This window comes from Toxotes jaculatrix, chromosome 11 (genome assembly GCF_017976425.1).
Source record: "Toxotes jaculatrix isolate fToxJac2 chromosome 11, fToxJac2.pri, whole genome shotgun sequence".
Taxonomy (NCBI): domain Eukaryota; kingdom Metazoa; phylum Chordata; class Actinopteri; family Toxotidae; genus Toxotes; species Toxotes jaculatrix.
The window spans coordinates 2,086,448-2,230,626 of record NC_054404.1 but is presented as its reverse complement, the minus strand read 5'-3'; the positions used below and the strand labels follow the sequence as shown (position 1 = coordinate 2,230,626).

Genomic DNA, 144,179 nt, shown 5'->3' with positions numbered 1-144,179 from the left:
TGGAGAACACTTTAATGACAAAATGGCGGCATCTCAATTATGAGCCTGTCCAGCATCATAAAATGACAAATAAAACCCAGCCTCCTTGCTAATTTGCAAAATGCACTTGCAGTGCAGGAACAACAATGATCTCTTTCAGTAACTTCCTCTGTCTACTACAGAAGGACTGGACAATGAAACCTTCTATCTATATTAGTGAACAGCTGAAATTATCTAATGGATTTTTTGATTCCAGACCAAATGAAGAGGAAGCCAAACTTTTTACTTTATATATTTTGTATTTAAAAATGTAAATGTAGTAAATGTGGCTGTGCATGAAGCACCAAGTGTTAGCAAAGTCCTTCACTGCTTGTTCATAAAGCCAAGAGATTCTGCCCACACTTTTACCAGTGACATGACGGGAGGGATTGGGTTGAATTGTGAGGGGGATTTGCATCGCTGTCAGAGGGTGGACATAGTGGACAAAAAGGTACAAATGTGTATGTAAAAAAAAAAGAAATTGCATGTGTAGTGTCCTTAACAGTTATCAGACTTCAACCTAGTTGAACACATGTTGACATGTCAGACATTGCTCAGTACCACCATCATCAAAACACCAAACATGGAAATATATTTCCAGAGAATGTTGTTCATCCTTTCATTAGAGTTAGGAGACTTGGGGAACCTATGACAAAGAGTACTGAAGCTAGTCTGGAAGCCTTTCCTCCACTTAAGCTACATGTCAACTCTTTATTATCAGTAATCAATTTGTGTGTGTCTGTGTCTTTTTCTTCAATGGATGGGACATTTACCAGGGGAGAGAATCATCAATACCACCATTTCTCAAGCTGTGATTCAAAATTAGGGCTCAGAAAGGAAAATGTGTGTGAGCATGCAAATGTGTGTGTGTGTGTGTGTGTGTGTGTCTGCATGTCAGGGCACCGGTGTAAATGTTCTGTGCCATTAATGTGCTAACGGTAACATTGATGGAATGCTCACATGGCATTGATATTGATCCCCTAAGCTCTGTAACCTGCTTATGATGAATGAGTCAGTGGCTGTCAGATGGCCCATCTTTATACCGTTTGCCACGGGAAGACCTATCTGCATGCAATTAGCATGTTGATGGCATCGCACTGCGCTTGATGCTGGTGCTGCGCGCACACAGACTGAATGACAGAGCGAGAGAGAAGGAGCCAACTCGGCTCTGCATTATTCAACAGGATGATCGTGGATGCTGGCAGGGGAGACGGAGTTAGCCTGGCACTGTTTGGCTGATGGGATGCAGCAGCGCTCGACACATCATTTCAGCTCTAGTGTGGCATAAGAAGTATAAGCATGTAGCAGTAAGTGAAGCCTCACCCACACCTTTGCACGGTGCCCACGGCAGTTTTCAGGAGTCGATCCTCATATTCTGTGGTGATGCATTTACATGAGATAACATCTGTCAACTTGACTCATTGGTGTAGATCCTGGAGATAACACAGCTAATGAGAATATAAGTAAGCAAACATCACCGCTCTGAAAACAGGCAGCTGAGATTTACTATAAGCACTCTGAGGCTAACAACCACTGGAAGGTTAAAGCTCCATTAAACAGTATACATCATATTAATACTGAGTCAAATTACTCACTTAAAGGATCAGGTCACCAAAATTACATTTTTTCACTCACTCTGTGTGGTATTTTCTTTTCATGTGCTGAAGTTTTGAGAAAATTGTGTTTTCTGTCAACACCTCGATACAGGTGGTGAACTGAACTTTGTTTGTTGACATGTCTCTGCATTACCCAGAATAACAGGGACATCAACTCTGCAAAGACAAGTTGCTGTTGAGTTTACTGAATGTCATTTTTTAGCCACAGCCCAGAACCTGGGCAAAGAAAATCAAATCTGCATGGTCCCACATTCCTGAGTGAATACAACATGTATGTCTTAATGACATGTTTCAGATTAACTTAGTGTTTAGAAATAAGATCCAAATCAAGAACTTGACTTTTATTTGGGTTTTGCTGAGATACAAATGATCGAAACAAACTAGTCTTAGTCTACTGTCCAGTCTATAGTCCTACAAAGTGTTTGTAGATGTGTGTGTCAGGTGGTCCTCGTGGGTCACATAAACCTTCTGAATTATTCAACATAGACTTTGAAACAAACTGTGTGGGATGCATCAGTTCACTTAGCAGTCGCCAACTTGGCAGCAACAAGAGGAAGAAAGGGAGGCATCTGGTAAGAGAGAGTGGAAATAAACTGAGAGAGCACCAAAGAGTCAAAAAGTCAAGGCTATTATTGAATTTGATTATCTCCCAGTCAGGCCGGTTGTAGAGATGCTTTGTCACTGACTTTCCATCGAACATCTCAATTGATACACACAGAGCAGGAAGCAAGTACACAGAAACTGTAAACGCTGCAAGTGTGTGTGTGTGTGTGAGTGTGTGTGTGTAGGGTAGAGGTTGTGTGTGTGGCCGCTGTGGATCTGATGTAAAGTAGATGGAGAGTAGGTTTCCCATTGAGAAACCGCCGCCCCTTTTTTCTTTCCATTTTTCTACACGCACAGACGAGCATCAATATAACGATGAATCAAGACTTTCTTCGTGCAGCGTCTTTAATCAAAGGCGAGAAAAGGGGGGCTGTTTCACTACATGACTGTAATCAATGGACGCCCAGCCCTTAATGAGCTGCAGGCAGACAGAGGCACTCGAAAGTGCACACAACACACACACACACACACCATTTCAAGCTGCAACAAGCTTCATTTGCATGTAAATCAGGAGCTTAGATGAGATGCAGCACAGGAATAAGCTTTTCTCACACCATCACCTTGGTCTGAATAGTCACACATAATTCTTTTCATGTGTCAAACATTGCAAAAATTATGTTAAACTGGTAACACACAATGCAAAGTATGGCAGAGACAGAGGAAACACCATGCAATTAAGTTCGACAGCTAATCTCACTATGTGTAGTCTCGTGTGGTCTGTTGCTCATAGATCCATGCAGCTGTGGCCAATCTCTCATTCTGTGTGCATTGTTGAGAACATAACGAGATGAAGAGGCACAAATTACGATGGCATTTACAAAGTCATGCATATTAACATCATTATGTTGTTACTTTAATCAAATTATGGGTTATATAAAAGCCTTGTGTATCATGGCATCCCAACTTATGATACTATCCAAATCCCAGCTTTGTTTACATGAAGTGGTTCAAAGGACTTTTTACACACCCTGAAATTGGTTAACTGAGCCTTTTGTATCTGTACTGAAAAGAAAGCATGAATGGCGGCACTAAAATATCATCAGAGACAAACTGCATGAAACTAAATATCTGTCTCAGCACACTGACAGATTCACAGACTCTCTTGTACTTTATAGATAACATTCCCAAACCTCTGTGGAAACAGTCATGAGTTTTTGTTGAACATCTTCAGACGCTGGCAGTTAATAAATAGTTTGTCTGTCATTTGTTTCTTTTATAACGAGCAAGTTTCTACATGAGTATTTCAGTTTCATTCTCCATTACATGTTTGACGGCAGTAGTTACTACAGACATCGCTGTTTACACGGTGGCTCCAGGAAAACATGGCTTCCAGCCAGGAAATAATGTCTAAGGACATATAACACTCAAACACAAACACAACTGGGTTGTTTAGATTATGGTTTCAGTTTAAAAATAAAAAATACCTTGCTAAAGTTAGAGAAACATTGTGGTATGGGTTAAAATGACTGCTTCATTCAGGCTTACCATAAAAATCATGTGGTTAAAGTCAGGGAACAATTATGGCCATGCTTTAAAAAAATACAAACAAACAAAAAACAAAAAAAAAAACAAAAACAATGTTGATTGTTGCTTGGAAACAGGAAATGAACAGTGGTCTCCCACATTAAAGTCCAATGTTTTTTTTGACCCATCCATCCACCCCAAAGTCCTCACTATACATGGCCTCATTATGATGCTGTCTTACGTTCTGCTTTGCTCCCATCATAATTACTGTGGCATCTACAGGGCTTTGTCACTTCAAGGTAAATAGGTTTTGGGGCACTGGCTGAAACGACTGATACTGTTGTTCTTCTTGGGACAAAAGTCTCAAATTAGCATTTTTTTTCCCAAAAATGTGGAGAAGAAACTGTCAAGCTCACGCTACCACCCTCAGATCCGCCTCTCATTATGCAGGTCCTCTTGCTTGTGCAGTGACAAGGCGAAGAACCCATTTCTCACCTGTAAACACAGTCAGCTGAGCAATGACCAAACTGGAAGTAGAGATGTTGTTTAAGTTCTGTCAAGCTTGAAGCTGATACTCCTAATTAGTACCTGGAGGTTTGAGTGTGTTTACCCTTGATATACATCTGGGGCGGACCCCTAAATGTACCAGGTATTTTGAGTATTGAGTGTTGCGCACCTTGTAAGTCACAAGAATGGAGGACACACTAATATAACGAGTGGAAGTAAAACAACATGCATCCTTATCCTCCCAAAATATGAAGCCATAGGCAACATAAAGCTGATGACAAGAGTCTTAACATACTGTGATAATAGTACTGATACTATGTGTGTACGTTGCAGATAATCAGAGGTGGGCAGTAACGAGTTACATTTACTCCGTTACTTTTACTTGAGTAAGTTGAAAATAAAATACTTCTAGGAGTAGTTTTAAATCAATATACTTTTTACTTTTACTTGAGTAGATTTATAAAGAAGAAACGGTACTCTTACTCCGCTTCATTAGGCTATGCTGAGCTCGTTACTTTCATCAGAGAGACTAAAGTTTTAAGCTATCCAGTATCTCTACTTTTATTTTGTCAGAGAGAGACTTCCGCTAAAGGCTCTCTACCGCGTGACTGTGTTTAACCAATGAAACGTAGCCCTAGCCCATTGCGCAGCCTTGTCACGTGACCATACTAAATCTCAGCGGCGGGACGGTAGTTAGCTTTGCGGCTACTGCGGTGGATATCCGCTGTGTTTTGATAGCTAAAAAAAAAATGGCAGAATCAGCGGTCGGAAGTGCAGACGAGGGCGAGGAGGAACACCCCTGGCTTCATTATGCGGTGTCTTCTGTGTCTCCCAAAACAAACGGATATTTCAGCATTCAAAAACTCAACGTCTAACTTGAGGAGACGTGTTGCGGTAAGTTTGACCTAAATTCGGTATTGTTAGGTTACGAGTCTACTCTGTGCTGAGCTTGATCTGCCTGTAGCCTCACAGATATATTTTTATCCACAGAGGGTTCACCCCAACAAACTCTCCAAGTACACAGACTTACTAGAGGCCCACAGAAATTGCAAATCCTCCTCTTCCAGTGATAAATGCAAAAATAACAGCCTTCACTGCCCCACGGCGGGTAACACAAGCAACGCTTGACAAGCTAATGCTAAATTTTGTGTGCGATGCTAACCAACCTTTTTCTGTGGTTGAGACACCATCGTTCAAGACAGTCATGCAGGACTCCTGCACCTTGAGAGCCAACTGATGTTGAAGCTTAACAGTCACATCACTGAGTGAGTCTTTGGTGAAAATGTTTGTTTCTGCATGTTTTGTCACAAACGCACAGTTTTAGAGTTTATGGCCTTGTTCTGCCTTATGCTGAGCCACATGCACAGAGTTTATGGGCTGTCTTCTAGTTCTGCCGCTGAGCCCGGTCAAAAAGTAGAGAGGTTTGTTTACTTTGTTTATTTGTGTTACTTGTGCTGTAATTTAAGTTATTTTGTAAATATTAAATTTTTTATGTACTCTTATTGTTTCATTGATTTTATTTTTATTGAGGTACTTGAATTTACCTAAAGATTATTTTAATTTTATTTTAAGGTATTATTCTATTATTTATTAATATAATTAATAAATTTATTTTTTAATTTAATTTTATTTTATTATTTTATTGATGAAATAAAGTATACTCTGTAATTTTGTCTGATTGAAAGCTCAATAAATAAATCAGATGTTACTCAATAGTTACTCAGTACTTGAGTAGTTTTTTCACCAAGTACTTTTTTACTCAAGTAATTATTTGGATGACTACTTTTTACTTTTACTTGAGTAATAATATTCTGAAGTAACAGTACTTTTACTTGAGTGCAATTTTGGGCTACTCCACCCACCTCTGCAGTTAATACAAACAAAACTCTACCAACTTGTGTATGTTATATCATGACATAAAAAACCTAGAGTTGATAAAAGTGTATAAATTAAACTGCAAAACAATGAAGATTATGACTTAGTCACCACCTGCACCATTTAACCAAACTCAACTCTGTTGCACAGTTTTCAAGTGAGTTTGTCAAGTTGTAATGTTTTCATTTAGGTGGGAGAAGGTGAAAACTTTCGTCAGAGCGTGGGCATGTGGCTATTTCCTGGAGGCAGCATGTACCAGTTTAAAGGCAGTTAGCATTAACTTTACAAAAATACCAGTAAAATGTATTCGGCCGTTCATTCTTGGCTAGCACTACTTCTAACGTCTTAACCATTTTATCACATCATTTGAACAAGTGATTACGAGTCGCTCCACTCTGTAGATGTGTCTGGTTCATGTATGACAAGATATTGATCTTAGTTAGGTTAGTTAAGGTCTGTCAGGGGACTTTGCAGAGGGATTTCCATTTGCCTGCTGGGTAAAATAATGCTGTTTGTTATGTGTTGTCATTGATTGTGAAGGTTCTCCATCTATACAAGAGATTACATCCGCACCCCACTTTAAGTCTGTCCTTTATTGATTGACCAATGTTATTTCTTCATTAATGAGCCAGTGTGGGATTATGCAAGCTCATTGACAACAAGTCTAATGATTTATCTGCCTGAAATCACACACATGGAGGCAGCAAATGGCATTTTCCTTAATCAGAGTCATGGTATCAAATGTTTTCTCACCTTTTTTCTCATGCTTTCCATCTGAGATACTGAATGAGATTAAGCTAAACTTTACTGACTGGCAAATTAATGTTTTAACCCACAGCACTTTGATTCAGTTCATATAGAAGAGGAAGAGACAGCCTCGTGTTGCAGGTGTTAGTACCCGGATAGGGATGATGCGTCTCTTCTCTTTGTGGCAGCACTGCGATGACAGCTTACCAACCGATCATGCCAGAGGGAAATCTGGCTGTCTCGGTATGCAAATAGTCTCAGTGCAACACATCAAAACTCTGCTCGGCATAGCAATTACACTGATGGCTTTTCAGAGTGAAGAGGTTTTATGGACAAAAAAAAAATATACCAAATTATATGAGTCCAGATAATTAAGCAGGGCCTTGAGCTCTTGTGGCACATGTGGAATTTTTCAATTACCACCACAATGCTATCACTGAGCAAAATAAGTAAAACTTATTTATATAGTTTTTCAAAATGTGGGTAACAAATTGCTGCACAAAAAAGCAATAAGTGGGGCACTATACATACAGAGAGAGAAGAAAAAAGGCAATCCTTGAACGAATGAATGAAATAAAGATAAGCAACTGTTAATAAAAGGCCTCGAGAGTTTAACACACTGAAGCAGCTGCAATAGATGTTTTTTTGAGAAAGAGAGGAATCGAGACTGATGAAGCACAGGAAGTTTGTTTGCAGCCTGGAAAACATTTGTCCAAGATGAAACAAAGACAGAAACAGAAACATCTTTGACATTAAAAGCAGCTACTGGTTTTAATTTTGTGGCTGATCGGTGTATGTCTTCAGTGACTAGAATGTATGAGTGAAAACTCCAGTAAGATGTCATAGCTGTATTAAAGGACGTACAAGCTCATCAATAACATGACTAAAAACATAGTACAATGCATATTTTTTGCTTGGTCTGCACATAGTCGTGTGAACATAATCAGAGTATGTCATGTACACGGGTTCAGCTTATTTGCATAACATTATTATTTGATTTTTAGTGAGCATGCATGGAAACGTATCCAGTGAAAACGTCTGAAATGCTCAGCCATGCAGGGTATACGGTACCATTTAGTCCTGAAACGTTCCTCTCTGCAGAAAAGTCTTTTAAGCAAAAAGCCGAGGAGAAGCTGGATAGGGAGTATTTTAATGATAACCTCCATTATACACACTTACTTCAAAACCAGCAGATGGATGGGGAGTGTAAAGGAATGTAAGAAATAGCGTCTGGCCAGCAGCCTGATCACCTGAGGGACGTCAGACAACCAGAGAGCTGTGGAGGGATCAAAGGTAGAGAGCGAGGGATCAAGCCTGGGATAGATTGTCAGGTAAACCCTCTTATTTACACAGATTGCCTTGAGAGCCAGTCTTGTGAAGCATTGTACCAGACTTCAGGCATCAATCCTTTGCTGAATGGGTTCAGGATCGTACAGCAACATGGATGTTTCTGACCGGAGCTAACATTGCCTCTGATGATTGTTCTGAGGATACGACAATGCAAGTGCTGCGGTTAACAGAACTCGCTGTTGCTGATGTTCAAACACAAAGACATGAAAGTACAGGTTTGAATGCGCTCAAGACGCATTGAGGATGAGATCCAATCAATCAGACCACATTCGGAGGTGGTCTGGATCGCACATGGCCACATTCTTCTAGGAGTGTGAAGGCAAATGTGTCCCGGGCCACACTGAGGGACCCCCTGCCAAACTGACATCCTCTGTGTAAGCAGATGTGCGCACTCATTCGTAAACAAACACAAGTACAAATCGTGTAAGCTGCTACGATGCCAGGTTAGAAAAGAGTCACAGAGCCAGAAGATGAGGATAAATGTTTAAAGGAATCTGAAAATCTGTCTTCTGAGCTCCGACCCCCCGCAGGCTTGACCGGTGACTCCTTGTATTTACAGCAGTTACAGTGGATCTCAGTGGTGTAATGTGTAAACGTCTCAAACCAATGGCACAGAGAATTGTTTCCTGATCTAATGCCTCTCTCAGCAGGACAGCATCAAAAAACTGAGGTTTGGGGTAAAAAGACTGTTTCACTAAGGTGAAAGAGCCACTGTCACCATGGTCACAATAATCACGCTGTATGATTGTAGTCTAAAGTTTAGGGAAACAGCTGTGAGCTGCTTTTTTTTTTTTTTTGAAGGTATGAAACTTTTCCTGATTTTGCCAAACCACTGAGTTAGTCTTCAACTTCCATCTTGAAAAGCCTTTTTTTTTTTCTTTTTAAAGTTAAATCTGCTGTTTGAAAACTGTTCCAATAAAGAATAAATCTCCAGCCACTTGCAGCTGATGGAAAAATGTACCCATATCAGAACCAATGACTGTTGCTGTGGATGTTTCGCCCCCACTGACCACAGGGAACAGTAGGATACCCACTCTGAGACCAGAATGAGGGGAAGAAGTTGCATCATGGATCTGTTTCTCACATCAGCCCCAAACAAAACCAATAAATCTGCAGCTTTCATTGGATCTTAGGCATCATGAGATACTCTGACACAGAAGTAGTGCATTTAGTTCGGTTGTGAACAGCACATGCTGTTATACAACATATACCCACCTCTGGGCAGGATTTTCCTTATACTTATCTAAAAATAGCCACAGTTATGCATTAATGCAAATTGTAGGGGGTAAGGCTGCAGGCAATCATGTTACAGTCCTCCATGTAATCTGTGGTGACTGCACAGAAGAGGCTTCTGGCCTCTGACTTTAGCCTTTAACTCCTTTAGAAACGGCACCAAGCCCAGTTAGAAGTCTGAATATGTAATATACTGAACATATGGATGAACAAGAAGACAATTATACTGCACGACTGATAAAAAAATAATGTACGTTTTGATACTGTGACTCTGTTTTCATTATTGCAGTTCACTATAAGTGTAATGAAGCTGAGCTGACAGCCCACTCTCCTGGTTCTTGTCACCCACAACAGCACCTATCCTTTTTTTAAATTATTGCGAGTAACAAGTTTCTCAGGTGGTTTTCTACATTCTGTCCAGTGCCCTGTATTCATTTGTCCATAGGCCTGTTGATCTGTTTTATCAAAGGGTCTGAATGGGATTCAGACAGTTCAAATCCAGCTTTCAAACAAGCTGCACTTAAAATGTGTGGCTTTGTCCTGAGTGAGGACTCTGTGCTGTCAGTGTGTTTATCTTGATTTCTTCCTGACTATACAGTTTTTATACTGTCATCCACAGTATTTCCAAAAGGTGCGGGCCTGCCCGGGGAAGTCAGATGCCTGTCCAAGAAGTTGTCTCTGGCCATGGAGCAGCTGCCAACCCCCATGAAGGAGCAGGTGCCAGATTTTTAGAGCTACTTTTCATCCCTGCAGGAGGACAGGTGGAGTGTGGTGCGTTCTTATTTTCAGTTCAAGATAAGTAATGGACATTCAGTCAGAAACCAAAGGAATTAACATAAAAAAAAAAGAAGAAAAGGGGGAAATTATTTCTGCTGTCTTGTTAAATGTCTAAATGAATGAACCAACGGCTTGTTCTGGAAGACACATTGTATTTGCATCTTCCTCCATCCCTGCCATCATTAAGCATGCAGTTTAAAGAGAACATAACACGATCCTGGAGTTCTGTTTGTCATTTATTCTACATTTAAAAGCCCTTCAACCAATTTCCTCACACAGATGGCACAGCAAATGCGATCAGGGATATCAGCACAATTGTCTCTATCACTCTGCAGCCATTTGTAACCCATATCAGCAATTTTCTTGGCAAACAGAAAACACTCATCCAAACCAGAGGCTTATTGAATCCTCTTACAGTTCAATAGCTGGTATGAAATTGAATATTCTTTGGAGTCAGATGAACACTTCAGTGTAGAGCTGACGAGCACATTCACTTGCTTTTATGCCTGGTGACTTGAATTACCACTTGTAGAGTAAGAAAATCTATCATTAGCAGATTAGTGTGAGTGGAAATCAAATATTTATGTCACTTGGAAAGGGCTGTAGAGGTGAATGTGGTGCACATTTGGATTACAGCAATTAAAAATGAAGGGGTAATTATTCATCTCATATCTTTTGTTTTGTGTCACCTGCATGCTCTCACGGCCGTTTTCAGTGAGCTTCCTGGAAACTCACGGCTTTTACATCACTTATTTCCCAATAACCACACTGAGGCTTTACAAAAAGTGCAGAGCAGGCTGCTAATTTGAATTTGAATTGCGTCAAATAAGCACAAAAAGAGGGAGGTGAAGATGTGAGGGCTGTAAACACGCTGTGCTGAACGATGCACAGTCATCAGCATCACTTAAGAAACGGATACAAACACACAGACAAACACGTTTTCTTGACTTACTGGCTCTTGTGTTGTTGTGTTATTGTTCCAAGCTGGACAGATGAGGCTGTGCGCTCAAAATACACTCTCCTTTCACTTCTACTCCACTTTCATTTCCCCTGTTTCCTCTCATGTCTCCTTTCCATTTCCTTCATCGGCTCTGCTTCTCTTCCCTTCCCTCTTAATGCTACACTTCTTGGCAACACACCATGAGGAAAGAAAACATAGCCTGAGAACTGGTGAAAGGTCGTTCTGACTATGATTGGCTGTGGGCGAAGGACAGCAGTTTTGAAGGGTTTGTAAAGCAACTTTTACTAACTTTTACAGGTTTAGTTAGATGTTGGTTTTCTGTGATAGAACAAGAGAGATCTAGAGAACAGCTACTTGCAAGCTTTGCAGTTTGAAGCATAAGGATGAATAATGCAGCTACCTCTGATCTGCCATGATGATGGTGTGATTATTATTATAGTTTAGTGCTGTAAATAAGGACTTTATTCATTACACCTGTGCACAGATCACGTTACAAAGCTGGATCACATCTGATGATTGATTGTTTTGACAGATCTCACTCTCCTCCCCTTTTGCTTGGAGTGTGTTCAGGTGTGTAAGCGTGATGTGGCCCGTGATTGGTCTGTTTGAAGGTACCGCTGCCTCTGGATTGGATGAGCTGATGACATCATCCCATTTTAAAGCCCAGTACCTTCAACAGTTGAAGCCTCCAGTTTGTTCTGTGTGTTGCTGTGAGTGAGTCTGAGTCGGACTGCAGCTTTTTGCCCCTGAGCAGGAACATTTGTGCAGGCTTGTGTTAGTTCTGATAAACTTGTATTAGTTCTAGTTTTTCCACTCAGCAAAAGTGGCAGTGGCAGTTTGGTACGAGTAAGAAGCTCTTTCTGACTGCTGAACATTCTTCCCTAACATTTCTTAGGGGGGTTTAGGGCTGTTAGTTGTTTTGGATGTTGCTCATCTCTGAGGTTTTATGATTAAGTGCTGCTTTGATCTCAGATTCACACTGTGCAACTGGCCTTTCTGGGGAATGGGAAGAAGGGAGTCACACAGCATGTTCCCCCTAGACCAGAGACATAACACCAGTCTTTATCAGGGAAGAGACAAGCAAGGAATAAAACTCACATTCATATGTTTTAGCCATTTTGAATCTATAAACCACCTGATTCGCACATCTGTGAACTGTGGGAGAAAATCTGTAGGTGGGACTACCTGATGTGCGATGACAGAGGAGTTAAACCCTCAGTGAGTCACTGCACAAAATTCAATAATAAACCAAAGGATTATGTCAACAAAATGAAACAAGCTCATATCCTGCAACCATTCGAACAGAAAATATGCAGCTTTATTAGAAGAACTGAAACAGCAGGAAAACAAAACTGACTCTAAAAACAATCCCACTACCACGTCAGTGACACATAAAATGCTGGGGGGGGGTGATGTTCCAATGTACTGCACCAAAACATCTATAAAAAAAGTCCATTGATACTCAGTTCACCGTGGAGCTTTTAAAGAAGTTCATATGGACACAGTGTGCACTGAATGAGCGCTTTGTAATAGTTGCAAGAATGTAAAACATAATGCCAGTGTAGCTGTTCAGAACAAATATCTTTTAGGACGATGAACTTTGAAACTAAAGTTTTTGTACATTCAAAGTTTTTCCTCCCATTTGCAGCATCAGTAAAGTTTCATCCAATTCGCTTTTCCATCAGGGAACAAAACAGAAGATGAGTTTGGTTCCTCTCCATCATAGATCACTGTCCTACTGTGAAATTGCCTAAAATATTAGGAGCATTTCTCTGTGAGAAAATGCCATGTTGAATTTGGACTGTGTCGCTGAAAATGTTCCTGTAACCGCATTTCGGAACCTGAAAGTAAAGTATTAACATGTCAATACTTATTTTTCCCCTGAAAATGACAGTTTGTGCAACATTTGCTTCATAAAGAAAGAAAATGTCTGATTTAAGTTTTGCTTTTGTCTAAGGCAGGGAGCGGACTTTGTGAGGCTTCTTCACTAGATCCAACATTAAAGTCAAATCATGTAGTTTAGAGAAGACAGAGATAAGCACAAATGTAATTCTGCCACAAAGCTTCCTGCGCTGCTGACGATTTGTGATGCAATTTTCTCTGTTTCTTTACCTCACCTCTTCTGTCTCTGATATAATAGAAATCCGCACCGCATACCTATACTCTCACAGTGTTCACGGTGGCCTTGCATGAGATAGCTCCAGGACCCATACAGCTGCACAAGTATGTAGTCATCTTTAAGCAGTTCACAAGATAACAGCCGAAATCACTTACACCCCATCCTCTTCTGTGCCGTTCTCCTCTGTGAAATGTAATTCCGTGAAAGAGCAGTGGTTCATCTCCATCACCTGGAGATAATATTACCTTTGTCTGCATCACACACAGACATGTTGAACTCACCCTCCAGCACAGGGGCAGTGACTGTGGACTGTTTCACTGACTGAGCCTCACAGACTGATACACAGCAGCATTCTCTTTAGTCCATATTGACTTTGTCTTTACAGCTGTCATGAAGTAATTTCATGCTTCGCATGACTCTTTTTCTCAAGCATCCTCCTGCTTGTGGGTACAGCGCTGAGGAAGTACAGCGGGGAAACGGAATGTGTGGTGCCACTGAACCATAGATGTTCCAATATAGTGTCATCATGCTGTATTATAGGATTGTGCCGTGGTGTCTTTATCTGGTTATGCATTGCGAGATAAATGTACACTGTGAAAACCAGAGTAAACAAGACAAAAGTCTGACAATAAACTTTATTTGTGCAGCACCTTTCATACAAGAAATGCAACTCAAAATGACATGCGCTGAGTGTTTCACATGAAAACAGGTATAGAATCAATATAAAAACAGCAATATAACAACAAAAACAATAGAACATAAACCCACTTTATAATAATGATAAAAAGAAAGATGAAAATGGAATTCATAAAATGCATTACAGCCTTTTTGTCACTGAGCTCCTCACTTCACAGGAGAGGCAGCCACATGAACACATGCATTTAAAAAGGCATCAGTTGATTTGTGCAGTTTACTACACAAAGGTTAAACACACCATTAGCTATGACCAGATCATCCGTATTGGCACAAAAACAAAAACTGGAGGGAAAACATGGTCACAAGGCTCATTTAACGGAAGGAACTAAACTGAAACTGACTGCGAAGCCACTGGGACCCACTAAATGTAGTTTTGTTTTCAAAGGCATTTACAAGTTAGTGAGGTGGTTGTTAACGTGACATTTGATTCCGAAAGAGTTGATTAAGAAGGAAAATCTCCAGCTGATCAGGTCTTTATCAATAAAAGGTTCTCCAAGCAAAGAGCAGAACCTCCAACAGATGCACAACTCTTATCTCTGACTCCAGCCTCTTTCCTAAAGTTGTTGTTCTGCCGAAGGTGTCATAGTCCAGTTAGCACCATCCGCTAACTCCCTTCTGACTGGTTGCTGCTTTGCCAAGGCCAGCTATTTGCAGCAGCCTCTGCTTGGTCTGACTGTGGTGGTGGTGATGGTGGTGGTGGTGTGCATGGACAGCTGCAGGGCTGAGAAGGGGGGGGGGGGGGGGGTCATGGCTGCAGCGGTGGAACTCTGGTAAGGGAGATGTGTTGCCCTGAGGACACGCATCACATGAAATGTTTATACCTCTGGCAGCCTGGAGTGATGGTTAGATAGAGGTGCAGTGAGGGGGCAGTGTAGGATAGGGACAGGTGGAGCGAGTGAAGAGGGGGTAGATGGACAGAGACGGAAAGAGAGAAGGACCAAGGTCAACAACCTTCAAGGCAACAGAGACAGACAGACACGGCTGTTTTAGTATCACATGTGTAAACAGTCTGAGGGTAGTTTGAAAATCATCCAAAAAAAAAGAAGTCTGAGGCTGAGTCACTTTTACCATCAAGACATTATAAGATATTATAAGACTGAGATTTAACTGTAGAAGTCAGGTTCTGAATGATTCAGCTCTTTTACTCAAAACCACTGACTGTATACTTTACATCACAGCTAACCATTCTGAAAGCTAAACATGCATTCATTGAACAAAGTGGACATGAAGTCTGCAGGCAAAGATATATTATTGTTTCAAGATATAATAATTATATTATTATATTTAGATATAATAAAAGATCATTTCAGTGCAGACGTAAACTGCAATAAACAACCTTGTGTCAACCCTTTAAACCTCACACATTTCCCAAAAACAGCAAATACGAAAGTATAAAAAACTCTGTATGTTAAAGGGCTTGCTGCAAAGATAACTGGTTCTTTAAAAACGTTTCAGGAAACATAAAATTCACCATGTTGGGCGATGTATGAGTTTCACAAGACACTAAACTGCTGGAAAAGATCATGAAGCGCTGGTAAAAAATAGTGTCAGACCAGATGTTCACTGTGACGGAGATGATTTTTATCCTATGTGGAAACCAGTGGCTGCAGAAGACAGTAGGAGAAATATATTAACCTGCATTTGAAAGTTGTCAGCAGAAAATGTTAAGCAAACATGGCGCTTCTGAGCCGACACACCCAAAGAAAACACAAATGCCTTTGTCAACACAGACTCAGTATCAAACATGTTGATTCACACTTACTGTGGGATAGTGAGAGGAGGCAGTCGTACTGACGCTTCTACAGAAAACGCTCTCAGACAGTAACATTCAGCACATTTTACATTTTTCGCTGAGCAGAGCTGGAAAGAATACTGAAATATTTAACTCAAGGAGAAGTAAGGTTACTTTTGTCAGCAGCATGCTTTGTACTACTGCCAACATCAAACTTTTATCTTTCATAGCCAGAGGGCAGACTTTGAAAACAATATTAAGCTCTGAGGGCCATTAAGATGTTTCCCATCGGTTGCAGTCGATACTTGACTGAAAGGTCTGGCCTGTGTAGATGTTCAGACTGTTTGGGTGAGAAGTCTGTGCAACTCATCTGAAAATGTTAAACCCAAAAACAAAGTGCATGCACAGCAATTAACCCACAGAAATTGTAGTGTCAACAGTCTTTGGTGTAAAAGAATCAGTTCCATCAAAACACAAGCAGCTGGAGAATTTCCATCATTTCTTCTAATTGTTAACGATGTTGGTTAGAAATCTTATTTAAAAAAGTAATGAGCCCCGAATCTCGGTGCCTTCTTTAAAAAGGCATTAGTTTATTTTTATGTTGTTTGAGTTGTTTTTTTTTTTTTTTTTTAACAGTGGGTCAGATGGGGTAAGAGAATGCTTTCAGTATGCTGCATAGTTTACAATGTATTTTGAAATGAATCAAGTGAACCATAGATTTCAAAGACTTGCAAAACACACACATTAGGAATCCCAACAACATGTCACATGGACCTCAAATGAGCATCAAGCAAGCTGATAGATCCGACTCCTGTCGAGAGCTGGACCTCAAATGGGAAAAGAAAAACATTGTGCTCAGTAAATGTATGAGAAACAGTCACACAAATGTCTCCATTCACCTTTGTTTACGTGCACACTGAAAAGCATGTTCCAGCAGACATTTTGGCTTGTCGTAGTATGAACAGCACAGGTGACTCTGCTCCAGGCATGTAGCCAAGGGTGGGCCTGGTCCAGGCCAATGAGCCCACTGTGCATTTGCTGTTGTTCAGTGCCTCGAGGAGCAGAGTGTGGCAGCTGCTGAGTTTGATGGTTAACATGTCAAACCAAACATCCATAGCAAGATATTTAAATTCAATTCCATTCAATTTTATTTATATAGAGCCTTCCACAGTCAAAACTGTCTCAAAGCACTTTACAGAGACACAGAGTCTGACCCCAGAGCAAGCACTTAAGGCGACAGTGGCAAGAAAAAACTCCCTTTTTACAAGAAGAAACCTTGAGCAGAACCTGGTTAAAGAAACCAGCGGTGGTATGATCAGTAAAGATAAAATCTTTTGCAAGGACTTTAAGCATTTTTCATAGTCTCACACTGAGTTGACATTTGCAAGAACTGGGTTTAGACACTGCAATAAGGATTTTGTAAAGAGAGAAACCTTCAGCATGTTCAAGTGGTATTGGATTTTGTTATGCTGCACCCCAAATGAGACTTTCCACTTGGGGAACACGAGGAGACAGGAGGCTCTGAGAGGAGAGAACCTTTTGGTGTTTTTCAAGTTCATTGCAAAACACAACCCTGAAATTGAGAGCAGGTTTAAACAGCTCCCTCGAAATGCCACTCTCACGAGCCCAGGCAGACAGAACAAACTGTTGGGAGTGTGCAGCCGCTTTGTTGTTACGGAAGAAAAAGGCAGAAGTGCACGAAAATATCCATGTACTCTGCAACACTGGCTGATGAATACAAAGAGAAGTCTTAAAGTAAGCTGGTTGCTGTGTGTGTGTTTGCTACATACGAGATGGAGTGATGAAGGAGAGGTCTGCTGGGTTTGTGGAATCAGCTGATTCACAAAGATCATTCTTCAAGTGCTGAAACCACTGGATTTGTTCCCAGAGGGTTTCCATTTTGACAGAGTAGGAAATAAAGGTGCGTCATTTTAAGACAGACTTTTTAAAATGCTGTGTCTTTACACTGCATTTGATCCTCTGCACTGCAGCTGAAGTCTCAGGTCTAACCTCCAGGCCACAGCTGCACCACTTCAGGTCGATGCCGCTCTTCCAGTGACATCTTTCAGCGTGGAGAGACTGTTTTCTGCAGCAGACAGGATTAAAATGCACGTCTGGTCATCGGTGATCAGCATTCATCTGAACAGCTGTCACGAGAGCTGGCAGATTCACTGGATTATGAAAAAAATTATCTTCGTATTCAGCTCCAAACCACGCTGCTGCCTGCACCATGTGATGTAAGCTGGCAGCAACTTTGAAGGCGCACTGGAGTATTAATATGGTTGCATTGTTTGTCACTATGTGTTGATGAAAATAATTTGTTTTCACAATGTTGGCTTTGCATTTGGAGCAGTTAAATTAATTGGTCTCTGCTTGTATGAGGACATGAAATTGTAAGCTACACGATGGTTTGGGGTTTTTTTTCAGTCTGGTTGTTTTTTCTTTGGTTTTGTTTTTTCCGTCCCTGTATCTCAGCTGTCGCTTTTCACTCTGAAGGCTTATTTCAGTTTCCTTTCAAGTTTTTGGTATCATTTTTTGGTAACTATTTTTGTCTACACCAGTTCTTTGGTCTGTTCAGGTGTCGCACCATGAGATAGTGAGCCAGAGTGCACAATATCAGGACCCTGAGACTGAAGCTGCTAAATGAAATTAACCATCATAACTTCATTATTTACACTTCATATTTACCTTCTTTGACATTTCAGAATAATCCATTTGAAAAAGGATTATACTCTTGAGTGTTAGGTCGTGTTATAGATGTTTTGCATTCGGTTCAATTACTGAAATGCCTAAGTGTAATTAGTGAGTGGTTATCTTCAAAGCTTTTCAGTGGATTAAAAAAGAAACGTGAAGAAAATGTGGTCATGGGATAGGGATGCGATAAACTCTCCATAATGGATCTCTGGAAGAGGGCTATTGGTGGTAACATAGAGTAGATAACATCCGAATTGATTCAGGTACTACCATCAAACTTGGTTTTGGAATGGCCTTTGGGGGCCTTCCAGTGGACTTTTATTTTGGAAAATAATCTCTCAGTGTTTCCTATACCTGTATCTCTAAACCCACAAAATAGCTCAGAAAGAGACACATTAATGCTGACTTTCTCACCCTTTCCTCTCCACTTCATATTTCAAGGTGAATTTAGCTCTCCCTTTCACTTATCTGTTTCCAAAAGGAAAGAAAAAAATTCAAGTAAATAGAATCTGTCATCTCTTCTGTGAAGGGAAGCCAGAGGACAACATCGCTCTAAAGGCTAAAAGCTCTTTTCTTTAAGGAAAAGCTCAGAGGTGAGAAAAGCAAAAGCTTTGACTGAACTAAAGAAAAAATTATCAAAGCGAGCATGGATCCACTCTGCTCAGTTCTTATCCATCCACCCATCCATTTCAGGCGTCTCACCCAGGTCTGAGTCACGGCAGCAGAAGACTAAGAACCCTAAATTTCCTTATCCCAGCCAGCATCCGCCCACTCCTCTGAGAACCTCCTGTAAAAACACATTCCCAGATCAGTTCAAATATGTATGTTTGTAAGTGTTCAGCTGATGTGCCCAGATTCCCTCAGGGATGCTCCTGGGTAGTATCCATGGATGTGTTAATAGTCCCAGTGACCAGCTGTGGTACTGCTGAACATGAAAATTCCTTGTGGTCCTGAAAGCTTTTCCCTTTAAAATGAAAAACTTTTAATGGGTTGACATAATCACAGTGTGAAGGTGGACCAGGAAATTTCAGAGAAAGGCAAGACAACTGTTGTGGCTTACTGTACGTGCAGGCTAAGCCTTTTCTGATTAATGGATTCCATCTTGGAACACAGAGGAGCAGTAGCTCTAACTTGAGCACCTATATTTTGCCCCTTTCCCTAGAAGGGCGAATCAATGCGGTATTTTCCTGTGATCCTACCCTCTGACTAACGACCTCAAGCTTCTCCCTTTGGGCGCAGGTTGGATAATGTCAGCTGGTAACAGAAAAGCTTTGTGGTTAGTCTCAGTCTCAGTCTTCACCAGCTCATTTACACGTGGTAATAGGTACTTTTGGCTGTACTTGAATATGACAACGTTTTGTTCCGTCTGGCCTTATCTGCGATCACTCATTGTAATATCAAAACGGCCGATTTCAAAGCACAGCTGCTGTCATGATAACTGAATAATGATTTTATCTGCAGCTCAGCAGCTTGGTAATGACTGCTGATCAACACAGTGTTTAAGAGACACAATCGGATTTCACTCTTTTTGTTATCTGGCTAAGAAAAGGGAGAACGTGTTGATGAATATGTCGTCAGTTCAGCTGCATTTAAACAGTGTGTGAGTGATCACAGAGAGCAGGAGGGGTTCAGGCCATCTCTCGCTCTCTCTCTCTCTCTCGCTTTTGTCTGCTGTATTTTGTGCACTGGAATCACAACTGGCCACGTTGTGTCCCGATGTAGTTTCATAGCAGGGTGACCACCAGTCATAGAAATACCAAAAGTTCATCTTCATGCCCGTCAGAGCACAGCCTGCACTCTGCTTTCTCTAAGTTTATTCATGAAACAGAGTCTTTACATTCGCTTTGTGTGTTCTAACATCTCTGCTTCTGAATTTCACCTGTATGCATTAAGGCTATCAAGACTCGGCTATAAGGTCTCGCACTTCAAACGGTCCTGAGCAGCGTGGAGCGAAGTAATTACAACAACATAATTGTGTTTATACAGGAGTCAGAACAAAGACCTCTTTAAAAGGATGTAGCCAAGTGTGTGCATTTTGCTAGTGAGTGAAACACTCATTACGCCTGATCAAAGTATATCCAGCGGGGGAGACAGTGGTAGGAGAGACGAAAGGCTGATGCAAACGCTGCCTTTCAATTGCTTAAGGGACAACAGCAAAGGAAAACACACCCCGCGGCCCCCGCTGCCCTGTCCTCATGTCGTCATCATCATCCCACTGTGATGGAGACAGAGGAGAAAACAGAGTGAAACAGTTGACCACAGGGAACGTTTGAATTCAGTTTGTGCCGAGGAATGTGTGAAGGACTCAGACACAAAAAAAAAGAAAAAAAAAAGATGAGTTTGTCATCATGAGATAAATCACAATCTGCAGCATCATTCTCACTGCATCTGAGTCGTGTTTCAGAGGAGTTTTAACACTGATGGTGTTCTTACTTTATCATTAGACACGTTTCCACATAATTGTTGTTAAATGAATTTGTAGTGAACTTTTGAAATGTCCGTTTCCATCCAGTGGTTTGGAGCGAAATAAAAGACGCAGCATGGTGTTGTCAGTAGGTGGCAGCACAAGCTACATTAGGCTTGGCTGTAATAAACAGAGTAGAAGGAGTAGAGGTCACGATCCGGAAACAAAGCAAGTTGTTTCTCTTTGTGTGTGCACACTTGTTATTCACTTTGACGTAACACACATTCCTTAACCCTTTAGCTATGACAACATGCTGGACCTAGGTCTAATTTTAAACTTAATCAAATTTTACCCTCAACCCTAAAACCCTGAGTCTCAACCTTCAAACTCTCCCCAGGGCAAAACCTCTCACTGGTTCTCCCAAAGACAGAGACACAAGAGCAAACGAGTGTGTGTGTGTGTTTATGTGAGTGTGTGCATGTGAGTGTGTGCAAGTGCGTGTGAGTGCCTTGTGCTGGAAGGTATGTAACTGTTCCCTCCAGCAACCATACAACTTTTACTGATGATAAAAGAAGGGACACACACACACACCCTGACACAATGTCTGCAGGGCCTCTGCTGCCTCTCACTGCTGCTGGAAGCCCTGATGAAGCACTGTGGAAGCTAAGAAATGTCAGGAAGTGTAGAACACAGAAATATTATTTTCACATTATGTACATTCCACCTACTGTAACTAAACACCTAATATGAGGGACGATTAAGTCTTTCATTAAAACTGAAAATGTCTGACTGTCTGCAGCTCAGGCCTCAAAACTACAGCAAAGGCAGAGGAGCATTTTTCATATTGAGGTTATATAGTATTGGTGTTGTTAGTCTGCATAAAGCTGTTTCTGATGATTTTGTCCACTCAATTTTACGTAAAGAAACAATTTGCAACCTACTAAAGTCTAATACAGCATCACAAAATGGTTTCTAGTATTTGGCTGTAGCTCCACATGCAAACCTGTGTCGAAATGACCTAATGACAACACCAACATGTTCAACCACCATTATTTATCTTCTCTTTATTTCTCTCCTCCATCGATGAATGCTGCACCCCGTTTTCATCTGTCCTGTTGGAGTCCTGGCAGGCAGGGATGAAAAGAGAGAAAAGGGAGAAAAGGGCACGCAGTGAGCCGATAACATGCAGAAAGCGAGGGATGCTGGAGATGTTCAATTAAGCTTCCTTTTATTCCAGGCGCCCAGTGGTTTGTTAATCTAGTGGAGATAAATATTATACAGCATTAGCGCCATTCATCCTCCAAAATCAATTCTCTCTTTCACTTCCTTTCTCCCCCTTTTTTCTCTCACTTCTCTCTCGCTTATTTAGCCTAAGAGAAAAAAAAAAAAGAGCCAGAGAAAATAAATTGCTGCCTTTATAATAAGTGGTCCTAATGCAGATGAATGGTGCTGGATCTCAGAGCAGTGAAGCCTCTCACCCGTCTGCCACCTAGTTTCATTTAGCTCCATAATAAACAGCAAGCCAGACTGAAAGCGAGGCTCCCAGTACTTCAATCTTTTAATCTTTTTTTTTTTTTTTTTCAACTGTTTGTTTGGAGTCCAGTCCAGTCCTCACTGTAGAATTAGCATTAGCATAGCCCTGGGAAATATAAGGTTAAGACACAAAACTAACTTTGATTAAATGCTAATCAAAGAGCAAAACTAAAAGAATCAGACAAGGTCATAGATATTTCACATGTCAAAATAAATGCACTCCTCATGTGGAGCAGCCTACCACTCCGCTTGTTACAAATGCCTTCTGTGGCTGCGGAGGAGCTTTCAGGTGATTGTTCTGGGTTTCTGTCCCACCACTTCACTGTTCTGGTTTCACTAACAGTGCTCTTATCTGTGTTCCCAGCTGCAGCAAACAAAAACAGCTCTAAAAACCCACTGCACAAAACTTTCACAGCATCAAGCAGCAGAGAGAAAAAGTTTGCAACAAGCTGTTGAACATAGTGAAGCATGTAGCAGCTAATGAGCAAGATATTTCCCTCAGGAGCCAGCGAGAGACCAAAAATAGAGCTAAAGGGGAGAGAATATTGGATTTACTTTTGCCACATCACCAGAAACTCCAAATGAATACAAATAAAACTTTAAGGGTGATATGTCGGTGTTGTGTTCATAGCTTTTTTTCTGTGCCGCCTTAAGTGGCTAAAAAAATCAGTCAGTGCAGATTTAAAAAAACGTAACACTAAATGAGAAGAGAAAAATAATAACACGTGAATAAAACTGCATTTATGCCTCTTTCTTAACTACATCGTAAAATGTTACCCTATCATCTTTTGAGACATCAGGTCGCAGTAGTGGATTTAACAGGAGAAACAACAGAAACGTGTAAATATGTTGTGTGTCTGTGCGTGTGTGTGTGTGTAAGCTCGATTAAAGTTTGATCCCCTCCTCACAGCGAATCCACACACACGTAGGGTGTACACAATTACAGATGAAGAAATCTTTTGAAAGCCTGTTCAATATCCATTGTGTGGATGTGAGGTGAGATCCAGGTGAGAGGAAGACGGATTCACACAAACACGCACACGGACAGATACACTCACGTCTTTAGCTTTGAGGTGAAAACACACCCCATACATTTTTCAAGGTTTCTTTCAAAGGTGTTTCAAATACCAGAGCCTGGAGTGTTAAGGACGTCTGTTAGCGACTGAAAACAAAACACATTAAAAAGTTCTGAAGAAGTTTTGTCCCACTCAGATTTTGTGAGCACTGAGTCCCACATCTTCCAAAACTCCTTCAGCTCTTTTGTCAGGATCTGAGTGCTTGAAAATGTGAGAGGGAGTTTGCCCACTACGAAAAGACACCGTACCTGGATCCTGGGGTCATGTCTATTTCTCACTGACAGATTTTTACAAGATGAGATCTGACAAGATGACGCTTCACTTCAAGCTCACGCCCAGTGAATTTCACTCAGATGTTTGAGTTTTGTTGACAAAACTTACAACAAACTCTTCTGAAGATACGTTGAAAATAAAGTCTGTCTAACATGACAGCAGTTTCTGCAACTTGGCAAAAATTTGAAATATCCCAAAGCCCTATAGAATCACCTAATGCTCTCCACACCAAAAAGAATAAAAAATACCTCATCCTTAATGAGAAACAGCTGCATACCACTGCTAATAAAGAATAACCATGACGGTCAGAGAGTTTTAAGAAAGGAAAATCCGTTTTAGTTTAGTTATCTCAGGGTTCTTTTCGTTTAGAGCAGGTCCAGACCATAAAGTACTTGGTGACAGTGGCAAGAAAAAAATGATCTGCTCTGACCAGTTGGGTTGAGAAAAAGAGCAGGAGGAAAGAGAACACAGCACAATGCAGAGAGGAAGTGTTAAGAATAGTAAGGCATGCAGTTGTTTAGAAAGGGTAAAAAAAAAAACTGCCTTTTTTTCTCATCTTTCCTGAAAAGACTGATGATTGTCCATTATCCAGTAATAGTTGGTTTGATTATAGCTGCTGTGCAGTGGTGATTGCTTCCTGGTTTGCTGCTGTAGCTGCTGTAGGTAAACGGATCTTACGTTTTTATCAAACAAGCACATGAACATATGGACATGTGTGTGTGTGTGTATGCAGCGGATATACACCCACACAAACACACAACAAGAAATAGATGTCATGCAGATACACAGATTCACGTGTCCTCGAAATTAACACACCTGGAGAAGGACACATGTTCTGTCAGTTAAAGTAAAATGTGTGAAAACAGCAGGAGAATAAAGTGAGATATATTTTTATTTTCAGCTTTTTCTTTTACTGTTCAGAAATAACTGCACACACACCTGTGCCTCTACATCAGGCTTCATGATTATCACAGGTTTAGAAAACATATAAGAGTCAAACCCATTTAAAATTATTTTAACCTGCTTTATCATCACGGAGACGCTTAATCCAGTAGTTACACAACTATGATCATTCCCTGTTTGTAGCAGAAGAGCTTTGTATGTATCAGCTGTGTCTGATATTGTTCCCTTCTCCCGAGGCTTTAGATCTCAGGTTATCTGGACCTTTAACTGCTTTTAAATGACTCTACATTCATGTGTATTTTTGTTGTGTGCATGTCATATTGTTTGTCCATGTTTGTTTGTCTTGTGCTACATAAATAATGATCATGAAGAAACACTCAGCAAGGCTCTGTGTGACTGATTAACCGGGATTTCTCAGTCACCATGCTGCAGCTCCACTGACGGCTGCACTGTTGCAAGCGATTTAGTTCTCTGCAAATCTACTCAGCACATCATTTTAAGAATAGACTACAAAAGGGCAGAGCATTATATGTTGCACACACACACACGGGCCACTATGCCTTATGAAAAGAAATCTCTTTCAGTGTGGGTCAAAAGAATCTCATATAGAGATCGAACAACAGAGACCACGGCTGCAAATCTTCAATAACCCTCAAGGATTCAGAAACAGTTTTCATATTTACAATATGCAATAACATTTCCCTTCTCCTCTGCACCTTTTTTCTACTTCTCCTTTAGTTCTTTTACCCTCTTCAGTCTCATTTCCCTTCATCCTCTCTCCTTCTTTGTCTTTTTTTCTTATTCCCATATTTCTGTTCCTTCTCTAATCTACCTCTCCACCATTCTTTAACCACCTCTCAGCCCTTTTTCCTTTCACCTTTTCACCCACTTCTCATCATCTTCTCTCTCCTCTTGTCTCCCCTCTTTATTCCTTTCCCTCCTCTTTCATTCTCTTCACATGGACTCTCCTGACATCTCATCTCCTCATATTTTCCTTTTGCTTTACTTCTTACCCCCTTTTCTCTCAGCAGAGGCTGCACAGTGACTAATTGCCCTTGTCAACACCTCTTTCCATTATTGACACGTCAGGCCGTGGTGGATGTTGGGTTGCTGCTGGCTACAATTCTCTCCTCCATTTGCTGGGAAGGGTCATCGGTTTACATTAAGGTTAAATCCATTCGGTCATTTTCTGTTTTGGGATCATTTTCTCCAGAAATATGTCTGTGGTTGTGGGCAGATGAACAAGAGGTGTGGGATTCTGAGCATGAGAGGAGTGAATATAACCACAAGAGAGATCACGTGTAAAAACAAAAGAAAAGATTTGCAGTTGCCATGTATGATTAGCTTTAGCCTCATGTAACTGCAATAGTTCTTTGTCACTGAACGAAATGATTTGCTGCAGGTTTCTTTGGATCAGCTGTTGCACCAACCTTGTGCCTAGTTTGCATCACCGTTACATTCAAGTCACAGAGCTCAGCATCTGTTTTTCTGAACGATAAATCCCCGGTGATCCTTTAAGAACCCAGGAGGTCGTTTAGCAGCACTCATCACAGTTTTAAACATGTTTTCAGACACTTCTGTCCATCTGGATCAAAAAGCACTGCGTCGGTTTCACAGTAAAAGCGTTTTTGTGCTGCCTCGTTTTGTTCTATATGAAAATCAAATAATAACAAAATATATCTGTGATTGATATTTATAATTAATGAAGCCTTTTTAAACTTTGGTTCATGTTGTACAGTCAGAGGATGGAGATATATAATTCCCAGAGTATTTTAAGGAGTTACATCAGGAAGCAGATTAAAAATAAGAGGAAGATCTTTTTTTATCCAGACTGTCGCAGCGTAGCACTAATAAAATGATTGGTTGTTAGGCCTGTCACTCCGTGCTCTCAGCAGCACACCACTCTCCTCTCCTGCCTCCTTCCTCTGCTCCTCTCTCTGGTGTCTTCCCTCTGACAGGCCCATGTCAGGTATTATTAACCTGCTTTCTTGACATCTGGCAACCAATCAGTGACAAATGACAACCTGTGACCGTGGCAGGATGGACACTGGAGTCTTTTTAAAGATTCTCAACATACCTTCAAACTTATGATAAAACAGTGTTAGAACTCTTGGATTTAAGAGCTTGACAGATGTTGAGCGATGTGACTTGAAGTTAACGATAATACATGAGAGATGAAAACAGAGTGAGAGAGTGAGAGTTTGTTCATTCAGACTGGAGTGTTTTTTTTTTTGGTCCAGTGTTTTGATTGACTGTCCAATTATTAGCCAAGATGTTGATGCCAAGTTAGTTTGTGAAGCTGTTAATACCTGATTACGATTTGGCAGCTGAACACTGTGAACAGTCGTGTCTAGTCGACCATTTAGACGAGAGCTGATTTTCATTAGAATAAAATTCCATTAATGGATATTGGAAATTATTGAGTTATCTCATCAGCTGTTCATACAAAACACCAGCGCTGCTTAATCAAAAGTAAACATTTTCTCAGAAAAAAAAAAAAACAAACAACAGAATGACCCAGAGAGCTGACAATAAAGAGAATGGGAGAACAGAGGAGACATTAGAAATTTGGAGAGGTGCAAATGATGATGAAAGGAGTGAAGGCTTTGATGTCGCTGAAGCGCTGGAGAGATCCACAAGAGGCTTTTCTAATTTTCAGTATTTTTCCCTCCTGTGAATTTTGACGGGAATTCTTTTGGCAGACCAGAGAATGTGAATGACCGGAGGGAAGACACTGCAGACATCACTCTCTGCTGATGGAAACTGGACTTCTTTCCTGATGTTGTTGTCCTCTGAGCAGTGATGGGTTTCCTGCTCCATGGCACGCTGCTGATACTTTTGGGCAGAGTGCACGAATATCCGTCCACCAATTTTGTTTTCAATCACAGTGCACTCAAACTAAACCTGAGGCTTCCTCCCTCAGGTAGGACTGCAGGCTGCATCGACTTAAATATCGAATAGCGTAAGTGTCTGCAGAGCGGGTGGGATGGGAAAGAGGCCCAGCAGACCCTGTATCTCCACTCTCCATTAACATAGTCAGCAGCTGTGAAAGGGCAGAGCGGAGGCCGCCTGGAGATTTATCAGAATGTCACCGTACGCCACATTAGCCCTGACACCACACTCACACACACACACACCTACACACACACACACACACACACACACACATTAGTAACCACGACACGAGCGGCCCTGGTGAAGCCAGGGTCAAACTGATATGTCAGAAGCAGTCATCTCATTCCAACAAGTCACACAGGCTGCACATGAGTGTGTGTGCTTGTACGGGAGTTTCTGCGCACGTATCTGTGGTATGTGAATTGTTCGGTGAGTGTGTGTTTCCGTGTGCATGTCCATTTGCATAACTGTCCAGAATTTTTCATCCGATGTTTGTTGTCTGATGCAAAGACAAATAGAGGTCTACCAGCACCTGTGCTCCCACTGTGACTGCAAGCTTCAGCACATCAAAGACGGCTTGTGTTCTGCAGCCTTCTTAAATCATTAGCTGTAAACATTATCTTTAATCACACGCACACACACACACAGCTTTCAGCTGTGTCACTGCAGCGATCAGAAATGATGCATGTCACGATGGATGCTGCAACATAATGAGATGCTTTCATTTCCATTTCATATTCAAAGTTCACAAGCAGCAAAGTTTAAATGTTACTGCTTTTTTCTTTTTTTTTTTTTAAGAAAAAAAACCCAAACAAATCGTTTTTATGTTCCACTGTCGCAAAGTGAAATTTAAGACAGAAACTACCGTGGAACACGTATCTTTGGCTTTACCTCGTGCCTTGTGCTTTGATTTGTTTTGACATGCTAAACCTAATGAGGATGATACACACAGGCAGAGATCATGACAGAAAGTGTGCCTACAGATGCATTACAAATCAGTCCTAATTGCAGACAAAGTGGTTTTCCCACAGTCTGATGAAGCATTTAGAGGCTTTTTGTTTGTTTTTTTCTGCTAAAATGATAAATTAAGCCGCCGTGGATCAGGAGGAACTTCTCAAATTCTGATTGTCTCTGGGTCCATCTTACATTTTTACTTTTATGTAGCTATGCAAATCTGGTCTGGACTGTGAGACACTCATCTAGACCTTGACTTGAGCTCTTGAACATACAGAGTAAATGTGCCTTAACCAGCCGCTCCACTGAGCACCGCTCCTCTGGCTACAGTGGAGCACTACAACATTTTAAATGTGCAGAACTCCTGGGTCATTAAGTCTATGAATTAAAAATGGAAACTGGATTTAAACACATGTTTAACAAAGGATGGTGCAAAGTGAGCTTGACTAACATGATAAAGCCCCAGAGACAGCGAAGAAGTGTGCTGTGTAAGTGCTCTGTACTCAGACTAAAGCTAGCATTGACTCAGCACATTCAGGCCACTGCCACACGATGACCAGCACAAGCTGCACTTACAAACCAGCAGCTGCCACACAGAGAGAGCAGCTAAAGGACGCGCATACAGTCGGGTTTATCATATATGAAGCTTTGGTCAAAAGTTTATTCATTCATCCATTCAATTCAGTCATTAATTTGTGAAAATAAAATGTATTTCTAAAGAAAAAACATCATCTTATATTTTGTAAATTTAACACATTTCATTCATAAAGGTAATTCAAAGTGATTTTCGCAATGAAAAACACTATAAAAAAAAAAACAAAAATTGATAATAATAAAAAGTATTAAAAATACTAATCACAACAAAAGACTCTAATTCCAACATCCTGACAAAAGTGACTCTGTGGGATTGATGAAATAACTGATACCAAAGCCATAACTTCTGCTGTCTCAGAGCTTCATGTGCAGCTCTTCCTTTACTCGCTGCTTTCTTTCCATTTATTTAGAAATTTGCTTCATCATCTTCAGCACATCATTCTTTTTTCCCTGCCTTCCGTGGACCATGGATCGATTGTTGGATGCTGCTTTCATTTTAAATGATTTCGCTTTAACTGATTTTCTGTTTTGCGGGAGATTTAACCGAGTGGCTCCATCGTTCACCTGCTGGCTGTGTGCTGCATTTATGGGAAATAATTCAAAACATCACAGGGTGACTGGTCCCGGCTGAAAGCCTTGTAATCACGTCACACAGCCATCTGTGTGTCATCTAATTTAGCAATTTTTAGCATGTATACCCTAATTAACTGTTTTTACTGCGTTACATATGTAGGACTTAGTTAACAGGTGACACCAGATATACTATTAACAAAGTGCAGGCTATGTGGCTTCTTTATAATTAGCGTCACTCCTTACCCTGCCTCTACGGGTGAGTCCAGCCACCCAAAGGGGAAACTCATTTCAGCCACTTGTATTCATGATCATCATTCATTTTTTTTTTTTTTTTTGCTCACTACTCAAAGCTCATGACCACAGATGAGGGTTGGAAGCTGTTGGCTCTGCTCCCTCTTCACCACGTCGGTCCGGTACGGTTCCCTCAGTACTGCTGACACTGCACCAAACCACCTGTCAATCTCACAAACACATGAACCAGACCCAGAGATACTTAAACTTGGGGCAGCAACTCCCTTCCCAGTTAAACCTGAACCTTTCTCTGTCGGGCTCTAAATAAACACTCAAATATTTTCAGTCAATCTTTCCCTCTTGAACCTGAGCCAGCTCAGATCTGACCTCAAAGAGTCACAGAGTATCGGGAAGTCTTCGTCCTTTCTTTCTGGATGTGTGTTGCTTTCTTTTTTTTTTCTTGCTGAAATATGATTTGGGTGGTGGCAGAATAGGCAGAGTAACCAAGACATCCAGACTCACAGAACTATACAGAATTTAAATGTAGGGCTCCTCACAGTGCCCCCAGAGGCAGCCATGGTTCAATGATTTATTATGTCTCAAATAAAATGCTAATAAACTTTTTTAGAGAGTTCAGGCCTCTCACTGTGCAATAAGCTTTCTATCCTGAAGTGGATTTGTCGCTTGAAATTTAAACATTGATTGTTATAATGGCATCAGATTGCTTTATTTGTGAAGGAAGATGAAAGGAATACATTTTATATGAATGACTGCATGAGCTTCCAATCAATCAATTGCTCTTTGAAGAAAGAACTCAACCACAATGAATCATTTAGCTTGTATTCAAATGGAAATGATGTTCGGTGCTAAAATGGAGCAATTTATGAGCACAGTGTTGCTTAATACCTTGTGCTTCATTCTTATAAATGTGTCAGTTGAAGTGTCTGTGCTTCATCTGTCTCCGTGAACTGTGTTTGCAGAAATATCAGACTTTACTTTCAGAAGAACGACTGTGAAACTGGAATTTTTTTTTGTAGTAAAACTTGATTATTTGGAATCAAATAGACATTTATTTGTTGGCAGTTGAAATTTCAGAATAATGGTGAGATTAATCTTTGCTCTACAACATGACATGAGGGAAGCGCTAATTGCTGTCAGGCAAATGTCATGCTTATTATCTACGGAGCTGGTATCTGTGAAGCAAAGATTTTCTCAGCATGATTTGTCCCAGTACAGATAAGACAGCTTGGTGTTATTTCATGCTAAGTGAGTTGGAGGGTGTAAAGAAAAGGAAAAAAAAAAAAAAAAATCATTGCTGGTGCGTTATGTCAGTTCCATAGATCAGTTTAGCTTGAACTCATCAATCTCAGACCATGGATAGTGTCAATACTGCAACAGCAGCGTGGGCTGTTGGTGAGTTTGTCATCATATTATCCATAGATATCTGAGCTGTTCTCTCCTACACAGTCATGTGGGAGGCACAGGGCAGTTATGAATGGCACCTTTAGGCTCAGTTTGTTTGTTTTTTGGTTTGTTTTTTGTTTGTTTTTTCTCAGAGGGCAGCTGTGTCCATCACTTCTCACTCAGTTCTTAGTTCTAAAAGGATTGAGACGATGTTTTTTGTCACTGTGCTCAGAGTGGATTCTAACTGCCTGTCGTCAGTAAATTTGATTCCATTAAAGCCGCTATAATGACTGTGTTAACTCTGGGTTTTCATATCCGGCTACAAGTGTGTTCATTTGAAGGAACCTGGATGGAAGGACGAGTGACTGGGGGCCCCACAACTCCCTTTGGCCCCAGGGCCCCGTTCGTGTGTTGATCTTGCTATGTGACTAGAGGAACTGAAAAGTAGGTCATTTTCTCCTTTACCGTTTCTCTGTAGCAGTGGGTGAATATAACAAGGTAACCTCTGCCAACTGACTCTGAAGTGAAGAGCAAATGTAGAGGGAGACCTCGGGAACACATATGAACTTTTGAACGCGATAGCTTATAGAGAGCAATTTGAGTATCGGCACCCACTGCGGATGAGGAGAATTATTTTGCGGCTCTGTGGGTCGTTGCTGTTGGGCATCGGTTAAAAGAAATTGCTCGTGCCTCTACAAAGGTTCGAGATCCAAGCACTTTGAAATGTGCTGAATGGCCCCGGGCTACTGGACATCAGGGGGCATTTGATTTGTCTCGGTTAGGATATTGACCACCGGGTTGGGTCAACGCAGCAACACAGTTGTGCCTTTCATCTGTCTACCAACCTTCCTCTGGCCCCCTGACTCCTCCACCACACAACTACAAAGAGAGAAAAAAGCTGAATCTGTTTTTTTATGAAGTAGATTCAACTAGAATTATTTTCAAGGACCGTTAGAGAGTAGGTTTTCTGGAGAGTAGGTTCTCTAAGGCTTCCTTTTTTTTCAATTAATATACAACACATAACCCGCACATAAATATTTCAAATAATAACACATGCATAATATAATATGAAAACCTAACACAAGTCAGTAACCATTGATAACACTGGATTTCCAAGCTGATCACTAAGGTACAGATAGCCAACTGGTGAAAGAGCCCCACGTAAACAAATACTGACCAAGCTGATCGGCCGAGTCACGTTCTCATGAGCAGCCATCAGCGTCATCGTTGTAGACCATTCTTCATGATGGGGGAGTCGTTTCTTCCTCCAGTGTCTCAGTAGTATCCGTTTGGCTGTTTCAACAGTCAGAGTAATCCATCTCTGTTTGAAGGAGGAGAAGTCAGAGTCCTGCAGCTCACTGGTTGAGCTCCAGACAGTTTTGCAGAGATTTTTGTTTAGGATTTCACACATAAGCTCTCGGGTATTATTCCACTCATCCTTGAGTGTTGAAAATGTCCAAAGTATATGTACTATAAAGGCAGTTTCAGGAACAACTCAGAAAAAAAAAATAAAAATGAAATATTAAAAGTACCACACGTTAAATAATGGCAGGGAAACCCACTTAAATGGATGGCAGGCGGCAGATATGACGTTGAATCTTGATCAGATGCTGCGGTAAACTTTAATTTTATCTTTTCACAGCTCTTAAGCATTGGCAGGGGCAGCACAGTCACTAATCCAATTGGATTCAGCCAAAAAAAGTTACATGAAATATGTGTTTATTGGTCCATATTGTTGACAATGCTGTTGGTACAAGTGGTATTTTGTCAGTTTGCCACACGAGCCGTTGATTCAAGTTGGCATTTTCCGCGTTTGCCAACTCATGTGCCAAGCTGACATGGAGCGGAAAGCACGCATGCCACGCTCAAACCGGCACTGTTCCAGTCAGGTCTTGAAGCACACTCATATATTTCTTGTACAACTGACTGAAAAAAAGAAACTGTTTACCATAAAAAAAAAAAAAATAGATAAATATATTCTTTCTCCACTGAAACAAGAAAAGATAGCCTTGCAGTGTTAACAGCACCACAGCCCATGAATCCAATATAACTGACTCACCAAGTCATTCCTCACTTTTTGTTGCAGTGAGAGCTGTTCATGAAATTCTCCCTTTCTAAACACCTTAGTTTTCCCGTCTCATTTTTCCCAATACCTGTGGCAAGGGAGGTAAAACCTGCATCACAGGAGGACAGGATAACAAATGATGGAATGTATGGTTGGAGAGATGGAGGACACGGTAATCCTGTTAGCCAGCTAATCGCCGTGGATACAAGGTCCAGGGACGCAGTATGTTAGACAGAAGAACCTGCACCTTCAGCACCATCACTGAGTGTGTGTGTGTTTCTGGAAGGGAGGGGTTTGGAAATCCATTACCCATTATCATCCAGGGCCCTTGCGGATTACTGTGGATAAAGTGAGGGAGAGGGAGAGAAAAGGAGAGAATAGGGACTTAGCCTCATATCCCGCAGCTTTTTGCTCGGCTGTCCAGCTCACCACACAATCATTTGGCTGACGGTGGGGCTTGGTTAGAAGCAATCCTTTAGGAGGTGTTGTAGCCAAAGGAACAGTAATTGAAAACTTGATTAAAATGCTTAATAAGTTTGCAGTATGCTTGCAGTCAGAAAAGCCTCCAGTCCCCTGCCGTGTCAAAGTCCTGCATCTAATCCGATCTGTCATTGTACAGACCAACAGCAATGAATTCATGACACCGACAGTGATATTTGTCAGCAGTGGTGGAGATATTGTATCATGGGTTTTGATGTTGTTCATGGAGGACAACAATACTTGGCAGCAGGGAGACTAATCTGATCTGATCTACCTTTAACCTGATCAGTAAGACAAAGACAAGCCCCCTCTGCAGCCCCCTCTGAGTACTGTAATTGGCTCAAAGTCACATGACCATACGTCCAACCCACATGTGCGGGTGCTCCATTGGCTGATATGTATGCTTATATGTATATGATTGGTTGTCTTATATGTTCTTTGACAGGTAATCCAATCTCTTGGTTTATGACTGAATATTTGAAAATTATCGGCTATGTTTTATCTTCAGAACTAATGTCAAAGTTAACATGTTAACACACTAAATTAAGATGGCAGCCATGGTAAATATTTTACCTACCACACGTCTGCATGTTAGCCATCCTGAGCATGTTAGCATGCTGCTGTCAGCATTTAGCTCGAAGCACCGCTGAGTCTAAGTACAGTCTCACTGAACCACTGACATGTCTGTAGACTCTCTTTAAACCACTGCTGCCATTTTTCTGGACAGGACAGTCGTCGGTTGAATGGCTGCAACAGGTTGCTGGTCAGAAAAAAAGTAAAAGAAAACTAAACACATCAAACAAACAATTCAACAGACTTTCCTTTTTTTTCTTCTGCTTATCCCTCCAAGACATGCATATGGCCAGAGCACGTTCACACAGGAAAGAGTGAGTTCAGCACGGCATTCAAGGACACGTTAACACAAATTAATACCTACTGACCCGACAGTTCATGTCACCAGTCTAATGCTGCCAGCACAGTATGTTTCCTCTCAAATAACACTATTTCATCTATTGTACAACGTGTCCACACTGCCATCCCATAGGCACCACCCTCGGTGAGCGGCGTCCTGCGTCTGTTCCAGCTGGTCACATCAAGGACACACACACACACATACACACACACACCAGACAGTGACTTTTAAACAGTGTTTACATCAAACCTCAAGTTATTCCAAAAGCAGGAATTTCATTTAAATAAATGAATAAAGTTACCCTCTGTGGTTCAGCATGGCGGTACATGCACACAAAACCAAAAATTACATTCATATTTCATATGTTTGAGCGCACCATACTGCAGATTTCAGGGTTTTTAGCAAGTCAAAGCTGTAAGAGTGCAAACTGGAAAACATCTTGACCTTCTGAAGTAAACAGTCCACAGATGATATGACACTCCGGCAGCTAAAACAGAAGACACCAGAAAAAATAGTGTGTTTACAGCATGTGTGTGAAGCAGGAGCTGCAGGCCAGATGCTTTTATGTTTCCATGTTTAGTGTTTGCACACAGAAAAGTGGCTGAAAAAGAGTCATGGGTCATTTGAGAAGCCATTATTTGGCCTGAAGTGTTTTTTTTTTTTTTTTCAGGTTAATTGAGCCATCGTTTAGTTTTCCTTGTGATGTAGTTTTGAGCTGTCAGCGCTCAGTTTATGTATTTTTGTGTTTCCTCCCTGTATTCCCTGTTAGATATGTGAGTGCATGGAGCAATATTTACAGTGTGAATCACAATCACACCAGTATGATGTGTAGTTGAATGCTGAGAAAATGCTAGTCAGGTTTTTATTTATTTATTTATTTTTCATTTGGTCAGGACAGTGCCACAGAGTCAGCGAGAAAAACCTGACCCAACACAAACCGTGAGTGTTAATCCTGCAGCAGCTGAAGCTTACAGTATGTACTTGAATAAGACGCCAAATTAAATTTGGATAACCCTCTAAAATGCCTGCAGACAAGGCTCTGAATGACAGAGAGAAGTGTGAAAGTTACAGCATTGGATTCCTGCAAAAGTAAAATGTGGATTTTGCCTGTTACTGCTGCAAGTGCAAAGCCAAGCAGAGGAGACAAAGGCACTTGTAAGGGCAGGAAGGATGGAAAGCTGGACTATAAAAATAGTCTTTAAGCACTTTCACTTTACAGATACTGTCTTCTAGCTCCTTTCTCTCCTTCATCCACCTTCCACTCACCTCCACTTGTGCCTTTCTTTCCATGTGCCCTCATATCTGTTAGCAGAAATTACTCATCCAGAGCAGCCACCTACATTGAGCAAGGAGAGCGTTATGAAACGATCTATCTATTATCTATCTTTTGATAGCACGGTTCACCCAGGGTTTCTCTTCACAATAAAGAGTCCTTGGTGTTTTCATTGATTGAGCTAGGTTCAGGTGGTTCATCTGACAGCACTTTTAATTGCCTTTTTCAATCCCTGTTCTACCATCGCCAATTTCCCTTTAATTATGATATACTAACTGCTACCTATGACTGCCCTGAGAAGAGAGAAAGGTGTAAAAATTACACAAGATTGCTGCAGAAAATCGAACAGACTCACTTTCCTGTCTTGTGTAAGATGGCACCATCAATAAAATTAGCTGTGAGACAGGCGTGGGACAGCAAAGCCAGTTGGTGGGAAGATGTGATGAGATGAAGTTACTGGTAGACTGACAGTCAGCGGGGAACTGGGTTGTCCTCTCCATTACAGAGACTTGAGTTATGTTTAACATTATAATTTAGCAGCACAAATAAAGATGAATGTTTGGCACCATACTGAAGAGAAAAAAAACAGAGGAAGAGAGGAAAAGAAGGAGAGACAGAAATTAATTCATGCTGTTTACCCTTCAAATAACTTGAGGACAAAGCAGGCTTATGTATGTCCCCCAAGTTCTGCCATTGATCACCTGTCCACCAATTGTCCTAAGTGTGTTTCCCTATCACCTGATTAGTCTCCTCCTTACACAGCTGCTCCTCATTAGTCAGCCCCAGTATATAACCTGCTCACCAACCAACATTCCCCCCTTTTGTCAGACTGATGTTGCATCAGCTTTCCAGTCCTGTTGCGTCCTGCCTGTTAGCCTGTGTGGACTTTCTTTTGTCTGCCTGACTGTCTTCTTGGGTCACAGCTGTATTTGAGACTATGTTTGTCCCTCTGGTGTGTTTGTCTGCATTGGAGTCCTCCTTCCTGTGCCAGTTTGCAAACATTCTCGTAAAATGCGAATAAGTCGTTTTCATTTTGATGGTGGACATGTTCAGAGTTACGTTCACGTGCAAACTGCTGTCGATGGCAGATTTTATCAAAGAGTCTGGGTGGTCTCTGCACCAAACATAAGGAACTGATATCAGAACTTTCATCAGAGCCGAACATACATTATTTCAGATCAGCTGAGTTTGAGTTCAGCATTGACACCAGCAACTCCTCAAATCACATGTACCAGAGCACACAGCCTAATCTGAGAGGAAACTCTGGGATATTCGTTAGGACATTCACATACACACATATCCTGTGTGTGCGTGTGTGTGTGTTTATGTTTAATGCACCTTTAAATTGGCTCATTTAAAGTATTTTGTTTCCAAAGTGCCTTGTTTAACAAATTACATTTTCTCCTGCCTGAGAAATAATAAAGTGTGAAATTTGATATTATATCACTGAGCTATGAAGACGGCAGAGATTTATTCTGCAACGCAGAGAGACTAAATTCAGAATTTAACTTTTACTCGTCTTTAGTAACATTTACACTCACCTGCTGTTCATTGTTTGGGTTCCAAAGAGTTTTACATCCAGCCATGTGATGCACTTAGCTTATTCTCAAGTATGCAAAAACATAACATGCCCAACACGATGTATTTGATAGTTGAACCAAAATACTGTAGGTGGAGGCTGGTGATGGTGCGAAGCATCGTCAAACGTAAAGTGCATGTTTACAACAGCAGTGTGAGGCACCTGTCAGTGTCTGATGTGTGTTCAACTTTTGACAAGCACAGAAGTGAACTTTGAATAAGTAATCAAAAGGTTGTTTCAGTCATTGAAGAGTCCCAGGAGATGATTCTTGATGATCTCGTTCTCCCTCAGACATTTTTTTGGGCCGGAAATTCCTTTGACCAGCACTTTGTTCAGTGAGAAGGTTTCCTGATGATGAATTCTACCGTCTTCTGTGATTAACTGTCACCAACACACGTCCATGTCAACACAAAAACACAGAAATGCATTCCATAGATTGTCTTTAATCTGCAGATCTCATTCATGCTTTCCAGGGGATGAACCTTGTCTTTGTTTAATACTGAATAAACTGTTTAACACTAACCTCAGAAAAGAGAAGAAAAATGTCAACTTTGCACCTCAGATATCTTTTGATAGACTCCAAGCTATTTTCATTTTAATTTTCTTGTTTTTCTCTGTTGCCATGACCAGTTAAACTCTAATAATATAAAATTGTGAGCACTGGGGCAGGAAAACAAAGAGCACATTTTGCCGTTTATGATGCAGAAAGAAAAAGGCCGACAGAAAATCAAAATTAAAAAAAAGCTCACTGTTCCTTCACTGGAGTCAACAAATGAGTTGTAACTGCAGAGTCACAATAAACCCTGAGTCGATGGTCTAAGATTGTGGCTGTGACCAGGACACGTATTATCCACCTCTCACAATCTGACACGGTCTTTAACTGTAGGTGAGAAAGTGACAGATACAATAACAATTCAGTTTTCTGATTCTCCTCCTCTCAGGTTTTTTTGGTTGAAGGTTTGAAGGCAACTAAAACAACTTGGTCGAGGTTACTGAGTGACTGTGGTCTCTGCCACTGGAGGAGATAACATATGATAAACAACCTTTTGCTGTGGTGGCGACCGTCTTGTGCCACACTATCTTCACGTGAGCACAGAGCAGCAATTAACCCACCACCCACTCAAGCTGTGCAGAGGCAAAAACAAACCAACCTCCTTCTGCATGAAAGTCAGCACTCAAAGCCCTTTTAATGTCTGTGCTACTATTTCTCTGTGGGTTGTTACCATCATTCATAACCAGCTGAGGAGAAAGCAGAGGCTGAGGGAGGGACGTGTGTGTGTGTATTTTGACCTGAACCTGTCTGTCTCAAGCAACAGCCCTGACAGCGATGACCAACAGCACAGACTGGCTATCCCACACTGCCATCTGTGGGTCAGTGAGTGAACACCGACCTAAAAAAAACACACAAGACCTCCCTTACATAAGTGATCTATAAACTAACAGTGTGAGTGACTGCCTTACAATAAGCAAGCTGAGATGATGCATGATGTCTCAGCCGGGGCATCCCATCGGGGAGGCGACGCCAGAGAGACCGGCCGCGCTTATTTACATGTGACCCACATCGATGCACCGGCGCTGTGCTGCCGACAGATCGAGGGGGAGTGAAAGAGATGGAAAGATAGAGAGACACAGAGAGGCTGCCATTTTATGTATCCTCCAATCCCCTTCCTGCCTCAAAACAAGTGCTCACACAAACACACACACACACGTACAGTAATTCTGCCTCTCAGAAGCAGTGAACCCAATCCCATCTGTTAAAGGAGGATAAATTCTGGCAGAGGGAATTTATTTGCAGCCAAGATTTATTTACTGGAAACAACTTTGGATTTTCTTTCTCTTGCAGTCTGTCTCTTTCTTCTCTCTTTCGCCCCTCCCTCCTGCTGTTTCTGCCTCCCACTGCGTGTGTTGTCCTGCAGGTTCTGTGCTAGCCCGGCCAGGTCGATAGCTGCTAATGAAAGGCGCCTTTATGAAGGTGTCAGCTGCTTTCCCTCACAGGAGCAAGCAGCTCTAATTTGAAGTAATGGTTATTGGCTGGGCCATTGATTTATCGAGCTGGTGATTAGTGCACTGTATCAGCACCCACAGAGGAGAGGAGAGGAGGGATGGAGGGAGGAAGGATCAGAGGGTGGGAGGGAGAGAAAGTGCAAAAGATGGAGGGCAGGACTAGATGAGGATGGAGGCAGGTGCATGTGTGTCTGCGTGTTTGATGTGAGTGGGTAGTAAGGTGGGAGATAGAGCATGGATAGGCGAGCCCATGCGAGCCCATGCAGTTGTGTTTCTAGGAGAGACAGTGATAAAGACCACATGCTGTGTCAGTGTCATCACTGCTGCGTTTCTCCTCCTGTGATCCTGCTTTTGTGCTCTCATTAAAACACAGTCTGAAGGAGTGAAGAATTTAACGTCTGCTCAGTGCAGTGCTTCTCAGTAAAAATGCTCCTGTATGTACAGAGACAGAGCTGGGTCCCTCTTCCACAACGGACAGACTCTCTGCAACAGATGTGTAATTTTATCAGCCCAGTGTCCCTCAGAATGACGTCCACATTGGACGACTCTCGACCTCATCATTTACGTCTGAAATCAACATTTAATGTCGAGGATATGGAGGTCAGGGTGGTGGACGGGCATTCAGCAAGTCTGACTTTAACGCAGGAGACGTGTCCTGTAGACGTGTCCCCATAACCCTGCAGCTGATGGTCTTTTTTTTAATCAACAATGACCATGATCTCACACTAATTTTAACGATTTAAGCCTAAACATATATTAAATATAGTTTATTTGCCGTAACTACAGTCTTTCTACACCGTAGCTCCCATCCACAGATATTGCAGAGTGAGAAATTTTAAAAACAAGTTGCATTGTTATTCAAAAACCGTGTTTTGCAGACACATTCAATATTCATGTTCTTGTCTGGTGATATTGTTGGGTATATACAGAGAAGACAGAAGTCGCAACAGCAAAATTAAAGTGAGCAGACACAGTAATACTTAGATGTGTCTCCTTCTCAAAGTCCACATTATGTGGATGTCTTCCAACCTCAAAAAAACAGCAGATACATTGGGAAATAGTTTTCTCATATTATAGTATCAGTGGGGAAAAAACAATCATATCTGAATTACCAAATGTCTCTGTCGGCTCAGGCTCAGGGGTGTCAAAGGGTCTCTGAGACAGAGTTTTTGTGTAAAGTGTCTCAGATGTCTCGCTGCAGAATAATGGAACAAAAGGTCCTTCTGAAAAACTAGACGTTTAGTCTAAACTTAAGGAGATAACCACTTTCCCAAAGGCCCATTTTACTAAAATCGTAACATTTGTTGGAATCACCATTGTTAGCAGCGTTAGAGTTCCTTCAAATGACAGTTTGGACACGTCTGTAATAAAGCTGTGTGGTTGGAACCGCGGCTCCAGAGCAGCACTTAGAAGAACAGTTTGCCATTAATTATTGAAGTCCTCAGGATTACAGCTCCAAAGGAACAAGGACGTAATGATCCAGCTGGGAGGACGGGTTTCAAGCAAATAAATGGTTTCACAGACTTCACAGGACTTGGGCCCACACTGAAAAGGAAATTAGAAAGTAACCATGACGGCATGTTTGATTCATTTTTAATGAGCATCATAACCTCAAGAATGTTGTTGTGTTTGTGTAACCCAGTTATTCCTATCCAAACATCCACAACGATACCTCTACACAGATGTTTGATTTACTGTCTACTGTCCGTACACATCTTCCACTTGAAGCCAAAACACTGTCATCAATGATCACATCGTTTGATTAATTACTAACTTCACACCTGTGCAGACAGCAGGGAGCGATCAGAAGCCTGATCATGGCGCCATTTTCTTTCAGAAACAGCCACATAGATTTTTTTTTTTCTTTTCATAAAGGGGAAGAAAAGATTTTCTAACCAGGACATGTTGTTGACACATAAACCGGATACTGGTGTAGATGTAAGTGTACTTATTCCCTATCGTGTCAAACTTTCGGGGCAAAAATATGGCTACAGACATTGACACGTCACTGATCCACAAAAGTGAAATTATTTGACAGCCGCAGTACGTGCAAAATAGGCCAGTGGTGCTGACTATGTACTGGTGCTGGTAGGAGAAGTTGCAAATCGGTGATGAGAAATAATGTTTTTAAAGCACTTAAGTTTTGGAAAACATGTATGTTTCCACCAAAGAGCTTTTCAAAGAGATTAGAGAATTTTCTTTTTAAAGCTCTGATGTTCTCCTGCCTACATGGCTTTTATATAATAGCGCACTAACTCGCCCGAGTATTGTGTGACCAAAGTTTAGCTTGCTTTGAGCAGAGCATGTGGAGACAAACCTCAAACCTGTTTACTCCTTACTCGACTGTAGGTCATATTTTGAAAGGATGATGGAGCAGAAATTGCCAAAAAACTCAAAGATTTGATCAATTAAAGGTCCAGACCAGGTGAGTACTGTACTTACTCCAGCATCCTGACCCTATCACCATAATTTACTCATTTCAGACCCATTTCAGAAATTTGGTAGTAACTGTCTTATTCAGGGATGATCAGGTCTTTTAGGAAAGGGAGGATTTCCTTATTGTCTGTTTTGTCATTCAGGCACTTGAGCAATGGAGCGACAGCTGCTGAGATCAAAGTCTGCAGGCTTCTGAATGTTATGTCGAGCTCGTGCTACGATCCCACCACGTGGAAGAATCTCCCAAAAATATCACAAACACAAGCTCAAGGAGACAAAGCAGCAAAACACCCCTCGCAAAACACAAAACGCTTCAATCACTATTTCCAGCACCAGCTCTGTGAAAGCCTCAGAGGAGCCATAACAGCTAATATCAAATTGAATAAGGACGAGATGTGACATTTTCCATCACCTCTCTGTTGTCGTGTCTAGAGCTCTGGATGAGCCGAGAGGGAGACAGAAGCAGGGCTGCAGATGGGGGTCATGCTTTCATTAAAGAGGCTAATGGTGTACAGAGACAAGGAGCTGATATTAGCCACAGGGAAACCTATTAAGAGTTGGCTGGAGACAGTCATGATGAAAAGCTGATTACAAAATCACTGAAAGGAAAATGACTTGGGAGATAAGTCGAACTGGAGAACTCAGAAGATGTAAAGGAAACCGAAACAGGAAAGTGAGCACAGGTCAGACAACTGAGGGAAGGCCACTTTGAGCAGAGGGTTGTAGGAGAGTGAGGCTAAACATCACAGGTGCAGAAATCACCAGTGGAGCATAGGAAATTGTTCTGTTGTTGATTTTATTTTATTTATTTTATTTTTATTTTTTTCTGGTGCAATCACCTGACATTTCTCTGTCACATTTCAATGTCAAATCCTCCTCAAGGATAATATCTGGATGATACACACAGAGCGGAGTGAGACTGTAAAATATGAACCCACAGGTCGTCTGTGCAAGCAGCTTGTTATCACACACACACACACACAAACACACACAGGTCCAGTTCAGGTTTCTGTGTGATTCCCTCTGCTCCCGTCTCATTTCTTTTTGATGATATTAATGTCTGCGTGGTCAGAGAGTCACATTCCACTGTGTGTTTGTTTTTTTGTGCGCACATCTGTGACAGAGAGAGTCTGTTTGCGTGTGTTTATTTTGCAGGAGGCTGATGTGGAAAGCCTCCAGTTTTCCTCTTGGTCTGTCTGTGTGTGGGGCCCCAGGGCCAGTAAATATGTTAGGCCATCTGGCCATCTGTCTGTCTGGACAGATGGTCCACCTGAGGGCCAATTGAAGACTAACCACTGGATCTGTAACATGATTCAATGATAGGACTCAATGCTATTTATTTCCAGTTAAATAGAAATTCCTTCATTTTCTTCTCAGGTGAAAACAGAAGCAATTAAACCTGACAGTCCGAATCTCCGCCACGACTCCGCTGTGAACACAGGAGCTTCAAAGAAAAGTGTGTTCTCCATTCCAGGTGGTTTGATTATGAACGGAGCCTCAGATTCAAAACGTAAACAGGTAACACTTTATTTGCAGAGTCTAATGTTGACGTGAATAAAGAAGGTGTCAGAAAAACTGTCACAGTCAGTGTTTGTCTCAACGCAAACAAAGTTGACTCCACTACAGCAAGTTATCATCGAGTATTCAAACTGTGTCCTGTTACATATTTTCATTTCAGAAAACTATTTACTGCTACAGACAAATAATTAATATGTGGAAAACAACACAGTGCACAGACAGTAAGTGTAACTTCTGTGTTTGTAATATTGGTTGAAGAAACTAATAAACTACATATAGTATTAAAATATATATGTATTTTAAATGTCAGTTCAGCTGACAGCTCAAAGAAGAATAACAGTTGTCATTCAGGAAATTTTAGACCAGTTTTTATTCCAGACTTCAGAGTGAGAAAGTGAAAGTGTTGAAAGGAGAAACCTGTTCCTCATCCTACAAATTAAAAGTTAAATTCATAAGCAATAAAGTGAAACTTTGCTCTGCTAATGTTAAGTTAATATTAGCTAACTTTAGATGGATATTACAGTGTACCTGACATTACTGAGCCTTTGACTCTTCCCTACTTGTGCTACTGTTATAATGTGTTGGCATTCAGCATTTATCCTGTAACTGTCAGTTCAGTCTGTTCAGCAAAAACTGACATGGATCAGTCATTCACAGTTTTTAAGTTTCCTCCTCTGTCCTTGTGACTGTGTGTGTGTGTGTGTGTGTGTGTGTGTGTGTGTGTGTGTGTGTGTGTGTGTGTGTGTCCTGCACAGAACATAATGACACGTTAAACAAGCAGCTCTGAAATGAAAGACACCTTTAAAACCAGTTATTTACCTGCTGCGTCATTTAACAGCAATAACCTTTAAGCAGTCAACAGTTCACTCTTAATTGTGAACAATCTGAAGAGACACATTGTACCAAGCTATCATTAGAACTGTGGGCCAGACAGTGCACCCTGAAGGACAAGTCATGGCAAATCCAAAGAGATACTCTGAGTTTCCCACATATAATCTCTTTGTACCATTAAAACGTGACTCATAGCGTGATTATCGGACACCTGTATGATCCTGATATTTAACCGCCCATGTAACCTCTGTAGCCTTTGCCATTGTTTCTTCTGTGACTCAAAGTCTGAGTTTTTGATTCTAACATCTGTACCCTGTGTTTAATGAATGAGGCACAGACCTGTTCACAGCATGTAGGACGGAAAGCTGCACACTCATATCTCCTTTGCATTTATTTCAACTTTGAGATCGAAGTTTCGGCAAACAGTCGAAGGCAAATGATGTCCTTTCTCCAGTCTTTCATGTTCATTCTGCATAATGAACTGTTGAAATAATGAAGTATTATTATAACAATTTTAGACCATTTGCCAGTTTATGGAATAAATCTAAAATTAAAACACCTCCCAAATGCAATAGCGGTGCTTTTAAGTAAAACATAAATTGCTCCAGTCTCAGCAGCACTTCACTCTGAAGTGGAAAAACACAAAATTTGAATAATTAACATTCAGTTTCATGCTAAATCAATGCACCAGGGAAAGACTCCTTCACAACCTGTCCCACGAGGTAATGAATCCGTCCCACATGGCACAGTATCCCATGGAAGCATGTAGTGCCATAAAGTGGTAAACGACTCCAACACAGGCACATGATTTATGTTTCACGTCATCGAGCCTCTCATGCTCATCTCACCATCTCTCTATAAAGTCCTATAAAGCAGTGAATCCATAAAAATAACCCTAAACCTGTCCCAGAAACTTCTGTTTTGCCTGAAACCTCCTTCCTCTCTTTTCTCTGCGGAGGTACTTTTGTAGTCAGTGATGCAAAAACAGATGTTTAAATGTCTGCGTCAAACGTCATCATCACCACAGTTTTGTCGTGGACACAACCGGAGCTACAGTGTGCTTCAACACACCAAAGCTTTTTTTTTTTTTGTGGCATTCTTGACATTTTGAAACCAGCCAGTTTGTAACCAGAATGAGGAGGTCACATCTTCCCACCGCAGGATTTGGTTTTGTGTGCAACTTGAACTCGTTCGCAGCTGCTGTTGCTTGCAGACAAACAATTAGTCAATTAGTCACAAAGCTTCAGGTGGTGCAATCATCTGTGCATGAGCTTACATGCTGCTGATTTACTCATTCAACACATTTCCCCTGCAGTGGTTATAATAACTGCTGCACAACATGCCCTCTAGTATACAAACACATCGCCGCACATAGCACACACACACTCCAGCGACTGGCAGGAGACCTGTGAATATGTCCGTGGAAACCAAACACAAAGGGCAGAGGTCTGTCAAAGAAATCTACTGTACGATGAGCAAAAGCAATAAATCAGCAGCCTAATGAGATTATGTGTTCATGGGTTGTGGTTTATTCACGGCTGTTACCTTTTCCACACAGAGGAGGCTGAGTGAGGATGAACGCTCATTTTAGCATCGCCACACACATTCACGATGTTAAACAGCAGTGAGCTGCTCAGTTCGGCCACAGTGTTTCTGTCAGATTAGTGGGAAAATTAGCACAGCAAAATGAGTTCGTCAGCCAGAGGCACCTTAACAAAACCTGCTCAGGGGCTCAGGCTCTTATTTACTTCCCCTCTGAATTTTGCATTGATTTGTGCGTTGGAATCAAAAACAAAGGAATGAAAGAAATAACAGGACAAAAGCGGACACTGAGCGGAGGCTGTGGCTTCTGCAGTGGACAGGGCTGAGCAAAGAAAAACTCACAGACAACAGTGACATTTAAAAATAATGAAGGAGCAGCTCCCTCTGATGTGTTTAGTGAAGCATCTGCTTTGGTCCTGTGGTGTTAAAACACAGACTCACATGCTTCACCCTACACCCACGTATCCACCTGCACACTCACACCGAGCAGGTGCTGAGGTAAATACCACCTGACGTGCAAGTCAGCCGTCTTTCCCTGCCCTGCACATTTTGCATGGAGACTAAACGTTGGCGCATGTGTCGCCCTCTGGTGCTCTGACTCATATGCTAATGCTGCTGCTGCTGCTGCTCCGATATGGGAGAGGAAAGTTAGAGGGCCGGATGGTAAAAATAGCTCATGACCCAAGAGACACTGAGAGGGAGAAAAAAAGCAAAGGATCTGTGCCGGTAAACTAATAATATATTTGTGTGTTTCAGCTTTCAGCTGGTGTTCAGTTGTTCTTAGAAGCTTCAGTACCAGATATTCTAGCCCACTAGGGGTCAGAGGTTCTCTACATCAAAGACATACGGACAGCTGAAGGACAGAAAGGCTGATGACATTTCCAGCAGATGTGGCGTAACATTAGCATTTATTTGAAATCATGTTTGTGTTGACCTAACGAATCTAACTACAATATTCACTCTCTCAGCGTTCACTCTTTTCAGTTCTGGTTTGTTCTCCACTGATTCTGGTGAAGAAGAGGTTGAAGAAATCTTTTTCTTTAGCTGCTCCACTTTCTTGGCTCATGTCACTATCAGGACAACAACTGTGTGCAAACCTTCCCTCTTTCTGGACCAGTTCTTTCTGTGACTGAGGAAAAAAAAAAGTGGAAAAAGGCTGGAAGTGACATGAGCCACCTCACCTATGGGAGCTCAAAAGGAACGGATGCATCTCATGGCAGGGGATCATACTCTCTTGCCACTAGTTCACAGAAGCTTGGCACTGAAATACATTTTCACTGTTGATTGATAGAAAGCAGTTTGGACAACGCTTAATTCAACACTGAAGATTTGTGTGGATTTACTAAGCCCCCCCATGAGCGAGTTCCCAGTTCCCACTTTAACAAATAATTTTCCAGTTTAAATGCTGGTGAAACTGGGCCTTTAGAGACAGCTTAAGGATTTGGGGGAATATTTTTATTTCTTTGTTTCACCACATTCCTTATGCATAAACCAAACCCCTACCCGTAATCATCACACAATTTCCTGATATTTTTATTGGAGGCGCTGAAGCAGTTATTCATACCTCATTCTGAAATATCCTAACCAGCCCCGCTGTTGTGCTTCCCCTCAAGGACTCTGACAGCTACTGTTTGCTTAGAGATATCACATGCAAATCCTCACAGACCAGTTTCATAGCTCTCACAAATCATAGATTACAACTGAGTTTAAAGCAAGTGTATTTGATCAGAAGGGACGTTTTCAGTTATTATTACTGGCGTGTGGGGGTGGGGTGGTATCTTTAGTTTGATATCACGAATGCTTTAAATGCACAGATGCTTCACTATGGACTGAAACACATTTTGGAAAACATTTCACAGTTTACATTCCTTATCATGGCAGGAGTATGACGTAACGGTGGTACTAGCTGTTTGACTGCAACATGGGGAACATGTAGGTGAAGTGCACAATAAACACTTGTTATTTATTCATGTTCTATGCTGAAACATGCAAATTTAATGTTAACGCTGATCTCAATGTAAACATTGCGTCCTCGTTTCTATACGGGAAGTCTTGTGACCTTATTAACATTTCCCTCGTGAAATTAAATTGTTACGATTGTTGTAGGCATGCATGTTGCTGATCCCTGCAGACTGCAGTCATATCTGATGGAGTGTTTTACTCCAACCATAACAAGACAGCACAATGCTGGTTTATACGTGCAGTAAATCTGCTGCTTTTTTTGTTGTCTACCATGAAAATTTGAACATTTACAATCCAAAATGAGGCTATATGAATAAATCAGCACTTACTGCCTACACAATAACGGCTCAAAAGACGCACCGTTGAGTCATTTTAAGACATTTTCGTACAAATTGGTTCAATTTCTGGTTTTATAATCACCTGTGTTTGAGAAAAATTGGCTTATGAACGTCAGCCAGCGAAATGTCTCTCCAAAACTGATATATTAGAATTGATATATCATTTTAGAATGAGTCCCTTTTATGTCTTTTTTTTTTCACAACTGAGCCTGAAAAAGAAATCAGATGAGTAATAGGAATGAATTTGCTGCGGGGCTGGCTGAAGTGGAAACGTGGATGACTGGGCCTCCACCCACAGTGCGATGCCACAAAAAAGCCCCAGAAGTACATCATCGACAGCCTGAATCAGACTTTAAAGATATCGTAACTGATGGAGAGGAGTGGAAGAACTTTCTTTTCAGCTCTCATCTCTGTCGCTGCCCATCAACTCACTCTGCTCTGAATGTGAGAGGGAACTTAACAAGATCCACTATCTCAACACAGGCACTTTTATGAGCCTCAGTAGCTTTATTCAAATAGCATTCATTTACAGTCACATAAAGGGGAAAATTAAACCCATAACTCACACACAGACAGACGTGCACACTGTCCCTTATAGAAGTCAACACACATACACACACAAATGCATACACCACAACACATTGATGACACACTTTTCATACTTGTACACATATGACAAATTTAACATTACAATTAAACCTTCAAAGTTGCTACCTACCTACAAACGTTTCTTCTGGGGATAACCAAATGTTTTGTGGAGCCAAGCTTCCCAGCGAGGGAGGGCCCCACAGCTGGGCCTGGGAGGAATTCCCAAGCTGCTTTTGGAGCAGTAATCTGAAAAGCCTTTTGCCATCACAGGGACCATTAGCAGCATCAAGTCTCTTCAGGAAACAGCAAATGACTGAGTGAGTGAGCAAAAAACACAGCTGAAGCAAAAGGTTGCCAGATTTTCTTTCTGCTTCTATTTAGTGTCATGATAATTCACAGATGTTTGGTGGCATGTAATTTAAGGGTCATTTCCCTGGTAGCTTGATGTAGAAGACAAACTTCCAGTCGAAATCCTACAGACCACGTCGGAAACACTCCAGCAGGCACTGCCAAACATCCCCAGCTGGAGATAACTTGGCCAGTCTGCGTTTGTCATCAAACTTCTGTGAGAAGTTAAACTCTGGAGCCATTTGAAATCCAGTCCACAAGAAGACTCAGCAGGAAAAAGCCAAAAAACACATTTTTCCCAGGAGCTGAAAAGCCCTTAGTCCTCTCTGCTGGCTGGTTTTAGAGGGCTCTAAGCTTTTTCATCAAACGTGGGAATTTTAGACTTTTTCTTGATTTTTTTTTTTTTTTTTAATATTCTGTGTCTCTGTGCTAGTGATGTACGTTTGGATTTGGTCATGTCTTTTTGTAAATCACTTTAACTTGTTCCTAAAAACGTACAACATAATTATTTCTTATATATTATTTAATATCATACTAAATATGTGATTATTTTTAAACTATTTGTTGAAGAGTTTGTAAGAATATTAAGGTATCAAGGCAGGATATCACTGCATTAGAGGTGTATAAAATCAGCACCAACTGTACTGATCACTAACAGAGCGATCAATATAGTGTTTGCACCATTCAAACAGCTTTAATGCTGGAGTTTTTGTTCTTTAAAAAAAAAGAAAAGAAACTGGCAGCAGGTTTTTGGCCTCCTGTCAGCCTTTGGCAGCAGGACTGACCCTTTAAAGGCACGAACAATGAACTCTTGCTCTTTCTGTGCGCCCCTCTCTCATGAAGCTGTGAAGCGTATCCCCACCTCTGACACAGATCCCCTCTGGATGATATAGCGGGCTTCCTTTTATGTTGTACGAGTTCCTGCTTCAAACCTTTTAGCGCAGTGCCAATATGACGCGTCAGGGAGTCAGGGAGCCGTCAGGCAACAGTGAGAGAGAACAACCATTTAAACATGTTCACATGCACCGGATTTGCATTAGAAACTCTTCTTGTAGGCTCTGAGCCCTGTTTCTTCACAGCCAGTGTTTTTCCCTTTCTAGACATTTGTCAGCACCTTCCAACAATGAGCATTTCGAAAGCCACTTGTGAACATGGTCATAGTTAAACATTACACAGAACACAGCTGACAGATCATATGAGTCAGGACGTGGTCTGTCTCCTAAAAACTTTCTCCTCTGTTGTCTCTCTTGTCACAGTCAAGCGCCGTCTATGCTAACATTACATTATTAGCAGCACATTTACATTTAGTGGCAGTTTCCTATGTTCGCACAGATAACAGTAATGCAGCCTAATCTTACCGTCCTGAATGCTATAAGCTTTGGTTTTTGATGTGGGTTATACTGAGAGGCGCTAATATTTACTTTGCACCCACTTTTGAACATAATTCAGTTCAGAAAACTGGACTGGAAAGGAAGGAAAGTCAACTGGTCAGACTGGTGAGCAGCTGCTCACACTGGCATAATGTAAAGAAGTCTGCCAAACAGATATGTATTGAGTAAACAAGTACATGCACAGCCAGTCGTTAGCATACTAACAGCCAATTAGGCTGTAACCTCAAACATAAGTGGAAGCCAGGAAGGAAGAAAACAGGTTAGAATGAGACAGGAAACAAGGAGCAGGGAGGTAAACACAGTGAATGAGTGGTAAAAAGGAACAAAGTCAAACCAAATCCAGATAGTAAACAGGCATGTTTACTGGAAAAGAAGTATGTAGCTCTCAAATAAGCTAGCCAACAAGCTGTGGAGGCAATAATCAGTGAGACACGAGTTAAACTCGCAGGCCTGCCGGTGTTCAGGAAGGGGGAAAGCATGTGAGGAGACAGGTGGTAAACAAGAGCTCGGTGAGCCGGCAGGGAAACAGGTGTTCGGGGACAGCGGCATCATTTTTTATTCACATTTGCATCTTATAAATATTTGATAAATTAATAGTTTTCTCCATCTGGTGTGTGTTCTAGGCTGTTGCTTCAGTACGTGGATGTTCTCTTCATTCCTGTACGTGTTGAGCAATCTGCATGTTCATTTGACGGACTGACTGGCTGACTGACTGACTGACTGACTGGATGACTGGATGACTAAGTGACTGTGTGAACCCTTTGCGCCGGCTCGCTCAGTGGGATCCATTTAGAAAGCAGGAAGATGGTCTTTCATGAAAAATGTTCTTTCCTCCTGCTCTTTCCCTGAAAGTGGCGCCTCACTGGCGTTTGACTAATTTGTGTACACTAAACAATAGAGAGAGAGGGAAAAAAAGTGTAGGAGATGAGCGATGAGTGGAGCTGTCAGTCAACTATTATATTCACACTTTTCATATTTTCAATGTTCTCATCCCACCAGCACACATTTCTGTCACTATAATAGTTTGTTAATTAGTGTACGAGGTTAGACGAGACAGGGAGAAGAAAGCCTCTTTTCGGAGCCTCCTGCTGCGCTTCAAATGTTTGATACGGCACAGCTGGAGTTATCAGGCCCCACTTTCAACTGCCCTGTTCCCTGCTTGTCTCTCCCTTCCCTTTACTTTGATTTTTGTTTAGACAGAAAAGCCTTTTTCAGCTGACAAGATCAGTTTGGTTGTATCTTTACAAGCTCAGAGTTGAATATCCGTGTTAAACTCTTGCTTCCGAAGGCACTTGCACATTAATCTTCCAAAATCTCTCACCGGGCTGTCTGCTGCGTCTTTAAAATGATCCGCAACTGCTGCGGCTTCTGTGTGCTAAGAAAATAAATTAGCCTTCTGATAAAAGCAAAGGGGTAATTAAAATGAGCTAATAGACGTTATTAGCTATTTATCAGCTGCAATTGCGTTCACAGTTTCCCTGGAGGCACAGCGATCCTCCCAAACAGGAAAAGTCTTTGAAACAGGTAACGCAGCGTCTTCCTGAATACCAATTAGCTCCGACTGCTTGGCTTTCTGCGGCTCACCCATGTGAATCATTTGACAACAGAGTAGCCGCTTTCCACGGCTGGCTAATTCAGCACAATGCCTGTGAGGGAGGCAGACAGGGAGCGCCGCAGGGAGAATGTCACGAGTATTTGGGAAAGGTTAGACAGAGAGGAGAGCGTGTTGCTATCATACACGCCATTCATCATCACTTTTATACCACACTGTCACAAAGGGCTTCTGTGGGTGTGTGCCTGGCTCTGTACTGACTGATGTGTGTGGGTGTGTGTGTGTGCAGGTATCAAGGTGGACTGGCCCACTGTTTGTATCTATAATAAGTGAGTCTGTCCTCGTCAGAAAAACCAAGAAGCAAAGTGACTCACGATCCTGTTTTCCTGACAAGCGACATCTTGTATTCATGAATCACTGTCTTCACCAGAAAACTGACAACAGTGCAAACAGCATACTGTAAATAGATGTCACGCCAGTGTTTGATTAACCATGACCACGATCATTCCCTAATCTTAACCAATCCACTACAAAGTATACAAATGAAACCTTGTGGATTAAAAACCCACCTTGTCTGAGATGTCCGAGCCAGACTGGCTCTTCAACCGTGCCTCGACTCTTTATGCTATGCTATGCTAAGCTTAGCTAGCTGTCTGCCCCTTGCAGCTTCATATTTATCATACAAACATGTGTGGTGTCAATCTTCTCACGCAATTCGTTGCAAGAAAGCAGATAAGAGAGCATGAAGTGGTCAGAGTTATCGACTACATGTCAGTGGATGGCTGACGAAGGACCAAGATGGCCACTCATGTCAGTCCACCCTTGAACAGAGATGATCTCACCTCACATGCAACCACATGCTGTCATGTAAATGAAATTCATGTGATTAAATCAAGTCCATTTGCTGATGAAGACCATGAGATGTACTTGAAAGCTCTGTAAAAAGCCAGGACGCTGACCCCGTCGGCTAATTTTATCAGTTACCTGTTTCTGTTGTGTCCACTAACATGCAAACGAAAGCACAGTGGAGTCCATGTAAACGATACTACTGCAGGATCCCACTCTTACAGGTGTTATAACAGATTTTCAACAGGAAAAACTGATGGATGCCAGGGAACAGCAGTCAGTTTGTTTGCAGTAACAACTCAACAACCACTGAAAAGATTACTGAACAGATTATCAAGCATGAGCAACAGTTACATCACATCACAGAACCTTATGCATTTTCCAAATTTTGCAAACGTTGATGCGAATCAAGATCAGGATTCCACACAAATTTCAACAATAAGAACTCTAATCAGCGGTGGATATTAATGCTGTATGGATTTGTGTGTAACATATGATAAACATCCGAAAGAAAACTCGTCCTCATTCCAGACAAAAAGCCAAAGCACTGCAGCGTGTGAGAGGACATGTTGGACAGAAGATAATGACAAGTCTCAAGGTCCATTTCCAGAACTAATCTTTGTTCCTCAAATCAAACATAAAAAGGCAATTCTCCGTATTAATGAGCTCGATCACTCTTCCTAAAAGCTTCAATAATTCATCTGCTGCCTGAACGTCAGACATCCATAATGAATAACATCCACAGTGAATTATTTACACCGTCATCCTTCGTGGCACAACTTACTGATTGACACTGAGTCACCCAGTGTGTCTGATGTAGTGTGTCATGTGTATGTGTGTGAATATCATACCGACATTTGACCCCATAGCAGCCTCACAACTAAGATGTAGTAGTGGCATCCTGTGTGAAGAAGAACAGTAAAAAGACTAATTACAACAGTTACCGTGTACTACCAGCTCCCCCATCTGCACAAAGCAGGGACACACACACTGCAAAAATTATGTTTGGAAAAATCTGAGAAATAAAATCTGGAGATATTGTAATTTGTTATCCCAGCTGCAAAAAATCTGCACAAATAAAGTGGAATTGTACAAAAAGCTAAATGATATCCACATCTGCAGAACCAAGGTTCATGTTACATCATAGACTGGAAGCTGAAGTTTTTGAAATGCTGGAAATCCACTGAGTCCAATCTTGGCTGCAAACCACAATATTTGCCAAATTCTGTAAACTTTGCCCCGACAAGGCCGAGTCAATAAATGCACCAGTCACAGCTTTCTGCCTTCAGTTCTGGGTCAGAGGAAATCTAATTCAGCAGCCATGGCATTAAAGGGAACGCTGATTTGGATATGTTCACTAGCAGGTAATCTCATAATTGTATTTGTCTGAAATTGAGAATCACAAGAGAGACAGTACATGTGTGCCAGAAAAAAATCATGGAAAGAAAAAAAGCTGGATATTAGTGTTGCTGTGTTTTCTTGCAGTCTTGTCCTTCTCTGCTGCTCAGGATGAAACTTTACCTCAGATTTGCAGTTCACAAACTCAGCTCTTCGAGCGTCTGTCAGCTGATCTCAAGGTAAACTAGGGATGTTCATGTCAGAACAGCTGCTGTAACACAGACATAAACATAGCTCACATCGTATTCACTTTGAAAAAAATAAATAAATAAAAAATGCACAGTCATCAAACCAACATGTGATACTTTGAATTTATGTTGTCATTTTCTTTCCATATCATATTTAGCAGATAGGAACAAAACAAGTGTTGTGCCTGTTACTCACCAACAGGTGGCAGCACAGTGCAATAAAAGCTTGAGCTCTGCACTGGATGCTCAGCAGTCATCTGAACTACTGCTTTCCATGAGGAGTCTAACTGATTGTCTGCACAAACACCAGCTGAAAGGTAGGAGGATGAGCCAGAGACACGCGCGCTGGTGTGTGTGTGTGTCGTTTGCATTTTATTGTATCTTTGTGAGAACTAGTTTAAACGTTAGACCTTGAATTTGAGGACATCCTGTCTGGTTCTCACTTCTACCAAGGGCTGTTTGAGGTTTTCCACCTGGTTTTAGGATTAATGTTCTAAAGTGCAGTACGGTGACTGCGATGGATCATTTTCACAGAGTCGGAGTCAGCAGAGCAGCAGGGTGCAGCAAATTTATCACATTTGTCGAGGTACTTTGAGTCTCACACAGAATTAAGTGAACTCTCCTTGGAAAATAGGTGGATTATCACCTACTGAAGCTGCTCTCATCACAGGTTAAGATAAAATGTCGTGGTGTAATTCCTACAGATGGACCTTTTATGGACATCTAACATGTGAAATGTTTAATTATCCTTATTTAATAAACATTCACTGATACAGAATGCCAAGGTGCGAAGCCAAATGAATGCCCTGAAGCTGAAGTGCCCACCAATGGAGGGTTAGCGTGTGTCACAGTTGACGACAAGCGCTACTGCAAACCTGTGTGCAACCATGTAAGTGGCAGACACAATTTTACACGTTTATATGCACAGAGAGTATAAACGGATGAGTGAGATAATCTGAGTCTTTCGCAGGGTTACGACTTTGGTTTCATCAGGAGAAGTCGTTTGTTTGATGAATGCAGTAAGCAGACAAAATATAAATGGGACACCCAGTACGTAGGAGGAAACAAGCTGGCTGTGTGCAGCGGTGAGGCTGTATTTAAGTGACTTTCTGTTAACTTTATATAGGATGTGAAGCTGTGGAGATGAGCTTGACTTACTTTCCCTCCTTCTGTAGAAGCATCTGATCAAATTGCAGGAGCAAAGTCGGCCTATTTTCCAAGAGATCAGGATTGCCTGGTGACAAAGAGTAGCAGCCAACTGCAGAATAGCACCATCGAAGGTTTTATCACCGAGCTGAGGAATCAAGGCATACTGGGAGAGCCGCAGTACGCCTGTCTTGTATGTGGATGATCATGATGTGGACGAAAATGTAGAGAAATGCTGTGGTGTGAAACTCCTCCGCGCTGAAATAAAGCTTTGGGAATATTTCAAGGAAAAAGTGAAAGTTAAACTGACTTCAAGTGTCAAGATTAAAAGTCTTTCTGAAGCTGAATGGGCTCCTTTGTTGGAATTTCTGCACATTGAGATCAGTGTCAGCACATGCAGCTTCATACACTGAGATTAAAATGCATATGCATCACATGATACTGTATGTGCCACAAAAAACTATAAAGGCTGGCTGACGGGTGGCACCAGAGAAAAGGCCATGTTGTTATATAAGTCAAAGAAAGACTCTGACTACATGACACATTTCCTGTAAAAAAAAAAAAAAAAAAAAAATTTAAATAAAAAATACAAGACCCGAGATTCTGATCTCTCTTGCAATGCTGTATTTCACAGAAAAAATTTCTGAAGTTAAAGGAACACGATACTTAAGTGACTGCACTTTAGCTGACTGTGTCTGTGATGGGAACCTAAATAAGACGACGACAGCTGCATCAAAGCAGCAGCCAGTGAAGTTTACACAAGCAGCAAAGGCACATAAACAAGAACACTCCGGATTAAAGGTGATGTATCTGTACAAACCACAGCATCGCTGCACTGATGAAAGGATGGATTCACCTGTGAGTGTCTGACTGCCGTCTTCACCACTTCACGTCTGACTTCATTTTACTAACAGCCACTCACTATTTGTGTGAGTGACTATTAGTACAATGATCTGGATGAGAGCAGCAGTTAAAATGAGGTTAACCACTCCGCCAAATGGACTGCTCTGCCTGCTATTCTGTCTGCTCTCAGTTTTTGCAAACACATCCAGACGCGGCTCACAGAGGTCAAGGTTAAAAAGTCAAAACGAGAATGCAGGATCTCATTAGGAAGCCATTGACATTCCCCTCATTCTATTAGGAATCACTCTAATCAGAGAGAAAACGAGCCACAGAATGACCCTCTGCTGTAGGCAGACAGACCGTCTAATCATCAATTACACAAATAACTCTCTCTGGACTGAGGGATTAACAGCAGTAAACCGCATGTCACACATCTCCCATTAGGTGGCAACAGACAAAATGTTTTTTCATCTAATGTTTCTTGCCGGTAACTGACTCACAACATTTCATCAGAATAAGTGTGATTATTGTAAAATATGTGCTGAAACCTTCACTTCTCCATACTCCATAAATTTTGTGTCTGAATTATCATCTCAGCAACCCTGTCCACACACTGCTGTGCACCTGATTCAGGGCTGTTTCTCTTCATTTAAGCTTGGCTCCTTAGTTCCAGCGAAGGCAAATCTTAATGCTACAGCATACAACTTACAATATTTTTCACAAAACTGTTTCCAGCAGTTTAAACATGAAAAATCCAGATTCCTGTTTCGTTGTGGAAGAAGTTGACTAGCCTGGGCAGAGCCCTGACCTCAAACCCACCCAACACCTTTATGATGAACTAAAACTAGGGATAATATTGATCATTTTTATCAAAAAAATTGATGACAATCACAAACTGACCCCAGGCAGGAAACACTTTTCTTAAACAGTGCCGCAGCAGCTTTATACAGAATGCAGGGCTAAAGTAAAATGGCAGCTTTATACACTTTGCTACCGTTATCCCGTGTGGCTGCAGAGAATCAAATAACTGATTCAGAAAAAAAAAGTTTGTTTGAAACCATAACAAACGCTGTGATTTCTGCAGGATTTAATCTGAAACTGAATGCACCCCTTGGCCAGAATGTCTAACATGTTGAATGTGTTTCCTTCCTCATTAATGGTATTAAATGTACGTTATGATAATTATCAATATCAATCAATATGGAAAAAAAAGTGATAACATTTTTTTTCCATATTGAATCAACTGCTATTACAGTAATGTTACTCTTTGCACACAAGAGGGCAGTATAGAATCACTTTTTTTGACAGCTCCCTTTATGTTCTCCCACACAGACACACAAGAACAAATATTACACTGATTATTATTATTATTATTAACCAACGATCCCAACACACGGACCAAACCTTTATTTGTTGTGATACTGTTTCAGCACATTTAGTTTAGAACTGAGCTGTTTGTTCCTTCCTGTCCTCTCTCTCGTCTCTCTCCTTATTCATTAGCATGTTTGTTTGTTTTTAACATAAGAGACAATCAGGGAACCAGTGCAGCCTTTCTGTATTATCACTGTGCCAAACCTAATGCCGCTCACTTCCTTGGCTGCTGTCCAGCTTCTGTAAATAATAAAAAGATAAACTGAATGAAAGCCTACAAAGAACCCACTGAAGAACGAGGCTGAATATGAATGTGTTTTGGATTTCCTTTTCCTATGGCGACATTTTTAAAATAAGTAACAATGTGCTGCACCTTTGCTGCTTTTGAAAGATATTATTTTTCAGCCCTGGTCTGACATGCAAAGAATCCTGTCTGAATCTGAAAGGATATGAATGACTGGGTCCTATCTGAAATAGTTTTTATTAGACTGAACAAAAGCCTTCTTCATAACACAGCAACTTACTGACTGCAGGAGCTGTATTTCTGAGCTGAGCGTCTCTCGCAGAAGTTCAAGCTCTCCTTTTTTATGCACCTCCAGTTCTTTCCTCAGTCTGGTAAACAAATGAAACCAATGTCAGCTACTGAAACTGCAGTGGGAGAAAACTTATGAAAGGCAAATTTGTACAGAGGAGCTTTTTCAGTTTCAGCATTTTCAGTTCTCTATATTGAGTTTAAACCTTTTGATGTTTTTTTCTTACCTGAGAAAATGAAGTTTGTTTCTTCTTTCATTGTGTTTGTATCACTATGTTTGTGGTTACCTTCCTATTGTGTTTTACCACTAAGAAAATAAACAAACCTAAATGAACGACAGGAAACTAAAACCTATGTAAAACTTATGTTTCACATTGGTTTTCATGCTGATAGTGACACAGAACACTCACGCAAAATATATCCCAGCTCTTATAAATTATCAAATTAAGATAATAGTTGTTTTCTATTTCAAGAGATTTCCCCAAAAGTCTGAGTTTACATGACTGATTTGATATTCAGATGAGTGTTCAGAGGGATGTGTTGTAGATATATGTTGTTTAGTTTGCACAAAAACAACTAAGTTACTGGTAATGGACTGGTTTAGGATCACAGTTTAACTAAAACATTTACTGTTTTAATGGTGGCCCCAACTTCCACAGCAGGCAAAATTTACATGAACGCTTTGACAACTGATTTAATCTGTTGTATGAAGTTACTATAAACTAACTTTGTGAACAACTGACATGGATCTTGCATCAAACGTGCTGCTTTTTGACGCTTACATCATTATAAAGAAACAACACTATATAAATAATGACAGAACTGCAGAAGAAAGTGCATATTTTTGATCATCAGTGTGATGATCAAAAATTCACTACACTGATGGGCCTGGTTACCTGCACACCTGCTCCAACAAGCTGCACTCAGGGCTGTAAGGTGCCCATTGTGGTGTATTTGGTAATGTTGTCCCTAGGGGCTCGCTGCACAGGGATGAGGATATATAGAAGGCCCCCCAAGGGACAAGTTGCTGAACACAGAATGAACTGACAGCCGTAAATCAAGCTTAGAAATTTCTCTCACATTACAATCATCCAACTGCAGCAAATTTCTAAGAAATGCACAGCTTTTGCAGACACAGGAAAACAGTGATGCTTTAAAAGCACCAATATCACACTTTACAGAGAATTTAGGCAAGAAAGAAGAACGGCCATCATCTCTGTGAACAGCCTTAACATTCAGGACGTACCTCTGTAACAACCTCTCCCTCAGAAAATCAAATCATGATAATGTGTTTTAAACACACTTGACCCTGTTTCATCTGCGTTCAATAAACAAGGAAAGTATAAACAGTATATCAGACGATGGACAGCTCTAAAATACACTTAGAGGAAAGCAGACACATGAACTTTATGGTAACACCACTGTCCCTCTGTCGTAGACTAAAACAATCAACTCTCACTATGGTAGCAAAGTAAATATTTCACACTATAATTTCATAAACATACATGAAATTGGATTACTCGGTTCAGTTCGCCTCTGGAAAAATCGTTGGACTTTGGGGCCATGCTATTTGATCCTTTGGCTGCGATTTAACTGTTATGGCAGGTGTGTGTGAGGGATCTATACTGAGCTACGCGTGACTCTAAGTCAAGCTACCTCTTTCTTTCTTTTATTGGAAGTTAATGAAACAATAAAACAACAAAACTAAAATTACATTTTCACAGTCTGAAAAGCAACAGTGGCGTTTTAAACTTTACACTTCACTGTGGAACTCACAAATCAGATTTTTGAGGTGAGAGTAGTCCCAGAAAAATGATGTTTCTAGCAGCAAGCCACTCATTTGGCATTTTGGATATTGGTAGTCTCTGAGGGTTTTTATGAGATTTCTGCACTGAAATGACATCTTCAAATGAGCCTTCACAAATAATGTAGCAGTGATATATCAATGAAGAAAATCCTACACATCAAAAAATACAACTCCCAAACCATCAATCCCAAGCACATCCACTGAATATTTTAGGTATCTTTCCACTGTGTGACAGTGAACGATCCGCACCAGCAGCCGCCCTGTTTTGCACACTGAACACTTTTTAAATGACTGTAGCACTCATTCAAATTGACATGCATTCAATTTCCAACAATCAATAAGCGGAGAGTTAAATATGTGTTTTAAAGAGATGCTGCAGGGGCTGATGACAGGATTGATGGTTTCAGTTCAGGATGGATGATCATAAGAATGAGTGAGAGGGGGCCTCTCTCTTCCAAAGCCACATCCTCAGCACTTCCTGAAGCTAATAAGCCTGGGGGTAATGAAGGACCTAGTATGTTTAATGAGGCTGACGGATGAACAGGACATGCTGCCCACATGCATGATTTAAGGCAAGGCTGGGAGATGGAGGGGGACACAAGAGCAGGACATGAAAAGAGAGTAAAGGATGGAGGAAAATAAATAAAGATGAGCAAACCACACATCTGTGAGTGAGCGCAGCGATTGCCTACTTTGTACCTCATCCTAATAACAGACACGGGAATTAAATACTACTAATAATGTGATCTGAGAAGAGCTAGAATAAATAAATCTATGTCAGATTTTTGATTTAAACATTGAAAGTGCAGACATCATCATCTAGATAGGTTGGGGGGTTTGTTAATCACTTCACATCCATAGTACTGTAGAGAAGACATTATCCAAAGTAGTGGCAGGAGCAATAACAATGACCCTTTCTTCCTGGAACACTATTGATCTCGTGTCTTTAATTAAATAAAAGAAGTCTCTTTGTGCAGAAACATGGAAGGCCAGCACTCACCTACCAGTCATGTTTCAATAGAGAATAGAGCCACAATTCATATTCTAAAATCAATTCAAAATCTACCGTGATGAGCAGACACTTGTCCAAGATGTCTTCACGAGTGCTTCCTGTTGTTCCCTATTTGTGTCAATTGTTCTATGTTTGGATTCCTGAATATCAGGAGATAAGGAATGTGCAAGCATTCGTCCATACAGGTTTAATACCAAGTGTTTATTGAGCTACATTATTAGAATCAGAAATCATCAGTAGTCGGCCCATACTCTCCACGTTTCCCAGTTTAAATGGAAGCAGGTCCCCAAATAACAGCTGCCTGCAAGGTGAAGCTCAGAAGTGTTAACATCTACAGTACTACTGTACTGTATGTGTACGTATTCTATAGCACATTGTTCATAACTCAGTTAAAGGTGTGGGTGTTGAGGTTCCTCCATATGCTCGCTTTTCCCGTTAAAACATGATGTATGATTCCACTAAAACCGAACTGTATTTATTTGTTGGTAAGTCGCTGGATAAGCAACTCTCTGCCCCTCATTCATTTTCCCTTACAAACCTCCCTGCATCAATCACTTTAGCCTTTTTTTTAAAACTCTTGTTGACTGAATGAAATACACTGCAGATCAAAGCCTTAATTAAGCCAAATGGTCTTAATGCTCTGTTATTTACACTTGTAGAATTGGACTCCAGCCACAAGGATACAGACAGAGAAAAACAGACGGTAGCTGGGCTTACTGGTCTATTCAGCACTTGTCACAGTATGATTCAGTTCTACCCCTTGTAAATAACACCTTTTATCTAACAAGCATGCTGGGCTGTATGGTGTTGTTAGCGCTGCAAGTCTTTCTTCTGTCCTTTTCTGATTGTATTTAGCATTACAAGGGTGACTACAGCCATTAGTGCTACTGCTAAGATGAATTCTTATCAGTTATACTAAAGAAAACCACACAGCCCTGGTGATGAGAGGACTGTGGTTGTATTTTTATACACCAGGCCCTGACAGCCTTCACAATACACACAACACTGAACTTATTCAACATCGCAGTTATTCAGCGAGGAATATTTAACATCACGCTTTGCTGCTTTGTGTTTTATTTGCTTTTATTTCCCTTCAGCGTTTATTGTTTCCTCGTGTCCCATAAGGGTTATAGTCTGTGACAAAATGTAATTGCAAGTAAATCAGGAACTGCATCCTGTGTCTGTGGTGTCCAATTATAAAGCTGACGATACTCACCTCAGACAGGTGCTGTCAGTGAGAGGTTTCTGACTGACAAACAGGCTCTCCGCTCTCAGAGATTCTGTCATTGCTTCAGCCACACTCAACTGCTGATCCAGGTCTGTAGCCAAGAGTCATAAATCAAACACCAAATGACTTCACTCAAACGGGACAGACAGATACTGTAGGTGCGTTGTTAAGACATTTGCTGAGGTGGCTGAGGCAATGGGACAAAGTTAAGATTATACAGTGCCCCCACTATCACCATGACCTTACAGTGACACTGATGTAATGCAACACATTTGACCTCTCTAAGTCAGTTGCTCTGACTTACGGTACTGTGCAGTGTTTTGGCCTCTGATAAGCATTTAAATCCATGAATCTATTACTCGAACTGTACTTCCTCAATGCTATTTCATCTTCATATTCATATTCCACACCGGTACAGTCTTTTTTTGCATTTCTTAACACAGCACTATTTTTGTTCCTGAACACATGTAAACCTGTGTTTTATTTGTACTGGGTAGCTTCCTGCTGACAATGCATTCTGTATATGTGTGTGTGCGTAAAGTCCCTTTAACACAGATTTAAAAGAAATAAAATACAACATCAGTGAGCTCTCTTCCAACCTAACCATGAAGCCAGAAACTACTATACTCTATGATCAACATCTGGGCTCAGTTTAGTTTAATTATCAGCTTTTGGCTGGCTTGGCAACAGTTCCATTTTTAGATGACTTTTTTTTCCCTCCAGTCCTGATTTCCATCAACGTGAAAGACGTGACATTAATAATCAGCTCGAAAAGTGATGGTTTGCTATATGAATATATTTGAAATAACAAAGGGGTTTATAAAGCATGTGGAGAGTGTTTGGTATTTACCTTTACGGTTGTTATCCAGGCCATGTAGTTCAAGCTGGAGCGCTCTCTTCTCCTCCTGCATGGAGCTCATGTGACTGTTCCTGCTGCTCATCAGCTCCATCTCTGATTGTAGAGGGAGAAAAGACAGATTTAGACTGAATTTAGACTGCTCAACAAAAGAAAACTTTATCTTTGCAATGTGAGCATTTTTGAAATTCATTTTAACTGTACACACAATCAGATAATAGTGTTCCCTTGAGCCCAGATATAATGAATAATATGAAGACATTGATTGAGGAAGCTTTACCCTCAGTGCTGTGGAACTAATGAAGAGTTCAAACCAAATCAAAGTGTAATTTGTCATTAAATGTTAAATGTTGCTAGGCCTCAAAAATACAGTATGCTTCTTCTATAAACCACTGCCACAGAAATCTGACGACAAGTAATCACTACATAACATGTGTTGTCTTAAAACTGACTCCAAAAAAAATGCAGTAAAAGAAACTAAACTTTACTTTGGTGGTACGTTCTCAAACTCTTCAAATTCTTACTTTCTGATAATTTACTTTTACCGATAATGATTTTACATGCATGAATGGTGGTATGAGGCCAGGTGTGTTAGGTTGTGAGCTGCACAGAATTTAGATTTTATGATAAAATGAGACACTTTACAGCTCAGCTTTTTTTTTTAAGTGTTTTTTTTCAAAATGATAAGCTGTGCTTTCTCCAAAACCTCCCAGCTTCTTTAAGTCTGTGATCCACACAGAATCCTTTTATTAATTAAACAGTAAAACTATTAATTTTACTCTGTTCAGTAATGTGTTATATGTGTTCTGATCGGTTTTACTTTCATTCTCCACCCATCATCTATAAATTTAAATCAGCTTTTTCCTGAAATCATATTGACTACTTCTTCCCTCAGCAATATACAGTCAACATGTGGGATTGTGATGTGTGTAATTCGTCTACACACTACCACATATTCATCTACTTATACTTTATAATAAACTGAGTATTAAATTATTATTTTGAAATGAGCAGTCAGGGCCACATCTGCATGATACAGCTTCTTTCTCCTGTGACAACAGTACAATAAACAGTGTTTTATGACCTTTGTACAATGATTCCACCTCCCTCTCGAGGTCCAGGATCTCAGTGTGTGTTTGGCTCTCAAACACTGTTTCTCTGTTCCCCCGAAGACTGAAGTCACTGTTGAACCTTGAGATCTCTTGAAGGAAGCTTTCCTCTTCTCCTTTAGACTCCCTCTTTATCTTGGCCTGGTATGAAAAGCAGGATCATGGGAAATGCTCTCAACAATAATACAAATACAGCTGTTTGTGATTATACAATTTCTACTACTGCTACTCTGAGTGAAGGGATTTGCACTTTCACTTCTGTGCAATGTTACACATGTCCATGGGTTTGTGCTCATTCCCAAGCCACAGTGCTCACTGTGAGTGGGGTGACAACCTGGGCTTGAATGGGAATATAATGTAATCAGTGAGTGTATCAGTCAAGAATACAACAGCAGGCAAGATTTATTGACTCTGACAGTAGTGGATTTTTGTAGGCTTACACATTCGTTCATAGTGTTTCTATTTGATGGACATTATATATTAAACAAGAATCATTTACTAAACTTTGTACTACTCTAAATATGGAACTGCTGGTCTTACAATGACTATAAGACTATAAATGCTGACCAAGTATCCACATTACACATAACCAATATTATATGAGATGTAAATATTCATTCAAGCTTCAACTGACTAGACATTCCCTGAGATGGCTCTTCTGGCAGAGCAGCTCCTCAATTTGCTTCAACATCTGGTCTTCACATTTCTTCATCAGATCATGCTGCAGTCTCATCACAGACAACTGCTGAGCCTGGAGCACAAATGAATGAGTGGGAAGTTAAGACACACAATCTGACAGACAGATGTATAGAGAAGGAGATACATTACTGCTGCTTAACATATGAGAGATATATTACTGATCCCAGAGGAGGAGAAATGTGATGAGCTGAAAATTCTAATATGGGTAGCTGACACAATCATGTACTATATACTGTCAAAGGCACAATGTACTGTACAGTTAGTGACCCTCACTGGGAAATGCTGAACAAAAAAATACATGTTTCTTTGACTACTTTTAAAAACATAGGTTTCTTTTTCAGCATTTTATATATAGAATTCACTTTCAAACTTTTCTTGTTTGGTTCCCATTGTCTCTTCGTCCTGTGTGATTATACAGTACATCCCAAAGGAACACAAATTGCCAAATTACATAGGAAGGTAAATTCATGGAGGACGCTTTTTAAAGTTGCCTCACGCAGCATGACTTTCAATGCAGTTTTCATTCTACTACTCGAGCTCTCAAGGAGGAATTGAGTTTATTGTTTCTTATACAGTAGGGGAAGAGTCCGGAACGTTTTCAGCGAGGGCAATCAGGTTCCAAGTTTTCTAAACACTGTAATTATCGTAAGACAGCTCTCATAAACTGTATGACGTTACATCATGTGAGCTGTAAACACACTGTGCTGTAAACACACCCTGTATATTTGTATGATGTAAAAATTCTGAGGAGTCACACAAGATGTGCCTGGCGTATGTTCACAGGTATATAGTACTCAGGCAGACAAGGCGTGGTATTCAGCAACCTTTCTTATTAAACCTATGCATTTGCTCTTTTGATCGGATGCCCACTTTTACAGTACAGGAACAAGTTAGCAATATTTTTGAAAGGTCAACGAGCCTGTCTTTGACATCACATCTCACACATGCTAAAAGGTTTCACTAATGCTATCCGGTGGAAATTAGCCATTGATTTTACACTGGCACTTGCAATCGATCCTATGCAATGTTGATGAAATGAATGGGAAAGATTAAGTGTTTTAAATCATAAAGCAGATCAGCTTATCAATATGCCAATATCCCTTCTTTACCTCATGTTGTCAATGCCACTAATACTGTGTGGCATCTGAAGGTAAAGCAGTTACATCTGTGTATGTTACAACAAAGTAAACCTCATTTACAATATATAAAGAACAACAATAATTTATCTCCGTTTTATTACAGTATTCTATTAGATGAACAGTAAAATTATACATTTCCTTCCTTATATAAGATGTTACTGGTCCTTCTGAAAGAACCCCTAAATGAAAATATAAGTAGATGCACTGTTCAAAGTCAAACTGAATGATATGCCACAATGCAAATGAGGACCATGCTGTGTGAATATCAGGCTGTTCTAAATCACCAGTGCCTTCAAATAGGCAGCAATAACATTCACCACATATTTACACTGGCTTACTTTGAAATGTATTGAAATTTAACTAGATCTTCCAACGTCAGTTACAAGAAGTCTGTTAATATTTTGTAAAACCTGTTAAAACAAATCAAATACAGCCTGCCCAAATAAATGTCAAATGACATCATGTTTAAAGCATAATCTAAACATCGCCTAATCGCAAAATGTATTTATAATGGACACATTAGCAATATATACAGGAGATAAACCAAACTCTAATTTAGCCCCACCTTTATATCAAGTTCCTCTTTGGTCTTTTCATACTTTTCAGTGGCACTCTTCACTTTCTCGTTGCACCTGATGATGGCTATTTTGACTGAAATTAAAATGAGGTATTGGTTAATAACCTGCAACACGGTGACCAACCCGCCACAAATCAGTATTTCTAATGTCACTTTGACCTCAGGGAGTGAACTAAAGTTAAGGAAAAAATACACTTGAGATAATGAAAAGTGAAATGGTAGGTGGATAAAGATGGTTTCTTAATTGTTTGTGTTGCTAACTTGGCTAGGTAGCATTCTAACTAGTCCTCTCATGTTGTTAGCTTAAATGTCAGTAGGCAAGCAATCATACCTTCCTTGAATTTTTGTGTCTGTTCAGTTAACTGTTGCTCGGTTAAAAGGATTTGTTGAAAGAGTGAGTCTAAACTCATTTTGAGTCAATGGCTGTTTTAATAAGTAACCGAGAGTCCAATGGCTCCTACTGAGTATAACGTTAACTAGCGGCTCCTTCGGTCCGGAACTAACCTGGTTACTCTTAGTTAATATTGTACCCATGGCATGTATGTTCTGTTCACTGTATGCACAATTTATTAAATAAAGTTGAGAAAAAAAAAAAACTGGTTACTCTGTAAGCTAGCTACTCATTTGGCGCTGCCTTCAAGAGCGACCATCCGGCCCCACCCTGCCCCGCGGCGGACACCGGTTAGTCTGTTTCTTAAACACTTCTAATGCAACTGAAAGTGCTGATAACAGCTGAACCAGTGTTTAATAATGCATTGTTTCTAGTTTCTAGTCACAGGCGAAGTTTTATTAAACGTTTATAACACACTGCCGAACAAAGTAAGAGCTTGTCATCATAGCTAGCGCTAGCTAAAATCAGCGTCCAGAGTTTGGCTAGCACTGGTTTGTTTCAGGCGTTACTTAGCTAGCGTTTCCGACAACTGCGTTAGGAAATTAGCGTTTGCCTCTTTGGAGTCACTATTCCTGTCCTGCATCCGATGTTGAGAATTTACAGCACTTTTAGCCGACTGCAGTCACCTACAGTGCAGTTTGATTCATCAGCCCCCGCTCATTGTGTTGAACTTCTACTAACTGCTGTATCGGCACAGTCGGCCTTCTCGGCAGTAATCCACCGAGACACGCTGCCTGCATTTGTCACACAATTCCCGACTTTGACCAATTTTCTCATTTCACCGCTGAGACAGAAAGAAAGCTTCTGATCCGGAGCCATGAAGCACAGTGCGGAGTGAAACGTTCAATGACCCGAGGACTACATCACTCTGACATTCATTTTCAAAATTAATATCACATATTGATTGTGGCTTTTCATAAATCACCTGACTGAGCCTTCCTCTGACTGGCAAAGTTCCCTTTGGAGACTTTGGAACAGCAAAGTCATCAAATTGTAAGCAGACAATTAGCCCAGATAGCAGCCTGAGCCCGTCGTTCATTTTCCGTCTATTTTTCAGCCATATTCTCTGTAAAAAAAAAAAAAAAAAAAAAGCAGTGGATAATGACCTATGACATTTCTATTTAGCCAAATTGAAAGACATTTTGAAAAGTGGCTTCAGTCCTTGCAGGATTGATTCGCGGGGAGCCTACCTAATCACGACTTCCTTTTCAATAAGGGATTATTCACTGACGTTCAAATAAGGTATTTCATCCCATGTCTGAATGGGCCTACAGCCCCCCTCCTTTTCTCTGGATGTATGTATGTATTTATGTGTAAAGGCTGATTTACTGTGGTGGACGCCAGCCCTCCTGATTGATTCAGTCCAGTCTTTAATGCAGAGAGGGGTTCATTGACAGAGTCTGGTGCCATGCATTTAGCCAAGTGGATTAGCCTCTGAATAGACCATATGGGCAATCAATGAGCTATCGGAAGAGTTACAAGTCGCATGATGCATCATCCTTCTTATTATAATCATGCACCGTTTGTTTGATTTCCAGACATTTTACAACATATTGGCCAAACCGAGGTGTTTCAGATGTGATGATCATAGTATGTGAATCCTTACATAGAATATCTTCAGTGAAATCTATGGTATTATTTGAAATGATTAGAAATAGGTTTCAGATCATTCCTTTTGACAGTGACGTTTACCTGAAAACCACCAATAGATGGCGACAGTCACACAGTGTCCACTTTCCTCTGTATGGACTGAAGACTGGTTTTCCTCAGTGCAGCGCTGTCAGGCTGCTTCAGCTGACAAATATCATGTCAACGTATTTTGTGGAGATTATATTTTATATTGCATCCCCTGAAGTGTGTCAGCAGCACACACCTAACAGCCTAGTCTCTTCACAGTTTGCAACTGCTGTTGCATAACACTTTTTCTCATTTTCAAATGGGATTAACATCACAGCAAACAGGGAGGAGCCACACACACGCGTGAAATATCATGAATAGGATATGTGCAGTGAGTGGTGTGCAGCTGAAATGTGTCCATTCATTTTGCCACTCAAGTTTAGAAGGCAATTCAAACCTAAGGAATTGCCACATAAGCTTCTCCACAGGTTTCTATAGTAATCATGTCATAAAAATGCACTCGAGTCATGCTCTTTGCCCTCTGCCTGTCAGCGCAGTTATACTGAAATGTAAAACCAGCCCACCCTCATCAAGAGTTGATGGTGCTGGTTTCATTTCATAACAATTTAAATGCAACCACATGCCCTCTGTGGTTATATAACTCGGCCTATATGTATTTTAATGAACTGGAAAAGTGATTATATTCTTTTTTTTTCTAACTTCTGTAAGAATATGAGCAGGGATGTTTATTTAAAGTAAACAATAAAAAGACTAAAATAACTGTAAAGAGATTTGTAGTTAGTATGGAACTCAGCAGTGACGGTAACCTTTCACAATCATCATCACTGCTCTTGTGCACCCACTGGGACTTCTGTCTCCGGTGCTCATTAGTGAGTTAAGCGAACTTTAAGCTAATTATTTATTTTCTGTACTGTGACTGTAATATTGGCGTAAACGGGAGTGAGTTTGCTGTGATAAGAAGGTCTATCTTCTGTAAATTTATGATCAGATTACTGTACTTTAGTGCGAGGGGGAAGCTGGCACTCTCCTCCTGCTGAATGCGCTAGACAGCAGTGGGGCTCCAGTTGGCTGTGTGCGCTCAGACGCACAGACGCAATCATCCCACTGGCTGGAGTTGGAGGACACTCGCCCGTTTCGCCTCCACCGCTGCTCTGATTCCTTGTCTTTGTCTTCCGGCGGTGAGAAGACCACCCGCACGGGAAGGAGAGAAAGAAAGCACTTCTTTTTATAAATACACAGACTACCGAGAGTCCGAGAAACTGCAGAATCGGGACTGGACACTTTTGGAGGGGAGATTATTTCTTGCATGAGGCGAGCTGGATCTGTTCTGTACAGCGGAGCGCACACTGCTACGTCTTTCAATGGATTTCAAAGCAGTGGAAGTGCCCTGGGAATTAAACTACTGTTAAGTTGCTTCTAGTTCGCAAATTTCGTTCTAACAAGGGTTTCTGTTTCACATGGAGAGGAAGACGATGATCCTCGCAGGATTGTATGTCCTTCTGCCTCTTTTAGGTGAGTTTTAGTGGATTTTATCACCACCAGCAGCTGCTCATTTGATCCAAATTCATCCCATAGGTGCATGAAATATATATATATATATATATATACATTTTTAGCTTTGACCTGTAATAAGGGCGAGTCAGACAGAGGCAGCGGCTGCTCACTGAGAGTATGGGCACCGTGGAGAGACTACTGCACAGCGGTCCAAACTGTTCCAAAACGAAAAAAGTCAGTCAGTAGCTGTCGGTGCTTCATCTAACGATGCTGAACATGAAAGCAAGTTTTCACTCAACTACGCGTTTTCATCGGAATGAGGGAACTCGTAGCACGAAAGTGCTTTTAATTACTGTGTAAATGCAGTGGAGCCTATGTTTGCTTTTGTGGCGACGTAGATGTGTTTTTCATGTTGTCCCTGAATGGCCCGTAAAAGCTCATCTCTAATATTTTAATCGCTGCAAGCAGCTTGTGAGGTTTTCAAGATTAGGATATTTACTGTGAACTAAGAGCGCAAACAACAGACACACAGGCGTTATTATTATTTTTACTTGTATTAAAAATATTATCAATGCCACTTCTGTTTTCAGATGTGTTGTCTTACGCCGAGGAGAGCCTGCGTGCTGGGGCCACCCGGCTGGACTGTGTGAGAGCCAGTGATCAGTGCCTGAAGGAGCAGGCGTGCAGCACCAAGTACCGCACGATGAGGCAATGCGCGGCCGGCGGGAAGGAGAGCAACTTCAGCATGGTGGCCGGTCTGGAGGCCAAGGACGAGTGCCGGAGCGCCATGGACGCGCTCAAACAGAGCCCGCTGTACAACTGCCGGTGTAAAAGGGGCATGAAGAAAGAGAAGAACTGTCTGCGCATTTACTGGGGGATCTATCAGACATTACAAGGTTGGTGCTTTTGGTGGAACTTTTCTTTTGGAGAGCCACCGGGAGAGCTTCAGCCCTTTAGCAGGTCCTGATTTAGAATTGCATAATGGTGCTTCTTCTGCTGAGAGTCTGGGCTTTGATGTTTTTGTATAAAGGACTATCAGGGAATGAAACAGTGGGACAGGAATAGTGTTTTTTTTTCTGGGTATACCCTACAAAGTCCCTCAGGGTCTTTGTTTGTGCAGGGCTGCTACATTTAGAGAACACTCTGCAGCTATAGTTAATGTGAAGTGGACATTCCTCGTCGGTTTTCTAATCTGTTCTGTAAAGGGGTGAGATAATTAGTTACCCCAGCTCCTCCCAGTGCTGTATTGAGTGGGCAACATCAGTCCTCACCCGCCCTCCGTCCCCTTCCAGCTCCGTCACCCTCCCTGCTACCACAAACACGAAATTCAAAAAGTGGCACACGCCTCTGTATCTATTAACAGTTCAATGCGATCATGTACAGTCACTCAACTTTCGTTCAAATTTGGCCCCTGAGTCACTTCACAGCCATGGTCCTACAGCGCGTAGGCACTTTTTGACCTCCTAAATCACTTTCCTTGAAGGTAATGGAGCGTGAAGCTCCTCAGCGCTGGCAGTGCCATCTTATAGTGTTGATCATGGCAGGGGGGGGGCCTTTTTAGTCCCTAAACTGCATCCAGCCTATTGCCAGCGAGTCGACTTCCAGTTGCGCAACACAGCTGACCAACCTGCCTAATCAAGCGTGTGGCTGTGTGCCAGTGTGGATATCGACTGACCCGAATAACCCATGTCACATGCAGGCCAATGTGAGGGATGAAAGATGATAAACAAAACATGGGGTTCAAAATCTATCTATCTATCTATCTGTCTATCTGTCTTGTCTGTCTGTAACGTGGTTATCTTCCTCACAGGTAATGATTTTTTGGAGGAGTCTCCATATGAACCCGTGAACAGCCGTCTGTCTGACATTTTCCGCCTGGCTCCCATCATAGGTAAGAATAAAATACCTTCTCTGTGGAGGCTTTCACTCTATCCCTTACTATTTTTTTTTTTTCATTGTCTCACCGGTCACCGGTCTCACTTGAGATATGGTTAAGCTCCAAGCTGTGCATGCTCTCGCTGAAGGTTATCTGTGTGTCAAGTATTTATCCTCCCTCATCCTCTCCGCTCTCTGTCTTTCTCTCCCCTCGTTCTCGCCCCAGCAATATTGCATGCTGGCTGGAAGTGACCTTGCATGGGGAGCTATAGTTCTGAGTCTCATCAAGCAGTGGATAAATGCTTCAGATGTAGAAGGAGGGCTCTGTTGTAGCTGGTGCTGTGGGTTTGGACAGCTTCCTCTTGTGGTTGTTTGAATCCACTTGTTGAAAAGAGTGTGAGTGAGTAGCTCTGAGTAATGTGGGAGAGCATGACAGGCGTTTTTCTGTTCAGATCTGTGTATGGGAGCCATGCTGACTCAAGCCTCTAGATGGCGATGTTATTCCCTTCTTCACTGCCGTTCAGGGACTCTGTGGTCCCACGGTTGAGACTGCTGTGGGTATCTGAGAGCCAGACGTATGAATGTGGCGCAGTCGTGTAGCTGCTTACATTTTCATTATTACACTGCAGGTGATGAGTGCTGTGGCAAATCAAACAGACACACTCTGCCTCCACATTTTCAAAGAACAAGGCTGATATTTTGACCCCTTTTGATAGAGAGCGGTCTTTTCTTTTTGTTACCTCTGTCATTTTTATCTCACAATAGTCCGATTTGCCCTAAACCATCGCTTCTCCTACAGTGGGGAGAAATCATTATGTGGGTGGTGAGATACAGATAAACAAAATCTTGGACTGGATTGACTTCAGGACCAATTTGGTCCCATAGGAAGACTCTTTGAAAAGCCAGCTGTTTTTCTGAAGCCTATTCTTTCCTTTTGCTACTCTCTATAGAAAAAGAGGGAAAAAGCCCACCATGTCACCCTATACAGTGTACATCTGGCCTTTAGTTTGCCAGCTAGTCTCAGCAAGGGCGAGACGTCCACAGGCCCACAGGAGTGGGAACAGACAGATTTATAGTGTCATTCTTATAGTCCAGACAGGCACTCCTTATTTGATGTCCAAATGTCTCCTTATGTTGATTGATGGCTTTGCATGTGCATATATCTCTCTCTGTGAGCAGCAGTGATCAAACATCAAATCAGCCCAGCACAGTTAACGAGAATGGGGTTGCACTTCAACAACAATCAACTTCTGATTGTTTTCATTTTTAATTACTCTGTAGATTATTTTCCTTCTCTTGTTTGCTCCACAACAATCAGGCTACCTCTGGAAATTATCTTGAGACCCCCTTTGGGGTCGGGAATCCCAAGTTCACTATAAAGCGTGGATAAAGAGTGACATGATAGAAAGAAATAGGCAAGTGAAATGGTAATAAGCAATAAGACAGAGCAGAGGGATAATGCAGAAAGGGAGAAAGCAAGAAGGAGAATAGCAATCTGATCATTAGGGAAGAATCATACAGCAGGAGTGGGGGATATAAGGGTGAGAGCAGAAGGCTACAGGGGTGAGGGTTAATCAGTGAATAGCAGGGTAAGGCTAAGAGTACGGGGAGTACAGAAACAGAAAGCTTGAGATTACTCTGCCTCCTCTTCTATTTCTGCGAAAATTAAGGGCAAGGTGACAGGAGAAGGATCGAGGCAGAAATGATTAGAACTTAGAGCTTGTTTATTATCACTCTGACAGATTTGTACATTTCAGTTCTATGGTTCAGCACAATGAAAACTATAAATAAAAAAAAAAACACAAAAGCATACATCATTTTAAAAGGGGACAGATATGAAAAGTATGCTCTGAGGATTCTCTCATTTTTAAGTTCTGCAGATTTAGGTCTTGTTTCACACAGAATTTATATTTGAAGTTTCAGTGATATTAATGCACAGTTCAATACCCGATCTGATCGTTTTTCTCGTTTAGGCCTCTGTACATTTTCTATTCTGCTGCACCTTTCTTTTGAACATCATTTGGTCCCTACATACCTTCAATTTCATGATGAAAGATTAGCGATTAATCAGAACTTTTATTCTAGGTCATAGCCCAAACTATTTAATGACAATTTTATTTTTGTAGACTGGTCTCAGGTTCTCAAACACCGGTTTGTGACTGCTTTCGGCTCAAGTGAGCAGTCTGTGATTAACCCCCTATTTCTGGAGGCCCTCTGAACGTCTATCATGTTTGTCTCAGTAAGTCAGTGCCACTCAGTGATCCAGGCTATAGGAACAATAGGCAGCCACGGTGATCCTGTAATTCCATAGTCGACCCCTTGTCTCTGACTGAAGCCACTAATCTCTAGTGACACCCAAACATATAGTGCACAGATGCACAGACACTCAAACGCACACAGTGTTGTGCCCTGAACACCTGTTCCCACTGTCACGCCCATAGGCGTCAGTCTGATTTCATTAGAGGGGACATGTAGGGTGTTGTCTGTCCAGCTGACGTGGATACATGCATTGTCTTTGTAGATTTACAGAAAATCATTTAGTTATTTATAATCTTACAAAAACACATTGGATAGAACAAGTATAAAACTCTGACACATAGAAAGCTCACCTGATCAAATCCAACCGATTTATTTATTTTAATTCAAAATTTGAAATGGAACATTCTAGCTAATAGATGTGCACACAACAGTTCCAGTGGGTTAATTTAGCTAATTATTTTCAGATCTTTACCTGGGGCAGAGTGCCTTTACCTCTGGGGAGTCCAGTGAGTCACAGTCAAGTGTGAGCATCTCACTTATCTGCACCAAAAAATGAGCAACTACTGCTGCAGTAGAGCAGCAGTCTGCAATGGGTAGCTCCTCAGTGATGCTTGTACACTCTGTACAAAGATGTACAGCAAAGTTGGCTGCACAAAGTTGTAATTTTGGTGTTTGATTACGAACGTTTGGAAAGAATCGTGTTGGTGTCTGAGGCCTACTTGTGGACGTGATGTCAGCACTGAAGCACCTTTAAGAATTTGACATTACCATAGGTTTTTCAGTGGTCTTCAGAGTCCATCATGTCTGTCCTGATCAGCACATGTTGCTGAACAAATGGCAAATCTAGATTTTTCTGCTGAGCTTGTTCACTGTTAAGTGTCATAAGTGGTTTTAATAATACAGACACAACATGACTCTTTCTAAAAGTTGCCATCTCCATCATGTATTCATTCACTGCGTTGAAGTGATGACAGTGTTAAATCTGGAACCTGTGAATGTGAGCTGCTCATAGGAAATATTTCAGACTCATTTAACACATCAGTTGTGGTGGCAGTAAACAAGACTCGCTGTGTGTGAGGATATATCGAAGCATGTGCACCTGTGTTTTTTTCGTCATTTCCATTCCTGGTTTAATTCAGGCTGTTGACTGCTTTCCCCAGTTTCCTCTCCCAACAACATATCCCCTTGTTAAGTACCTTTATCTTTTTCTCTCTTTAGCAGCTCTACCTGTTTTGATGTCTCTGTCTCAGTTCGTTAAAGGGCTCAGTGAGTTCTTCTGCTGCCTGTGGAACCACTGAGACCACTGCTTCCCTGTTAGTGGAAGAAGTATGCTGGTTTCATTTTACACTGAGGTCATACACCATGCATGACGTGCATAGATACTGACAAGTATGCCTGTGTAAGGCGTGAAAAATTAAATCTGCACAAACTCTTCTCACTGCACGTGTCACAGTTTCGCCACTGCCTGTACATTGGTCCATTTTGATGCTTAACCTTTCTGTGACCTTAGAGAGATGTGAGGTTTGTAAGGTGATAGCTTTGTACACCCATGAGCAAAAAGTTAGACTTCGCGTCGAACAGAAAAACAGTAATTTTCTGTCACACCAAATGATTTCATATACGCTTAAAGGAAGGAGAGAGCAGATGAAATGGCTGCCTTTCTTTTCACCAGTTGCCCGTGTTTATGAGTCAGTGATCCATGCAGGAGGGAGCGACACAGAAACAGAGAGCATTATTCTGAGATTCAAGTGGATTTGGAATTACTGCCACACCATTTGGCCCCGGCCGCTGCAAAATCAAAGCAGTGTAGGAAATGGATGAATACACAGCCTGGGCAGTTTCGTATTGCTGTTTTCTGTTCAAAGTACCTTTTGCATCCTTTCAAAACATTTTCTCCGCAGGTTGTTTCACCGCACTCTTCCCACCTCTTCATTTTCTCTTTCTTGTTCTTTTCCTTCCGCATCATCCCGTTTTTTGACCTTGAATATCTAAAATATATTACATGCCCAGCTATCCTGATCATCTTGACCTCTCAGTTTTAATTCCTGTAGTGTCCCAAAGCACAACTGACGTGTTCTTAATTTAAAGAAAAGGAAAAAAAAAGTGTATATTTGAGAAATGGGTGATATGAAATGATTAGAAAACATTTTGGCAAAATGCCACAAAGATTACAGTTCATGATTGCTCCGTTTGCGGATGAGACTGTGCGAGCCAGTTGTCGTTTAGCACAAGTAACGATGAGAGGTGAGAGAAACGTAAGACGGGGCAAAAAGTGACACGGACCGTAATCGACAGTCTGGGCAGCCGCCAAAAATGACTTAACGTAAAACACAGCAGCTGTGGTTAAATGATGGGGTAGCAGAGGGTGAAAAAGGATAAGAACATCACGGATTCCAGGAGGTGCGACCTATGCATAGAGATGAGTTTACACAACTATCCCTCTCACGCTGGCCTGCGGACTGACCTTTTACAGTGGTTTGGCAGTTTTGAAGTGATAATATAGCATTTAGGTTGGCAGCACTTATCTTAAACTACTTTATAGTAAACAGCATAGTCTGACAGAATTTTAAAATTTTTCTAAACCCGTTCTCCTTTATGTCTTACCCTGTCCTTGCATGTCAAGGGCATCAGTAACTGTAACTTAAATTCAACTAAATCTAGACAGATTTTTTTTTTGAGTGTTGCGGCTGTTTATCTCTAGCCTGTGTATATTTCCGATATTTTACAGGCGCCTATGCAGTAATCGGAAACTGTGTTCTCTGGCTTGTAATGAATTTTTTTTTCCTCATCGTTGTGTATTGATGTCTGTTTGGCTGAAACTCTCTCCTTAAGCTCCGTCCTCCTCCCAGTTGGCTGGTACAGCATCTCTCTGTATATCACCCACTCACCACTCATAAGCCCCAATACACCAAAGCTCAATATTGTGTCTCTTCCATGTGTCAGAAGACTTCAAACGCATCTTGTCCTCCTCCCGCCCACTGCTGAAGTCAACCTCGAAGCGCAGTTGCAGCAACGTGTGCATATATGTGTATGTGTTGCGAGTGTGAAAACATCTGTAAGTGCGTGGCCCGGCTGTCAAGCCAAGGCAGTGCTTCAAATCTCCCTGTGCTGACACGCAGAGCTGAGAGGCTGTCAGCGCCACTCAACCACTGGCTGCAGAGGAAGTCACTCTCATTATGAGCTGCCAATGTTTAGAGATAAGAGTGTCTACCACTATCTCTTTCCCGTCTTGTGTTTGTGTGTATGCCTGCATCTGTGTGTGTGTGTGTGTGTTTATGTGAGTGCGAGATAGAGTCAGTGAGGGAATGCAGAGGAGTTACAGAGGTAGAAACATAATTTATTGTGCTGTATCTTTTGGAGAGAGAGAGAGAGAGAGAGAGAGAGAGAGAGACCATCCTAGCTGTTCTCTTAACTTTAACTTTGCCTTTATTTATCCAGAGCTGGTTGACTGAGCACACTTGCTCTTCCCTCCGTGCCTCACACTTATTCAGTCAAATGTATTTGTTGCTGAGAGTTGCTCTGAATATAAACTGCCCTACACGGTTTGCCACCAAGCGGATTTAGTGTTCAGCTTGCAGAAGTTGTTGAAGGAGTGCGTCAGTCTGGATCGCTGGATCAGGATCGGCGCACAACCTGACATTATAAAACAGATCAGGACACGATCAGTCCTCCCAGACCGTAGGACAAAGACATCCTACACAAGGCAAGGCAAGGCAAGACAAATGTATTTCAACAGCAGGCAGTTCAAATTGCTTTAGAAGATGACACAGTAGACGACAGGTTGACTGTGATTATTAGAGACATGTTTTCAGGCAAACCCCAAATCTTACAAAAACACAACATTTAAAGCTCAAGGATGTAAAGTTTCAGTTAGAAAATAATTCCTACTCACAGCACAGCTGTTTTCGACCATGTGCTCATGATTATTTCTCTTCTCACGCTGGATGTTGACAGTGGCTTTCATAAGATCAAACATATTAATAATCTTTATGAGAAGAATGGACAGTGACTTCATCAAAAACAAATAGAACAGGTTTATAAAGCAGAGAAAAAGCGGGATCAGAGCATCATTGCTGAAGCCCCATGCAAATCCAGAGTGTTTACAATATGACAGTCTGTTTTTCTAGGAACAAGCAGTGCCGCTGATGAAGTCATGAGTTTCCTGGTTTGGTTTGGAATCACAGTCATGCACTTCTGACCTCACCGCTGTGCTTATAAACCCTTTAGCATCGTTTCCCAGAAAACTTCTTCGTCTTCATAAGCTAAATGACTCAGTTCCTGAGGCTCATTCAAGCTGCACCAGGAAAAGAGATGCTCCTCTCTTTTTCTGCGTGTCAGTCACAGACGGAAAGTGCAGGTCTCAGTCTAGTCTGACTCACAGCAACTCATTTTCAATTCATTGGCTCTTCCAGACAGTTTTATCCAGAGTACCGTCCTCTTACACACACTTGGTGACATGCATATTCATTCCTCAGTCGTCGTTCTTGGTGCAAGCTAGTTTCAACAACACAGAACACCTCAGAATCATTTTCTGAAGCCTACAAGGTTGAAGAACGTGAAAACTTTGGACATGTGCCAGCATGTTTTGGCGATGATAGCAGTCAAATGTCGGGTTTACGCAGAAATAAAGCATTTTAGCAGCAGTTTTCAGGCGTCAGTCTCTGACAGAACATCAAAGAACCTTCATATTTTTCATAAGTCGTCTTTCTATTTCTTTTTTTTTTTGTTTGTCCCACAGCTTTGTCTTCTAGTGCGTAATACTAGTGATGCTGTAGACTTCTGGTCTTGAGTTTCACTCTTAAAGCTCTTCTTGCACTCTGACATGACATTTTTCTGGTACACGTTTTAACGCTGCATCCATTCACCCACCTGTCACGCGAGTCCTCATCTTCGGGACGTTGTCTCTTTGCAGTGCCCCCTGTAGATCTCACCATCCCATCCCCCTGCACAGGAGTTTGTTTTCTTAAAGACTCCCAAATCCACCGCTGACATTACTGTCCCAGTGCCTTGTCTCATATGAAGCCTAATCAATATGGCGCTGTGTTAGATTGGAAACTTGAGGCTGTGTCTACAAGAATCTATTGATTTCCTTCTTTTTCCCCTGTTCCCTCCTTATTTTCTCCCAAGCTCTTCCGTTCGGGCCGGGATCAAAGGATTTTATCCTTCAGCAAGGTTTGAGGTGTACAGTTCCAGACTGAGCCCCGCTCGTGTTCTGAGAGGACGCAGCCTGTTGGGGATTTGTGTTTTCACTGACCTTGTCTCATCTCTGTACAGCTGATTTTTAGCATGGAGTGTGCTGTAATGTGAACTATTCAGAGATTCTAAGAGATGAATGAGCATATTTTTAGTTAAATATAGATAGATTGAAGTTGTTGGTGGTTTGGGAGAATAGGCAAGGCTCAAGGAAAATTCCTCTGCATTGCTGGAGAAAGATTATTCTAATTCACTGCTAGCTGTCAGCTTGCATTGTAAAATGTGCTGTATTATGCGGCAGGGACTGAACCTAGATCAGATTTAATCTGGATCCTTAAGGCAAGGTCGAAAGAACACCTTTATAGTTCATGTCTCGCTGACTTTATAACTCTTTGCTCGTGCATTTCCTCATTCCAACCAGGCCTTTTAAAATTCTCCCTCCTCATGCAGCTACATGTCAGCTGGCCACTTAATTCACCACACTGTTTCAGAAATGACTGATCCAGCTGTGGGCCATTGGCAGAATAATTCTAACAGCAGCCATATCATCAGGTTGCCAGTCCATTCGCGCGCTGGCACACTATGGGCCAAGGAAATCATTTAGTTAAAGGTGACCAGATTCGAGTCCCTCTGAGAGGTCTTTGATTGGATGTGAAGTGGGGGGGTGATTCATCATAGTTAATAAATACGGTTGACAGCTCAAATCAGCGGGAGGGAGCATGTGCCAGGTCTGCCTCCCGCTGCTGCTTTATACTGCATGCAAATACGGACAATTAACTTTTCACATACACAGCTGCAGACACCTACGCAGATAGTTATACACAAAATATGTGTGCGCATGCTGCCCCGCAAGACTCACAAGCAAAGGACGGATTGCAGAGTATAAAGTGTCATAAATTTAGGATTAAGAAATAACAGTGATGATCGGATTTGAATACTCAAATCCCCAAAATATAGTATGATGTGATAGATGTTTTTCTTTTTTGTAGTGTGAAAGCATATTTAGGTTGAAGGTAGATGCACATTAACAAAATAAAAGTGTGCATAGCTTTTTAACCAAATTTAACCCAGATTTAACCTTGATGTGCAAATAATTACATTTGAATGAACAATGAAGATTGTTTTAGTGCAGAATGGTTAATTACGGCGTGTTATAATCACACTGTGTTTTGCTTGGCTCTGGCTGAGGCATGGCTGACCAGTGGCAGGTGTGTCAAAGCCACGGCCTTGTGTTAAGCTGCTGCTCTAAGCCCTCAGCTGCACACAGTCAACTCGCAGGATTAACTTGCCTCGGCTCTGAGCGTCAGGCCTTTCACTTGTGACTTTGTGTCTTAATAGAATTTCATACTCTACCGCAGGAAACCGGACTGGACTGAGCCGTGCTTTTTCATTCTTTCACAGAAGTGGATTTGTAGAGTTACGCTTCTTTCCCTGCTTGCAGTTGTAGAAATGTGTCATTTGTAGCCTGTGTCTCTGTTTGGCCTGTTTTGTCTTGTACCTTATATGTTGCTTAAATCCATGAGAGACTGCTTTCAATGTCCGATGTCAACGGGGATGATATTAGCATAGTATTAATAGTTCTGCAATAATTAAGATTTCTTGGTTTCTACTTTTTTTTTCTCTTTATAAAGGGGAGTGTAACATCACACTCAGCTGTACCAGCCAAGGCCGTTAACTCAGTGCATGTGGTGAATTTATTCATTTGGTTCAAAAACTGTCCAGCCATGTTAAGCTAACACAGTGTAGTGTTTTGGGTTTTTTTCCCACCACATCTGTTTGTTTCTGTCTTATTGTAAAACACTACTTTTGTTTTGTTATACCCTTAATTTGCGGAGTCATAAAAACTAGGGCCTCATTTTTATGACTCTTGCTCATGCAAAATAAATAAATAAAAATAAATGTGTTATGATGCTATTTTATGTACTTATGCTCCGTTGGGTCCAAGTTTATTCTCTTAGCTGGCACAAACAGTTTCCATCCAGTTCGTGATCATGCAGTGATGTAGTTGTTACATCTGTCATTGTACATTGTAGATGCTGATGCATGAAAAGGTTTTTTGGGTAAACCTGAGATCATCACGCACAGCTTGTCAGTGATCTGGCTTCATGTGTTTTGGGAAACCTTGGTCTGTAAGGACCATCTTTCCAGCCCCAGCTGCAAGTTTTACAGAACTTTAATGTTTTCTCGCAGAACAGCAACGTAAATTTTCTTTTCCTGCTGAAAACACTTTGATGGTACCCTACTGCTCGATTGGAATTTACACTCCCCTGTAACCGTGTTTGTCAACAGCCACAGTGTGTCTGATTAAAACAGTGTCTCTAACTAAAAAAAATGCGTCTCTTCGGAGAATAATATCTTCACCCCTTTCTTTCTGTCTTCTCCCTTTGTGCTTCTCCTTTTGATCACAGAACAGCATCAGCATCCCTGAAGAGCAAACACGGCCTTAAACAGACACACGCGTGCGCACACACAGCGGAGTCTACACGCACCCGCACACGCACGTGTGCAAGAATGCATGCACCCGCCGGCACGCAGAAACACACATACACACACACGCCAACAGCGTCCAGCTGAGTTCTTGTTCTGTGCCAGTCTTTGCTCTCAGAGATGTTAAATGAGGGCACTGATACATAAATTTGCATTTGTTTCATCCACAACCGTCCTCCTAACTAAAAATCTATAACTGCGTGCCCCCAATTTGCCAGGCCGCTTCAGATGCTTCTATTCTAGGCTTGTTTCATGTGAGTCAGGCGCAGTGTTCGATCGATTTGGTTGTGTGTACACTCTCTTTGCACATAAGCGGGCCAAACAGTGATCTTTCATCACGCCAAAATGTGCAGTTTGTCAATGGGTAATCTTTGGAAAGACCAACGGAGCTTTTTATTTGTACTTGGCACATCCAGATTTCAGAAAAGTGCAGAAAAGACAAGTGATCCCCGATGTTGTGAAGCTCACACAGACCCGTGGGGCTGGTACAGAGCATGATTTGGACCAGTTGTGATTTTCTTGAGTGGCATCGGCACTAAAAGAGCATAGAGAGTCTTCTGACTACGTCTGCTGCAGATAAGAACTATACTCCCTCAGCGATGTTACAGGCAACGATTCCTCTTCCCTTATTCTCTTCCGTAGCATCCTGAACTGATCTTACAGTTCCTTTCATGACACTCAGGAATCATTAGAAACCTTGCTCCTTTGTGCTCCTTCTGCCTTTACCTTTGCCCACCTGGAAAACACCCAGAATGTGACCTTTTCCCACCAAGTGAATGATCTGAATCCTGTCCACTTCTTGCTTTACCCTTCCCCTTTGACCTGTGAGTATCCTTTGGAGTCTTGACCTCCCTGTGACCTCTGTGACCTCTGTGAACCCTGATGGCTGTTGGTTGGTGGTCCTGAATGAAGCGCATCTCTTACAGAGAATGGGGAACCTTGGAGCAGCTCCGCGACTTCGGTTCCGGGCAGGGGGGGCGCCCAGGGCAGAGAGCCCGCTCTGGGCAGAGGGAGCCCCTCCTCCACAGAACTTCAGGATCCCAGTAGAAACAGGAGAGCTCATCCCAATTGGGCCATACTGGGTAACAACATAGAGTGTGTGTGTGTGTGTGTGTGTGTGTTTGTGCATGTTTTCTTGAGATGAAGTCAGACACGGAAATCATATTCCATGTCTTCAGATTGTTTTCAGGATCTGAACCTGCAGTGATAGGGCAGGGATGTTCTTTGATATGATTCAGGATAAATAACTATACAAACCACATCTGAACCAAGCTGAAACCAGAATGTCGAGGTGGTCTTGTAGTCTACGGCATGAAGGTATATTTTACATGATTTGAAATAAAGAATTTAGTGCATCTGCTCCAAAGATGCTCGTGGTTGAACCGTTCACACTGACATCAGGCTCCACTGTGTCAGATTAAGCTGGTTATAGATTTTGGTTCCCTCGGGACCATCTGAGAGAGGTGTCAGTCCGTTGGCCTGTCCGTCCGTTTGTCTGCTTAGTCAGCTGTGTCAGGGAGGGTTGACATGTCCTTCAGAGGAGTTTCTACAGCAGATGTGCTCTCTGTTGAAAAACCCCGGAGAAGAGACGGAGGGATGGAGTGGGAAGGCGGGTGAGAGATGGAGAGAAAGTGGGGGGTGGGGGAGTGGGAGAAGTAGAGGATGTGTCATATTTTGATATTCCCACTGTGCCATTTTGGCTTATGAATTTCCATTTTAGAGGGCAGTCAATGTCTGTGACTGCTACATTAGTTTTATGGCCAAAAACAGCTTATTGCAGGCTGTGATGGGGCGAGGGAAATATTTCATTTTGCATCACGGCCTGCTGAAAAGTTAACTTGCTATGCCTTTACGAATGAATTTGGTCATTATTTTGCAATTCACTGCATAATTTCAATTTTGGTGTACATATACGCCCAGTGTGTGCGCACACACGGACACAGGCATGTGGCACACTAATAGATTATTCTGTTGTACTGCAAAGATAGAAGCATTTCTCAATGATAAATGCATGTGCACACACACACACACACTATCACGCATGTATGAGTGCAACATGTTTGCATGCACAACTGATCAAAGAAACAAACACAGAAACGCGCATTCGCTGGCAAACGCACGTTTTCTGCTGCAGGTGTTGCTGTAGGGGGAATTACATCAGTAGGCCCGTGAGGCTGAATTGTGTGTGCTCTGACGAACACCTGAGGGGCAACACACATCGGCTCTCTCCCTTTCATTAGGAACATTTCCATCCACCTGTTTTAATGCGTATTTTTTATTTTATACAACTGTGGAAATAAACGAGTGGAATTAAAGGGTGAAAAGTGTAAAGTTTAGTTTTGAGGTCAGAAAGGATATTAAATGAAGGAATGATAAAGACTTATGGCATATTTAAATAAACAGTGATGCGGGACCTGTTTCTCTGACTGGCTCCACTTTCTGCAGTTTACTGTTAAATGTTTACACTGTGCAGAAAGAAAAATACTACAGCATAAAAAAGAGCAGCACCATCAGATAGGCTCGTGCTCTACGCTGCTGCTCCGTGACTGCAACATCCTCAGGCTGAGTCTGGGAGATAACCCTTGTCACACAAAAAAGAAAGACATTATAGGCGAGAAGCAGCAATGAAATATTTTGATAGGCCCGAATGCAATCCTAATAAATCATGTCAAGCGTATTTGCATTATGATTTTTGGTTGTCGTTCATCTAAACATGCACTGATTCATATTTTATTTGACTTTGTTTAAATATTTTTTTCTTTCAGTTCTCTGTAAAATGCCTGTGTGTTTCTCTCTCTGTAGCCTTTCTCTGTTTCGGTTTGGAACCTTGCAAAACATCCTCGGAGGCGGAAACAAAATCAACTTTTTAGCCTAAGTATGCAGATAGGAAGGAAGGAATTTTACTCTGGTTGTTCATGGCTGACACAATATCCAGAACAAATTTACAGAAAGACACAAGCATAGGCGTACAGTATAAACAAAGGAACAAAGCTAAACAAACATATGGAAGGAGGGCAGTTGTGTTTCGCAATGCGAAGAGCAGAGGAGTAAATCAGAAGTTCATTGGATATAAACGCATAGTGTCACTGCAGTATCATATCTGTACAGATAATCAAATGTTTTTTTTGGAGAAGTAAAGGGCAGCTGGTGTTTAGGATGATGTGGATGTGTGGTCCTTCACCGTGTAGTACAGCTCTGTAGTATTTAGCGATGGGCACAGAGGCTCCATCCCCCTCTTCAGACACTTTTATTTAAAGTGTCTCAGAGAGACATTTATTCAAAGGTTGATGTGTCGCTCTGCCACTCTCCGCCTGTCACGCCTAAATGTTCCTGCTACAGTCGGTATAGTGTGGGTTTGGATGTGTGTGTGTGTCTGTGAGTGTGTGGCAGAGAGACAGAGTATTTGTGAGTGTATCCTCGGGGATGCTGGTGTTCAGATTAATTAAAAACTTCAATCCCTCTGTTCTCTGACAGGAATATGGATGCTGCCGAGGGCTTAACTGTAAATACTGTTTCTCCAAAATTGTCATTTAAAAAGATTCATCGTCCCAGGTAATAATTGTTGTTTAAGACGCCGCAGTGAGGATTTGAAGAAGAGGAGGTGAATGGCCTTTGTGGATAGTCTTTTACACACTTTTATGAGTATCACTTGTTACAAGTACAACAGTAAATCAGAGACTATCTGTTTAACATCAAATTTCACCTCGTTATTTTTATTGTAATTATAGTTTTCTGACCTTCTTCATTTATCTAAATGAAGAAAACAAAAACTGCAGTGGCTCTCCTGCCAAACTCAGTAAACTGTTCCTCCATGAACAGAGGGCACAACATCAGATCTTAACTTTCTGGTGGAGGCTCCATGTTTTTATTGCTTCACTCAGAAACCTAGATTGATGGGTAGACGGGGCATCCCCACAGACACACAACATCAGAGTAGTAATTTCATGAAAAATAGAGAGTAAACACTGGAACCAGCTGGCCACGGTACCCAAGGGAGTCCAACAGCTCTGCCACAAAACACCAAGGATTATGATAGAGGGGGATGCTGCATACAAGTCATACTGTTTTTAATATCATGATGAAGCGTGTGTCATTGGATTGGATCAGAGCTCAAAAGTGTGTGTAATCTCAGTGAAGACCCCCTGACACACAATACACATGGCCTTTTTATTTGTAACAGAAAAGAAGGGTAAATGGTGCAACAGAGTCGAGCTGCATCGCCCGCCATGAGGAAATTCTTTTTTCCTTTTCCCAAAATCTGTCATGTGGGGAACAGCTCCATGTGAGATTAAAAGCAGAGCCATTGAAGAACAGCTTCACTGTGGGTGTTTTTTTTTTGTTCTTCAGGCAGGTCGAAAGCTTTATTAAGCCAAGAATAGTTCAACGTTTCAGCGAAAGTATGGGAAATGGTTTCTTTTGTGAGAAAGCATGAGAAGTGGTTCTGTTTTGCAGTTCCTGAGGCAGCTTTTCAGACACACAAAAAGAAAAAAATGGAGAAAAGTACAAAACTTGGTAATATTTTCCACAGCGGTTACAAAGAATCATTGTGGAGCTTGATGTCTCTGCTTTAAATGAGTCTGATAAGGGAAATGTATTTCATAGTGTGTACACAGGAAATGTTTTATCATGATGCCAGCCCCTTAAATTAGAGATGGGAAGTAACTAAGTCCATTTATAAGAAAGGCATTTGAAGAAAGCTCACAGAACAGAGTAAGTACACCTCTGACTACCGTTGCCATGGCAGGGATCAAACCTGTTCCTGATGCTTCTCTAAACCACCCAGAACACACTGTCATCATCCTGTGGCCTCGTCAGCTCAGCGGATTTGGCCGCTGGCCTGCTGTCTTTTGGATGAGCTGTTATCATTAAATGAGGAAGACTAAAATCTCATCCCGAACCAAATGAGTCATGGCCGTCTGAAAGAGAGAGCTTATTTTAAATCAGCATTCTTAGTCAGAGGAGCTTATGAGGGGCCACGCCCAGAGCTTTTTTACTCTCGTTCCTTTTGTGGAGACTTTGCACAATTCTTAAATCCTTAATATAAAATACTCATGATTAATTAGAAACAGAGCTGTAAGGCAAATATATTATTTAGCTCCATAACAGTTTAAATAAGCATTTTTAGAGGAAACTTATTGCACCTCATAAGGCAAATATTGCTAATCTGCATAACATAAGAATGGAATACAGGGAGGGGAAAGGTGGGAAGAAATGAGAGATATACTGATGAAAAAGATGAAACAATCATGCAGACAGGGACACGTGTTAAATATTTCAGTTCGTCAAACAGCTGCTGTAATGGAAAAGGTCACTGACCATTATTCAAACAGTGACAGTGACGCTGGAATATTTGTTTTCTTGGTGTGAAACATGCAGCACCGGTCACTGGCAGAGAGTCGTAAAGCACAAAGCCATGTGACTACGCTGATGTAGTGAATACATAATTCATGAGAGTGACATATGTGTTCCCACTGAGGAGGCACCACAAGTGTCCATCAAGCTGTCTAAAATAATAATTAATATTTAATGCAGCAAACTGGATTTTACTTTAATTTACAGGTCTGTAATTTTCTATTAAGACTCCTGTATCATGTAAAACCACTGCTGTGCATTTCATCAGTTTTCATATAATAATACAATAATGATTTATTTCAGTATTCCCTTTTTTACATTAATAAAAAATAAACACTTATGATAAGGAGTGCTTACATTACGTGTGGTTGAAGGATCAAGACTGCATCATTTTTACAAAACAAAAATGAATGTTACTTACTGTTAATTACTTTTTGCTTTATTAAATGGGATGTTATGACATGATTTTACTGAAAGTCAATAAATGAGATAAGTCAGTTTTATTTACAATATATTGTACAAAATCACGTCATAAATTTGCCATAAAGCATTTTAAAATCTGCTCAACATGTCTGTACAAAAAAACATCATTCCTTTTTGATCTAGTCCTGCACTTGTACCCGAGAGCCTGGACTGAGAAGAAAAAACTGTGAAGTTTAGTTGATGTGAAAATGAAAAGCCAATAATGAGGCAGAATCCACAGCTACAGGAAGATAAATAAGACTAATGAACTGTTGGAAGAATACATATTTAAACAGGCTAGAAAAAACTAACAAACCCGGAAACTCCATTAGGCAAATTTACAAAACAAGTCGGGGTCAGTAACGTGACATTATAATATAAAGTATTTACTCAAGACTCTCTTCAGCTCCTCCGCTCGCTCAGGACAGGAGGAGGCTCCTGTCTTATTTGTTCAGGCAGAACGGCACAGGTCACTGAGCGTGGCGCGAGCCTCCAAGTAAACCGTGGCCGTCGACCAACCATCCTGAAGCGAGACACCCACTGCTACCCCCACAGATTACCGGCTCGGAGCCAAACACACCCTGCAGAATATCACACCGACTGTTTCCCTGTCCCGTCACACGTCCACACACCTGTACTTTACGTTGGGTGTAAAGAAACAATAATGACAGAGAGAGAATCCAAGGAGAGCTTGAAATAACACGTAGAAAGAGTGTTATGAGAATTGGAGCTGGCATGGCCGTGCCACCTTAAGGGGATGGTGAGGGATGTGTGTGTGTGTGTGCGTGTGTTGGCGTTGCTGTTATTCATAGATTGAGACGGACATGGTGTGAGTGGTTTTAAGGTCAAAGAAGACAGTAAACAGTGATGCTGGCTGACCCAGGGTCAAATCACTTGAGGCTTTCAGACAGGACAACTCGCTGAGTGAAATTAGTTTTTCAGAAGCCCGAATCATGTTATTCTGAAATAAAAAGACAAGTACTGTCCTGCCGATTTGTTATGATAGAGATGGAGATGAAGAAAGAGCCAAACTGAAACGGAGACAGGAGAGAAGAGAGGCAGAGACAGATGCCTGCTGTCCCTGCCGTGTCTCTCTTTGTGTCTGTGTCCATCATGTGAGTGCTCTGCTGTGGTTGCTCGATGCTTGTACTCCATCCATTATTCACAGCTTCGTATTGACTGAGAGCGTGGGACTTATCGCCGTCCAGCCAGAGGGACGGAGGGGTGAAAGGGACATAATGCCCAGTTGGACCAGTGAGAGAGCTGCACGGCCAAACGCACTAATGTGCATCACGGCTGTGTGTGCGCAGGTGTTAATGTGTGTGAGCGCGGAGTCGGTCTTGTTGTGCATCCTGCAGAGAGCCAGGTGTCCTGACGTGTGATTCACAATACTCGGCTGTTGTGCCTGTGGAGCATATCCGCTTTAATCACTGATGTTGACACACACAGACGGGCGTGCACACACACACACACACACACACACACACACCTACACACACAGTACAGCCTCTGCTCCATTCTGTGGACTGAAAAATGAGCAGGGGTATTTCCTTCCCACTGCTCCCAGTATGCAGTGATAGTGGAAAGCCTGTGGTAACTCAGACCCTGGCAGGCAGTTTGACGTGGCACAGCAGCGCTGTTTTGACTCGGCGCATTATGCTCCTGAGGACAAGCTGGAGGACTTGGCAAAGGAGTGAGAACTTTTGGTGGAAAGTGATGACATTTCAGCTAATACTGAGCCGAGCTGGTTTTAAGTGTTGGTGTTTGTTAAGGGTATAAAACACCTAATACGCTGTTTCGATGATGAAATAACACCTGTCAGGAAAGAACATGGCTTATTACACAAAATAATGTTCATAAGAAGCCAGCAGAGATGAGAGTTGTTCCACTGAAATGTGGAGTCCTTAAATCATCATATAATGAGCAGTAAAACATAAAGTAGACTTTGTCTTCACTTTCACTTAAATCACATTGCAAACAAAGCTTCTCCTCTTCAGGGAGACCATTAAACCTTCCAGTTTCTATGCTAATAGTAGCGTACCTGAAAAGAGCAGTGTGCGTACAGATGTGACACTTGGCTAAATTGTGCTTCAAAGAAGTCTCCACGCTAATTGGTTTTAAAGAGACAACATGTTCACAGTTTAGGTTTGGACCATACATGCACAGTGTTTGTAATATTATACTGTAGCCTGCTTTGAAAAATAAGAAAGTGAATCACACAAGACAAAGATTTCACCTCTCTTATCCAGGGAGGTCAGAGTAAACGTCTCAGTTAGCAATCTGTCACATGTACGACGGGATATTAACAGAGGGCAGCGCTCGAGAGTGAAGATGACTTTCAAAAATATAAACTTAGAATTACTGATCGAGTGTTTTCACTTAGAGGAAACAAACGACAGCAGCAGGACGGTGGTGCCAGACTGCTGTGGGGCAGACTGAGCTTTGTGAGGGGAAAATGGAGATAATGATGTAAATATCAGACATTCTGACCCACAGTGTGGTTGTTCAGCTGCAGGACACTTTGCATATACAGTTTTCCAGGTTTGGTTTGGAACCCAAGGCCCAGCTGTATTGTGACATGTGAATGTCATAACAGACTGTTTTCTTTGGCTGTATGTAGTGTGTGTGGTCCCGTAATGCAAATCAAATCCAGGTTTTCATGGTATCAGACCTGAGCTTGTTGATGCTTCCATCGTTTTCGAACCAGCTGTCGATCCGTGTTGGTCAAAGTCGCAGGCCAGGTTTGTAATTTGTGGCTTTTATGCAATGCTGATGTTTCACCGCTGAGATTTCAACAGAACCACATTACATCAACAAACACCGCAGCATGTTGGAGCAGACGTTTCCTTCACTGGTCAGAGATTAGTGTGGGAAAGAAGAAGCGATGAATCCTGCTGACAAGCCCGCAAGCCAAACGAGATTTCTGTGTTTTCCGCCATCTTTGAATTTTGATTAAGCCGCAGTGCAAAGGGCTTCCCGTGGTTTGGGTCCTTTTGGTATTTTATTTGGAAAAGTAAGTAAGAACCTGATCTGTTTCTACCTGCTTTTGCATGACAGACATGATGTGCAGTGGGAAGAGGGAAAAAAAAGATGTTGGCTGGTCACATTTACTTATTTACATGACGGGTGAATACTGATTTGCGTGTGTAGGTGTGTGTGTGTCTCCTTGCCAGGGACTTAATACAGCTGTGTTAATGAGTGCAGTGTGTGTCTGGGTGTGTGTACACTTGAATTTGCGTCTCTGCCAGTGACTTGTTTTGGAATTGCCTCGCAGTGTATTTCACAGGAAATACAAGTTGTAGAGTTTTAGAGAGTTAAAGTCAGAGTTGGATTTGCTGTTCAGCTTTGTGTGTGGGGGTATGACAGAGAGAGAGAGAGAGAGAGTCTGTCTGTGTGTGTGTGTGTGTGTGTGTGTGTGTGTGTGTGTGTGTGTGTGTGTGTTACTGAAAGAAAGAAAGTGGGAGACAGAGCAAGCCAGCGAGCGTAGGCTGTGTGCTTAAACTTGAGAGATTTACATGCAAAGCGCTGGTGCTCCTGCATCTTAACTTGGGGAAGTGAAGGTTGAAATGTACTCAGTGCAAATGCGCTTACGACTGGCGAGGAAACCAATTTCATTTACAAGTGGGAACTCAAAGTAATGTATTCCTACTCTCAAACACACTCCATCTTAAGATGTTTGACTTGTTTTCCTGACTAGAGATTTACACCCCAGAATAACCAGGCTACGATATGATAAGTTAATTCATCTGCAGCTGTTTGGCTGATGCACTTTCAGGCAGAATTAGCTGCAAGTTGAATACTTACCAATGAATTAAACAGTGAAGTCACCCTGTGATGTCTCAGCCGATAAGACTGTTTTTATTTTTCCTAATATTAATATTAATAGATAAACCACTTTAGTTTGACACATATCAAAGGTTTCCGGCATGTGATGCACTCTTCTCCTCAGGTTTGCAGTGAAGTTACAGAGATAAGAGGAAAGAGGACGGGGGGAGTGGAACTGCTCCTGCAGTGGTTAAATGAATGAGTAAGTTTATATTAATGCACCAGTTCATGTGTTGGACAAAAGTAAATCTGATCCCGATGGAGTCTGAGGGCATTTATGAAGTTTTGCTTCACTTTCACAAAACAAAATAACTCAGTATATTAAATATAGCTGTTTCATATATTTCAGTCTTACAGCTTTATCATTCACCTGAAGCTACTTTTTTCTTTTTTGATCACAGAGGTCAAACATGCAGATGAGCAGCGCACATTTTGCGTCACCCTGCAGACACAGCTTCTCAGAGTTAAAATCCTCGACTCACTCTTTTATCCTCTAGTTTAAAAACGAGCCTGTTTGTCGACGTCTGTCAGCTGCAGATCAAATACACACTGTAAAGCCTGTTTCCAGTTTTGTGTTTTACTTCCTGTCATCTCTGAATCACCTGTCCTCGCCTCTCTCATTGTTCTGCTCCTTTCTTCTTTCCCCTCTCCCCTCTTCTATCCCTCCTTCCTTTTTTATCCCTTTTAGTCTCTCTTTCCTCTTTCCCCTCAATCCCGCTCTCTCCTCCTCTCTGCTTTGTGCCATGTTGTAGTTGGGATTATGTGCTCAGGCTGCCAGTTATGCTAGGCCTGCCTGCACTCTGCACCCTGGCCTTTGGTGTATTTACACGAGGAATTGAATAAGTTGGGGGAAAGTCTGAAACTATTTCTTATTACCATTAGGCTGCAGGAGGGTAATGAATAGGGGGATTTGGCTGTCAAATTGGTGTTAGTGGGACCTGTGTAGATTCATGTTGTGAGGGCTGGGTTAGGAGGAAATTCATTTTCTTATAAATCACATACAGTGTATGAAATGCCGCACTGCGCATACTAAATTCCAGCACGGGAGAAAATGTATATAAATATTTAGTTTGTTTAAGTTGATTTTGCAGGATACTGTTTTAATTACAGTTTTAGTTCATGTTTTCCATTTATCCCTGTTTACATAAAGTGTTTTTTTGTTTGTTAAAGCCTTAGACAGCTGTAATAGGACATCAGTTAATAAAGCTGAATCCAAATAAATAGACCCTGTCACTCTCCCCACTGTGTCTTTAGGGGCTTAGTATGGAAGGACTTCATTTCTAAAGCATAAATCAGGACGCAGAGAACAGATGTGACTCGGCCTGGCCTGGACTGGCCTGGAGTGGCTGTGACTGCAGTCTTAATCTTATTGTCCACATAGAAGATCATGTGGCAGCTCAAGTAGCACGCAGACATAGGTGAAGTTAATTGCAGTAAGCCAGCGTGAAGTCTCACACGAGCAATTAATTTGTGTGCCCTGTCTCTGTCTGAGCATCGTGGGACTTTGTCCTTCAGCTCTGAGAGAGATTTTTTCTTTTCTTTTTTCAGTGTTGTGAAGGCATGTGTTACCGTCAGCCAGCTGCTGATGACGGCAGGCTTTTCTGTCCATGTTAGTGTGAGAGAGAGATCGCTGCCTGAAAAAAACCCAGTGCATTCACAACAGACATGTGACACCATTTATGATGATTAATGAAAAGTGATATCCACAAAAATAAACAGCAGCTGCAAGTGATGGGGATTGAATTTAACATTGCCGGGTATGTGGAGCGGGAGGTGTTAGGATTTTGGTGCTGAATTTTGTTGCCAAAACAACAAGTAACTGCACCTCTGTGGCAGCACTGTCTCTCAGAGCAAAGCCAACCTCTGTATATATTTATGAGTAAACAAGGCAGTTATTAAGCAATAATAGTGTGATGTCCACAGGGGTCATGTTATTTTTAGATTTCACTACGTTGGAATCTAAACTTATTTAAAATACATAAAATAACCCACATACAAATAGTGTTGTGGCATCGCAGCACAACAAAACAAGAGACTAAGCCAGAGCACATTATTGTCGATGCAACACAGAGGAAGCAGGCTGAGAAGACATAAAGGGGAGACTTGGCAGACAACAGGCGGACATTACTCCTGATGAGGCAGCAGCCAAATGAAGGCTGTAAATGAGAGAGAGAGAGAGAGAGAGAGAGAGAGAGAGAGAGAGAGAGAGAGAGACCCCAGGTAGGCAGAGACTGAATTAGAGAACAATCCCATGAAGTGAAGCAGTGTCCGCCATGACCTCCCGCCCACCCCCCGCTATTCCAATTATTGACCGTTTTGATTGGTCTTGGAGAGAGGGAAGCCAATTAGAGAAGCTCTCTGCAGGGAGGCTTTGACACCACAAGTGAGTCTTCATGCATCTGTTTTATACACGTTTTTGAACTCGCACACAAGAAAACCTTCATGGTTTAAACAGAAACGTCAAATTAGTGCAAAAATGTTTTTAATGCTGCTGAGGTGCAAAGTCGGCGTACTGCCGACAAAAAGACGCGATAATGACTGATGGAAAACGTGTTTTTAAATCATTAATGACATAATGAGAAATTTTCTTGACTTAAAGATGACCCGATGTGTTCATACAAAACAACCGCTCCATGTGCCCTTTTCACAAGGCAGGAAAAAAAATGGCAGCGGTCCCAGGGCACCATATGGTGCTATACGTGGGCAGGAGGAGAAACAAATTCATTAATTAATGAAACTAACTCAGGCACCATATTGAACGAGAAGAGGAAACACAGTTCCACGGTTTACATTTGTTTTACCTTCATCAGATTAGTAGAAAAAAGAAGTTGATGGAAACACACTGATTTGTAGTTACGTCTTAGACTTTGAATTATTATTTACATCAAAGAATGACACAACAGCAATAACTGCGGGTAAATTGTATATGCAGCTGAGATGTTATTGCATAGTTTGAAGCATCCAGATGTTTTTTACGTCATACTTTTTACTGTTTTTCTGTTTTGTATTAGCTGGTTCTGGCACTGTGGACATTGATTGGTGCTCAAGGGCTTTTGTGCTTTTTGTTATGTCCATGTCCACTGCCCTGTAAACTCACTGTTTGGAATACTTAGTCCTGTGCACTGCAAATGTCAGTCAGGTGATCTTTACAATTCCAGATACAAAGATGGCCCCATTGTTGTTGAAAAACACAAACATTGTGCTGTTTGTTAAAGATGTTTCTAAATGTGTCCCCGTGGGAGACAGAGCATCTGAGCTGTGGCAGGATGATTCTGCCATAAAGGCTCTTGTTGCTTTTCAGCCAAATTGTGATGCAGGTGTAGATATTGAAAGTGAGAAGAGTCTGTCTGTGAAATGAAGTTAAAAGCAACAGATTGAGGCTGGGAGTGTGTTATTGCTTTGTTGCTTGCCTCTTGCCAGAGTAATCTGTTTAGGCGCTGACACTTGATCTAATCAGCTGCCTGATCGACGGATGGAGAGGAGCACATTTACGTCTGTGAAGGGAAAGCAGAGTGAATGAAGGTTTAAAAAAAACAAATCTAAAAGATGGATTCACACACATGAAACAAACAAACACGGATTCACAGACACATAAACACACAATCACACCGCTCCATTCAGAATGTCAGTTTAAGCTGGACTTACTGTGGGTCTCTCCACAGGCGCTGTGGCAGGAATCATCTGTGTACATTATATCTGCTGCCAGTAACAGGCAGGATGCTGAGAACTTCCACGGAGGCTTAAAAGGTGAACTTCACAGTTCATTCTTGACCTTGGGAAAATTAGATGCCAGACGTAAAAATCAGCATTTCAGAGACTATGTTTCAACATGTAGTCAGGACCTGCTTCTCTTTGAAGTATAGTTAGAATATAGTCATTTAAATGATCTATAAACAATAGTTACAAGCAACATGGGGATCTACAATGAGCAAAGACATCTGCATATCTTCTTCTTGATGGTGCATCTATTACCCAAAGTGACATTACAGATTTAAAGAACACATACAAACATTGTTCAAACAGCATTTCACTCTGCAATAAAGACCTTCATCATATTGAAATATACAGTCATCGTTTAAATGACATCTAGATGTCTAAAAGCCTTTCACCCAAATATTGCCCAGCTTTGATTTAGAGGCTTAAACATTGGAAATATCTAGTCTTTCCTGTTGGACCTCTTGTTACACTTCTCAACCTGCTGAGATCCCATTACACAGTACAATTGTTGTCATGTACAGTATGTGAAACCAACTAGTAAGTGACAACTGCTTTCTGGAAGGATTCGGCTTGCCAATACCCTTGGCATTGACACTGATTAATTACTAATCATTAATTTCAGTGAGACAGTTCCCCTGTATGAAGATGGTATAGTTTCCACCGATAGTGAATCCTGGGTCATTAATCATTTATTGATAATGCTGTGAAATCCTGCCAGAATTAGCATTTGTCCTTCTTCCTGTACAGCAGAGCTTTGTCCCTTCTGTACATCCTGAAGACGAATATCAGCACTGTCACACATGTTAGCGCTCCTGGATGTAGCTTTCTACCATTCATCCCCAGTTGTGTTGTCAAGTGTTCCTCCTTTTTTAAAGGTGGATCTCTCTTAAAGGTTTTGTCACTGAGTTGTATTTTTGAATGGATTTAGTTCAGGATAAATAATCATAATCCACACCCATAGCTGACACAGCTATACGAATGTCGTTCCACTTTGACACTTGTGTGGGACAGTTAGTTTACCATCTGAATGCTGAACTGTGAAATTCATTGTTTGGTCGTCTGTCCTCACACCTTCTCCAGCATGTTGACCCAGTGGCAAAACAACCATCCCAGTCTGGGGACAGACAGCCGGTCCCTATCTGCTTTTATCTGAATTGTCATCTCCTCGAGAAATACTTCACGTCCCTCGCTCCCACCTGAATTACATCCCCACCTTCCATATCTGCCCCCCTCAACTTGCTTCACTCGGCTCTTATCGTTAAGTAGAAATAAATCCTTTCTGCCTCTCCCCTCAGCTCTTATTTCCTCTCCTTGCACTTGTCTGTCATACAAAATCATTCATCGGGGTCAGAGCAGGACTTTTATCTGTCTTCTTTGAACTAATTACACTATTTAAGCTCCTTTTATAAACCTTTCTATCAAACCACCCCAAACCCTGGTCACAGATCATTTCTTGGGAACCTTGGTTTGTTGTTGCAATGACCTGGTGTGTCAGGGATTATCCAAATGAAAACACTTTCAGACTAGGCAACAATTGTTGTTACCCCGGCACTACTTACCATGGATACAGGTCTCACGGTTGCTGTGTACACACCACACAGCTCGCTGGTTGTGATAAGCTTTATCCCAGTTCAGGGGCTGCATCCTTCCAAGAAAAGCAGCCTTTGTTTTTGTTTTTGTTTTTGTTTCTGTGTTTTTTACCAGATTGAATCCATCACAAGAGTTGAACTGAAGAAAAGGCCACTTCAGGGTGTAAACTGAAGAAGCCCTGTAGAAACTGTTCGTAGCAGCCCTGTTACAGTGTTATGAATCACTGGTCCTCACAGAGGAAATTATTCAGATATAATTATCATTCAGGTGAATTACCACAGACTATCTGAGGTCAAATTCCTGGCAATAAAACCAGATTTATTCATTTATTTATTTGTTTATAAATTGGCGTTGATTAGAACCATTACAACAGATCAGTTGGTGTTGATTATAGGTGTTGATCAGTTCAGGTCCTCGGGTCCTAAGATATCTGTCTTTTGAACTTCTGTGCTGGGAGCCTGTTGTGTATCTTCCAGTTTGCATTGGTGGGAGCTGTGGAAGTGTTTCAAACAAATCTTCTCTCTTCTCTTCTTTTTTTCCCCTAACATCTTAATTCCTCTCCCTGTATATCCTCACTACCTTTTCTTTCTCTTCACTTAGCCCATATCCCTCCCTTCCACCCTCAGGCTCTGATTCAGTTCTATTTGAGCATTGATTTTCCAAAGAGCTATCGAAGTTGTCAAGGCCATGCAGAAGTGCTTTGGCTGGGTACAAGTTATGAACGTTATTAAAAAGATGCTTTGTGGAGGAGGGTGCCAAGAATAGGATGACTGACCCACTACAAACACTGTATATACTGTATGTGTATGTCTTTTTGTTGTAGTTTTGACTTTGTATGTAAAAGCTATGTTTCAGCTTCAGCTAATGATTAACTTCATTATAAGTTAATTGTTAAATCTCCAAAATGTTAAGAACCTCACGAAACATTCCATCACTTGGCTTGTGTGGCTGAACCAATGTGTCACCCCACGCACGAGTGTGTGAAGGGGGAAAATACCTCTACATTTTCCTCTGGAGGCAGACGCAGGGCTGATGGATTTAATATCATGGCTGCAAGCGATCAGCTTCGGGCTGCAGCGAGCGTCTGAATGCATCCAAGAGAGCAGGACTGAGCAGAATTGAACTTCGTGTCTCTGAAGATGGAGAGCTTTGGTCACAGGAACGGTGGCGGTTATTTGTGATGTGTGTGATGAACTGTACGTGATGTGATGTGTATGTGTGTGTGTGTGTGTGTGTGTAGGTATGTTGATGGAGGCCGCAGCTAAGCTGTGCAGTCATTCATCCTTCCAGCCAGTCTGCCTGCTAAGCTCCCGTATTCATCTGATGCTGTTTACATCCATCCAGGTCAGGTCCGTCCTGCAACTCACCAACAGGCCAGATAAACTGCTGTGGAGACCTGAACATACACACACACATATATATATACATAGATAAGGAGAGCATAGAACAGATTTACAGAGAGGTGTTATCTTCTGTCATCGTTGTCATGGTTCTCCCAGACCTCCTCCCTACAAGGTTTTTTTAGTGTTAAACATACATACTACATGTGATTTTCCTTCTCAGTGACAGCATGCATTATTTGCACAGCCACAAGAGTTCACACATCAGGACAGCAGTAACACAGGACGTTTTAAGTGTTCAGACAAATAGCCAGCGCCATCGTTTATCTGATGAGGGCAGTCTCATTATAGTAGGAAGTGGAGTCAGATAAATAAAGAGAAAAGACGAGCGCAGAAGAGCAGAGCTGAGCAGAGAACAATTAGTCCGCTCAGCAATGATTCTGATAGTAGATTAGACTCTTAACAAGTTCGCATCATTAGCACTTTGTGGGTAAAATATAGAAAAAGAGTGGAATAAAGAACTCAGTGGGTTTAAGGTTCACCCGACTCCCTTTACTTCTTTTGACAAATCTCCATGAAAAGTACATTTTGCTGAAAACCAGTAAATGTTAAGTCCATTTAGGAGAAACAACAGAGGTTAAAGCCAGAGTGAAAAGCTTGCTAGAAACACAACATCGTTCGTTGGTTGTAAAAATCAAAAGTCTAGAACAGAAGCGCCTTCGCAAACATCTAGAGCTCACACAGAGGGGTTTGGAAAATGCGGCTAAAAGGAAGAAAGAGGAGAAAGAAGCACTTTTTGAAGCAGCTGTGTGGTCTTTGTTCCTGTTTGAATGAAGACTGCTGGTGTGATAATGCTTAGCAGTGGAGCAGAATACTTTTCTGAAATGTGTGATATCTAAGTGACTCGAGTATTAGGATTTATTTCAAAGTGGCATGCAGGCTCTATCTTTAAAGAGTAGGCTACGCGGTAGCATTAGCGAGGGCATACTCCCGGTGCTGATGAGTGATAGCTTTCTCTTTCCTCCTCTCTCATACACACACACACACACACACACACACACACACACCAGGTTGAAATTCAAGTAGTCTGCAAAAAGCTATCACACACCTTTAGCAGCAAAAGGAGCTATTTGCTTTCCTTCTCTTCCACTTAGCCTAAGTATTCCATATCAGCTGAAACTTTAGCCTGTTCCTGTTTGTTTGGGTTTTTTTTTTCTGAGCACTAATGCAGGCATATTTATAGCCTGATGCCCAGGGGAGGCAGACGAGTCCTCTGGCAATGGTAAAACAGCAAATGTACATTTTCATAGGTTATTAGCCATTGATTTTCTCCCGGATTAAGAGGCGTTGTAATGCTAAGCAGTAGAAATTGGAAATGTGTCCTGATATGCTGTTATCAGCTGGCTGGAGAAAGCTGGAGAGAATCAAGGCTCTGGATATATACAGTATAAGGACACTCACACACATAGGCAGGCAGACAAACACGCACTCTGCTGCAGTGTATCTGCTATCGTAGGAGCACACACTTCCAGAAACTCAGGAAACGGCATGTGTGAAATCAAAACAGAGACAGAGAGGAATATATATATTTAGAGAGAGAGAGAAAGCAAGAGGCGGATGCTTCTTTAAAAAAAAAAATCACATCTAATCAGCATATGAGCAGCCTCTCCAATTAGCTCTCCTTATTATTCCAATCTGTCAGATGGAAGGGAGCACAGCAGAGAGAAATCAAACATCCCCAGGCCAAGCACATTTAACATATCCTCTCAGGATGGCAGGCAGGCAGGCGGGCGGACTGGGAAATTAAACAGGAAGATTTCCAGAGAGAAACACGCTGGCTGTGTTCTACACCTGCAGCTATCATACAGTGTGATGGAAATTTGACGGAAACAGTTTGGTGTGTGCTTGTTTTATCTTCCCTCGCTAAATGCTGAAAAATATCCTCGCGCTGGAAGACGGCCAAGAAAGTAATGGAGTCTGAGAGGCTGTTTTTTTTTTTTTTTTTTCCAAAGTGCACTTGGGTGGGATGACTTGCATGTGTCTGAAGGAAACTATCAAAAATGATAAGGATTGCACTTTAGTTATAGCCAGTGCTGAGGTCCACTTTTTCAGCTGTGCTTGGACTGCTCCTTTACCCCAGAGAAAAACTTTGATTCAAGCCTTTTTCAGCCGTTAATAGTACAAGAAATGTTCTGTCAGGTTCTACTGTGGTTTGAAAGATTACCATTTTCCGTTACGATATATAAATGCAGCTGTGTTAGAAAAATGAAAAATGGCTTGCAGTGGCCATTTCAGTACAGGTGGAGGATAATTGCAGCTTAGATGCAGAAGAGGGATTTGTTTCAATAACTAACACTGATTCTGTACTTTTGAAAGCCCTTAATAACATTTTCTGTAAATTAAAGTTAATGTTTTGGGCATGAAAAACTGATATGAAATCAGTGACCTTCAAAATATACTTTTCTACAGCTGCAAACACAAAGCTAGAATGAGTATTTTTGTGATTGTGTGAATTTTTTTTTAATGCTTCTAAAGTGGGTCACTCTTCCTCTTTTGCTTGAATTATTTACAGGACAAAAAATTTGCTGTGACTTTGAATTGTTGTTTGACTGATTGATTATTTATTTGAGTTTGCTAGTGACTTTCCCGCAAGAGGTTTTACAAAAAAAACATGACATATTAGGGTCTTTGCTTTTAATGTGGAAGTGGTAATGGAATGAGAACACTTGAATTGCATGAGGTTTGCCATTTAGAATTTAAAATTTGGCTAGAGAGAAGGGGATCGGTGTGTTTCTGGGGTCTGTGTGTGTGTGTGTGTGTGTGTGTGTGTGTGTGTGTGTGTGTGTGTGTGTGTGTGTGTGTGTGTGTGTGTGTGTGCGCGTGCGTGTGTGTGTGCTGCATGTGAGGCGTGTGCAGCTGTTTGACCCAGATCTGAATGCGTCTTTCAAGGTCAAACCGTGTCCACCAAATTAGACAGTCAATAACTTGTGAAAATGCGCTGGTCAGTTTTAGCCTGGAGGCTAAAAATCACATTATTGTTAGAAATGTTTGCCGGCACACAGAACAGACAAAAAAACATCCGATTTGTTGGAAGATCCGATAAATCAGTAAATCCAACGCTTCTCAGTGTTTTGCTTTTTACATTCTTGCAAAAAACTGTCTTCCCCTCCATCTCTTTTAGCTGGAGATTTATTTCACAATTGTCTCAAATAAATATTGTTTCCGAGTGTCGGCTCCGCAATATCAACCTTATTGAATAATAAATTACCCTCTCTGTGAAATGCCTTCAGGTTAATAGACATTCAATGAATAAATAACAGGAAAACTCAACACTGATTTAGGGAACAGGATATTTTTTAATGATTATTTTAGGCCAAATGAATGAATTCTTTTGTGTGCTCAAATTGCAGTTGAGTGCACTGGTTGCTTCAGATTTTAATTAATGCACTAGGGTCTTTAATATGGATGTCGGTTGAGCCATATTGTGCTGGCAGCAGTTAAAAGAGAATTAATTCTCTGCTCTGACATTGTCTCTTTTAATTGAATAAATAAAGCTGTTTCTTGCTCAAATAGATTTTTTTCTAACAGTGATTATTTGAGCCAACCTCGATAATAAAAGGTAAGTTTGATTAGCATTCCTGCATAAACAGCTTGAAGAGAAATGGATATAATAGAGCTCTGTGTTTCCACTGATGTGCTGCATTCTCTTATCCAGAGTCACACTGATTCTGCTTTATCTTTTATTCTGTCCATAAGGAAACAGAAAAGATTCATATTCTTGGATATTTATGTCTGTATTTTAAGTTTAATGGCTTTCACATTTGCAACGAATGTGTTTGCACTCTTTTGCTCTTTCGTTTTTGTCCCTGTGCCTTACTTAGTCTTTCACCGCGGCCCACTTGGAGGTGAAAAAGCCTTCACCTGTTCTTTAATCGCCAGCTCCAATCAGCCTGTTCCTAAGTTCCCAAAGTTCACCAGACAGCATCTCCATTGTTCCCCTCAGCCATCATGTTCACGCGGCCACTCAAACACACAAAAAGCCCAGCGGGTTAAACCGTCAACCACTACTTCCATTTCCTCTGCTTCAATCACCAGCCCCCCTGACACTGCCATCTGTCTCTGAGGCAAGGTATAAAGAAAGAGAGTGGGGGGGAGTGGGTAGATACAGTTCCACCATTTGGATAGATTGAAATCATATTTCACAGCTGGAAACCGTGTCAGGAAATGTTATGTCTGAGAAACAAGAGCAGCTCTCACTTTACAAATGGTCAGGGGAGACATATTATTTAAGTGCTACCCAGTGCTGCTGAAGTGCAGTGATAAGTCAGGTGTTTTAGCAACGTTCAAGAGCACCACAGCTTGTCACATTTCATTTAGACCATCACTTCTGATGAAACTTTCTCTCTCAGGCATCAGTGTGGTGGTCGGACATTTCAAATCCATTTTCTTCCCTCACTTGCACGAGTTGATCAAAGGCTGGAACATGCTTCTCTCTCTGCACACAGGAAAACATGCATTGGAGTTTTCACTGACACATTCGTGGCTCTTTAATACTCGTATGAATTGTTGGTGTAATGTTATGTGGATTTTGAGCTGGCCTCCATACAGAAAGCTGGATGAACCAGTCGCCATGTTTGACAATCAGGAGTGCGCAATGATTCGAAAGGTGTTGGATCATCTGCAAAACTTCATCCAGTCCTGTTCGAGCGAAGGCCTTGGGTTAGGTAGGATCCTCTCTGAGCCTCACTCTAAAGAAAATAAATCCAGTTTCCCCTGAGGAAACAGACAGACAGCTCATTTCCTTTGCCCACAGGTCTGCAGGGCCATAGCTCAACGACGTGGCTAAAAGGATAGAGAAACAGATTGCCCAACAACTCTAGCACCTGATGAATGGTCGCTCAACCAAAACAACAAGGCACCCTGCTCTCTCCTGCTGGCTCCCTTGTTCCCCCATACTGTTTATCTTCTCCATCATCTTTACAACTTGGAAACATCCACACTTTTCACTGGGGTGGAGAGAATCTGACATCTGGACTGCGTCAGGAAGATGAAGGGGTTTGGTCTAAACGCTGACAGAGGCAATGGGTTGCTCCACTGATAACTGGGATTACAAGCAAAAGTAAACATCCAATGGGGGCAGAGTGTCTCTGGCTGAATCCTTAGGGCAGTCCCTCTGGAGTTTTAGGATGGAGTTGAAAATTTGGAACTCACCTTAAAGACAGATTGATTCTTCTCTAAGTATAGAAACATGTACAGTTGTAATGCATTTGTGTGTGTTTATTTAACCAAGGAAGACTTGTAGTACTCAGACTCTGCCCCCCCCACTCTGTGTCATTGTTCTGCTTTATACAGATTCCAACATTCATGCGTGGAGGCTCCACTGGAGCAGCAGGGGTTTGAGGCATCTTGCCCGGGAATGAGTCGGGCAAATTAGAGTCATCAATTCCCCTAATCAGTTTGTTCACCAGGATTTGAACTTTGCTCTTTATTCCATTCTGGCTCCGCATCATCTCCCACAAACGTGAGAAGGATTCGTCCCCATACCGGGGGGGCGGGGTCACTGTTATCTGGAGTGTTTATGGGAAGTCAAAGGTCACATAAGGGTTCAGAGTGCGGTCCCTTCACCGTCTTCAGAAATGTTCAGGACAGTGTTATTCAAACACTGTCACAGGACAAGGCTCTGTTACTACGGCTGATGGATGACATAGGTTTTACAAGTTGGACTGTGTGTGTGTGTGTGTGTGTGTGTGTGTGTGTGTGTGTGTGTGTGTGTGTGTGTGTGTGTGCTCCTGCGCCTTCATTTGTGTGTCGGATCATTTGCTTTCAAACAGATAAGGATCTATAGTGTGACAGTGTCTGTAGACAGATCTGTGGAGTGTTACCTGCTACTCTGTGGCCTCCTACATCATAACAGTAGTCTACCTAATGGACAGGAGAGGTATTTTACTCAGTGAGGAGGAACTAGAAAACCCAAAGAACTGTTGCTGAGGTTTTCGACTTTAAACCGCTCGCTCGCAGCCCTACAGGACACAGTTGAACATTCGCTCGTAGCCAAAGAACCAAAAGAGCTGTGGACTTTACAGCGTTTGATTAAAAAAAATGCTCCTGTGGCTGCTGCATGATTAACACTGGACAGATGCAGTGTAGCAGTGATGCTGCAGGAAGAACAGCAATAAGCGTACTGAGCTGCTCCCTTAGCAGTTCACTGTCTTATAGTTACATTTTCATCAGCTGTGAGATCCTTTCTGTTCGTATGGTCTTGGCTGATGTGATTGTGTTGAATGATCACTTGAGGGGTCATATGTGGAGGCTTTAGCCCTCTTCTGACAGCAGAGTTGATTAAAAGCCATGTGGTTGCACATTCATCTAAACACATTCATACAAACACACTCCCAGATCTGTCATTTTGAAGCTGTGTAGCTGGTCGGGGGGTTCGAGAGAGTCGGATATGAGTCTCTTCATCACCTCCACTGCACACTGAGGGTTTATGAAGCTCCTACCATCTGGAACGGTCAGTCTCTCTATCCCTCCCTCGTTGTCTTCCTGCAGTCTGGCATCCTGGAGGTTTTTTTTTTTTTTTTAAATGAGCACAGCATCTTAAAATGCAAATAACAAAGTGTTGAAGCCAAGATGTGCATGAAAAGTTAAATAAATATCCATGAAAGGGCCACGTAGAGCAGACAGAACCAGAAAAAAAAAAACTGAGAATGAAAAAAAAACTTTAATTTGTGAGTGAAACATTGCTGTGGAAAGTAAGGCTGCTGTGTCAGGGGTGGTGGGTGGGTGTCTGCTGTACATCTGCCTTCAGTTCTGCTGACGCAAGTTCAGTTCGAAGTCATGCAAAGAAATTTGCTACTGTGAGGGAAGTTTTAATTGTTTTGAGTCTTTCTCATTTAGTTTTTATTTATTTGTGGCCCAAAATAAATAGTTTCACTTACTTTTCACTCTCACTTACTCGATCTCAACCAGAGTTTTGGTTCCATAAACCTCAAACTTTCTTTTTTACATAACATTCAACATTAACAGTTTACTTAAAACTCTCTGTGATCACATTTTATGAACTGAGGGGCAACTAAACTGAAAGTTTAGAGGAGAAGTCACTGAAGTACTGTTCAGTTATTTTATTACAGGATGAACTTAATATTAATAGATAGTTTGAAGGTCTGTGTATTGAAAAATAATCTTTACCAATGCTGCTAGTGACTTCTACAGAACATAAGAGGCCCCTAGCATCAATTGGTACTGCAGGACTTATGAGAGGCAAACTCCTTACTCTTCCCTATATGTAGGCAAAGCTTTGAAAATGGTGGATACCTCTTAGCATCTTGTTTTAGACCCTCCCTGCCTGGCAGGGTCTAAACATTTTTAGTATCCAGGCCAAAGGAGAGCAAAAATATTTTCTCAGACTCATGAAATCTTCTCCAGGACTGCCGAAGACATAACATGGCTCTTTTCACAGGCTGAGTAGTACTCCATATGACTAGTACCGTAAACTGACTCAGGCATGTCAAACTGGCAGAGGGCCCTGGTAACTTGTATTCTTTAGAACTTCCTGTTTTAACAGAAACGAACAGACACGATGAATAAAATGAGCATCGGACAGCAGCAGAGCACAGGTCAGACCCTCTGTCCACGGTTCTGCTACTGGCCCAGGTTGTCACATAGATCTTGGACTTGTGGTGAACACGTGCAAATGTGGTTTCAGATCATTTGGTGTGAATGTCAGTTTTCTTGTCATTTCTGTCAACTCCACACCTGACAGCTCCCCGTCGAAGCAGTGACTAAGCTGTGCTGCAGTGCTGACAAAATTGGACGTACACAGTTTATCTGTGGATGTACCAACTTGTGTGTGTGTGTGTGTGTGTGTGTTTGTGTGTGTATGTGCCTCAATCAATTATTAATTGTTTCAGTAATGGGCCCAGAGCCTCTGGAATGGCTCCATGTGTCCCTGATTAATACAGCCACAGCACTCGATACGGTTCTTCTCATCAACATACTGACGTAAGCGAGAGACAGGCAGGAGGAAATGGAGAGTATCAGCTAAAATATTGTAGAGAGAGAGAAGGGAAGTTTACGAGAAACAAAATTGGCAAGAGTGAGTCGCTGAGGGGCAGTTAGTGAGAGAGAGAGAGAGAGAGAGAGAGAGAGACAGGAAGACAAACAGAAAGAGAGACTCGAAGAGAGACAGGGAGCGACGGCGTGAAAAAGAGTGAATTAACAGCCGGCAGAGGTGATGGCTCCGTCTGTGCCTCTCCAGGCGTGCTTTCGGAAATGGAGTGGGCTCGCCTGCGTTGAGTCCTGCTTAATAGTCTCCAGCGCTGTTCTGAAGGTCCTGATTAGCGCGCACTGCGGAGATTGACTCTGGGTAAAGTGTGCGTTGATGAATACAAATCTGCGTCGTGGCCTCGGCCTCAGCGGGATTTGTTGAGTGAGTGAATCTGGTGGGCAGGTAATCAGGCTGTTGCAGGTTTATCGGTGGGCTCTCGGGCTCAGCGCGTGATGCATGCGGAGATGCTCAGACATTACATTTCCTTCCTGGGGGAAACGTGGTCAGTCACTGCCGGTGCTATGTGCCTTCCACTCAGAACACCTTTGTGGAAGGCGTCACGCACACGAGCACACGTGCTCGGACCCAAAGAGGCTGAAATCAAATGTTGATGGATTCGTTAAACACCTCAGACAGAATTGTTGGAAAGCATAAGACTGTTTAAATATACATGAGTGGCTGCTGCAGCGACTTAGCTGTACAAATCAAAGATCTCTTCTTCCCCTACAGGAAAGGCCCTAAATAACATTTCTCTCTGATGCACGCCATGTTTCTCTTTTTCCTCTGTTATTCTCTGATTCCATCTGTCTCTGTCCGTCACTGTCTCAGTCTCCCTGTCCCTCTCTGTGTCTCTGTCACTCTCTGTCTCAGAGTTGTTGTCACTGTCTCCAGTACAAGGTTGAAGCTAATGCCTGAGTGTCAGCAGCTGTCTGTTGGAGTGGATGTCCTTTCACTATAAAACCAAGAGAAACATAAGGCAGCAGTTTCCAACCTTTTAGCCAAGTGACCCTGTAGAATGAAGCAATTTCTACTTCCAGACCACTTGTCACTTACCTTGTCAGAGGCTGCACTTGCGTTGTGAGTTGTGGGTTTTTGTTCCTCCAGCCTTTTCAGATTGTTTTATTTAGAGAATTGTTGGAGGTTTTTTAGCTGCAGGTAGGTGCTGACCGCCGTAGCTGCTGGTGGACGAGGTCCTCACTTTTCCTCTGCTCAGTAAATTGTTGTCCGTAACTTCAATATGAAGTAATTATTATTTATGTTTGTGAACATCTCAACAGCAAGATTTAGAATCTGATAGAGAATTGAAGCATTTCTGCCTTTAGCACTGTTTTTTTATTCTCTCTGTAGATAGTTTTCAGTCAGTGCTGAAGCCCTGAGGTTTGACCTGCAGCTCTCCCGGCGTTTCCCGGCGTCACTGTACGTTCAGTAACTTGTTTTTTTCTTATTCAAAGTGTGAGTATGAAGCCTTTGTCAAGGTTGTGTTGGAAAACTGTATCTGTTTTTCTAAAACAAGAATAATAATTCACCGAATCTTCAGCGCTGATTATAATCTAGTGCCCTTTGCCAGGGTTAACCTTTAACCTTTCCTTCTTCCTTGGTCCTCTGCTTCTCTCCTTCTAATCCTCTCTTTTAATTCAAGCTCTCAGTGTCTTTGGGTAGCTCAAACAGCGATCAAGTGACCAACGCTGAACGCTCGGGGCGTAATGAGTGAATGTGTGCTGTCTGTTAGAGCAGATTAGCTCATGTAGCCCCTGAGGCCCATCCAGCCTGGAGCTAATGTCCTGTGTTTATCTCCTGAACATGACCACAGGCACACGGGGGAGCTACCCCCTTTCTCTAACACATCCACTGCACTCAAACCACCCTCAGCCTCATTTGTAATAAGTTCCTCCAAACAAAGAGCTAAATACAAAAAACAGAATGCGCCGAAGAATACCCGAAACTCAGCAAGAATGAGAAACCTCAAATTATTTTTTGTCTGAAAGACCTACTTTCACGAAACTGTGTCTGTGTACCCATAATTAATGTGCTCAGCTTGTTTGGGCTTTAACTAACATCCATGTTGTTTTTTTTTACGTTCTGTGGCACGGCTGGGCACTTTCAGGACTCTTGGAAGAGCATTTACGACACAAAAATTTTACATTATTAATTTCCTGACATAATTTTATCTCACTTTTCAAAGAAAGCGTGTTAAGAGAAAGATTCAGTCAGAAACTGCATCTGCTTTTCACTGAATGTCACCGAGAAATAACAGTGCAAACTGACAGTTTCCACTTACATGCTGATTTAAGTCAGTCAGTATCTCATCATATTGATATTCCCATAACTGCTCCAACACGCTGTCCACTTTTCCAATGATTGCCATCAAAGCTGAACATATGAAACATGCCTTTACTCTGTTTTTGTTTTTAATGGAGTAAGTAGTAAATAAAAACCATTGTTTCAACTGACAGCGCCGGAGGCGGGACATCAGCCAGCAGTTACCATCACATGATGGAATCAGCCATGCAGATCAATGTTATTGATCTGGTGAGGAATATGAGATTGATCCGGCAACATGGGCAAACCAAGTAAAATGGCTGTTGAATGTAATGAAAGTTTGCGTCGTGTGAACACACTCGACACACTCCCATTTTAATAAAGCTCAATTACAGTCGAGGCTTCCTCGCGAGTGGCGTGACTGCGAGTCTGTGATTCGCTGCTGTGACTTCCAGTGATGCAATTGTCGGGGAAGTAGCAGATAGGAATGTGTTTGGGTGATTTGTTTCTCATCATCGTACTGCACAGTGCCACCGACGCACGGGTCGATCCGCCACGCGGGATGATAGATGCATTCATTCCTCAGATGTCAACAGATATGGACGTGTGTGTGTGTGCGTGCGTGTGTGTGTGTGTGTGTGTGTGTTATTGTGTTTTATGTGTTATCAGATAAAACATCCCTCCTGTCCCATGTAACCTCTGCTGTAATGGTTCTGTAATGAATATCCATAAACCACAAGCAGGCATCTGGACAACGCTCAGCACACACACACACACACACACACACACACTCTCACACACAGGTAAACATTCACATTTATGTGACTGCACTTACATACAGGTGGACAAACTTCACAACCATAAACACACAGAGGAGCATACACAAAGCTGCATGTGCAAATTTACATTCCACTATAAACACACACACACACACACACACACCTATCCCGTTTCTATCACAGAGAAAACACAGCGTGGATTTAGATAACAAACACTGGATTTAGAAAAGAGGATGAACAAACCTTTGCTAATGTGAACTGTAGCAGCTGAAGCTAGCTGTCACTCAGAACACAGAGGGATTTCATGACTGAGCCAACCCAAGCGAAAGCATCAGCATCAGAGTAACTGGTTTAACAGACAACATGGCTTTTAAATGAAGAGGCAGCACAGTATATCAGTTTCCTGTCTCCTGTTTTCCATAAAGGCATTCTGTGGGGGATTTTTGTTGCAGTACTGTGATTGTCCACTGGGTGAACTAGCCAAAAGAGCTGCATATCTCTGTTCATCCCTGCATTTAACTCACATTTGACTGGCTTAGTCATGGGAAATGTAGTGGCCACTGCGACAATGGGTTAAAAAGTCAAAACCAAATCTCCAGACGATCAGACGTCCTGCAGAAATTAAGAAAAGGTCAAATAACAGTATCATCATGGGCTGGGTAAAGAGCAATGCACACACACACTCACACACAATATTTGTGGAACCTTTCTGTTTTCTATCTGTCAATTTTACTCTCATCTTGTTGTGATGAATAGAAAAAGCTCAAAGATCCTGATTCACTCAGCAGGCTGCCTTATAAAATAAGCAGAAGCACTGTGTTTTAGCTGCTGCAGTGAGGCCAAATGGATGGACAAGACGCTGGAGGCCACTGTGTATTTCCTCTGAGTGCTTTCTGTTTTGATTTATTTTATTGAAGGGTGCAGGATGGAGTTGTTGGACGAAACATGGACAGTGAGAGAAACTGAGAGAGATGCAGAGAAACTTTTTTTTTTTCATCAAGATTCTTCAAACCTAACAAAACAGAACTGACTCTGGAAAAAAACACACTTTTTCTTTTGTGACTCTCCTGGTTTGAAATGAGACAGAATCCACAGTCAATATAATTAGACCACATCTGAGCACACTGACCCATTGTTCTCATGTTGCCAAATAATGAGCGTGCAGGGGAAGTCATTGGTCAGTAAATGAGCCTGGGGTCGCCTGTCAAGTCATTAAGTAATCATTAACTAATCTCATTTAATCATGACCTCATAGCCCTCCCCCTTCCAGCCCCCAAAACCCAAGCATCCTGCAGAGCCAGTGTTAGGGAGAGATTGTTTTACTGACATCACGGGCTTCGATAATCTCTGCCCATGTATGTTGGGGGAATTATGAGCTCTCGCTGCTCTTTGCTGTATAAAATATTCTTCAGATGATGACCACATCTAAGTTTGTTCTAATCTATGTTTGGTTTGAGATAATCTAATGATTAACTTTTTAAATAATTAAAAATTTGATTAGTTTTCAGTCTGACCAACAGTCCAAAGATCAAAGACTGTATTTATCAAAGTTATGTCTTTGTTAGGGTGTTGCATATGAAATAGATCGATTGAAAAGTCTGTGCTGTATTGCTGCAGAGAAATAACCAGACATGCTGTACTGTAGGCTATGATGGATTGCTTATGTCATGCAGGTCCGTGCATGTTGGTTTTCTTAGCGCTCTGAGATGAAAGTACACCAGCGGCTGTCTGAGACGGGACATAAACATCCATACATCTGACAAACTACTGTGTGCTTTGGAAAATGATCAGCTATGCAGTTTGTAATGATGCTGAAGTTCTATTAAGTATGAGCTTGTAGGAGAATGAACATGCGAAACCACACTTGTTACTAAGATGCTGTGAACTTTGTGTTGAAAGTGTGGATTTAAAATGGTGAAATATTACTCCTTGGCTCTGCCCTCTGTTAAAAAGGCTTCTGTTACAACTAAGATTCCCTGTGAGAGAGGAGATAGTGGCTCTTCTTTTCCCTTGTCTATCTCTCTTTGTTTCCAGTTTCACCATCACATTGTTCGCCCTTCTTCCACTTCGTTTTTCTCCCCCAGACGCCACTTTTCTTTGGTCTCTCTGTTTCAGTTCTTTCCCACTCTCCCTCCTGCGCTCAGCCTTTCTTTGTCTTTCTTTCTCCTTTCTTTCCTCCCATCTCATCCGCCTTTGTCAGCAGTCTGGATGGTGTCTGCAGCACTCACTTCTCTTTTTTTTTCCCTTATAAGGCAGCTTTCATACACGATCCCGCCCTCCCTCAGCTACATCTCAACCCCTCCCACAGTGTTTTCAACTTTCAACCTGCCAGCAGAGGTAGAAGAGTTCTCATCCATCTTCGAGCCAGACTTTGACATGCCTGGATGTTAAATTAAAAACATGTAGCCCAAAAGAAGTGGGCTGTATGCACCTAAAGTGTCCAAGACACAGCTTAGAAAATGAACATCATCCATCAAAAGCTTCCTGTATCTCTGCAAAAGCTTGTAGACAAGAGAGCGCGGTCTGACATCGGCCATCTCTATAGCCAATTATAAGGCCGGAGGTGATGGTTGTTTTCTTCTCAAAACATAAACTTGTGTGCACGCATGCCTATGCATGCGTACACAAGAAGAGAAATGCAAAAACAGCCATACATAGACATAAACAAAGACATCTCGGTGGTTTGATGTTTGGTATTCAGATTGTCTGAGTGGCAGACCATGTCTCTGTCTCTCTCCTCAGAGATAAACCATCTAAGAAAGAAGATGTTCTCAGACTTCTACAGAAACACTGTGTGTGTGTGTGTGTGTGTGTGTGTGTGTGTGTGTGTGTGTGTGTGTGTGTGTGTGTGTGTGTGTGTGTGTGTGTGTGTGTGTGAGAACAGCAGCCTTTGCATTTTGTCCATTCATTAGTCCATACATCAAAACACGTGATAGATGGACTCTGTGTCTGTGGAGGCCGTAAATCTCAACAAGCTCGTAGCTCAAAGCCACTTCATTGATCTGAAGGGACTTTTTTTTTTTCTGGTCATCATAGTGATGTTCAAGATGCTTCTTATGGTGCAAGTGGTGCCTCTTGCCTAGTCTTGATCTAGGCTTGGACAATATGATGATAAACACAATGAAGTGATATAAATTTGTCTAACATCAGAGGTTTTGTCTTTTATCCCAAGCTCTGAACAACTTGAATATCTGTGGTTGTATTAGTCCAATGATTTCCAACCTTTTGTGGCCTAAAGTGTCACCGTGTCTGCCTGTGACCTCTTGTAATTGGTTGCGTCTGTTAGATCTCACACTGCTGCCTAGAGCACAATGCAGTACAAGTGCTGGGGTTATATTTTGTTTATTTCCCAAGGCAATGACCACGACTTAATCTCACTTTACTCTGCGGAGTTTCATCCGTAGATTGGTGGCAGTGACTGAGGATCCGCTGTGACACTCACAGTGGAGCTCTTGTAGTCTGTCCTGTGACGAAGTACAAGCCCTTGTGAGACTAACCTGGAGGCACAGATGGAGAGCGCGTGCAAATGACAGACTGAGACGAAGTATGAATCGAGAGAAGATGGCAAAAAGCGAAGCATGATCAGGAGTAGGTCCTGACTATGTACTGAATGTAGAGTGTGTAATAGGAGGTTCGGTGGAATTGATTGCAGTCCTTCTCATTTATCATCAAACCTCCATCGAATCACTGGATAAAGGATCTGACTCTGAACCATTTTATGGTGATTCAGAATCACGTCTGCACTTTCTCTGTTTAAATGAGTAAAAACACAGAGTGTGAACGGACTAATTGTTGGCTGTGAAATAAAAAAAGATAACCCGCAGATGATCTCACTGTTCAAAGCTGTGATGTGTGTTCGCTCTGACGTACCCTTTGACCCTGCCAGCCGTGATCAAATCCTGTCTGCATGCAAAGAATGACAGATGCTGGGAGACATGATTGACAGCTGACAGATGAAAAAACACACAACAACCACATGCAACTTTCCAGAGTACAACAGATAAGACTCCTGAGGGCGACATGCTTATACTACCAAATCAGACATTATTCTGTGTTTATTCAAGAAGCACAAGCACACTTGTTCTTTGTTAAAGAAAATTCCTTTCATTGGTCCATGATTAATTAAATATTACAGAACAAGTCTAACCACGTGCATGTACAGCTTTTAGGGATTCAGTGTCTTGCTCCAGAGCACTCATGCAGGACACACAGTTAAAGGGCTGGACCCAAAGTCCTTTGGTTGTCTCCATAGGCACTCAGCTGTCCTCCCATTCAAGAAGATTTTATCTTTCAGTGTATCGTCTGTGTCCGACTCAAATATCCGTCTGCATCTCTCAAGGCAGATCCATAAATTATTACCTGTTTCTCATTCAGGTAGAGATAGTTCTGTCAGGCTGAGAGATTAAAAAGAGTGTGTGGTTAGTTGTCAAATCTGACTGCCGGTAATCCCGGTGATCTATTCATCCGAACTCGACAGTGACAGTCTCCCTCTTTTTTCTCTTTCGGCTGTCGGAGTGCTCCGCTAGCTGACTGCACCGCTGTTCTTCGGTATTGATCTGAAAGTCCTGGACCGCCAGGCTGCTTTCAGCAGCTCGCTTTCACCTCCTCCTGTCAGAAAGGAAAAGCTGGACAGATTTCACCCTGTTTTAGTTGTTGAAGAAGAAGAAAGATGGCTGATGGCAGGAAGGCTGGAGTGTTATTGTTCTCAGACTGAGAGTGTATGATCTGGATTGATGGGGATGTTTTTATTGATGGGCTCTTTGGACAGGATAAAAAAGAAATCTTCCTCTCTTTGTCTTTTCTCAATGTCTGCGGTCAACTTAAGTGTCAACAGCGTCAACAGTTAACTGTTTAATGGGAACCGTGTCCCCTTTCTGTCTCTCCTATTGGCTGTTTCTTTCTCGTGCTATCTCTTTCTCTTTGTCAATCTCTTCACCACTCTCTCGCACATGCACACCTGAAAAGGGCACCAGCAGGACTAATTATGGACCAACAATAGCCCCCCCACCCCAGCTCCACTTCACTCCTGGGTGCATAACAAATTCATTGGCACATTGCTGCCACTATTGTAAATCAATCTGACGGGCTCAGAGGTAAGCTGCTGAATACATTCATGCGCCATGTGCTTGTGTTGCAACTTGTACTCACACAGGAGTAAACAGGCTATGCAGTGGTTAGATGTCCACATCCATCTCCACAGTGGACTGTTTGATGTTCAGAGAGGGACCGCGGGTGGGGGGTGGTAAAGGCAGAGGGGCTGGGAGATATTGGAGGCTTGGGAGCAGGGCCAGGCGATTTAAGCTGGGGACCAGTGGCAGGAGATGGCGCAGGCAGAATGGCTGGATATATTAAACAGAAGGAAATGGCTACTAAGGGTATTGTCCAGATATGAGGGTGGCAGCTGGGTTAAGGTGGTGAGATGACACATTAGCTCTGAGGTGCTGTTTGTTGTATAGCTTTAAGGTTATGGTCAGTAGCGGTAGGAGGGAAAGAGGGAAGACATTTGTGGGGCTGTCAGATGAGCAGTGAAGTTGGTCCCCGGCGTCTTGGCAGGACAGCGAGCTATGATTGGTTGAGGTCACGCCATGTCTCAGCCAAAGTCACTGTAAGAATCCATGACTGAACAATGGCTATGAAATATACTGGCAATAAAACATCACATTTCTGTAACTTCTTGTTGGTTTTAATGTTAGACTGGCTGATTATTTTAATAATGTTCACAGTCAGACAGATGTTGCAGATCTTCTGTTGGCAGGTAAAGCAGAGGCTTTTCCCTCCTTTTTCCCTCCTATCGTCCTGATAGTGTTGAGGCAGATGCACCTGGTAATTTATGTAATTTGACGAAGTGTGAGCCTGGTCATAAACAGAAGAAGTGAACGTGTTATTATAGGCCAGCACTTTCAGCACTGATCATCTACTTCCAGCACACTAGAAAAAAAAACACTGTAACATGTTAATATGGACTGTTGGGTTTTATAGCAATGTTTAAAAAACAAACAAACAAACAAACAAACAGTCAAATAAAAAGTCGTATGAAATCCTGTGTTTGCTGAAGGTGACTTATGGTCACAGTCTTAAAGCCAGAGGAGTGGAGCTAGTGTGCACTGCTGGGAGCAGTGTGTGGGTGGTGCACTGTACAATACTGTACTGGAATATGTTTGTGGAGATTATTAAAGAGCCATATATTTCTGCTGGAGCCTCACAGGGCCTGCTCTCACCGGCTGGTCTCTGCGCAGACGGCTAATGAAACAGGGCTCGCTGGAGATGCATCGCTGTGGAGATTCAAGGCGATTCTCTCCCTCTCTGATTCTCTTCCTCCCACTTCTCTTCGCCTTTTCTCTTTCTCGTTTTTTTTTTTTCTTCTTCTCTCTCAGTTTTGGTTTGTTGAATGTGCTGCAGTGCATCTGGTTCAAACACAGCACACATGAACATGCGGCCTCTGCCCCAGCATCATGAGTCTCTCCTGTCATAGCAGCACTATAATGCTTCAATGACAGTTTGATATCACATGGTTTGCTCAGAATCCCCATAGCCTGCCCGGCTAGCGAGTGAGCTTACTAGCTAATGAGCAAGAAAGCCAAGTTTACTTCCAGTCTTCTAAGCTCATCCCAGTGTATCTAGACTATATCTACACATACCATAATAAACCACACGTCAGGTGGAGATAATCTCACACTGAGAAGCTGAAAACTGCCTGTTAGCTCACTTTCTAGCAATTTATCTCACTTGTTTGCTACCTAGTCCAGTTAGCTTGTTTGCTATAAGGACTGCTAGCTCCGTAGCTAATTTAAATAGGCTGTGCCATGCTTTCTGAATTTACAAAAGTGTATGATAATTGCAGGATGTCCCAGAGGGTTTCGAGCATATAAAACAATGTCAAACTATTTCGAAAAAAAAAAAAAAATTGACACCAAACTTTTGCAGTTTCGTATTGACTTCTTAGCATTCAGTTTGAAAGCCGGGGCCGGTTCAGAGTGGAGGAACCGCAAGAGAGAAACTCTGCTGGGATTTGTGCCAGTAGGAATACGTCTAGCTCCAGAGGTGTTGAAGTGAACCACTCAGCTACATGGGGCAGACAGCTAATAGCTTGTTGATATTACAAGGTAGACCAGAGGGGTTCAGAAAGGAATACGTTTGGGATGGGATAGAGGGGCAACATAAAGCTGAGAGGAGGGAAACTTTTTTCCAACACACGGAATTTGCCTAAGGGTTGTATTTCTACTCCTCCATCAGTTCCAGCACTCATAATCCCAGGTTTGAGGACGAGTCATTTGTGCCAAAAGTGAAATTTCAGGCAAGAAAATAAGTTTCATGTATGAAATTGGAAGAGCTGATGAGGTAGCGACAGCATATTATGTATTCCGGTAAGCACTTCTGTCAAGACCTGGCTTGAAATGTTGAAATGAGGTGAAGGGATTTGTTGGTGGAGGGAGAAGTTTAATACTGCAATGGGAAGAAATAATTGTCTTTGGCAGACTTTTATTGGACAGTGTACCAATAAAGCTCAATAAACTCATTGGAATTAGAAGAAAAAACTTGGTAGAGATGACGAGAGGTGATGGAAGAAGAGGGGATATAAATGGAATGGAAAGGAGAGAGAGAAAGAGACTGTTGCACTACAGGGATCAATTACTAGGAACTGTGAGTTATGGTATTTGCTGCACCGAGTACCATGTGGCATTATTGCACTGGGACAGTGTTTGGGGGGAGAGGGAGATTATTAACCACACAAAAAGAGAGAGAAAGTGAGGTGGAGAAAGCCGACAGAATCAGAAACGCATCGAAAGAAAGATCGAGGTGGAGAGTTTAGAAAGAAAAGACAGAGAGGGAGAGGCAAAGGGAACCTTGAGGCTCTCTCTTCACTTCTCCTCTCTCAGCCCTCCACTCGCTCCATTTCTGCTTGTCTTGCACTTTCGAGCGTGGAGCCCATTAAAGCGGATGGCAGTGTAACTCACCACTGATAATCAACAGAGAGAGGGAGAGAGCAGAGACCCCAGGCCTCGTTTATTATGTTAGATTTTTCTATTGAATCTGACTGTGCTGTAATTTCTCAAAGAGGGAAGGAGGCGCAAGGAAAGTATTCTACACAATGAATAATCAAGACGTGTGTAGACGAGGACAGGGCAAATGTAGTTTACGATTTACAGACGTTCTGAGGGGAAATCACGTTGTCACATTTTCAAATCAGGACAAATAACAGAACTAAACCATGCATATACTGTAAACGTTGTTCAGGAAATAAACTTACTTATACAGTGGATTTACAACAAATGTTTGCAGTTAGCGTTTTGATTTACAAATTAATTTATGTTATATAACAACAACTGTACAATATAGAGGGAAAAAAAGGCAAATTTGGGGTTTTTGCCACAAGCAAGTAAAATGTAGTGAATAAATGTTCAGTTTACACAAAACAGGAAATAAAAGCTTCTCAATTCTCATATTTGACTTAATGGACTTAAATAATTTATTCATTATAAATGTAAAATTATGAATTTTGTTTTTATTATTGATCAACTTATCAATGAATGGACTAATTGTTTTAAAACCAGTTTTAATGTTGTCGCTGATCGGTGTATGTGCAGTGCGTCTTTCACTGTGTGTAATGTGTAGTTGCTCCTGTAATGACTGTCGTCACGTTTGTTCTGTAATCCCCTGCAGTCACGCCATCACGACAAATCCCTGCACATTTATTGTACTTAGCAAACAAAGAGGTTTCGAATTATAGTTAGTCACCCAGTGGCACCACGTGCAGCCACTGTTTCCACTGCAGCAGAGCTATGAGCAGTGGAAACAAACACACCTGTCAAGTGCTCCCAGTCCCCCACCCCCCCTTCCCCCACTGACCCTCGATTGGCTGGATGAAGTGCAGTAATGTGTTCTGTCTGACTGGAGTAAAAAAGACAAAGACAAACACTGCTGGGACGATGGTGTGACATTATATTTAAAATAGCTATGACAGGGACAGTTACATATAGTGAAACTATAGCAGGCTCACGGCAAGGACAGTGGTGTGGACAAAGCGAAAATTCAGAAAGGCTCACGGGGCCGTCATGTACACGCTGGAACTTTCCCTTTTCATACTTAAAGTCTTCAGAGTTTCCTTTGAGGATTTTGGACGTATCTTTGTGGACGGGATGTACCAGATGATTTTACATCTTATTTTTACTGTCATTTTAGTTGCTATAGGATGATGATGGCAGGCGATCAGTCAGTTGGTCTAAAGCAAGATATCTCAATAAAATACCATCTGTATCTGTCATTATACTCGGTTATGATATTCATGGTCCCCAGAGGAAGATTCTTAATGATCTGGCCTTTTCATTCCTGCATGCCTCAGTCCATATCTGGCCCCAACCAACTGTGCATATTTTCCACTTAAGTCAGTACCATAATGTTTGAATGCTAAATATGATGCATGCAGTGGCAAGCATTGTGTGTGACACATTACTCCATACACAGTGATACTCTTTGTCATGCTGCGCCCACACCAGGAAAAAAAACATGTTAACTGTGTATCATGAGCTCCACCGTGGGCATTTAGGACAAGTCACACCGTTCATAAAGTCTGGTATGATCTAATTTCTGTGCCACAGACCCTGGGAGTTTCGAACAGGCATTGAAAGGCCACCAAAGGCCATTAAATGACTCCACTTTGCTCCGAAGAAAAAAATAAGGGGCAGATGGCAGAGGGGAGGAGAGACACAGGAAGAAACAAGAGAGATGAGAGCCACCAGAGGGAAGTTTAGAGATGGATGATGATGACAAAGAAAGAGGAAGGGAGGTAATGATTGGAATACATCCAGAACTGCTTGGATAAAGACATGAAAGAGGAGCACACAGAGCAAAACAGAAAAGGGGGAATTTTATGGGAAGGAGGAAGGAAGATCCAGAGGAGTCACAGAAGGAGGGTGAAGGAGGAGAGAGAAAAGCCAAGAGAAGATGAGGAGAGGGACTGAAGGGACTGAGGTCAGGATTCGACCCTGTGGCGTCCCATGGTAATTGAAATTAGGTGGGGGTGGAGGGTGGAAGGGCAGCGGGACTGGAGGAAGCAGGCGACATGATAATCAATTTGAGGCTGAATCGGAAACATGAGCCACTCGGGGGGCCTCGTTCCCCCTACCAGGCCTCCAGATGGCCCCGGCCCCAACCCTGTGTGGGCCCTGTCAAAGTACACTATATGTGTGTGTGTGTGTGTGTTTTTGCGTGTTTGAGAGACAATGCCATCTGCCAGGAGTGCAAGGGGAGTTCAGCAGATGTATTTGCTGACACTAGGGGCGCAGTAGGGTATAGAAAATATACTGTGTTAATGTTTCAGTGTGTGTGAGAGAGAGAGAGAGAGAGAGAGAGAGTGGGGACTCCCAGCATGCTTCATTTGGAGATGCTAACATGTTGTCCTGTGTTGTCCTGTCGAACCCTCTGATGTCAGCAGTTCATCTCCATCAGTTTTTTAAACAGCAGAGCCTCACGGCCAGAGCGCGTCGCTAGTTCAGTCTTCACCAAAGAGTGTTTTCAGATGAAAACATCATTTGCTGAAACTTGAAACTGAGAAACCCTGTCAACAAACAAAAACAAACAAACAAACAAAGCCTGATTTTACAGGTGTTTGGCCTATTGCTCATCTCAGGTGTATTCTGAACAGAACAGAATAGTTTTGGGAGAAGTCTGATGTTTTCTTAGCAGGTGTCATATTTCTACAGTTTGAACATCAGAAGCCTGGTGGCAGCACAGTGGAGCGGTGTGTTCATCCAGTCAGGTGGAAACTGTCGATCACAGCTTTGTTGTCGTGGTGTTTGTTGAGCTGATGTCGACTCGGGTGAGAGTCTCTATGTATAATAGCAAAACTCACAATATAAACAGAACGGAGAGGCCTCAAGTGCCCGATCGGCTTCACATACATTCATTTCAGGAATCCTTTAGGTGCTCTTGAAGATAAATGGTCACAGAAAAGAACATGTTCTTCAGGCACTCAGGCAGAATAAGGGTAAAAAGCACATTGAAAACCATCGTCAGGTTTAATGGTTTAAATGCCAAACGGCTTTGACCTCAGAACTCTTGATATGTACTAATCCTACAAAACAAGTTCATGCAGCGGAAATGGTCTGTTTATTATTTTGTTTTGTTTGAATTTCCACATATACTGTAAATGCACATTTCTGTATGATGACAGGTTTGGGTTGAACCTCCCACACTTCACAATCCAAGGTGTCTTGTGCCTGTGCGCTATTGATCAAGTTCTTTCAAGTGAGGCAAATGATACTGAAAGAGTCAAACATAAAACGCAAACCTCGCTCATCTGCCCAGGAGACAACTGCAGGGTTAACAGAGGAGAATCAGTCCGTCAATGTGAGGCAGCTGGAAGGAAAAAAAAAAAAAAAGAATGAAGTTCATGTGTCTGATCCCTGAGCACACTGAGCCAGTGAAAAGAGACAGATGGAGCAAAAGAGGAAGGAGGAAATTGAAGGCGGACACGAGGGCTGGAAAGCAGGAGAGGTGCATCAGGAGTGGAGGTGTCTGAGAGGGTTTTGAAGTGATGGAGCAATGAGAAAAGTTTTGTGTTGTATGGATGATGGTGAAGTGATGCTTTTCCACAGTGTATTTCAGTTGGTCCTGTTTCTGTGGTTGTGTCATTCAATTATCTAGACAGGCATCTGTTTACACATTATTCGTGTGTGATGTCTGACTGTGGGTGAAACAGGGTGAGAAAGTTTGTAACTTGTTATGCACTGCTGCTTTCTGAGGCACCTGTCAGACATTCAGGTGTGTGAAGGTGTAGTTTTTCAATTTTATTTGAATAGGACCTGTTTATATGTTCCAGAAAACATATGTGGGTAAAGTTAGCTCCAAAAAGATGATCATATATGATTCAGACGTAATGTATTAACAAGAAACTGTAATTATACTAAAATATTACCACATTTGAAATGAATGGACGATGTGTGAGCTGGTGGTGGCTTCCCTCATTCATCTTAGGGATCTCCTCCTCTCTGGTAGAACAAACAGCATCGTCCTCTGTCGCCAATTAACACATGACTGGACCATCAACTCACCCCCCCCCCCACCATGTTTCTGTGTCCCTTTTAATCTCCTTCCGTCTTTTCTCTCCTCCTTTGCCTTGATGTGTTGAATCTTATTAACAGTGTTTGCTCGGCATAACACAACACTCCATCAGCCCATCAGTGCGTTGACTTGCTTACATGGCTCCTGCCGCATGCCTCCGCTGCCCCCCCCCCCCCCCCCCCCAACCCCCACAGCTTCTGTACGTCCTTTCACGCCGGCCTTCCGCTGTTTAAATTGGTGCTTGTTAGAGGAAAAAAAAAAGCTGTTTTTGCTCCATTTTCACCAAAAAGAAGGGGGAGTCTATGAAAATGTTAATTAACAAAGGTTCGAGGAGAACACTTGCAATTAGTCCAAGCTGACAGACGAACAAGGCACCGCACTGGAGACTTTGATGACTGCAGGAGCTCTACACACACATATACTGTATACACACATAGATCCAGGCCATCAGGATCGTGTAGACAACGGCTGCATGAGCATAAATACATACGCACACATACACTTGACTCACACAACAGACATACAAACAAACTTTTATAACAGCCAACACAGACACAGACCCAGATAGAAGAATGTGTTGCAGGGGTTATCTGCCAGTTTGGAGAAAACATCACTGTGTTGCTGTCTCTCTGCCTCTTTCACTCTCTCTCCTTCTTTCTGTACCCTGTTGTGGAAACGCTGCAGCCTGGGGAGTTGAATTGCTTTTGTTTTGTGATGATATGATCTGTTGTGTATTTTGTGTGTGTGTGTGTGTGTGTGTGTGTGTGTGTGTGTGTGTGTGTGTGTGTGTGTGTGTAGAGCCGCGCTGCTGATACAGATATTGATATTTAAGAGCAAAATAGATCTGATAAATCATTTCTCCACATAAACACATAACAAGTATCTTTAGCGAGGACTGGCCCCAAGGCTGAATCATTAACTGGTAAAAACAGGAAAATGCCCCAAGCACCCAGACCCTGTTTATTCAGATTTAAATATTCTTTTCTTTTAACTATTTACTAAATTGTGCAGATATGCCCACTTTTCACGCTATCTAATAGCTCTCTTTGATGGCCCTTGCTCACTTTCATTACCTGACCTTTGATTTTGATGAAACAGAATTAATGAGCGTTGTAATCTTGATAGCATCTGCTTGATACTCACCCTTCCTTCTCCTTTTCTCTTCTATTGTCATCCCCCTTTCCTCCTCCCCCCCATGCCTCTGACCCTCTCCTCGTCTTTAGGTGAGCCTGCAGTAGCCAGAGAGAATAACTGTCTGAATGCTGCCAAGGCCTGCAACCTGAATGACACGTGTAAGAAGTACCGCTCGGCCTACATCAGCCCCTGCACCAGCCGCGTCTCCACCGCTGAAGTCTGCAACAAGAGGAAGTGTCACAAGGCCCTGCGGCAGTTCTTTGACAAGGCGAGACACATCTTATCAAAAAAACAAACAAACAAACAAAGAAAAAACCAAAAAGCACACACACACTGGAGGTTTTCCAAACAACTGATATCTGATAAAAGCTGAATGTCCATCACAGAGGACCTGCTTCAAAAGGAAGAATGATTTTGAAGTGGATAAGTTAGAGGGGTTGTCAGAATCACAATAAATAATTATGTGGGCCTTTTTGTTCTGGCTCTGCTTTTCCAGCACCGAGCTCTGACATTGATTCAGTCATCAAACACAAAAGATGTTTTCACTGTCAGAGCCATATCGTAAAAAATGATGTGAAACAGTGTAATTACAACCCAGCTCCCATTATGTCCCCGTGGAATAGCTTTACTGGAACTGCTTCAAGTAAGCAACAATGTGAATAAATACAAAACTACAAAGAATGCGTAGTGTTGTTAATCTCAGTGTGATGTATAATTTTCTTTTCTTTTTTCACAACAGAGAATTCTGTGTGTGAACAGCCGTAAGCTTTGAGTTTCTTTGTGTTGGAGATAAAATTATGATGACATTCTTCTGTTGCAGCCTGTTGTTACCATCGACGGGATCATTCAACATTAACTTCAGAGCTTATTGATGTTGTTATTCTATCGAAGCAATGTTAAATAGGCAAGGGAGCAAATTTTGACATTTTAACATGATAATCTATCAGCGTTTTCCCGTCGCTACATGAAAAAAAACTTGCCTGCAATTTCTCTGTTGTCAGCTGTAATTTGAAGTCTTTACCTCAGCGTCTGGTGATTCTGTTTTCCTGGATTATCAGGGCTAAACCAGGGGGTTCACAGAACTTTAAACTGAACCTGAAAAATCCTCCAGATCAGAGGAAGCTACAGGTTTTAAATCTCTAACAGCAGCAGGATCAGATTGTCTGGTGTAAACAGAAGGAATAGGTAGGTGGCGTGAGCAGCAACAGACACTATGGGTGATTAACAAAGAAAAGCACATCTGCACAGCATCAGAGCTTATCGACAAAAAAATCCATAAAAGGAATCTGTGTGAAAGTGCAGCAAGTGGCCCAAAGATAATACCATAATAGGAATAAAAATGTAGATGATTTCACTTCTCTGATCAGTGTTGTGTTGTGAATCTTGTGCCGTACAGGTTCCACCAAAGCACAGCTACGGCATGCTGTTCTGCTCATGTCCACTCAGCGACCAGACGGCCTGCTCTGAGCGCCGGCGTCAGACCATCGTCCCCGTCTGCTCGTACGAAGAAAAAATGAAACCCAACTGTCTTGAGCTGCAGGCCTCCTGCAAGACCAACTACATCTGCAGGTAGGGAACAACAGGCCTGAACAATGGATTCATTTGCTTTCTCATATGTTGATTTTCAGGGTATTTCCCTGCCTTTATTAGACAGTAGTAAAGAGATGAGAGATGGGGAATGATTGCTCTGTTACACTGACTAACAATGCCACACCTACGAAATTCACTACAACACCAGCCTGAAGTCTCAGATACACACAAATACACACACACACTGTGCAGTAACGCAGCAGGCTGCCTGCATTTGGACCTGGAAAAGAGTAATTCATTGATGGACATCTGACATCACCCTCTCTGGAGGGTGTGTATGTGTGTTCATGCAGTTCTCGGGTACCTACAGCCAGAAGTCCTGTGGCTCTCTGGGATTAAATGGAAGCATTAGGCATCATAAATGAGCTCCATTTGGCCGGCGGCCCCGGGTCTCCCTCCTCCTCTCCTCATCCCTCTGTATCTTTTTAACAGCGAGCGGCGTGACAACAGTAAATTCATACTACAAGTTTCTGTCCTTCCGTCCGTCCCTGTCGTTTTTCTTTCCGCGGTGTTCTCTATCCATCAGACATACGCTCAGGGCTGAACAACAGGTCTCACTGCAGCGCAGCTTCCTCCCAGTCCATTTGTCAGTGAGCACAGATAGATTAAAGCCATGCATTTCCACGAGCTCCCTCGCCATATGTCAGGTGTAGTATACTGGCTGCTGTTGACAACTCTCACGATGCTCTGCTCTGCACCAGATTGATGCGATCAGACAGATCACGCTGTCAGCGCATATACTTGAGAGTGTGCGTGTTTTGGTACATGCTTGCAACTATTTCCCGTTAGCTGGTTGTAACTGTCTCATTCAGACAAACAGAAATTTGCGCTGCTTCAGAAACCTTGTTTTTGAAATTGCAAAACCGAGATTTCCTAAGTGCGTTTGTGGAGTTTTTCGCCCGTAGTTTATGTGTTTATGAGCAGGAAAATACTTCATTTTTATTGTTTAATGTTATAATTGTCTGTATTTATTATTCTTTTTATGACATATTATTCTTGTTTTTATTGTTTTAGTTGTATTATTTTACTCTCATTGTACTAGCTTGGTCTTATTTTGATTTTCGCTCACCAGCTTTTGAAGCTGACATCAGGGGATGTAGGAAGACTTTTCCTTAAATACACTGGACACATGACATAAGAGGTTTTGCTTTGTGTCAAAGAGCCAGTATATCACATTCAATCTCACTTCAAATGGTGAATTTCCTGGGAATCCAAACTCCATTTCAATTTCACATGCCACTGCACCTGTGGCAAAAGTGTAAACAAACATTTGTGAAGGCAGTAAATGAAACAGAACAGGCTTGGTGGAGAATTGCCTTTAGCCTCATTCAGCCCAGGATATAAAACAGCCGCAGCATACGTAAGAGGGTCATCTTACTCCACTGAAGGCAGCCATTAAGAAGTCTAATTGCATTGAGAGAAATGACTTCCAGTGTACACTCATTTGGACCGGGCATTTTCCTGCACATTCTAGCCACATCGGGCCATCTGAATTCTCGTATAAAGTCTGTTGGAGCTCTAATCATGTTTGGCTCTGAAATATTTTTGGATCTGCGTGTGTGTGTGTGTTTGTTGCAGGTCACGACTGGCTGACTTCTTTGTCAACTGCCAGCCCGAGCCTCGCTCGCTGTCAGGCTGTCTGAAGGAGAACTACGCAGACTGCCTCCTCGCATACTCAGGCCTGATTGGTGAGTTCACATGGACCGTTGATCGTTAGTGGTCGGCCTTGTCTTGGTATTTACTCCATGTCTCTTGGGACTTCTTTAGAGGATAATTCAGTTTTTGTTTTTTTTATAACGTGGATCTGTGTCTGTTGCTTCTGTGTAATTGTACAAACAGAAGTAAGAGTTGAAATCTGAGAGCTGCTGCTGAAATCTTTTAAACAGTGCTTGAATTCGAGTACTGGAACTTGTTATATTGATAACAAGACAACAGACTTATTTAAACAGTTTTATTTGGAGGGAGAACTGATGGTAATAATCTGTCATTGACCAGAAACCAAGTACAGGTACAGTAGGTCAAAGCTGTAGCCGGAGGTGGGACTGTGAACTGTGATGGAGGTTTACAGATATTTTGGGTCAAAATTTTACCATGTCTTCATTTTCTCTTTCAAATAAGTTTGTCTGACCTGGACGTTTGTGTCCAAACTGTCTCATCATGTGACTTTCTGCACATCCAGATCTCAATTAACTTGCTGACTTCAGTGTCACGACTGATAGAAATGGTGGACAAAACTATGAAACTAGGACCCAAGTGGCATTTCCTTTCATGTAACTCCTGTTGTACCCCCAGTCTCAGTCCCCATGTGGACCAGCCAGACTGTCCTCACAACCATTTTATGTCCTCACCGCAGCAGCGAGCTGTCAAGTATTAGTCCTCACAAGTCGCTAAACTGGACCACACACACACACACATACCCACTGTCCACACAGCACCAATTCATTCTGCCTACTGCAAAACAAAAAGGCCTGTTTTGGAGCGCAGCCAGCACAAGGGAACAATCCATTGGGGGAGTGAGAAATCACTGACTGAAGCTATTTACTTTCCCTCGCACAGAGAAAGCCTATTCTTCACTCCAGCTTCTCTGCATTCTGCTTCCTGCAGAAACTCCACCACGCTGCACTTCTCCTATACACGGGGAGGAGAGAAAGAAGGAAACGTAGCAATGATTTAACTTTGTTATTAAGGCATTTATCATTAAACACAGGAGGAGGATGATAACTGACTGTTAAAGAGTTTGAAATATTCTTTTATTCTTCAAAGCCAGCAGCACACCAGGGTTCTTGACGATAACAGTTCTTGTCAGATTTCTTACTTAAGCAAAGACAGATGAGCGCATGGATGAAAAACTCATGGTTACCTCCACCTGCTGCAGGTACGGTGATGACCCCAAACTACCTGCGCTCGCCCAAAATCAGCGTGTCTCCCTACTGCGATTGCAGCAACAGTGGCAACAACAAGGACGAGTGTGACAAGTTCACCGAGTTTTTCACCGAGAACACCTGCCTCCGTAAGTCACCCCTCTGACCAGCTGTGATCTATTCTGTTTCCTTCCACTCGTCTTTATTCTAGCTCAGGCTTATCTGTTCGTCTGAGTTCTGTTCTGCTGCTTTCTATTTTCATCCACTCCGCGCAGCGGGCCCTTTTCCTCTTTTGCTCTTTTATCCTCCTTTTTTCTTTCCTTGTCTTTCCTCCTCTCGGTCTCCCCTCCTCGTCCAAATATATCCCATTGCCATGCTTGCATTGTTATCCCTCTGCATTATAGAGCAACCAGTCCCCACTGCACCACACTGTCTGAATGTATGTGTGCCTGAAAGCTGTAGCAGAACTCCTGCTCCACATCAGAAAGCAGAAAGCAGCTTTTTCACACAGTTACTTTAATTAACAACCTCCCTCAAACACACACACACACACACACACACACACACACTTTGTCTCTCTCTATCCCACATACACACATACAAACACACCTGTTTCAAGGTTAATAAGTTGCAGGGCATTCCTACCGAGCCGCGGTGATAAGAGCCGCATTAAGTGTGTGTTTCTGTGTAATCAGAGCCAATTCTGATGCTTCTGTTGTGATGGTACGTTCACTGTCAGTGTGCCGCATCCTCCACAACACAGTTTAAGTGTAATGTGATTCTTCATTGATTCCTGTAAGGGGGTCAGAACACAGGGTCACACAGAGAGCATCTTTCTCAAGGACACCTCAGCTGAATGAATGTTTGTAATCACCTGAGCTTGGAGCTGGTAAAGGACGGGCTGCTGAAGCCAGATGACTGCAAGACTGGAAGGGAACAGATTCAGTGTAAGATCCACTGACCTTCCTTTTAATCAGATATTTTCCAGATTACAAAAGCTTGAGAAATAAAATAGATCCCACAATGCATTGCCCTTTTATCCCTTCTTGTTCTTTTTCATTAGCAAAAACCACTGACATGAATGGAAACATCCAGCTAGCAGGCTTCTTGCTGGTGCTTAGCTGCCACTGACAGAACTTGTAGCAACATCAACGTTTAACTCGCTTAATGTGCTCTCTGTAAACCATATCAGTAATCTGAAGAACATAATAGTTTTAAATCAGGAAAGTGAGCATGTTTTTAATTAAGTTGTTTGATAATGGCTTCAGAAGGATTTGGATTAAATAAACAGAGTTCACACTGTATTCAGACTCAATAAAACGATTCCAAACTCCTTCCACAGAGACAGACTTACAGTACAGACACTGCTTCTCCACACACACATAAACAGCAGCTTGAGACTGAAATACAGACTCACAGTAGATTATGTTTTGTCTGAGGACATCTCGCGTTAGCCAGGAGTACGTCTGTGTTGAGGTGAGTGCTCACTTCACAAGAGGCCTGTTGAAAATATCAAACATGCTGAGGAATAATTGTGACGCTCATCCACAGTGACGCTCGTCGATGTGCTGATCTGATAACCCAGCCAAGGTGATTTGCTTCTGCGCTCTTCTTCTTATAAGCTTCAGTAACATGATCCTCGCTGTGCTGTTCACACTTTACCAGCATCACGTCATAGATTCGGGTGGAGCAACACACGCTGAGCGCTACCTGTTCATTTACAAACTTTCAGCTGCCAAGTCGCCTCGCTAATGAATCACGGTATTAGGTATACTATTGATGAAGCAATCAACTGCAAGGCACCTGTATTAAGCAATCAATTGGTCAATGTGTTCCTAAGTAGGCGTGTGCATTCCAAAATAACGAGCCACGGCCACAGTAAAGGCGATGAGCTGCTGCTGGTGGAAAGTGGGCGGCTTGATTTGCCTCCGTCAGGCAAATTGACAGTTACCAGATGAGAAAACACCAACAAGACGCAGCCTCATTTTCACCAGCTCTTCTCTCTTTCACGCTCTCATTTGTCTTCTCCTCTTCTCTTATGTTTTCTTCCTCCCCTCCTCTTGTTTTCTCGGCTCTGTTATCATTTTACAGGCCAGGGTTACGAGGTTGGTCTGCTGTAGATAATAAAGGCTGCTGTTGACTCTGTGTGTGTGTGTGTGTGTGTGTGTGTGTGTGTGTGTGTGTGTGTGTGTGTGTGTGTGTGTGTGTGTGTGTGTGTGTGTGTGTTTGAGCCTGCATCTGTGCATCTTTGTGTGTTTCTCAGTAAGTGTATGTGTGCGACATGTACTGAACATGTCTCTTCTTCTGCGTGTTCGCAGGAATTTATGCATGTGAGAGATTTGCTGGATCAAAGAGGGTTAATGTGGGTTAAAACAAGCTTTCTCTTCATATATATATCTGGTATTTGCTTTAACTCACTGTAGGGAGCCAGGCGCATGGCAACGTGGAGGAATATTCCTCCTCTGTCTTTTTCTAATTAGTCTCACATCTGTACTCTCTTTCACTCTTACTTCACAGCTTCCTTATTTCACCATTACGACCCCTTCTTTTACTCGTTCTCCTCCTGCTCATGCTTCACCTCACTGCTTTCCGCTCATCCCATCTCTCTGTCTCCATCACCCTCCTTTCATGCCCTCCCTCTTTCTGCTCTCATTAAGCTTGCTCAGCAGTAACTGGAACTGACAACTCTGAAGATCCTGACACATGCCGACTACAGGGTCATGACTAGAGAGAAACTACAAGAGAGACAGAAAAGAACAGACAGAAAGAGAGAATAGGGAAAGACTGAGAGAGAGGACTTCATGTTCCTGCACTGCATTTTAGATATTTTATTGTTCAGAGAATTTGCTACTGTGGATGGACACGTATTTGTGTTGGCATCCTCTAACACGGTGGTTCCCAACCAGTTTGGTTCTTCTACTTGTCACCTGTCATGAACAGTTAAGTCCATTTCAAACAAAGGTTTTTTTACTGGATAAGTGATTTGGGCGCCAGATTTGTTTTTCCGCTTTCTTATCATGTAATTCTTATTACATCTCCTTGCGAGTGATCTCTGTGACCCCTTGAAGGGGTCCCCACCACCACCAGGTTTGAAACCACTGCGTTAATATTCCTCAGAAAGCACCGGTGCTTTAATGTATTCAGAGCTTTTCCAGTGTGATGCCTCCCCGTTTCTAGAATCTGTACTGACTGTGCAAAGGTCACACCATCCAGCATGGTCATAATTCTAGTGTTACGGCAAACCTTGTGCATGTAAAGTGAGATAAAGTGGTGACGCAGACAGTTGTTAGAGGCATACTCACTGCTAACACAAATATCCGCTGCAGTGGGAAGATGATAAAACGTTTGTTCCAGTGCATCGTGCTGTTTGCATCTGTAAAGGTTAAATTAATGTTTGGCTTAGTGCTTTAAAAATGTATTCTCTTGTTCTGTTGTCTTTTGAGGACCAACTGGAGTTTTAGACTTAGAAAGTGAGGATATTTGTGGAATGTGATTTGGTCCAGTTGCCACTTTTTGCAGGTCAGGAGGACTAAGGGTCGGTTTTAGGGTTTTTGGATAAGGATTAGACTGAGTTAAGATATGTGCTGACCCTGAACCATGAAGTTCAGTCCCCACCGATCAATAAAACAACCGCAGGCCTCCCAATTAACATCAGATTTTTATGTCCCCAGCTCATACAATTAATGATTTGTTGTTGGTACTCAACTAATATGGTTTCAGGTCAAATGTGTTGATGTCATCCATTCTCGGGATAGATGAGGCAGCTCCCAGAAGACCACTGAGTGAGCTGCACATTGGAAGTTTAGTAGCTTTAATGAGACATTTAAAAACCACCTCAAGAATTTTAGGGAGTTTCTTGCCTTCAGTTTTTGTCTTGTTTGCCTTTAAACCCTCTCTGATCACATTTTAAAACCCAGGTGGGGCCTAATTTCAAAACACATACTGAGATCAGACATTTTTTTTTTCTTTCCCCAGATTTCAGGAATGTTTCGGGCCTTTACCCAGAATTACCAGAGGTGATCATGCTCCAGTGTGTGTCTCTCGTCAAAATCTCTTTCAGCAGTAGTTTTCAGGTTTGGTAACAATGAGTGTAAAGTTGAAATGATCTGTTCTGGTTAGGTACAGTATTCATGCAGGAGTTCCCAGAATTGTCCCTCACAGGGTTAAGGTCGGGGATCTGATACGTGTAGAAGTACAAACGTGTGTTAGTGAATGTTCTGTTCGTGGTGTGTTTGTCCAGTCTGCAGAGGCTGTGTATCATTTTTATTTATCCTGATTAAACAGTGGCAGAGGTCCCATTTTCTCTGCATTGAATCCCTTGGGAGAAGGCATAAGCTCTACAGTATGTTTGGGTTTATAATCCAAATACACTCAAAGATTAATGCTGTGCCCCTAAAGTATTACCTTCACTTCTTTAAGTTTAATCTGTGTGGAGTGTGGTGAAGCCGTAAAAATCAGAGATCCTCTCCACGCTCTGCTAAATGTTGATCAGGTCTGTCAGGCTGCATCTGTTCACTGACAACGCCTGTGTCACCAAGCTCTTAGTGAATAATGTGTTCGTGTTTGCTGCTGTGTTGCTGACATTTTCAGTCACAATGAGACATCATTACTGTTGTGTTTCAGTTATGCACACAGAAGGTTTTAGCTTTCGCCTAAGACAATAAGGCCAGGCTGCTTCCCTGTCTGACAGAGCTGGTGATCAAACGCAGCTCTGATACTGAAAGTATCATCTGGTAAACATGAAAATAAAAATGCACATGCACATGCCATTTAATTGGATTTTTAAATATACATGTTTTTAGAACGGATTTGTTTGCAATGTGTTTTGTTATTTTCAATTGATTTTTAACTGAAAACTCAAAACTAATTTGTGTTTGGAGTGTTTCTGTAATAGCTGACAAAGCTGAAACCTTCATCTCCTCGTTCCCGAAGGAAATCCAAATGATTAGAAGACGACAAAGAGAGGTGTCAGACAGGCACCAGATAGATATTTATACAATATTTTATATTGCATTTACAAAAACATCTATAAAACAGGAATCAGCAAAGCACACATGCCTGTGTGACATCCTGAGGCCGCCGTGCTGGGCATGTAATTAGGCCTTAGGTGAGGAGGCAGACTTCTGCTGTCTCTGCACAAAGCTAGCGGCTACACAATCACACGCTCACACACATAAGCAAAAAATTAAACATGCACACGTATGAGCAAAGTCGCACTTGTGAGGGCTGCAGGATGTTGACAAAAATTACGTTTGTGCTGAATATTGTATCTCAGCTGTGAATACCAGCGCCAGCCATGTTAACAGTTTTTTATACTTTTATATAAATTCTAAATAAATAAAAGTCTGTTTGTTTATGTGAGAGACAGAGAAAGAGTCAGAGACAGAGTCTTTCCGTCTTTTAGGATGTCTGATCTTACTTATGAAGTGAGGGAGCCTCTGACTCTACTTGGTTCAAGATTAATAGTCACGTTTATTAAATGTGCAGAGTGGAACAAACTCAAAGGTTCTTTCTAGGTCAGGGCGAGTTTAAGCAGAACCCAGTTCCACACAGGGAAGAAAAAGGAAGACAAAAGGAGGGTGAGACCCTGCTGTGTCCCCTGCTGTGTCTCACCCTCCTAAAACATGTGTTTAAGTGTCTCCAAACACAAGTAAGTTCAGTCCAATGTACGTCTTTACAGGCACACTAGTGTCCTGATGTCTTGTCCTTGACTCTCTGTTAATTAGCTGTCAAAAAATACTCTGTTGCACGAGTCAAGTGAAAGACAAACTTACTTTGCCAAAGAAATCCACATTATTCTAATGTCCGTATATCAGAGCTGCAATCAGATTACGCTGTCGAGGACACTGGGTGTAATTCTGACCTGCTGAGGTGCCAAGCACACTCAGAATTCCCTGGTTCTTCTTCCTTTAAGGAAATATCTAGAACTAGGTCAGTGGGAATCAGGGAACGCTGGCATGAGTTCTTTGAGAAAAGTCCGTAAGGAGACGAGGGCATGTCACTGACGAGAGAAATGCCTGCAATCAGTCATCCCTCACAGTTTTCAGCATCTGAAGGATGGATGTTTCTAGTTGTGCTGCAGAAGCTCCCGTGGCCCTGCAGTGCAACTTCAGGGCTTTAGGATGCCTCAGTGCAGAGGTTTGGACTCAAATCAGCAAATCTGCTGACTTCAGACTGACAAAATCCAGAGAGACACAAGTCTGGGGAAACTGAAACTACATAGTGACGTTTAGAAGAAAGATTGTGTTCATGGTATAAAGAAGCCACTGTTGAATATTGATTTGAAAGACAAAGCTGTTATTCATACAGACATTCAAATTATACATAACAGTATCACTTGTTGGGATGCATCTGAATGAATTCTTATAATTTAATAGTAAAAGGACTTTAAGAAGTCTAGACTGTGTACAGACACGAAGGGAAAGAAAAGACTGATGGGCTCCTGTGTTTAAGAAATTTTGTATTGATAAGCTTCTGTGTTAATGCAACACAGATGAATTACAAATTACGCTTGCACAGTTTTTTATTTAATTGTTAGTAACATCTGTCACACTTAAATTTTTTGTATTTTATTTTGAAAAAAAACCCCCACATATATCCAACATGTGGAGTGGCACTAGAGTTTTTGGATTTTGTTTTATGCCAAAGTTTCTCTGTGTGGAACAGTTTCCATCTACAGTGTTATTCATACAGCTGCATTTTGTTTGTTTGCTTGTTTGTTTGTTTTATATTTTGCATTCAGTTTGGTAAAGAATACACTGAAAAAACAGAACTTGAGCCAAAAAGGTGAATATATGTGTACATCACGTGGACATAACCATATGTCTTCGCACATGTATGTGTGAATAATTCAGTGGTGTTAAAGAGCCATTATGCAGATCAGCTCTCCCTTCCTTCACCACAGTATCAGGGTCATAATTCACTGTTGGGGGGAAGAATATCATTACGTTCATAGAGCATCTCTGGAAAGCCCAGCTTTCCTCTGATGTGTGTGTGTGAGAGTGTGTGCGTGTCTTTTTACATCAAAGCCATAGAAGGCTATTAATAGGGCCACTAATGGACTCTAATGGTAAATAGCCACATCAGCACTCAGGTTTTTGACTGTGTGGTGAATTTATAATGGAGTGAAGTGATAACAAAACCTAAGTACCTTCTAACTCACCTTTAATTGTGGTTTAGACTGGTGTAATAAAAAGCTTTATTTTAACATGGGGACTAACAAGCATGTGATTGATGGTAAGATCCAGCTTGGTGCTAAAGGAACCTGCTTGGAATTACGACCTGGTATTTCTGGTGTGGCAAACTGATGCTTCACCAGCACAGCTAATCTCAAAATCAGACTCATCAAGAGATGTGTTCAGAGAAAAAATGGCTTATGGTTTGTAGACATCTTTTAACTCATAGGTAGATATTTCACCGGCCCTCAGTTGTTACTTGCCAAGCATCAATTGTTGTTTTTTTACAGTTGATTTCTTTATTTATTTCTGGACTTCAAATCAAATCAAACTTTTGTACAAAATTTGCAATACAAGATGCTTAACAATACAATCAATGCACAACAGTACAAAGAAGATAGAATAGAGAGGCAAGTGAAGCAGGTCTGGTCTTGGTCAGTGCACGTTCTGCTGCATTGTGAATGATCTGTAGCTCGTTTCTCAGCCGGATCAGGAAAGAGAGCATTGCAGTCATCAAGCCTGCTAGTGATAAAAGCATGCACAGGTCTCTCAGAATCTTCCAGAGAGAGAAACAGTTGCACCATATTTATAAGATGATAACAAGCACTGGAGATTCAAAATTCTAATCAGGTCTAGTAGTACACCCAGATTTTTTGTATTAGAGTTTAGTATTTTGAGATTTTTAATTGGAACGCAGGATCTCTCTCTGGACCTTTGTTCTGATCATTAAAACCTCAGTCTTTGTTCAACTGCAAGAAATTATGTGACATCCAAGAGTCGATAAGATCAATTCACTGAACCAGTTTATCAATAGAGATAATATCTTTGGGTGAAAACAAAATGTACAATTGTGTGTCATCGGCACAGCTGTGAAAATTAATCCCACGCTTTCTGATAATATTTCCCAGTGACAGCACATAGAGACAGAACAACAGAGGTCCCAGAATGGAGCCTTGGGGAACCCCACGTTATGCTAGTGTGAACTGAGGAGTGGTCACCAAGGTAGAGAAAAGATAAACCAATCTAAAACTGAACCAGAGAGGCCAGCACAGTTCTGTAATCTGACTTTATTGGCTGTAGAAGGCTAGCGGTCTAACTGTCTCCCGGGATCAGTGTCACCTTCCAAAAAATGTTTTGCTTTTCACAGCTGATAAGTTCTGTCTCACACCTCCCCGCTGCAGGTAATGCCATCCAGGCCTTTGGCAACGGGACAGATGTGGGAGTGTGGCAGCCGATGTCCCCCGTCCAGACTACCACCTCCACCACCACTCCTTACCAGAGGAACCGCGAACGCAACCCCAATACCATTGACAACCACATCAACACAGATCCTGGCATTTACCAGTTCTGTGGCAATCTCCAGGTGAGACTCACACGCACACACACAGACACACACAAAGCTATTTTTGATTCAGAGGAGGACTTTGCTCGGAGGCTCAAGGGTCCCAGCCAGTCTGGGACAAATTTAATCCCATAACATGAAAGCATTTCAGAAACGTTTACTTTGTAGAAAGAAAGATTTCAGATGGCTCAAGTTTCAGAGTTACCATCGCTCTGTATCTGAGCTGCTAATCTTTCTATCAGTCTCACTGTCCATATATCTACAGTGTCTCTTCATCTGCTGATGCCATCTTACTGTCGGCCTGATTGTCTGTCTCTTTTCCCATACCTCACTGCCTCTTCATCCTCGGGCTCACTTTCTATCTCTTCTTACTTTCATGCAGGCTTCGTTTGTTTATCTAGTATTATCACAACACCAAATATGTCAAGTTAATGCAGTGAATCGTATACTGTAAATAAAGTGAGGGCTATCCATGCTTAAAACATAAGTCTTACAAAACCATAAAGTGCCGTTTCCAGCAAACAACCTCAGAACAGCCATAATTTACAAGAGGCTGGTGGAGAAAGTGGAAGATTTAGCCGCTAAAGAGACAGATATTTTTCTCAGGAGCTGGTCGAGACCAAACCACAGCTGGAAGGACAGTAACTGGGCTGTGTAAGTTTGATTTGGAGTCTTTCTAGTTCAAAGTCACAGAAGCTTTAGTGCACAGCTTTAATGTCTAAAGATTTCAACCTGTAATAATATTAAAAACTATAAATAAACCATCAACATGTACAACTTCTTCTGTTCTATTTGGTTTCATGTTTTGTTATAAAAGCAGACAGAAGAAGACAGTTCCAAACTTTTTTCAGTATTTAGTGAAAGTATAGGTCCATTTATAAAATACTAACATCTTTTGCAAACTGATAGTTTCCGTGCCCGTCAGTGGATCACATTGGCTCTTGACTTTTTCGTGTGGAGATCCAAGAGTATATTTCTATCTGCCATACGCTTTATGCCTGATAAGCCTCGGAAACTCTATTTGTAAGGTGTAGCAGCCGCTCCTGCTCTACGGGAGCAGGAGTTATGTAGTTGATGAAACAGAGGGCTTAGCCATAGCAATCCTGATGGGCTGCTCCTGGGTCAGGGAGCTAGCACAGATAACACTGTCATTACCGGCAGAGCAGTGACAGAGACTCAAAGAGCCGTTTCACCTGTAATAATACTGCAGCCTGACGCAGCATCGTAAAATCACTGAAGTTGTTAATTGTTTACAGACACTTGCAGAAAATCCTCCAGCGATTTCAAGATCAAATTCACCTTAATCCTTGTTTTTTTTTGCAAACAGAAATCTTTATAATCATCTACTATAATTATAATAATAATAATTCTGTTTATGTTGTTATTGTTCGTGAGCATTTGCAGTTATCATGCACTATGATGCGGAGTTTATGGATTGTTTTTATGCCAGACACCAACAAAGATATATTCTCTTTTGGTTTGTCACTCAGAACAACTCTTTTCACATTAAAGAGAGTCAGACGATGCTTTGTTAATATAGAACTATTGCCCCACTCACACACACATGCAGGTGTTCAGACCAGTAAGTTTGGTTCACACAGATACTCCAGATAAATGCAATTACACACTTATTCCTGTACACCCAAATACACACAAAATGTGACTGCACCCACTCACTGACACACACATACACAGTCTGCACTGATAATGAGCTTTGGTGGTGTACTGGTGCGTGTGTGCTGTTGGCACTGCTCTGATAGCACGTCAAGTACAAGTTAATGAGAGAGTTGTTGCGTTAAACCACGTTTCTAGTGTGTACGAGTGTGTTTGTATGCATATCTGTGTGTGTGTGTGTGTGTGTGTGCACATCTAGGCAGGCTATGCTGTTGTAATGACACACTCGGGGGACAGGCCTGTCAGAAGACTCACTCCACTCTGCTGAGTGATCTCTTTCACACACATGCAGAATAATAACCATTAACCAGTGACTCAGAACCTCTCCACTTCCACTCAGTGACAGCCCAGCAACACTTAACAATGGTGCGTTTACCTCAGCTTGAAAGAAAAGAATCAAAGAGTGGAGGAAGAAAAGGTGGACGGTGTAACCAGCTGAAAGCTCCTTAGCTCCCAGTGAAATCTTTCTTTTTACTGGAGGAAAAGCAGCTTGAGACCTGTTTGCCTTCCACCTTCCCTTTTGTCAGTGTTCATAAATCGAGTTTGACTCCTTTGTGAAATGTTCAGACAACACGTCGAAAAGTGCTTTTGACCATAAGCTTCAAACTAAATTAGAAATGTGCTGCTCCCTGTTTCATTTTCATTTCTTGTTCTCCAGTTCTTCCTCTCGCTCTCCTTCTCTCTTTCATTTCTCTGCTGTGTTGTCTTTGTGCGATGTGAACTCGTCACAAAGTGAGAAGAATCCAGTGAAGAATCCGAGTGTTTAGAGGAAATTAAAACACTAGAAGGACCATTTTCTTCACTCGTCACACAGATGGGCTAACCAGGCCCACGGCAGAGCCACCACGGATGAAACATATACACTCACACACACGCACACACACATACATACACATTGGCACTCAGCTTGCAAACCCCAGGGCTCCATCAGCATGTTCTTATGAATATAGTTGACTCCAAAAGCAGGCAGGAAGTGCCCCGGACAAATATGGAAATTTACCACATGCTAATGTGACTTTTCAGAACAGGCAGGTATTAGGCAAATCTAAAACACGTGGACACAAGGCATCAATATACATGTATATTTGAATTTGTTGAGGTCCAGATGTTTTTGACCTGGAAATAAGCACTGCTTCGTTTAATATTATAGGATATTTACATGTAATTCAGAGGTTTATATGGTTTTCACGAACATGTAAGAACATGAAGAACAATCTACAGCAAGTGTGATCTAATTTAAAGGGTCATTTCACTGAAATAACAACAAACCCAGCGATATCTACCCATGCAGGTAGTTTTGACTTTATTTGCCAGGTTCTGAGATACTGTTTCCATCCATCTGTGGGCAACCCCAATACAACGGAGGTCAGCGGGATTCTCACGACTGAAAAGAAAATTACATTTTAAAAATTCAGCAGCTATGTGTTTCTCCAGAAATGGAGTAACACTTGTGTCGTTGGAACACACTGTAAACTTTCCTCCAGAGAAAATAGTCCCTGAGAAAACTGCTCATAGCCGTTGAATTTTTCCAGTTGTCATGTGTCTGGTTCACTGAAAATCTCCACGTGTTGTGTGAGTCCCCTGCTCTTCACTCCAAACAATGGCCACATGCACAATATCAATCAAAGTTTAAGCTCATCAGTCCCAAAACTCTAAACCCTGAACTTCTCCAACTAAAATAAAAATGTAAACAAAGAGTAATTCGGAAATTACAGTTGTATGTGTAAAAACTAAAATGCAAAATAAAAACTGAAACTTTGTTTGTTAGTAAATAAACTGTTTTCAGCATCAATAAAAACTATTACTGACAACAATAGTTGTGTAGCATTTGTATTAAAAGATTTATCAGTCATTTTAGAGAAAGCTACAATCCTGTGCTTTGACTGTTGATCATTTTGGAAGTTGGGTGATCGTTCTGTTTATGTTTGGATCACAGATTGTGCCTGATTATTATGTCTTATTTCAGGAGGACAGGACTTCGAAATACCAGCTTCTAAATAGCTGAATTTCTTAGTTTTGAAACATAGCGGAGACGTTAGAACAATAAAATCAGTGCAGCGGCAGATGGAGTCTAATTCTAAATGGAATCTAAATCCTAAGATTCATATTTGTGTAAATGAAATTTCCAAATGTTTTGCTTTGAAACACACAGGAATGCCTTCAGGATTCCAGACTTCAGCAGCAAATTGTAAAATTTTATTATCATTATCTTCTCTCAGTGTTTCTGTCTGAGATGTGAAAATGTTTAACACTTTTCATTTGTCTAAACAACGACTGTAAACACAGGTGGGCCCTCATCATCAAACACAAACTCGAGTAGTTGGTGTGTAGTCATCTTCTTCTTCTTCCTCTACTTATATTTTCTGCTGCCGCTCTTGAAATTCTTGGTGTGCTCCTTGGTTTGGGTCGGTTTAGCACTGAAGCTGAAGGTGTAATATCAGAATACGGTTTCTCACCTGCTGTATTACCATGCCTGCTGCGTCCTGTACATCCCTATTTTTGGTCTGAATTCACTCTACTGTATACTGGAGCCATTTATTATTCTGTCACACCTAGAGCCTGAGCACACACACATAAGTACCCAGAAGCCAGAAGTGGAGTTACATTCACTAACAGCATCCAGCCTGAATACAAAGATTCAGCGGGCAGATCATTAGAAGCAAAGGAAAAATATATATGTACCTTTTTCTTAGGCTGCACAAAGAACCAAACTCATAATCAGATGCTTAACTCACCAACTATGCAGCAGAAATACGAGATGTTAAAATGCTGATTACAAAGCCTTCACCGCAAAGCAGCAAATCAACTCGTCGTGGGCTTCAGCTCGTTGTGCAATCAGCACAAGTGGTAATCACTTCTGATCTGTTTAGAAATTGTATTGTACCTTAAATGACACAGTGGAGAGAGTGAAGATTGCCAATGTGATGCGTCACCGAACAAATGTCATGTTCATTCGTACATTTGTAATTTTTTCTGGTCGTGCCCTGATTGTTTTAATCTTTTCCTCAACATTTTGAACCAGTGTAATGAGTTTCTGCTTTTTAATAAGGTGCATGAAGCAGGTCTTCCCTGGAGTAACCTCTGAGGTTGATATGCTTTTCTTTATACTGTTTGTTGCTTCACCTCAGTAAAAAGCTCTAACTATATCCAGTCCGGCCCCGGTCTGAGATCTGAGTTGGCTGGTTAGAACGTACTGTATATGATTACATTTTTAGATGCAGTAAGTATTAAAGTTCCAGCGGAGCCTCTCTGGAAATTGCATTAATCTCGAATGATTCTGCAGCGCACAATTTTTGTTCAATCTCATTTCTCAGTGCCAGTGCAGGAAGTACAGTACTCGGCCTTTTGCAGGTGGAAAGTAATAGGCTGGAGTTTGGGGCTGTGGATAGCGGTGTACTGCATCTATTTTTCATGCTGAACAGATTTTGTGTCCTTTCAGAGTTTTTCTTTATTTCTTTATTTATTCATGTATTTATTTTCTTTTCCTAAACTAGTTTGAACTATTTTAGTTTTTTTCGAACCTCAAACGTAAAATATCCTGTGTCTAAGTTTTCTTAACAAGCGACCTCTGGTGGTCATGTGGAAAACTTACTGTCCTCTCTTAGCAGTAAACACAGAAGTAGTGTGAAGTTGTCACACACCCATGAAAAAGTCTTCAGGAGCTTGTTAGCTCCTTTTTTTTACCACAGCCCAGTATCCCATGGAAATACATCGACAATGTACGATTCTGTACGACAATCTACGATACTGCCACGAACAGGGAGGAGGAGGTCAGAGTAATTAACTTGAACACTGGAGACCTCAGTTCTCCTGCTAAAAGTCAGTGTTGATCTTTTCCAGATCTTAACCAAGTGGTTTTAGCTGCCTAAACACGCAGACCTCAGCCACACAGCTGTAATTTTAATGACCCATTAATAATCCTCTGTAAATTACATGTAAAACACAGTGAAGCAACCAAAGCATCAGTCGCTGCTGTCTTTGCAGAGCAGCCTCTAACCTTCTTTTACACACATGGAAAGAGGGTTTGTGTGTGTGTGTGTGTGTGTGTGTGTGTGTGTGTGTGTGTGTGTGTGTGTGTGTGAGAGAGAGAGAGAGAGAGAATCAAAGCCAGTGTGTTTGAACACGCCACAGTCGCTGAATGATAAATCTGAGATGAAATCAGAGTGTGGGTCTGACTGTCCCACTGCGCTCAGCCTCGCTCCTCTTCTCTCTCAGTGTAAATATCAGAGGCTTTAAAAGTTTTAACCGGCTTTCAGGGCAAACTCCCCAAGGTTGTTGTAGTTTTTTCCAATTTAGCTTCAGTTTCAATCTGCTTTTATGATCAGATCAGCAGCGAGCTTTCATAAACACACAGACTGTGCTGGTCAGTTTAGTCACAGTGTTTGATCAGTCACAGTGTGTCGTCTGTACCTGTTGTGTAAACGTATTGCCAGAATATTTTCAGTCTAATTAAACTGTTGATTGTTCCATTGATTTTTGATCAAAGCAAATTAATTACTGCAGATTCTGTCGACTCGTGTGCCAAAGTGCTAAAATGCTGCTGCAGTGTTGTGATGTGACGCGCAGTCGCCTGCACACTTTAAGATCTGAGATCAAATCTTGAGACTTAAATCATCTTTTGGTCATTTGGATCTTTTTCAGTGACAAAACAATCACCACAGACAAGGACGTGTTTTTGGTCGTAACACGGTTTGTGATTCTTTGTGTTGTTCTGCTGCAGGCTCAGAAACTGAAGTCGAACTCCACTGTTGATGGGATCCTCTGTGTGGTAAGTTCTGTTGTCCACTAAAATGCATTTTGTTTCAAAAGGAAAAGTATGAAATGGATGATAAATGTAGTTCTGCATGAAAAAAAAAATCTGGTGAACCTAAAGCAGCTACATGAGTGTGAATCAGACAGTAATCCTGGATGATGTTCAGCAGGCAGAAAACAGTTTGGAGGAATGTACCTCACCATCTGACTGTCAGCCTGTTTTCACTGAACTTTACTCTGCCCTCAAAACTTTCTTGTTCGAGGTTCTCAGAGTGAAACTTTCCTCACCTCTTTACTTCTTTGTTACAGGTATATTGCAGGTAAAAATGCATCTCTGAGGCAACCTGATCCAAACAGATAAATATATATATATATTCTGACAGAAGATAAAAATGCCAAAGTACTTGCAGTGACAAAGCACCTGTCATAAACATGTTTGAAGTCTGTGTATGCTAATCCTGTGCATTTGGATATTATATATTGGCCGTATCTGTATGTTTGGTCGAAGTGCTGTCAAAGAAGGACGTCTGTAATTTGGGAAAAATATCAAAACCTGTAAAATCCTGCACACAACTTGTGCTGAGAGATGAAATCTCAAACTGTTTATCTCAGAAAACAATTTTATTTAAGACCAAAAGGCAATTGCTCAAGTTATCAAATCATCGCAAACACTAATCCAACCTCGCTGTTAGAAGTCTCTGACCTCCCTCTGACAGCGACAGCCGTGGCAATCCCTCCTGCCTCCTTTGCAAACTCCTGGTCTTTGTAGTTCCTTTGAGGCTGAAATGGGATTGTTGCTTATCTGGTGGCTTTTAAAGTTCACTGTAAATGTCATTGTACAATAATAAGGCACTGTTATGCACTGGACTGACATTTAATAGAAGGAGGGACAGGTCTCGGGGAGATGACCCAGCCGTTAGCTTGCAGCTTTATTCGCGAGCCAAAGACCGATGGTGAGGCTCTATATACACATACTTACACATGGTGGGACATGCAAATGCACACACACACACACAGATGCACTTTTTAGCTTTCCACTGTGGCATTTTAGTTATAAAAACAACCTTTAGATTTTTTACTGCGTCATACCACATGAATACATTAGAGTTTTTATTGGTGATATTATTGAATTAAACAGCCTGATGTCTTCAAGCCTTCCACATCTCACATGCAGCGTTTCTCCCAGTGGGTAAGAGATTCCAGCACCGGCCAACATGTCACCAGGTTTTTAAAAAAAAACTAAAAATGCCTCTGCTCAGAATGCATGGCAGGATTTTATGTTATTACTGTCATGAAAATTTTTTATTTATTTCAGAAATGAGTTAACAAAATATGGCTTCTCATTCTGGACGTCGCCTGTTGATTTTGATGTGAACAGCAGTTGAAGTAGAGCTGGATCACGTCAGTGACTGAGGGGAAAATCTCTGCCCAGCTGACTTTTTATCCTTTTGGGTTCATGGGACTCGATTCAAATGAGTTTGAACCTGTTGGCCGTTTTGTTTTGGTCTCACAGAGCAGGTTTTTCTCTGTCTCTCCCTCAGGACCCTCAGATCGACGGTCCAAGTACGTCCAACGCCATCCTGAGAAACTCGGCTGTTTCCAGACGGCCCGCAGGCCTGGCCTCTCTGCTGCCCCCGCTGCTGTGGCTGTGGTACTGCAGCCTGCCGGCACTGCCCACGCTGGGCAACTTGTAGCCTCGTCGCTTCTCAGCAGCAAGCTACAACGGACTGACAAACACACATTTGTATAAAAGAAAAAGCAAAACAAGAAATTATATGCTTTCTTCTCAGTAATACCTGTTGTATTTTTATTTCCCTCTGGAATCTGTCTCTCTTTTGATTCCTACTTTGTTTTTTTTTTAATGAATTTTTGGGAAGCTTTGTTGTTTTACTGTTTTTTTGTTTGTTTGGTTTTTTTTTGCATTGCAGCTGTGTGCTAAAACAGTGATCTACTATACGTGTTAACTCAGTTTGGCTGTGTGTTCCCTTTGGGTTCGTGTTGCTCACTCGAGGACTACATTCCAAGAAACCGCGGCAGGTGGCCCCTGGATCAGAACACACGATGTAAATTACCATTGATT

The 144,179-nt window shown here is 41.8% G+C and overlaps 3 protein-coding genes across 4 annotated transcripts; 2 read left to right on the top strand and 1 right to left on the bottom strand.

Annotated features, from left to right (window-relative positions):
- The first annotated feature begins 54,150 nt into the window (after positions 1-54,150).
- si:ch1073-126c3.2 (uncharacterized protein LOC555816 homolog) lies at positions 54,151-55,977 on the top strand. 2 transcript variants are annotated; one of them, XM_041050195.1, is made up of 6 exons: positions 54,151-54,262; positions 54,384-54,475; positions 54,687-54,801; positions 55,261-55,373; positions 55,455-55,569; positions 55,663-55,977. In XM_041050195.1, the coding sequence occupies exons 1-6, from the start codon at positions 54,220-54,222 to the stop codon at positions 55,833-55,835; spliced, it is 651 nt and encodes a 216-aa protein (XP_040906129.1). In that variant the 5' UTR covers positions 54,151-54,219; the 3' UTR covers positions 55,836-55,977. The 2 variants fall into 2 exon arrangements, with proteins under 2 accessions (XP_040906129.1, XP_040906128.1); XM_041050194.1 differs by having other exon boundaries at positions 55,660-55,977.
- A 2,071-nt stretch (positions 55,978-58,048) lies between these two features.
- Positions 58,049-67,213, bottom strand: ccdc172 (coiled-coil domain containing 172). Its single transcript, XM_041050370.1, has 8 exons — positions 67,135-67,213; positions 66,792-66,877; positions 65,023-65,139; positions 64,364-64,529; positions 63,274-63,375; positions 62,412-62,514; positions 58,369-58,456; positions 58,049-58,084 (listed from the first exon to the last, which is right to left on the bottom strand). Exons 1-8 carry the CDS (start codon positions 67,211-67,213, stop codon positions 58,049-58,051), a joined length of 777 nt encoding a protein of 258 aa, XP_040906304.1.
- Positions 67,214-69,967: 2,754 nt separating this feature from the next.
- On the top strand, positions 69,968-143,883 carry gfra1a (gdnf family receptor alpha 1a). The gene is made up of 10 exons (XM_041049938.1): positions 69,968-70,344; positions 70,917-71,222; positions 72,137-72,217; positions 122,795-122,973; positions 124,102-124,274; positions 125,874-125,983; positions 127,171-127,305; positions 135,513-135,694; positions 142,068-142,115; positions 143,641-143,883. The coding sequence occupies exons 1-10, from the start codon at positions 70,290-70,292 to the stop codon at positions 143,791-143,793; spliced, it is 1,422 nt and encodes a 473-aa protein (XP_040905872.1). The 5' UTR covers positions 69,968-70,289; the 3' UTR covers positions 143,794-143,883.
- The last annotated feature ends 296 nt before the right edge of the window (positions 143,884-144,179 follow it).

Coding starts and splice junctions, on each gene's coding strand:
- si:ch1073-126c3.2 (XM_041050194.1), top strand. CDS start 54,220: ATGGCATTAAAGGGAACGCTGATTTGGATATGTTCACTAGCAG. Junction 54,263..54,383: donor TTGGATATGTTCACTAGCAG/GTAATCTCATAA, acceptor GTTTTCTTGCAG/TCTTGTCCTTCTCTGCTGCT. Junction 54,476..54,686: donor GTCTGTCAGCTGATCTCAAG/GTAAACTAGGGA, acceptor ACTCACCAACAG/GTGGCAGCACAGTGCAATAA.
- ccdc172 (XM_041050370.1), bottom strand. CDS start 67,213: ATGAGTTTAGACTCACTCTTTCAACAAATCCTTTTAACCGAGCAACAG. Junction 65,140..66,791: donor AAGAGGAACTTGATATAAAG/GTGGGGCTAAAT, acceptor TTTGTGCTCCAG/GCTCAGCAGTTGTCTGTGAT. Junction 58,457..62,411: donor ACTGACAGCACCTGTCTGAG/GTGAGTATCGTC, acceptor TTTGTTTACCAG/ACTGAGGAAAGAACTGGAGG.
- gfra1a (XM_041049938.1), top strand. CDS start 70,290: ATGGAGAGGAAGACGATGATCCTCGCAGGATTGTATGTCCTTCTGCCT. Junction 70,345..70,916: donor TGTCCTTCTGCCTCTTTTAG/GTGAGTTTTAGT, acceptor TTCTGTTTTCAG/ATGTGTTGTCTTACGCCGAG. Junction 125,984..127,170: donor CGCATACTCAGGCCTGATTG/GTGAGTTCACAT, acceptor CACCTGCTGCAG/GTACGGTGATGACCCCAAAC.